The sequence below is a fragment of the Homalodisca vitripennis genome, chromosome 4 (assembly GCF_021130785.1).
Source record: "Homalodisca vitripennis isolate AUS2020 chromosome 4, UT_GWSS_2.1, whole genome shotgun sequence".
NCBI classification, from domain to species: domain Eukaryota; kingdom Metazoa; phylum Arthropoda; class Insecta; order Hemiptera; family Cicadellidae; genus Homalodisca; species Homalodisca vitripennis.
Window position 1 is genome coordinate 44,474,722 of NC_060210.1, and position 109,672 is coordinate 44,584,393.

General features: G+C 34.3%; 2 protein-coding genes across 2 annotated transcripts; both read left to right on the forward strand.

Annotated features, from left to right (window-relative positions):
- Window positions 1–1,945: 1,945 nt before the first annotated feature.
- Window positions 1,946–56,585, forward strand: LOC124359246. The gene is made up of 6 exons (XM_046811835.1): window positions 1,946–2,081; window positions 15,923–16,298; window positions 34,126–34,382; window positions 34,887–35,062; window positions 51,254–51,544; window positions 55,357–56,585. Exons 2-6 carry the CDS (start codon window positions 15,956–15,958, stop codon window positions 55,571–55,573), a joined length of 1,284 nt encoding a protein of 427 aa, XP_046667791.1. The 5' UTR covers window positions 1,946–2,081; window positions 15,923–15,955; the 3' UTR covers window positions 55,574–56,585.
- A 22,980-nt stretch (window positions 56,586–79,565) lies between these two features.
- On the forward strand, window positions 79,566–100,310 carry LOC124359247. The gene is made up of 6 exons (XM_046811836.1): window positions 79,566–79,656; window positions 81,760–82,017; window positions 88,539–88,751; window positions 96,530–96,671; window positions 97,229–97,554; window positions 99,954–100,310. Exons 2-6 carry the CDS (start codon window positions 81,763–81,765, stop codon window positions 100,068–100,070), a joined length of 1,053 nt encoding a protein of 350 aa, XP_046667792.1. The 5' UTR covers window positions 79,566–79,656; window positions 81,760–81,762; the 3' UTR covers window positions 100,071–100,310.
- The last annotated feature ends 9,362 nt before the right edge of the window (window positions 100,311–109,672 follow it).

Sequence of the window (109,672 nt, forward strand, 5' to 3'; positions counted from 1 at the left end):
TACGATACCCCAGTCGCTTTATTACAAGGTGGAAATAAGTCACGCAAGGGCTTGATAATTTCCGAACGATTACAGGTAAAGCAGTAAAACTTGGTACATCATTACTGCGCCTATAAATGTATTTTTTGAAGTAACTACCATATTTTTGTCATGTCAGGGTGGTGGCCCGCAAGGAGTTAGAAGGAAATATTAAATCAGGGCATAGGTCGAGTAGTACATCAAGTTAAAGGACTTTATTAGTAAAGTACAATGCCGCAAATCTAACCTCAAAGGGTTCACACTTTAAAAAATTATGCTGGTATAAAGTTTGAAATATTTACAATGTAGGTCCTGTTCTAGATGATTTATTATTCTTGTCTTGGCTCAAGTTGTGAAAGTTAAACTTAGTAAATGAATACAGGACTTATGAAATATTTTTTAAGGTAGTTAGTCACTCTTCACATCCAATGGAGTGAGCATAGTTTACAAGAAGACAAAACAAGTTAACGTAAGAATAGCCCAAGATGTACATTGTTTTAAAGTGTAATATAAGATGTACATCAACTGAAGTCCAAAGTCCAACCTAAAAATAAGAATTTTCTATTATAATAACTGATACCAGGGTTTTCCCTTTAGCATTCATCTCTGCTAAACGACCCCTTTATAATGATGTACATCTTAAGCTAAGCATACGGTAAAAACTCCTTGTTGACCATTCTCTATTGGATGTCTATTACCTTAAAAACTATTAAGTATTAAGTCCAGTATTCATTTACTAAGTTCAACTTTCAAAACTTGAGCTAAGAAAAGAATATTAAAAAACTAATTGTAACGACCAACACCTAATAAATTATAAAAGTATTATGTGTAAAAATATGGTTTACAATTTATAATTTTTAAACGAATTTCTTCTTTTACTAAAGGTAGGAATATGTCACTGAAATTTACAGAAGGTTGAGAAATACATTCATGTTTCAAAACCGTCATGTATGCACTTTCAATTGTGTTTCTTTTAGTCCAGGAAGATTCTTTAAAAATTACACTTGCTCATTCAAAATATATATGGTGATTTTCCTTTATAGCATGTACCACTGATTTAGATTTTCCAAAATTTTCTTTTTTATAATTTAAGTTCTTTTATTCTCGTTTCCACAGGTCTTGATTTATGTCCAATATACGTTACCTAGCATCTACAGTTAATGATATAATATTATGTATTATATAAATTACATTCTTGGTTTCTTGTCGTTTGTTTTTGTTTGTAATTTTTTAAAGTAACTTCTTAGATTGTGTGATGTGTTAAAAACAGTACGAGTATTCGATTTAGAATTTATGATACGAATTTGTTCCGATGTTCCTTTTACATAAGTTACATTAGTAAGATAATTAGGATTGTCTTTTTTGTTGTACATGCGTATAAAACATGTGTTTTGTTTACATTAACTGGTGATGCCTTAACCGGCGAAAGCACTTTTGATTTTAATTTATATTGAGGTAATAAAATTATCTTTTGTATTAAAACAGAGCACCTTTTCAATCATTTTGGCTCGAGGAAGTAACTTCTGGGTATATCGTAAGTTTAAGCGATAGATGGATTATAAATCTTTGTTGTGATAGAAGAAATCTAAATTTCTTATATTGAAAATACAGATTCTGAGTCATGTCACAGTATTATAAAAACAAATTACTGATTGCATCACCTAAAACTGACATGGATTTGAATGATTGAAAAGTAAATTGACTGCTCATTGATGAAAGTTTTGGCTTCTACGAGTCACTTAGAGAAACTTGATCTTCGACTTCTACCAGAAACCTCGGCGCTGTGCCCATCATCTTCATGTTCCCAGTAGCATAGGTGGGAGTTGTTGGAATTCAAACAAGTTCGACATGACGAAACATGCTGAAGACTAGTAGTACCACCTTACTACCCGGAGATGTATAAGGGAAGGACAAGTGGCAGCCTTGGACTTGGACCTAGTGACCTGGATAGAGCGCGCCTCTGCGGTAGTCTCTGCCGGTGTCTCCCCGCAGTCAGCCGGCAGTACTGTACCTCAGTCGTAGTGTGATAGTGAGAGATCACGGATACCACCACACACACACGTGTAAGTTCCCACATCATATACTGTATAAGCAGCTTATTCATAAAATATGTTTCTCAGAACTTTAGGTTTCTTTGTCTTTCAAAGACCCAATCCTTGCCACAAACATCGCTTAATACATTTATAACCTAGTATATAGATATCTGCAATAATTAATTAACTCTTCTTTGGTTGTAAACTGAAGAATCTTTCTGTGTTAAAAGGTGAATTTGGTGTGTGTTGCTGTTTAAAATGCTTTCATATTGAGAAAAGTTATTTTTGATTTTTACAGTGTGAATATTATTTTTATTGAAATCTGCATTATTTATGCACTAAGTAATAACGTAATTAAGAATTTTCTTGCTGATCATTAGCCTATCCTCAGTCATAGTAATAAATAATAGGACTGTTTATGACGTGTAGTTATTATTATAATGGAATCAACGTGTACTTTTTGGTTGTGTTTCTTTACTCATACCAATCATATATTCTCTGTAATATTAAAATATTGTTACAATATCAATCAAAATTTAACTGTTGTTCTAAGCATTCAATATTAAAGGACAAATTATAAATGTTGAAACAGCTTAATACCTTTTAAGGATAAATATATGAATAATAACTACATTAACGTTAACCCTCATTAATATTCAGCAAACCAGATCTAATGTAGATCGCACCAGCGTTGAGCTATTTAACAACTATAAGTATCCTACCTATCTCCTAGGAAAAACCTCATGAAATCTGATTAAAATTTTAAAAGATATCCGGACTAGTAGTTTAAAAAGAATAATTAACAATTAACTATGTTTTGTACCTTTTCAGAAAGAACTTAGTAGCAAAACCATACAAAGTAATTGGAAGAGCAGAAATCATCTTCTTGGAAATATTGGAACACACGTTTATTTCGATCACACAAAAGTGCAAAACTTTATTATTCCTTTGTGTAATAGATCGAAAGGTTACTGACAATGGAAAATTAGGAATCCAATATACATGTTATTACAGACAAAGAAAAAAACAGTTTAAAGTCCAATAGTATTTTATAAATACACATATCTAATGTAACAAGTGAGTATATATTAGATTTTTATGTTTCCCTTCCAGCAAGAAAACACCTATTATAATGACGATGTTCTAAAACCTCAATTATTCTGCCATAACTAAAATAATAGATTTTCCGTATAAACGTTGATAAAGGCATTGGTTTTAAATTGATTACCACAGACGAAAACCGAGATTATTAAATGTTATATTGGTTATGATTGGGTTTCCAATGTAACCAAATCTAGACGAACTTGATGTAGTGGGATGTATTTGTTTCCATAATGACCATTATGAAGATGTGTTTCTTACTGATCAAGTAACATTAAAAAATGTTAATTCTATGAGCTGATGACAAAGTGTTATTATAATTCTAATTGAAATTGACATAAAAAATAGATTATCATCGGTCGCTACGATAACGAAAGAATTGTAAAGAATGGTATAGGTATAAACAACGTCCGAAATCGAAATATTTATATAATTTAAGAATTGTTATAAATACGTCCAAAGTAAAAAGTAATATTAAAAAAAATATTTAACTTTTTCATAAATCTCGTCCTAATAAAATAGAAAGAATGTACAGTCAACCACAAAGAATCCATTAAGATAGGCTTGTCTAGAGACGTCTGACGAGAAAGGCTCTGTTTACTGTTACGCGGCCTTGTACAGACAGTAGGTAATGTGGGTGACTTTCTCTACACCTTCTTCTACTAGTTCGGTTCATTGCCTTCAGTCACACGCAAGTTCTAATATAGATCCTGTCGGTGACTTTCCTTTTCCAAGTTTCTGTACATTTACTTTGGCTTACAATGTTATTACTTTTCAATTTAATATAAACACGTGAGAAACTGTTTTGCCTTTAGTCACGGAATGCTGGATTAATTAAAAATATATAGTTCTTAAGAAAAATATTTAAAAGCTGAAAATCGATTTTAAAATGTTGGTATAAATGATCATTGAGTGGAAAATGGGGTGTCTTGAACGGTCTAACAGTATATATGTACATATTTACTTGTGTACGTGCGTTTCGATGTATGTAAATTATCTCTTCTCTCTCCGCTGCATGTAAACCGCTCGCTCTCCGCGTTTGTTCGTGGTTACTGGTATATATTACAGACGAATCAATTTGAAATTGCGTTGTGAGCATATTGGGGAGCGAGCAATGATACGTTTGATGGCAAACGTTCTGTGCCTTAAAAAAGCGACAAAACGGCCGAAAGCAGATCGATTTCTAAAACTTGTACTTTGGGGCAAAATGAAGAGGCGATCAGTACAGTATTTAACACTGCACTATTAGTTTCAAATCACTTTGCTCCATGATATTCAACGGCAGGAAACGGAAATAACTTAGATAAATATCTACTTCTTATTCTATATTGTTCTCATTTTATATAATAAAACCTGAAGAATATGGTACATTTGGTATTGAACTCTCTGTCTACACATGTCCACAGAAATTCCCTTTTTTGTCACACTGATAATTCCACACATACATTATTAGCTACCATTAGCTTTTGTTAAAGCATAGGTTCCATAGTAACATAAACAAGTTAGAAATCTATCAGTTAAAAAAAGTCACAGAACCTTTGATATCAATAGTAACATTCTTCTCTCCCAATAAGCTCAAAACGCAATTTCAAAACTATTTGATCGAAAATCGGACATCTAGATTAACCATGTTAATCATTGATCATGGTTACTTTTAACTTCTGTTGTTAAATATATTTTGTAGTCTAACTTTCAAAAAATGTTTGCTGTATAGAAAAATAGATCATCTAAAAAAATTAGTAAAAGTGCTTTGAGTTTCGAACATTTATATCGTGATAGCTTGTTACTTGTCAGTTAATGTTATTTTGTAATATTTAAATGTTAAACTATATAACTAGTACAACTGGGCCTAACTCTCAAAGAAAATGCAGTTACTTCTACACCGACAGACAAGTATTCTGACTTGTTATTGAAATGGAAAATCGAACGTACCTTCTTGCTAGACCAGAGGTTCGTGACCATGTCTCAGTGTACAGAAGGACGAGTGTTATTGAGTCCATCAAGAGAAAGAAGGACGCCGGTAATTATCCATGAATAGCACCATGACTGAAAGGTTGTCCAAACGTAAAAGGATTATGAAACACTTTGTCGAAAAATGCTACGGTCCTTAATGAGTAAGAAATTTTGCAAAGGATCGAACACTTTTGCTCGATATGATAAAATATGTTATGGTATACGTTATATTAAATTAATAAAAGCTTTTTATATCTAAGATTGAGGTATCCTTCAGATGAACGCGAAACGTTCCTACCATAAGGGAGGAAACTTTGCTTACCGAATCTGTGTATTTATTCTAGGTTTAGTTTAAAAATGGACGCTTAATAGTAATTACAAAATGTTATCAACTTGCTAATTGCAATGGTCTATATAGACTATTTAGACTTGTTTATGGCGTTTGCGCTCTTCGAAGATGCTTTCGGAAAGACTGTATACATAGTGGACTTCTAAGGCATGCTGTATTCGAAATATTCTATGATACCATGTAGTATATATATATGTGTGTTTTATATATATATATATATATATATATATATATATATATATATATAAATACTCTCGGCGGAGCAAGTACTTTTTGCGATTCAATGTTAATTGAAATTATATAAGGCTATTGCCATTTATACAATTTAATGCAAATAAAAGTCGTTTGACAGGTATTTGGTCTTCCGATCATATGTTAGTTTGCTTATTTAAACGCATATGTGACAGATACGGCCAAATACAAAATAATTGAATCGGAAAAAGTAAGCGCTCTGTGGTGTAATGGTAGCACATTCACCCGGCAAGTGAGAGATCCTGGTTCGACTCCCGGCGGAGCAAGTACTTTTTGCGATTCAATGTTAATTGAAATTAAATAAGGCTATTGCCATTTATACAATATATATATATATATATATATATATATATATATATATATATATATATATATGCAGTACACAATTAACTGGAGACGCAATAAGGGCTTATAGAACTGAGGTAACTACATTCAGTATAAATAAAGACTATTGCGGGAATTAACCGAGTTCTATAAACGTTATTATGAAAACCCTTCATTAATTAATTAACTTCTACGGAATTCGCTAAACAAATTTCACATATTTCAAGCTCATAGCCGTTTGGTTCTTGAAATACGAATACAATACACAAGTTGTCATTAGAGTTTAGATTTTTACCTTCCCAAAATTATTGACAACCTATATGTTTAAGGTTAGAGCTTAAAGCTGGTTATTATTATGTGGCATTATTGGGATGACGAAAAAAGAATTCCTGGGCACATGAATGGAAAAAGCCTTAATGCCAAATTTCCAATCTTCTAAAGGTCATATAGGGTACTATAACATGAGAAGAATGTTAAATATGAAGTAAATCTTTATCCGTTATTTCCGTTTTATGCCAACTTCTGCAATATAAATGTGAGAATATGTCTCACATGATAAATGAGGCACATATAAAAACCAATTAATATAAAATAATAAATGTTGGAGTTAAGTCATGTGATACTGAGCGCAATGTCTCAACAGCAGGCTTTACTGATGGCCATATTTTTAGCTCCATAAGAACAGTATTATTTATCTTCATACTCTCTTACGACCTTAATTTTGGTCGTCAGATTTTAATATTTTAAAGACGTAATTAATGTGCATTAAAATGTTCTTTATTTTTCAATATTGTTATTGTTATTCATAAAAAAGCCTCAAACATGTTTGTACTTCATGGTTTAAATGTTAAAAATGAATACATGCAGTTTGAAAAAAACTAAACAAGGTTCAAATGCATATAAATCACATGTTCCATAACTGTACGGCCAAAATAAGGGCGTAAGTTTTTTTAAGTTTAAAACTCTTAAGAGCCAGTAGTACAATCACCTTGAGTTTCCTCTATAAGAACTATGTTGAATCCCATGCAGTAGAGTTATGTTAAATGTTTAATCTAAAAATATAATTAAGACGCATTCAAACGCTTAGTTTTTTGAAATTTTTACCGTTTATCCAGTAAACTCAGTTATCCTCGTTATCCAGATAAACTTACCGTTTATCCAAAAATCACAAACCTTGCTATAATTTATCGTTTAAATATTAAAAAAAATATCCTCTTTATATAGAAAAGTTAAAAGGCGTATGGATGCGCATTAGTTATATCTTAAAATGAGACATCTGCCGTAACTCTTCGATTAGAAATGAGGCCGTAAAATTGCGCGAGGAATGCAATAGTACTGTTTTATGGAAAATAACTCAAGATCATTTTACTACAGTCAGCTTTTAATGCGAAACTCAAGTTTACGTTTGACCCAAAAACTTACTTGTCCACGTCATTGGGTTTTACCGTGAAATTGGACTTTCTCCCTGACACGTACTCACGCGGATGCACATGCCAATCCTCTCCTTCATTCACCGTTTTACTATCCGACTTCCTCAATAACTGAGAAACACTCAGTAATAATGTTGTAACATTTTTTTTTTTTGTGAACCTTAAATTTTATAACAGAGAGTAAGAGTTAGAATTTTATTAACTTTTGGCAGACAGGCCTGATCAACCTGGAAAATCCATATCAGCTGGCTATTAAACAGCTGCAGCTCCAGCTGGCCAAACAACAATTGACTCCTACTTCCTGTTGGACTTTGTTTACTGACTGTCAGGCTTCACGAGGCTTATTCTCTCTCTCTCATGGCGATAGTTTGAAGATTGTTCAGTTGGAAATTGAGTCTCCACGAGGTTATCTATAATGTCTTTACCTACATTGCTCCCTTCCTGGCCCATTACTGGATTGTTGCCAAGGTGAGGTATTTTAATATTCTTTTAAGTCAAATAATGTGTGCTACCAAGAAATTATAAATACTTTTGAATACAGATACTTGGAATTAATTTTTTCTTTTCTCAACCAACCAGAGTAAATATATTAGTGAAATTAAGAAGCAGAAATTACTTGAGCCTTTATTAATTTTGTAAGTTGTACTCATAAATATAAATCCTTTCAGATTGTAAATATTATCATAGTGTTTTAATGGTTCATATTTTCTTAGATCCAAACATATGTTGTTGCAATGGTTAGAAACTTTTATTTTAAATAATGCATTTGAAATAACAACAAAATGTACTTTAGGTAATAAATAGTGTTGTGTGGCCTATAAGTTAAAAAATTATCTGTTAGTCTGTTTTAATTTTGCTGTTGTTTGTAAATTCAGGATAATAAATGTTGGTAATTTATGCTACGTGCTTTGTCAAAATGTAAGTAAGAAAAGGCATTTGTAGAATAGGAAACAAATATGAAAAGATGTTTTCAAGTGAATTCTATTTAAAGCTTATTTTAGTTAATAATTTATTTTTGGAATTTAATTAACTATATCTCATTATATTGACTACTGTAGATTGAGTAATTGACTAATAGTTAATTTTTGGGGTTATTTACATTACAAAACCGATTATATTTCTCTCAAAATACTTCATGTTAAGATTATTTCACGGAATATTTAGTTTCATTGTTATTATTGTTAACATAAAATTTTACGTGCTATTCTGAAGCAACTATTATACATCTTTTAGTGTCAAATATTTTTGTAGATTCTATTGTCTGAATTGTGCTCAGGGATTTGTTCGGGAGCGGTTTGTGTGCCTCCACATAGGTCTGCGTACCACTACCTACCCCAGTGCCCGTGCTATTACCTGCTACTGTGCCTTCCTCCCTGACCGTGAGCCTTACGGAGGCGTATGGTTGTGATCTACGTAGTTGAATAATTACTTATAAATATCTTTCTTTATTGGATACATATTGATGTTTAATGTGCTTTGTGTAAATATGTGTCTAGTTTTATGTAAGTATTGTTTGATTGATATCTATGGGTAAAATACCAGAAGTACTAGTGGCCGGCCAAGGTAATGTTGTTTTAGTGTATAATTACTGGTGTTTAGGGTATATTGGTATTGATAAATCTAAGGGTTACCTGTACCTCAGACTGTTGAGATCCAAATACAGAAATGGTAATCAAACCTTTTTCCATGATATGAAATGTAAAATTACATAATTTTAATAAATATTTAATTTGATAAATGTTTCTTGTGCAATAAAAAAAAACAGGCTCTTAGAATTTTTCTAAACTTAATGATTACATTGAATGAGTTTAGCTTTCTTACATGTATTTCCTTTTCTTAAATTTACCTTGTATTTAACACACTCTTACTTTGGTTGGTTATAAGGTCATTAATTTTTACATCATTCAGTAGTAACGGGGTCTTTTTCCTTGTTCTGACTCCGTTCTCCTACCACACTACTACTGGAAACAAGGTGGCGCCCTCGGATAGTACCGTTAACAGTTTAACTCTACTACGCCGTTAACTTGTGAAAACCACACCTACCCTTCCCAACCCCCTAGACTGAGCAAACTGGGACCGCTACAATGTGTAACAGCAGTACATTTTTAATCATCTATAGGTATGTTTTCTGTTGCGGAGAGTACTATAAAAAATTAAATATTGTATAATATACATTTTTATATGTAATAATAAACTTGTCCGAGATATTTTAAGTCCTGCAATTATTGACATTGATATAAATAACAGAATTAGAATATTATAAGGTACGGCATCCGTCTCAGTTTTCTCCAGACATCTGAATGAAACTATAAAATAAAGCGATCGAGCATTACTTATAAAGTTGAGCCCAAGTTGTACATTAGTAAAAACCAATTCACATTATTCCTTTATACATTAATTGGTTGTTAGTTCCTATTATATACTGAGCATACATAGATTAGGTACAGATAACTGTGCGATATTTTAAAATTCAGTAATACTCCCTTTTTCTGTTAATAAATTGTATGCCAACTCTTTGTAATAACACTTCAAAGATTATTACTAAATTAAACATAAATATACAGATAAATTAAATATTGTATCGCAATTACTAGTTATAAATAAGTGTTTGATATTCCTCTTATGTTCAGAATCAACAAATAGTCCATTCTTCTACTTCGGATACTGCACATTTAGAAACATAATAACAAAACAGTTTTTATACCAAACCTTAACAAAAACACAACTTTCCGTCACTATACATTTTTCACGATTGAGTGCCATTAGAACAGTTGATGTCCACATGTTGACATGAAAATACAAGTAATTATCGAAGATCCTTTAATTTTCTCTACAGGCCCTATAAGAAATATTAAATGAAACATATTTCCGCAAAAGCTCAAAGAAGAGAAACCTCGCGTCAGCCGATGGTTCACAGGATGAACGTAATTATAATGTTCATCAGCCGCTTCACGAGGTCTCTTCATTAACCTCTTTATCAGGTTGGATTACTACGGCTTATTCATTAAACTGCTGAACCTGAGATGAATTCTTGAATAATTGTATACGTTTAGTTCCAATGGATTAAACAGAAACTATTACCCTAGAGAATGCCACCTACTTAATTGACGCATTTATTATGTAGACACCTTCATCCCCGTATTTAAGTCATAGACATATATTTATGGCAATGACCTTCTGAAATAATGACCGGATAATTGCTAAATTTCCTTTTCTTTTTGTGACCTCATATCTCGTTATCGACCTCTTTATGTGTATTAATGTAAGTAATGTTATATATGGCCATCATATTGCAACTGCATCATATTATCATTTTTTTTTGTTCAAATTTTAACTTTTATTATTATTATTTTTAACTTTTTAGTTTCATAACGTGTACTAGTGAATGTACGTAATATGTACTACAAATTACTAGCGAATGTTTTAACACTTCAGGCTGTCATTCTTACGACGTGACGCTTAAATCTTCTTATATGTACTTTAATTATCCCACATACGTTTTCCTCATAATTAAAATAGCGTGTTACCATGTCATCAGTAAAAATGACATTATAGCATTAATGTTTATGAATAAACCTCCAAACTGTTATTCTGCATTCGGTCTGGCATTTCAACTTGTCAGCCGTACATGTTTCTTCCAACTGTACCAGTAAGACTGTTTTATACAGATAATTCATTTCAGTATAGAAGAATCCAACCTAATTTTTTAGATGTATTCTTAAAAAAGGAGCAGTTTTATAAATATACAACGTACATTGTATCTCAATACCTTCAAATTATTACAGAGTAATGTTTTTCTGGGTGATTCGATTCCAAATCAAACTTTTAGCATTTGTTTCTTTCATAATTCATTCACATTGATTCTTCATTCAAAGATCTTTGACCGAGGTCAACCAACACGGTTTACTAGCTCAATAACGATTCTTCGATGGTAACGCGGAGGAACTGTGTTGCCGTTTTAATACAATACTGACTTTTTCTTGATCTGGGGAAGAGTACAGAGTGAATGGCGTGATCTCTTGGTTGAAATCGTAACTAATTGGCCAGTCAGAAGCGCCGTGCGTGTCTGGAGAGGACCGTGTGTGCCTAATGTGGTCTGATCCTGCTTGTAGTGTCCAGCCTACACCCCAGGGCTCAGACCTGTTCTACGCCGCGCCACCAGCACCAGCGCCGGTTACTTTGATTGGTTAGAAAGTGGCCAAGCTCCAAAAACAGAAGAAACTCTACCGCTGACCTCCAACAATTCGGCGAAATGCTGAATCGACTGGTCAAGTCGCTGACGAATTTCATCGTAAAGTAAAATAATCGTAGTCACATTTACTATTCAAATTTGTAGAGTAAACCGCTGTTGCTTTTAACCACATCTTACAAAGATGATTTTATCCCAACTATTTCAGATCAGTTATTTTTCAGATCTTCGAATCTTCTGAACCATATTAGAATACATTATGACATACATATTTGACGTATTTATGAAACAGTACATAATCGTGATAACAAAACAACCAGACGAATGGCAAAAGATAATTGCAATAGAAAACTGTAAAAATGAAACCAACAATTTAAATTTATTATGACGTTTTTAAAGACTGTCCATATAAAAGTGTTCTGTCAGTTTCTGTGATCTTGGATTTTATGACGTAATACGAGATTGTTAGCCTGCAATTTGCTTAGAAAATCGATGATTCTTTACAGAAGAAGACTTCTGCTGTGATATAATGTAATGTTGAGGAGCTTTATTCTTAATATTGATTTTAACTATTGAGAGGTATAGAAATTTAGCCTATCAGTGGTTTTATTGTTATAAGAACATGTGTTTCATATTTATTGTGAGGTAACAATCGTTATTCTACTCAAGGTTCCCAAACTAGTTGATACCATGCATTAATTAAACAATATATTGAAATGAAGTGTAATGATCAATAAATTTTTACAATGTTTGTATACAATCTAAGATGAGAATCATCCTATTCGGTATCTGCCACCGGATGAAGAGTCGACCCCACCCAGACTGTGATGACAAACCCACTTTTTCCGCGCATCATTCCTAACCAATATGTCAATGAGCCCGGGCCTACTTTCACATTTTCTATCTGGTCAAACTTTCTCTGATTTACTAATCAGAACTTTTAGTATATTATTCATAGAGACAAACTAGTAGTCAGCAAAAGGGAATTTCAATCCTCTTGTTCTTGTTTGTGGAATGCGACTTTCCTTCGAGCTTTCTTTTAAATTATTAATCCAACCAGCACATCTTGTGGATGACGAAGAAATTTAAGAATTCATAAACACTAATTATTAATGAAATGTATTTACAAAATGAACAATAAGCTAAACTTTAACTAAGTCTATCACTCGAGAGGTTCGAAAATTTTCATTTCAACAGACAGACACTGTTTTCACGATATCACGAAATCTATATGACCTACAGGCATGAAGTTTCATTCTTATATGAGCAATACTGAGTTTGATGATGGTACATGTCACTTCATTAGATCTGGCCGAGCGTTAGCGAATATTCTTACATTGGTCTTATCAGTAACCACGATGGCAACAACAAAAATAGAAAAATAAGTACCCTCCCAATTTGATTGTTTTAACGTTGGCATGAAACGTAAATTAATGAACAAAAATGAATTGAATGTATCATGTGAAAATATCTTCATCCGTACAGTTTAATCTTGCATAGATATGTTCTATGATGAATGGAATTTGGCGGAACTTAACTTTTGTGCCCATTTCTTGTCTCTAAGATTGTCTATCTGTATATCCACCCACAGGACATCTTGATAATAAAATGAGTTATATATATATATATATATATATATATATATATATATATATATATATATATGTGTGTGTGTGTGTGTGTGTGTGTGTGTGTGTGTGTGTGTGTGTGTGTGTGTGTGTGTGTGTGTGTGTGTGTGTGTGTGTGTGTTTAAAAAATGTGCATGCAACCTCATAGAAGCCAATTACGCGACACGTGTCTTGGCGTACTCCTACCTTGTATAATATAAATTTCAATTCAATAAACTGTTTTGCTCAGTTCGTATAAAATATTTTACATCCACATTATTGGTGGAAATAAACCTATACACAATTCCAGTTCAGGCTTTGGTGTCTGTTTGATAAGTGATAATTTCAGTTTTAAACTTGTAAATTGATATGGGGATTAATAATAAATGTGAAACATATTCAGTATTAACTGTGTAAAACGTGTTAATACTTGACCTTTCTATTAGATTTGACGTTGGAGAGCAAACCACCAATGTAATAAATATACAATGATGAGTAAAACATAGTAGTGCAACAGCATGAATGACAACACTATATCGATCTGTTTGTAAGTAAAAGTGCAAGGTATAGTTTGAGTCAAATTTAAATGCATATACCAGACATGATAGTACTGCACTTCTGGAAAGGCGATACCTTGTGCCGTAGCCAAGAAATCTACAAACTGATTCTCAAAGGTCCATTATAGTAACAATAGTTTGTTTATCGTTCGTATAAAAGTTATTTACACCTTAATGATACATCTATACATACATCTAAAAGTTTAGCCAATATAAACAACTAAATAAAGTCGTAACCGAAATCATATTCAGGATACGAAATGTTGCATAAAAACGTGGCGTCTTAAAAATGACTTTTTGAAAATGTTCAGCATTAGACGTTATTAATCTAAATACAGCGTTTCCACATCTTTCCTGCATCACTGCATTTACAAATGGTTTGGTATACTTTTAAAAAGAGATCGTGCCAGTCTAGCATGTTAAAGCGATAATACGATTATAAAACTGCCTGTATTGAATTTATTATTATTCAGAATATTTAATTTCTAATTACTTTTAGAGACATCAAGTTCGTATATATGATCTTCACAGTAATAGTAATTTGTAAATTATTCGCGTGATGTAGAGTGATTACGATTACATATTAAATGTTCAACGAGATTGTGTAGCTCAACTTACATAAATTCGAAACAAGGTCACGCCACTTGTCAGCTTCGCTAAGGTTGCATGCAAAATTTAAAATTTATAGCTCATATCTTTCTGATAGTTAGTGTACATGTGTTACGATGTCACGTTTTAAAATTTCATATGATTGTAGTCAGTTTATTTACACATTTATTTATTCTGTGAATTTCCATGTGCCATTGTGATTATGTATATAAAGTGAGATGTGCCATCATCAAACTCAATGCTTCCTATAAAGAAATGAAACTTCATGCAAAATTCTTTACAGTTTATATAAGTTTGTCCTCGAAATACAGATATCGTGCAGAGAGACAACCAGGCAGAAATGCAAAATGTTCAGCCCCTCGAGTGATAAGCTCTCAATCAGTAAGCGGCGATACATTTGTAGAAGGGAACGTTTTAGCCGTAATAAAAATATTTTGCTAAATTAATATTAAGTATACGTTTGAACGTGTTAAATGCCTAATACTAATTAAGGAAATAAATTCATTTTGTGTGTTTTGTAACCTACTAGCAAAACCTGTTTAGGTGTGCTACTTGTTTTGTTTTACCCACCACAAAAGCGCATTTATACACATATACACAGGCTGATAGAATATAACGAAATATGATACCGTTGGATACAGGTAAGCCACTAACCGATAGGTTCGGGTAGGTTGATACTATGTTGTACTAAGATCTTAAATGATCCCAAAGATAGCACAATAAATATGTAAGAATATTAGTAATTAACGTACTGAAATAAGTACATCTTTGGATAGCAATGGTCTCTAACTGCTTTCCCTATCAAAGGCAGTGATCATTATTATTGCATGTGAAGATATTATTGTGTTTGGTACCTGTGCTAGATTGCTCAGTGCGCCTGTGCGATCCACGCAAAGAGAAGACAGGTGCAAGACGAGGATCAAGATGGTATAGGTGGGGGGAAGCGGACCGGAAATCACGTGACCTTGGTCACATAACCTAGATACCACCAGTTCCGGCTGGGTGGGGATGGGAGTTGCGATCTCCTAATCTTCGTAAACATCTCAATTTCAAACTCAAACCTGAACTTGTCTTTCCCAAAGTTTAGGTTGTATCTTGGCTATTGTTTTTGTGTGTGTAGTCATCTGAAAAAATAGTTTACTTTCTCTTTCCACCGAAGTCTGTGATCAAGACGTCCGCCAACTACCCAATTGTTCTCAAATTACTCTAGTTTGAGACCAGGTCTACAATACTGACTCATGTTATTCAATTTTAAGACCTATTGTTGACGTTTATTGTTCTTAGAAATATAATATATATTTTTAGTAATGCCGTCTTCAAGATACTCCATACAGCTTTCGTAACTTATCCGAATAACTCAAGCTTTATTTCCATAATTTCCTTATAGTTCGTAACTCTTTAAAGCATTCAATTAAAAATGAAAGTATTGCTTGTTATAATTATGGTTTAATATTTACGAGAGCGTTGACGTAACGTCTAAGATGCAGCACTCTGTTACAGGATGAACATGTCTCACAGTCGGCTGTTGCTGTCATGATGACGCGAGGAAGGATGAAGACGAAGATGACGAGACTATTGTTGTGCTTTGTGGCAGTGTGGTGTTGGGGGGTGGTCGGGGCGGGGACACAGGGAGCGGAAGAGTTGGAGTTACTGGACCTGGTGGACTCTCTGTCCAGACAGGACGAGATAGTGGTGATGGAAGGGGTGAGGATTAAGAGGGCGGGTAATGCCACAGTGGAGGACACTGTAGGGGATGGACGAGGAAGTGTGGAGGACCGAGTGTTGGACAAGCTGCTGGGGTTGACGAAGACCCACGTGTTGGACGTGAGAGTGCCAGAGGTGGTCAGGGGTGCCAGACAGCTAGCAGAGAACATGCGTGAGTATTCTAGACATGTCATGGTAACTATCTATCTACATGTGCGCAATATTCCGGCCAAGACTTCTCGACAGCTGCTTTGCAACCGCATGTAGTTAACGTGCCCTGATTCAGTAATTGGACATATACAATTGTAGACATGTAGAGTGCACGTAAATACGATGAAGTGCTGTAGTTTATATCTTTCTATGCAGTCTCATTCCAACGTTAATTTAATCAAAGTACGACAACTACACCAATAGAGGAATTATAAATCAATTATATGCCAGTACGAATCTGTATAAACAATAACAATCTGTATAAACAAGTGGATATTTTACCAGACATAAATGAAGTGGAAGACTTGTGTCACAGTATAAGCACTGTTAATGGCGAAAAAGCAGATTACAGAGATATCAGTATTTATTAAAAATAACTCCTGAAAGCTTCCTTTTTAGAGTGAACATGGAACAGACGTCCTTAGGTTTTTTAAAACTATCATGTGTTCAATTAATCTTTTCCGCATTTTAACACAGGGAGCCACTTACTTTTTTTATTTATGTAATAATAAATAAAAGTTTAAGCAAAATTAAAAATAATTTTGTAGATTCTAAATACACTTTATAATTTTTCAACATTTATTTTTTAAAGGCTACTAATCCAAGATATTGCGATTTTTTAAAATCGCTAGCCTAGTATAAATTGTCGTGAAACAATGAACATTACAGGTTTGTTTGAAGTAGATAACGAATAGTTTGGAACAGGTTAATAACAATCCAAAATTTCAGAGTTGAAAGATGCATATAAGAGTGTTTTAGGCACTATAATATAGTCCCTCTGTGGGTCAGGCACGCGGTACTTGTCATGAGGCAAATTGCTATGAATTATCGTAAGTTAGGATGTAGGACTATGGTTGAGGTGATTTGAGGATGAGATAATGCTTATTTACTTGTATCTCCTCACCGTCCCCAATACGTGAAAATTAGTGTTTACGTTGATGGAGCCAACGTGACTGTACAAGGAAATGTACAGGAAAGAAATTAAATTCCGTTTCCTGTATTTAATAGATAATCCACTTCAAAATTACGTTAACTTCAGAATACCTTATTGTCGGGAGTTACTAAAATAAGACATCGAAGAGACAGCGTGAAGTGTTAATAGTGGTACATGTTACGTGTATTTGGCCTACTCTTTACTGAGCAGTGCATAAAAGACTGGATATTGGAACATACACTGAGCAAATGCTCTTATTCAGGAAATACACTAGGAAAATAATTTAATATGAAGTTTTTAGTATATACTGTGTCCAGTTTTTATATTTCTAGCAAAATAAACGGAAAAAAGAAAATATATTAAAAAGTGATAATATTACGACAGTAGTGGCGCTGATCCTGGTAAGCACTACATGGACCTTTTTCATAATTCACTTCACCCCCCGAGTCCACACTCGGACAAATCCTTGAAAACTTCCTACAACCTATAATGCTCACCTAGCTCCGACTGGAAAGATTCATATGCCTCCATATGAGAACCCTAATTAAAATTTCTAATTAGACGAGATGTAAAAGTAAAACATATTAAGAACCCGCGCAAAGTGATCATGTATGATAACGAGACGATGATATAAGCTCAATGTATTATTGTTACTTAGGAGAATAATTTGAGGAAGCCTCATTGCACTCCATCCTAATAGAAAGAACCTTTGCGTTGCTGCCTGAGTGACAGTGTCATGGACTATTCAACACTGATAAGTGTGGGTAGGGTCCGCTTGCTGTCGAGATCATACGCTACATCCACAATATACACTATCTCAATCGGGGAATAAGAAGAAACTAGCTTTTATCTGCCTATTACAATTAAAGCGGGCAGGGTATAGGTGTCCCTGATTGATAGTGTTGCAAAAACCTTTAATACAGATCAATCAACTTCAAAAATCATCGCCAGTAATAAACTAGACCTCTCGACCGGTTTAACTCCAATTTCTCGACCTATACGGGTTTTGATGTGCCGCTTTGGTCCAGCGGCTTTTGCTATACCCAGTGTAAATTCTACAGGAAGTTAGAAGCTAGCCAGAAGTGAGATATGAATAGAATTCTTGAACACGCCGTCGAATCCTTTTTCAAATTTATAGTAGTGTTAGTTTCCGCTTCACTTTTACCTAAAGTGGTAAAGATTTGCAATTACTGCACGTGTTTGGCTGTGTATAACCTTTCTACCTCTTATTTGTTTTTTTATATTACCTTCCATAATAGCTTTTTGCATAAAAACGTTAAGAGCACAAAACAACGAAAATAATGAACACACAATGGTTATTACTACACGTGGATGTGCACAAGATAATGTTTTTGGGGCGGCGTGTACACAAGGTTGTAGAGGGAAGTTCACTAAGCACAGCACGGGAACAGATTGAGTCGGTTCATTCCCCAACCACTTTATTCGACTACTTGACTTCTGCGCATCTCGAGGTCACCGGTCATGCTATATCTGACGCAAAGTACAACAAACATTAAAGATACAGATACAAATTTAAGACCTAAACTCTACCAGAAATGAACTGCACGGTAAAACAAGACGTCGAATCACTTCCCGCAAATCCAATGAACGATGAGAGAATATTATAGCTCTTGTCGGAACATGACCTGAATTGCTTCAGGTACAATGATCCTTGGCAATTCTCGACCGGTTTCGACCTCCTTGGTTCTCTTCAGGCGAATGTAGGCAAAGTTTAGTGGAAGACTGATTCACTCCGAGAGCTAACACCCATCCCGAGATAGAGTTACTTTTGAAACCATTCGTTCGTTCGTTTCGAAAATCGTTTATGACACTTCACATGAAGAACACGGATCAGCCAATTTAAGTCTACGTAACAAACAATATCGCCTAGAATAAACAAGCGAATGAACCAAGTACCAAACGCTCCTTTATATAATTGTGTCACCTCAATAGACATTCTTGACAGAATTGAAAAAGTCATAGGTTATTAAAAAAAACACATATTTTTAGGTGTATTGAAAATATTAAAATGTAGCACTTTTTTACAGTTCGGATATTCATCCAAGTCATTATTTGTCTGCCCGTGCCATATACAACAAAATGTTCCAATATTATTCTGTTTTGGAAATTTCTAATTTTGCAATTACTTTCATTGATCGTAACTCCAAAAATGACTGCATTCCAAAAATGTTACTAATTATCACTCTTTCTCTCTTTAAAAATACAAATATTAGGTGAATCTGTTTACAACCCATAAAAATTCTTCTTTTCTAATCAAAATTACGAGAGTAGTTTGATAAGTCTGCGAAATAAAACTGCTTAATTTTTTTGACACACTTCACCCTAGTCTCCTTGTATGCACTTCATCAAACGCTATTATAGCATGTTGATCCCTTCCGAATGATAGGACTTGTCCAAGTTTACAAAATAGCCATTTATTTTTGATATTATCTCCTCGTTTGAATGAAATATTCTTTTCCCGCCAGCCATTTCTACATATTAGGGAACAAATAATAGACCGATGGAGCCAATTCTGGAGAATAGGGAGAATGTGGAATGATTTGGAACCCCAATCCCAATAGTTTTGTAGCCGCAACTGCTGAGGCATGAACTGATGCATTGTCATGATGGAAAAGGACTTTTTTGTGGGGCAGTCGTGGACATTTTTGCAGTTCGGTTTTCAAACGATCCAGTACCAATGAATAATATTCACCAGTAATGGTTTTACCCTTTTATAAATAGTCGACGAACATTATTCCTTGCGCTTTCCAAATAGACGGTTGCCATAACCTTTCCGGCCGAAGGAACATTCTTTGCCTTTCTTGATGCGAATTCCCTCTTAGCAACCAACTGCTTAGATTGCTCTTTGATCTCAGGATTATAGTGATCTATTTACGTTTCATCAACAGTGACGAAACAACGCTTATGGTGGAACAGCTGCAAACCGTGTTTACAACACTTTACACGATTTTGTTTTTGATCAATCGTGAGCAATCGCGGCACTCACCTTGCGGACATTTTTCTCATGTCCAAATATTTATGCAATATACTCGTATTATGTAGCCTACCCGTTCACTCTAGATGCCACTTATAGCAATCTCACGCACCTTCACTCTTCAATCACTATATCATGGATTTTTCAATGATTCCTGGAGATGCCCACCTCAACAGTGGACGCCCTTTAACGAACATTCAGCGTCTTTTGTACTCTATGGCCAGACCGAAAATGACGAAACCACTCTATAGACTGTTTTTATCGAAGGTGGAAAGTCACCATAGTATTTATCAAGCTTCTGTTTGGTTTTTCCGAGGCAATTTGCCTTTCATATAGTAATGCTAAATCAACACACGAAATTCCTCTTCGTTTATTTTTGAAAAACCACATGACTGCATGATTCTAACGAATGTCAAATACAAAAACTAGACTGGTGAGGCAGAAACTTGGTGTGCATCCTTCCAAAAAAGACAACGCGACTGGCTTCGCTAAGGCTGCGTGCACAGTTTCTAATTTGTAACACATTTAATTCTTGAAATGTCCTGCGGAAAGATATACAGACAGACAATCAGAGAAAAGAAATTGCCACAACAATTATGTACAGTCAAATTCCATGGTTGGACTTATACCATCACAGAACTCATTTTTGCCTATTGTAGAAACGAAGTTTCATGCAATATTATGAATTGTATGGATAGACTCTTTCTCCATATGATACATGATACATCAAAATGTTTTTCATTAAGGTAGGTTTCATAGCAATGATCAAATAATACAAGTTCCGGTACGCTAAGAAGAGCACTACCACGCAAAGTGTGCTGAAATGAAATGCTGTCATCAACTGTTCCTCTATATTATGTTTTGTTTTACTCTATGAATAAAAATTTCACATAATCAGATCACATTTGATTTTTGTTTAAAAATGCATGTATTCTTCTTTTTTGCCTTTGCTATCATAGCTATCCATAAGACTAATCTAAAAATATTCGCTAACGCTCAGCCAAATCTCATGGAGTGACATGCATCATCATCGATCTCTGCGTTCCTCATATGCGAGTAGAAATGAAGTTCAAGTCTGTATGTCAGTTCGTTTTTGAGATATTGTGCGGACAGACAGACAGACAGAAGAGCAATTTTCAATACCCTCAAGTGATAGGGTTTGCTAAAGCTCAGCCAATAATTAATTAAATATTTATTGCATAGTTAGTAGGATACAAAAGAACAGATCAATTAAATATTTCTTAAACATTCATGTTACAGTTCTTTGTACCAATTTTAAGTATATTTTTTAAATACTACATATTCTTAAAGCAATTTAGTCACAGTTCTAAGTTTTCGTGTGTTTCTTTTTGTTATTTTAGTATGTAATGACTTTTATGGATCTACATCCAAACAGAAAGTAAAACGTTACTCATACAAACTTCCTTATATTCTTACAACACTGTTTGGTCTTTGATGTTGTGATGGTAAATCGTATATGCTTGTTGTTCCTTTGAGAAAAGAAGTTTTCAGTGATTCAACAACTACTACGTGGGATGTGCAGTACCAGAAACATTACAAGTTTTTACATCGCCATAGGTTACCGAGTACATGGTGATTTCATTGGTGATGAGACTCGATATAAAAGCTTACCGTAGTTGGTATTGGGCCCAGTATGTTTTTGTCTCAAATACAAAGCTTAATTAACAACTTGTACTACGAAAGATGGAAGAAAACAGGTTGCAAAATGCGCATAGAACACATACATTCAAGCACAGAACTGTTCTTTACGCGCTGGCCAAGGAATTATTTGAAATTAATTTAAGACAAATTACTTGTTTTTTAAAATGTTTAATATTTAATCTGAAAATATATTTTGATTTCCATTAAAATAAAAAAGATTACTAAGGTAAAATTTCTTTATAAAAAAAATACTTCATTTCAACCGTAGCATATTAATAATTCTATGAATAACAATTTCTGTAATAAGAAATTCCTCAAATCTGTAACAATTTAAGAACATATAAATCTACGTTAACCTAACAAACAATTCAAGTGAACACTTAAGATTCTTACAATCAGCATCATTATGATTTAATCATTAAAATTAAGCAACAATCGTTACATAGTGTTGACTAATTGGGCACTGCAGGACGTGACATTCCTGCAGGCTCGGACCTGACTGTAATCACCAAGTCGGACCACTTGGCTAACGGGAGACCGTTGGCTGGAGGCCTGGCTAATCCACTCGCTACCGTGTTGTTGGAGGTCAGAACTCAATATAAGGAGGATACTCATTGCAAGTGTATTGAAACATATTTTAGGAAGTAGCCAGTCGCTATGAACTCTTCGGACTTGTGAGCCATGTGGAAGATCTCATCAAACAACGTACGGAATTGGATCAGTGAAGAACCACGTGCACAAAATATTAATAAAAGTACTTAAGTCAAAAGCTTTTTTACACGTACAGTTATCATTTTTACGCCTTTTGGCGTAGTTAGGATCCCTAAAGGGAAGGTCTTTACCCGGGGATATAGAACGAGCCTAGCAAAAACTAATGCTTACAAGCTTTATTGGGTAGGTATGGATTCATCAAAAACAGTTTAATTGCTGTATGGCTGATTAATTTTTCCAGTATTTTTTCTCTTTGATTATACGTCGTGGTTGAGACTGTAACCACTCTTTTGCCTATACCAGTGTTCCAATTTCAAGTTCTAAATGCCTAATCCATAGGGCTCTTCTATATTGTAGCTGCAATATCAAAAGGATGCAATAAAATGAGTAAAAATTACATCAGTGAGAGCTCTGCGAAATTTTCGACAAATCTTTTTTAAAGATAACAAATGTTTTTATCGTTTGACATCTGAAAATGTGACAGAAGAACAACAAGACAAGAGAGTAAAGCTGACGAAGAAACCCTGAACAATTGGTGTGTGCTGGCGGCTGTCGAATCATTTATAATGTTATCACTGATGATGATACCATCACACAGAAATACAACTGCGTAAGAACTTGTGGTGTTAGGTTTGTTTTAAAATGAACCGACTCCGACAATGCCGAAAATATCACGGTCAAAGAAGGAAGTTTTTCTGTTTTCTTTAGAATAAGTTACATTTTAGCAGGAGTTGCAAGTGCAGAGGAATCACAAAGTGATACACCCTACGATGGCGACGAGTGTTGTGGAGGAATTGGAAATTTGTAAAGTAATGGTACACCGCAATTTATGATCTACACACTGCTTTACAAACGTTGTACAATTTCCAACATACAAGACAACTCAGTACTCGACTTATTAATAAATTAAAATATTCTTTGTGAATTGCAGCTATATTTAAGATATATAAATACAGGGTATAGAGTATTTTGACTTAATTCATACTGAAAATGGTCCAGTCCTTTCAATACTATCTTATTCAAATTGAAAACTGAAGGGTTAGGTAGTTAACTTATACGACTCTAAAGTGTTACACTGGGACAAAAGCATTTTGCTGTGACTCTCCACAAGACTGTTAACGGTCTCCAATTGGTTATAGTATACAATCCCTACTTAAGCTCTGAACATAACCGGCTCACTTGATCATTTCCAGAAAATTGTGGGCTCAATTAAGGGTACTTAGATGTACATGGTTGTCTAGATGTCCAAGTGGCCTTTAATTGGTTATAATATTAACCCCTATGTACGGTTCTGAACATGAAAAAAGGCATAAATGGACAAGATATACAGCATATTTGGATAGCAAGATGACTAAAAATTTCTATACGTCACTTCGATCATGGATACAATAGAATTCCCATGTTTGCAATAGATTCACTCATGTTCCATTAAGCTCAAAATTCATGAATACCTACAAAAGTGTTACTAATAGTATATACCTGCAACTGAGTTGTTCCAACTCAAACCCGAGTTAAGTAATTCTATTCTTCATCTCCACACCCTATCCTTTCTCACTGGAGTAGGCCATTAAAAGTAGATGCCTGGATCCTGTGCTATCACTTATCCAGACTCAAATCCCTAGGAACCTCATCCATTGCCTATTATGTTATCTTTAAAGATATTTAACGAGGGGAGACTATTAGTGAAGGAAGCCGTCCTCTGAGTGTACATAGGAGCGATCAATGGCTCATTGAGGAATTGCACGTAGGCAGCGTCCGTGACGGCATCAACAAGACGACACGAGGAGAGAGTGGACAGAGGGAGGGGACGCCACAGTGCACGCAGGCCGGGAAAGTAGAGCAAGGCTCAGGACTGGTCCTCAGGAGCCGACAACCGTCAATTACTCAAGGATGATCAACTTCCTAACCTCTCACTTCCTCAATTTCAAATTGAGGAAAAGGTTCCGTCTGGTGTACCATCCGTATTTGCAGTTGCAATTGGGTTCACAATTAAAGGAGCTATGGCGGATCTATTTATTATTATTATCCTCTCTGTTATTATACTGCTGCACGCCCTAATAGCACGAAATTGTAATCTTGAAAGTAAAATTCTGAGTGACCTTACATGTCAACCACGAGAGTTCTCTGAAGCTCTCAAGAGACGAAAAGTTAATTTAAGGGATTTAGTAATATAGTCGCCGAATGCGGCATTCATACAAACATTATCTGATTCATCCATTTTGCATAGGTCCCTGTCCCAAATGTATGTATCGCAGTATACAATTTAAAAGTATGTTCTGAAAAGAATTAAGTGCTTTGAAGACAAAACTTTAAATGCAAAGAAAAGTTTCTTCGTGGTAAAGAGATCTTTGAAAAGAAATTGGTGGTTACATTATTTAAGTAAAATTATAATAGTCTAAACTAATTGAAAGACAACTGAGATTTGGAAACAACACTCCAATACACATTGAGAAGATAATCTGCTACTCTTATGAGTATTTAAAACTGGTTATTTAAAACGAAAAGTTGTTAACAGAAGTACTACTTTCACTGATACTGATTATACTACTACTATCTTAATTGTTAGTCAGACGATTAGTCATTATTATTAATTGTACAATTCCCCTATATCATGTACTTTTATGAAATATATTACCAAAAAAAAGTGAAAATACACAAGGTTGGAATACACCACGCGAAGTGTTTGTAACAACCTTCACTGAGGTTGCACGTGAAATTTCAGTCTATAGCTCAGATGTCCAGGACAGACAGACAATCATACTGAAAATATATTTTTACAAACACTCTTCCTCCCTCCGGTGGACAAAACATAGATTTGCCATTCTAGTGAGTAATGAGCTTCAATGACGCTCTGCCAATTGCTACATCATCATCATAGAGTCCATTCTTGTTTAAAATATACTTATGATACTTTCCTCAACATAGTGAATAGTTAGGCTACAGATGCTACGATGTTATGTCAAAATGCTATAATCTAGTAGTCAGTTAGTTTACAATTTTATTTGTTCTGAGATTTTCTCATTGTCCGCTAATGTCCGCTAACGCTCAGCCTTAATAGCCATGCACCATTTGTTACTTTCCAGCCCCTCACAAATGATAGACTTCGCGCTAACGCACAGTCAATACAACTTATTTTGTTATTTCCAGATACAAATGTTTAACTTTGAGTTTTTAGTAATGAATTTTGAGTATAAAGTGAAGATTGATGATTTAAAGAGTTGTAGCTCACCTATTCCTAGTTGTGACATTTTGGCACTTATTAAATAAATAACACAACGATACATAAATGCGATACCTCAATTGCAACTGCTATTGATTTTAGAACTCATTACTTAGTTATGCGTTTCAAGAACATTTTTCTGGAGAGGGGGCTGAACAGTCCGTCTACTGTATGCAAATGTGTCACCGTTAGTAGTTTATAGGCACAGTTGGACAATATGCAGCGCTACGTGCCTTGGCAGAAGGTCTCGGATCTCACGGACTAAGCTTTTGCAGTTCTCCCCCTTCATCGCAAACATTTCCGGATCTAGAATGATAACCCACTCTTAGGTTGTTATACAGTAAGAAACCCTGTAGAAATATCAAGTACATCATTTTTTGAGAATTTTTGAAGACTAAAAGTAATTTTAACATTTGTAATGAAAAATCCCAATGCATGTGTAGATCTTACTTGCCAATTCCTTAGAGACTGTATCAATGTTTTGATATTAAATACGAGTAGTATCTACTATTTTACAAAAGTATTCATATTTATAATACAAACTATTTAAAAGTTGAGATCAGTAGGTTCAACTCAGTGACTAATATATAATGGCCACAATAACATGTATCAAAAGAAGCCTTGAAATAACATTGGGAAACTAAAAGATTGTTGATATCTTGTAATAATGTTAAAATAAACATCAAACGTTAAAAAAGGTATAAAAATCAGTAACCTGAGGACATTTAGTGCCTCTGATTTGATTTGTAATGAAGACACAAGCTGCACAAGAAAACATTCAAAATATTCTACGGAAGTAATAAAAACATAATTTGTACAGTGCAGTCTCGCTAATCTGGCATAATATGCTATCAAAATTATGCTAGAGAAGTGAAAATACCGGATTACTGAAAAATCACCAATATAATATTTAAAATGTCCAAAATGTTTATTTTATTACACACTAGCTGTTACCCGTGGCTTCGCAACCAATTTCGTAGGCTTAGCACGTGTATGAATACTTCTGGTTCGAGTGAATTATATTTCCGACGCTAATGTTGAGCTTTTCGTGTTGCCACGATCAAGAAAATATGTAAAACGTGTATATTGATGACCATTGTATTTACTCTGCTCCTAGTAATTTTTGTGCCATTGTTGATTTTGGCTTGTTTCCCCGATTAAAAATCGTGTATATACTCGAACATACCCAGTTCTGAGAAGCATACTTCTATAAAAAGACAACTAAAATGGGGTTTATTAGTCTGTAAATTCGTAGTCAAAGTTAGATAGTAAACTGTTCAGTTTAAAGTATATTTTGTACTAACACTTTAATTTTTTATTTGTAATTTTCTTACTCTGTGCTCCATTGCAGCTGCAGAAAATGTTCAAGTAAGAAATATTATTACTATCAAGCTTACTCTATGCTTTCAAGGCTATAAATGTAAACAAATTGAAAATCTTGGTTAAATTAACTAAACAAATGGTTGCATTGTGATAAAAAGAATATTTATACAAAACAGTTAATTACATTTAACACGCCATTTCTGTTATATTTATTATTATTAATTGTATAATTATTGTATGACAATAATAATATTATTTGTTTGCTTTAATGCAACTTAGAGACCGAGATGGGATTTTCGCTACTTTAAAGACCAGTGGGGGCTTAGCCCAGAGGGATTTTCGAAATAAGAATAGGCCTATATCTTAACCGTGAACTCTAAGAAGTTACAACCGTCCATAATTGTTTACGTGATCTAGTAAAACACACAAACAGACATAATTACATTTTTATATAATAGTATAGATATAGATGATATAATTAAAAATCATTATTACAGTATATACTGTACAAAATTTAAATACAAAAGCATTTAAATGTGTATTTATTATTTATTTTACGGCATTCATTTCCAGTACTCTATCATACTAAAAATTACAAAGTGAACTCACTTTGATTTAAAATCTCTGTATGTCTGTCTGTCTGTGTGTGTGTGTGTGTGTGTGTGTGTGTGTGTGTGTGTGTGTGTGTGTGTGTGTGTGTGTGTGTGTGTGTGTGTGTGTGTGTGTGTGTGTGTGTGTGTTCAAGTTCAAGTTCAAGTTCAAGTTCAAGTTCAAAAAACCTTTATTTATTTAGGAATTTACATGTATTACTACATTTCATATGCCAACATGGCACGTGCGAAATGAAAAAAAACATATACAAATTTTATACAATTATATTCATCAGAGTCCTTCAGCTGGCTGCTGTTTTACTTTCAGTCTCTAATATATTGTGTACAAGAAAAACATACACTCCCACCCAAACATTCATGTGAATTACAGGACGGTAATATACCCATACCTCTATTAAGTATAATAACTAACAGAACAACATATAAATAAATTACTAACAATAAATAAATAACTAATTAACGTATATAATCCAACATGATAATAAATAACTATAAAGACATAACATAACAATAACATAACAATAATTAAATGAATTTATGATATAATTTTTGTAATATTCAATAAAATAAATAATTAAATAAATACCCAACAAACATAAGTAACTAATGACCAATACATATCTAAAATCAAAACCTGCCAACAAACTCCAAAAATCCAATAAATAAATATCAACAATTATACCTCATATATACGTACAATAACCACCAGAATAACATATAAATAAGTTACTAACAAAAAATAAATAACTAATTAATGTATATAATCCAAAATGATAATAAATAACTATAAAGACAACACAACAATAATGTAACAATAATTAAATGAATTTATGATATAATTTTTGTAATAGTCAATAAAATAAATAATTAAATAAATATCCAACAAACATAAGTAACTAATGACCAATACATATCTAAAATCAAAACCTGCCAACAAACTCCAAAAATCCAATAAATAAGCATCAACAATTATACCTCATATCCATTATCAACTATTAATGTATGAACCGCAATTCTTGCAATAAATTTATCTGTCTCTATTGGTATCATCACATCAAACCCAAGCTAACTATAAATTCCAAGGCCTTCATTTTAAATTTGGGTTTCCTCTCATACAATATGTTGTCGCCACACTCAAGTACGAAACGGTTAAACCATCTTATCCCTGAGTAGCAAAACTGTCTACGTCCGATTTCTTTAAGATAATTTGGAGTCTCTATGACCATTCTAGCAGATAATCTAGTGTCACGATTAAACTTCTGTAATTCATAATTTATTAAATGCTTTCTCATATACATTATTGCACTCAATACATATAGCTGAGAAAAAGTCAAAATTTTCTCCTGCTGAAATAAGCGTGACACACTATCAAATTTTCCTATATGGTACACATTCCTCACTGCAAATCGCTGTAACATTATCACCTGCCTCAAAACTGAGTCATAAGTCCCACCATAGTGTATAATACCATACCTTATGGTTCCCTCAAACCAAGACAAATATAGTTTCTTTAAATGGTCAGACTTTAGATACTCTCTCATATGGTATAAAGCATAATTTATTTTTCTGAGCTTTCCTACTAGATATTTTGTGTAGAAGTCCCATTTTAAATTTCTATCTATTATAAGCCCTAAGTACTTGACATTATCAACTACCTCAATACCCTCACATAAACATTTATAAAGGCACAAATGTTGATGACAGAAAAAGTTATTTTCATTTTGTAGTTCTCTACATTCTTTATTTCGGTCAAAAAATAATATACATTTTGACTTATTACTATTTATTATTATCTTATTTTGAACTAACCAAATTGAAATAGATTTTAAGTCTTGGTTAACCATTTGTCTTAATGTATTTTTATTATTTGCAGAACAAACCATTGTTGTGTCGTCAGCATATGCAAATATTGTTGAGTACAAGGGAATTTGCAATATCTCATTTATATATATAATAAACATTAAAGGTCCCAAAACACCCCCTTGTGCAACACCATAATTTAACTGCAATTCTTTGCTCAAGACACCATTCACCTTTACAACCTGCTTTCTGCCATTACAAAAAGACCTAAGCCATTTCAATGCATTGCCTCCAATACCGTAAATTCTTAATTTATTTAATAAAATATTTATATCAATTAAATCAAAGGCTTTTTTAAAGTCTAAGTACACAGCCAACACATACTTATTCTGGTTAATTGAATCTGCAATACATTTAACGTGCCTCTCAATGGCAAGATTTGTACCTCTATCTGGCAAAAACCCAAACTGATTGTTTGAAAACAAAGACCTTGAAAAAAAGTAATCCAGCAGCTGTTCTTTAATAATTACCTCAAAAATTTTAGCTATAGTATTAATTAACGATACAGGTCTATACGATGAAACTTCTGTATGGTTACCTGCTTTATATATTGGCACTACACAAGCAATCTTAAATTTATCAGGACATATACCGTGTCTTAGAGATTTTTCAAAAATATTCAGAAGAAGCGGTAAAAACACATTAATGTTACGCTTAATAGTAATGATGCTTATTCCATCCAGCCCACAGCTTTTTTTATTTGTCATTGTATTTATAGCTCTTGCAACGTTTTCGTGACTAATTGAGAAATGCTCAAACACAACACAGTTATCAGAACTGTCAATAAGAAACATATCACTACCAAAATGCTCCTGTCTCAGCTGAGAGGTAACATTTACAAAATAATCATTACACACATCTGCTACCTCCAGCTCATTCCTACTAACATCAATCAGAGTACCATTACAATTAATTCTACTTATACCTATTTTTTCCTTTTTTGTAATGCTCTTAATTATTTTCCAGTACTGTTTTGTGTTACTGCGATTATAATCAAAAAGAGTAGAGTAATAATCAAGTTTGGCTTTTTTGATTTGCCTGTGCACAGTATGAGATAGTTCCCTGTACCTAGATTTCAAATAAATATTTTCTATATCCCTAATGTATAATTTATAAAAATGGTTTTTCATGTTTATTAGATTCACCAAGTGATCATTTATCCAAGGATTGCGTCTTCTATTTCTACTATTAATCTTTCTGAGTTTACAAGAGTCATTATAACAATTACTATATGTATCATATAATATTTTAACACAGCTATTTACATCACATGCCTGAATAACGGGCAACCAATTAGCAGACAATAACTTTCTACTAAGCACATCATAATCTACAACTTTAGAGAACTTTACTTTATTCCTTAATTCTAAATTCAAGTTAAAAACATTTAATTCCAAAGCAAAGTGATCGGTTATGTACGTTTGTAAAACATAACTTTTGAAATCTAATGCACTAGTATTTCTAATCAAAATATGATCAATGCATGATTTACTTATTCCAAGTATTCGAGTTGGTTCTTTTATGTAATTTTCAAAGCCATATGATGTGTATAAATTTATATAATTTGGACCAGATCCATTATCTTTTAATGTACAAACATTTATATCCCCTATAATAATCATAGGGTCATTATTTAATTTTAAAACATTTTCAAACTCTTCTCTAAACTGAGAAAAACTGAATTTACATGATCTATAGATAGCTACAATTGATAATTTGTACTTATTATTTTGTGATACAAGAAACAGTTCCACATGAATCATTTCAGCTGTGGGCATAGATAACAATCGATGCTCAAAGTCCAGATGACTATCCAAATATATAAGCACACCTCCAGCTCGATTACTCTCCCTTGCCTGCATGATCATGTTGTAACCTGGGATCTGGTAGGACTGCTTCTCATCTGACTTTATCCATATCTCACTTAAAATAATCAAGTCGTATTTCTTGTTATTCACTTCTAGGTAAATCAATAATTCATTAAAGTGTTTTCGAATACTTCTAATATTAATGTGAAATATTTTTAATTTATTTAGATAATTTACAACACACATAAGTAAAATAAAACTAATACCAGATATCTGTTTGTGTGTTTTGCCAAAAATAATCAGTCCACACAGCTACCACTTTTCATTATTTTCTCAATATCTTTGTCAGAACGGATTTGTATAACTTTCTCCTTATTTCCTCTTCTAACTAATACTTTTCCCTCCTTTATCCATACATATTGATAACCAATGTCTCTTAGCTTTTTGGCATTAAACAATTTGTGTGTGTGTGTGTGTGTGTGTGTGTGTGTGTGTGTGTGTGTGTGTGTGTGTGTGTGTGTGTGTGTGTGTGTGTGTGTGTGTGTGTGTGTCAAAATATCACTAGCGGACACATAACCTTGTTATACCCACTTTACTTACATGGGGAAGGTATCTAATGCAACATCTCACCTGACTGTGTGAGGAGCACACACCTCCTCTCTCCCATTTGTAGGAGAGTAATTTATATTATTTTCTGTCGTATAAAATAATTGGTTTCAAAGTTAGTTTCATTAACTCATACTATTCCCTGCATACTAAATATTTATCAAAGAAGATCAAATAAGAAAAATGATGTTTGGGATTCTAGCAACACAAAATGGCCCTGGGGAATAAACATTGAAAATGTAAATTTTACATGGTCATTGAAAATATTACAACTTAGTAATATTTTACAAGTTCAATCTTAATTTGACTATATGTAAGCAGATGTTTAGTAAACTTCAATGGGTGACCAATAGCTCTAGTAGCTAACACATGCTCATTATAACAAGACGGTCCCTTATAACACTAGTTAATAAGTAGTCGTATCAAAGAAAAAGAAAAGCACCATGTGCAAAATTAATTTACAAATGAGATTAACACTGATTTTACCCTACGGAAAAGTGTTCGTTGCTTTCTTACACAATCCTCTTGTTATTGTCCTTTACATGTTTAAACCCTTGTAGCATCCCTTGTATATTAGTACACATTGTGTTAAAAACACGATGGAATTTTAGTATTGATTATTTTTAGATTTTTTTCCAAATGGGATGTTATTTTTTCACCATTTACTTTAGCCAGAAACATATCTTCTAACCCCTCTGATCATAATCAGAAATCATAACCTGTAAACTAATCAAATATATTCTTGAATTAAATAAAAAAAAATAACTTATGCCTCCTTGCCGAATTTCATTACATTCACATTTTTAATTATTAAAGAGCTCAAATCTTCAAAACTCCAGAAACACACGACCTATTTTGACGCTATTTTGACGCTATTGGGCCGGTTTCATATACTTCAAATCTGAGTGATTCATGTGTGTGATTTATATTAGAAGGAAAAAACTAAATTATAACATATTAAATCTTATTGATATGAAACGTTTGAAGTGCTTATTAATACGTGTTTTAACGACTTTGAAATTATCGTTATAATAACCAAATTCGTACATTTCATTATTATTTATTGTTATGTGCAGAAAATCCAAAATCTCGAATTCTCCCGTAAGTGCACAAATATTATTTATGCCAAACTGTACCCAACTACCTATTCTTAACCTAGTTGAACATTAACGTAGCTCCGCACATTTATTTGTTAGTTTTCTAAATTAAATTATATTGAATTACTAGAGTCCCTTGAAGCATGTATAAGAATTACACAGTCGGGGAATTCCAAGTGTACTTGTTTATAGAAAGTTAAGTGATGCCGCTAGTGTAATATTGAGTGGAGAGACAAGTGGGGCAGTGACTATATGATTATCTCCGCTCGCTGGTCAGACGACCCTAATGTCTTCTGGATTGTTGACTGCGAACACAGACGGAGTCGATCTGATAACGCGCGATTACGCTCGTGACTGGACTGATGCCATGACAATGAGGAACTTCACCCAAGGCGAGGGCACACTTTCTCCGAGATCAATCATCTGGAGATCATTGTTGAGTGGCACTCGTCGCCCGCAGGTGTGGGTGGTTCGTCAATCTTCCTCAAATACTACTCACAATGGATTGACTTGGCGTGGAGCTCTCCTATCGAGTATTTGTCGAACCTGTTGGCCTTATACTGCTCGTTGCTAATACGATACCATAAGAAATCGTTGGCGAATACATTTGCGACTGGAACTTGAGATCACCTCTTACATTCTTGACTGATCTTCGATTAGCACAAGTTTTTATATATAATATATATATATATATATATATATATATATATATATATATATATATATGTATATATATACATATATATAATATTACATTGGAATACATATGTATACGAGCCTAATCGTGATACTTGGATAGAGAGTTTTGTTGCGCGATAATAGCGCAATATTTAGCTAGAACTAGAAATGTATTCTCAAACGATAATAAATTGAATACACCATAAGCTATTCAGAAGGCATAAGTTATAGACATTACTAAAGTTTGAAATTGAATTTTAAATTCATAAAGTTGTTTTCCTCAGCTCGTTTCGGGTTCGGCAAGAACTCGTTTTTGACGGGATTCGGGCTTGGATTCCTCGCATTCGGGTTGAAGAAACTATTGCTGCCGCTGTTCATCGGTGCGCAGGTCGTCAAGTCGGTGCTGCTAGCCATGTTCCTGCCCAGCATCATCGGCGGTATAGCCAAGCTGATGGGGAAGGGGCTGACGTCAGTAGCGCAGAGTTCCAGCTCTTCGGGTAGCAGTGGAGGTGCTGATACCATCAGCGACTTCGACTTTAAAGTGAGTAGTTGGGCCAAGCAATGTAAAAATGGTAGCATTGGGTCGATTCTCTCTACAAACGCTTGATGTTCAATAATTATATTTTTACCGGATTCCATAGAAGAGTTTGATACTTCGGTGCTTAACGATCATAAAAGACTTTTTCTAATATATCATACAAATAAAGAATTATCATTCTTTTTACATTTTGATGATACGATTTCTTTTTGTATTTCGAAATACTTTTAGACGTTGGTGGCATTTAAAGCCACGAGAAGGGTATATTATTTCTTCCATTATTACATACCTGTAAAATATCACAAATTATACTTTAAACGGCCAAAGTTCGTCTCAGCGTGAAGGCCTGTAAATTTTTAATCAACCAACAAATTTTGAAGAACAGTCTCGTTAAAAATACCCACCCTATAAAATTGAAATTACGTAGCAACTAATCATATTATATATCTATTCTTCTTCGAATTGTGTTGGATTGATATCTAAATAAAATTTGACAACTGATAAAAGGACTCGGGAGCCGGTGGAGGCGGCGGGTACGACAGCCTAGGAGCAGGTTCTGACGACTCCAACACAGGGGTGTGGACCTACCCTCCGGACAACAACCTCGCCAGACAGCCGTTCCCTGCCTACACCAGCTCCGGGCTAGGGGCCTCATCCAGCGCCCTCAAGCAGCCTCTAGACAGGTACGCTAGTCACGTGACTGCCATTGGAGGGCCTATTGTATTGTAGTAGCCTATTGTATCGTTTTAGGTATATGGATATGTATCCTTCTAATAATCTACTTCTTCCGTCACGCTAAAACTACATTACTTAGTAGTTCTGGCGCATGAACAGAATTTGTACAAGAATAAAGTAAAGTAAAGTAATGTCTTATTTTACCAGGCGTAGTAAAGAATCTAGTTCAATCAAACATTTGAGTAACACACAGAAAGGTGTATTTACGTGCTAATCATATACTGTAAAATTGCCATCGGTATATAATTGATTCATTAATGGAAGCCATGGAGAAGTATAAATAAAATGACGAGTAAGGCTGAAATATTTTCGACATTTAAATTCTTTAAAGTAATAAAAATTCTTATTTTAATCCATTCCGCTTAAATTTTGTTGTACAGAGTCTACGAAGATCGAAACGTTGAAAGTATCAAATATTGTTTATGCTCTTAAGTACAGTTTTGGAAAGTATGAAGTTACATTGGATTGCCCCAATTCATAAGTAAAGGCAGTAGATTATAATATGCTCACTCGTTTCTTATGAAAAGGCCGAAGACTCAGACTTAAGGGCGCCTTCCCACTGACCTTAAATAATTCAATAATGCACTATTACATCTTAGACGTTCGGCCAAATACTCGGTATATTTGTATGAAAATGAAAGCTAATTGGGGTTCATAGAAACTATTTTGCCCTTTAAGCGCAGGCATCCGACGCGTTGCCCTTTAAAACTAGATTCCAGTTACTCCAACTTGGATTTATAGACGGGATTACCATACAATAACGATAAATATTTCACATTGCTATCTCCATAATATGGTTGAAAATCGAATGTGAATCTGTGGGTTACAGCTAGTGTTTGTCAAGTAATATATTCCCGGTAGTAATAAATTGGTTAGCTTCAAATTAACATTTACAAATTATAATTTACAATTTAAAATTATACAAAGTGTAAAACTCTTCTTCGGAGAAACTTCATTACTATTGGACTATAATATAAGATAATGGAAATGTGTTGTTTTCGTTACCAGTGACCTAACTAATTAATTAACTTTTAATGTACAAGTAATGCCAATTACGATGCGGCTGTCGACTGTCAGTGTCAGACCGTGTGAATGAGAGACCGTCAAGCGTGAACTCTGGCTCTTATTTCCCACGCTCCACATATACGCTTCAACTTGTCCTTGGAGCTGGAATATCGTAAAGTTTTGGTCCAAATAACGAGCACAACGGAACGAGAGTAGGCTAATGCCTTGTAAATAAAAACTCTGAAGTGTTCACTATTAGAGACAGTAACACCCTGGGCCCATTTCTGTCACGTCTGTCGTATGCACGCCCACTCTAGCAGTGTCATTTGCAAGCTGCCTTGTACTTCTCTTAGCCTACTTTGTCTGCGGTTTCTCTTTACTTCTTCAGCAGGCTTCTTCTGATTGACTTCATAAAACGTGTTTCAAAATTATCGAAATATCGTTTTTAGTGACATGACTCATACTGCTTTTTAATATAGTCATTTGGGACGTTAAAAATTAAGGACATTTTAGCAATATATATATATATATTGTTTATGTAGTACAATAATGCATTTTAATTATAATAAAATCAGATACCCTTTTATATATGGCAGTAAAAAAACACAAGACAGCAGTATAATGTGTTGAGTTGCTTTGATGTATAAATCAATTTAAATAAATATGTTGTTCTTAGTTCGTTACACATTACTTTTAGCCATTTCTGTGCTTTAAAAAAATCATATTGTTTTCGTATAGACAATACCATAACATAGGAGACTATCAATACTAATACATACAACCGTAGCACTTTACAAGTTCTTTCTAAACCTACAAAAGTTGCATGTATCTTAATTTCTTGGGAATTCGTTTGATCTCTTTACTAATTATTAAAACTATAATATCAACGACAGCTTTTCTTTTCTATTATCATGAATTTGTATCCAAATATCTTGTCTTCTTTATACCACGAATGTTTTCCATGCACTAAAAGTTGGTTAGCCTATTTATGATGATTTAAGATGTTAAGTGTCTGGTTGGATTTGGTCTGACATGGCGATTTTACCTTAATCGTCAACAAGAAATAGTTATAATGTCCATTTTCAGTCTGATTAAGATTTCAACACTTTAGTACAAAATCAATCATACAGTAAATATGAAACACCATAAGTTGGTTTCATGGCTTGGTTTCATTCCACCCTTAACAAGTGCATGATTATAGCCGTCTTAATAGAATTGGAATTGAAGGAATAAGCTTGATAACAGTTGCAGCCCCGTTACTCAGACCACATCTTCATAGAGGAAGATAATTAGTGAGTTGCTGTCAGTGCCGCGGGCTAACCACAGCTGTAGTCGCTGACATATATTTAGGCTGACGTGATGATGAGGTGTCGAGGAGATGACCAATCTCAGATCCGGTTCAGTGACGGCGTTACATTACAGGACCCGGTCACCACGCAAGTTTACGACCTTTAATAGTGGAGTCCAATGGAAATGAAAGCTCCGACCCTTTTTGTGAAAACCATCATGTCTGTCTTAAATATTGAGAGCCTACATTATACTTGATATTTTATTACTTGTAATGTTTTGTCCTATTCGAACAAAAAGCTGAGAAATTGCTCTTAGTCCTAAATGGGCTTTTGTGTAGTTTCTTGAATAACAGAATAGGAGTTGGATATAGGAGCCGCTTACTGTGGAGATCCATAAGGAATGACTTTTGCACATTAATTTGTCATGTCTATTTAGAACACTGGGAGCTATCTATCATGTCTGTACTGGTCCAGCTATAGACCATGCTCCCCAGTCAAAGTGGGCAGGGGTGGTACTCCCTTATGTCTAGACTAGCAGCTTTCTTTATCACTTAGGGAGCACCCCCAACTCCAACAAGTCATTCCCCGCAGTAGACTAGACCTATGGATCTACTCTTACATGCAAATATTTGCTGTTAGTGATGTACCGCTCCTGGACACATGTAGGGTTTCACAGATTTAAGTAACACATCCGTTTTAGCTGACCTAGTGTAGGTTCAACTGGAAGGTATAAACCAGATATAAACCCTCCTAGACAAGATTAATTGTTATATACCTTTGTTTGGTTCCACGGTGGACGTGGCTGCCTGAATTTGATTCCAAGTTACATTGCGTGAAGGCGAATTAGACGCCTCGTTTAGTACTTTCACAATCTCTGGTGTACATTCTCGGGAAGCTGCAAAGCTCGTAAAGGTGCTATCCCTTTTCACTGCACAGTTAAAGTTCCGAATGGGTTGAGAAGAGAACCACTTGAATTTAGAATGTCTTTACTCGTGATTTTTCAGAACCACTATTTAATAATTACTAAGGAGCTCTGCGGTGGGAGATAGCTCTTCGCAATTCAACGGATAGATTTGATCTCCCAACCTGTCAACCGTTCATTGATATCCGAGTATTACATTACATCATCAAATGGGTAATTTCTGTTTCTCTTTAAACCCCAGGGAGAACTCCCAATAATTGTATGTTCGTTGTACGTTCAATGCCTGTGCCAAAAGCTGGCACAACCGATGGACGCATTAATGTGGCAAAGCAACAATAGGGGCCAACCTGTGTGCCGTTGATAATCAAGCGGCAAGAGATCGAGGGATTTGCATGTTGCGGAAGTAGCCAAGTGTAGAGAGAATCACTCACTGAGACTGCCTTTGTCTCAGATGTACGCTATTGAGGTCAACGTCATCGTTGTGGACATTCACTTGGAGAATAGAGTCGTCTCAGAGTCCAGAGTCTCGATGTTTTGGCTTCCCCATTTCGACTGTCTGTGAATTATTATAAACGTGTTCCTAGGAAGCTGCCATTGGTATTTCATAGTTAGGACGATATGACTTAACATATAGTATCTTATCTTTATGAATTTAAAAATCAAACAATGTAATAATTTAATTTAATTTTCGTGAAGCCTTTACATTTCAAGGAAGGCATAATCAGGTTCACATAAGTGAACACATAGTGGTTATAAATAATAATAATATAAGTTTCTACTTAAAATTAAAACACTTCTTTAAAAAGACAAGGATGTGATATTTTTTATTTTCTAAATTAGGGATTTATATCTAATATATATGTTTAAAATTAAATTAAATATTTAATTAGATCAAAAACAGAGGCGGTGAATTTTAGAAAGGCTCTGGCTCATTATTTATTACAATATATTGGTAATTCTTTGTAAAATCAAGTATTAAGGAATTTTAGTAAAAACTGTTTCTCAAGTATCAAGGAATTTTTATTTTGTATTTCCTGTAATATGTTTATGTTTGGAGTGCATGTTTTGCCATACCCGCCGATCTTTCTTCTTGGTGATATTTTAGACATGCTTGATGTTCCTTATACTAAGTAACTTTTTTTGTCCAGTGGAATTTAGAGATCTCAGTTTCTACAATTAATTTTATAGATTCCTGGTTGTTTTTCTTTATTTAGTTTATTCTTTGTCTTTCCTAATGTATTTTCCATTGGTGATGCTTTTCTTAAAAGTGAAAGGCCTCATGAAAATAAAATCTGGTTATTGGATTGTGTGATTTCTTAAGTAATAAAGAAGTAAATACAACGAGCAAGGGAAACCTAGAAACTGTCCGTATCGAATTTAAATAAGCTGTGTTTAAAATGCTGTTGTGGGCTTGGTTTATTGCCTGATACTGAAATGCACGTTTATACGTTCTTTAAACAAAATTAGTTATTTATTGATTTTTAAACTTCTCACGAGCCAGGGAGGCTAGTCATAGTCGTGGTTCAGTCCCGAATATTCGGTAATTGCGTTGTATCTCCACAAGCGCAGGTCAGATATCCGACCTCTACTCCAGAGGTAACTACCACCCTGAGGATTATTCTCTGATTATTCCCATGGCTATCGATAAACAAATTCTCTAAATCTTCAGGCGGAGGTAGGAAGAGGTTCCACTAATTCTCGACATGTTCTGAAACTGTGGTCCCAGGTAATAACATTACTTATAGTAATAATAAAACCCCTTGAGAATAGCTTGGGGATCCATTTAGAATAATTTGGGTTAAAATTAACTTTAAAGAAGTTTACAGTCTTGGTGGCCTACCATTAAAATATATTCCAAATGAGTAAATTGGACGCCTAGACGACTCTCCAGGAACTGACGGATATACTTCTTTATTATATTTGGCTTCCAATATTTTACTAATAATAATAATATGGTGCTGGTTTGTATTAGGCAATAGTTCCTCAGTCATACCATGGTATTTTGCAAAACATTGTTCTATGTTTAGTTATTCATAATAATAATAGAAATGCGTTATATATAATAATATATATTATTTTTTTATATAATATAATATAATTTAAAAAAATGCGAAAGTCCCTTTGATTGTTTACTTTGCTTTCTCGCATAAAATATTCAACTTATTGTACCAAAACATTACATGGAAATTCTTGCGGTCCCTGGTATAATATAGGCATGTTCTTATTTATTTAAATCCCTCCAGGCTACTCTGGTATTTAAAGTAGCAAAAATTCCATCATGGTCTCAAAAGCTGTAAAATATTAATTGAAAGGGCATGTCAAATGTAATCAACTGTTTTGTGTTATCACTGTTTACTATTTTTAGTTTGTTTACATTTATAACGATTAAATTCTCTAAGAAATTGCAATTATTTTTCATGCCGTTCTAGATTTTAACGATTAGGTAAGTATTCATATACATTAGTAAATGTTAAGAATTTGACTTCGAAGACTCCCTTTGAAGCAATGGGCAAGAACTATGCTTGTGAAAGTTCGATGGAATGTGCTTTGGAACTAATCTACTTAATCTAGCTCTAAAGTGTTTAAAATATTGTTCATTTTATAAAGAAAAAAACTCGTAATGTTAATGCATTTTTAATTGTATATAAGTCAAAGTAGTAACATTTGATAGTAATCAAATGTTACAATAAATTTAAAGACCAATAAAAAACTCACCTTAATTCTCTTTTGACAGAATTAGGCTTCTCTCATCTGTGATATATATTTTATTGATTAGGATACAAGGTAAAATCAAGTATGGAGCATTACACTAAGAACGAAGTAAATTAAGAATAGTATTATTTAATTACGAATTAATAGTAAATAATGGCCATAAATATAAACTTTTTGACATCTTTTCTTGATCCTGGCAACAAGGCAAACTTAACATTGGCGTCACAATACATACACGTCCAGCGCCTACTAAACTGCGTGGAAAGCTGCGGGGACTAGCAGTGCAGATATAAGAGACAATGTAGCCTAACTATTACTGTATATTTCAAGACTGTTCTGTAACCTATCTTAGTTTTCTTTTGACAAAAGTAGGCGAGTAAGAGGCAAAATGAGCTTTGGAACGAAACATAGTAAGATCCGTGTAAATTAAAATGACTATATATTCTCTTTTTAAAAAACGTTCTTGATCGTGGGAAGAAGGCAAACTCAACATTGGGGTGGTAAATATAATTCACAGGAACCAGAACTGATCATACACGTGCAAAACCTACAAAATCGCGTGCGAAGGGGCGGGTAACTGCTAGTTAGCAGTAGTTTTGAAAGCGAAATACAATCATAACGGTATTATTGAAATAAGTTATTAAAATTACAAATTTTAATTAAATCGCATTTTTCACGAAAACGATTCACCTATTACAATTATAAAAGAAAAGTGGTGGCATGGATTAAAAGCCCTCCAGTAACATAAAGTAAAACGAAAATACAAATTAACATGGAAATTGTTTACGAAAACAAAAACTTCATTTCAAACATACCGGTTTTTTATTGAAGTAAGTCATATCTGTAATACAGTGTGCCCCCCTTGGATGAAATATTCATACAAATAACAATACAGTTAGACTTGGTACACTATTTGACGATAGTAGAAGGACTCTTTTGTAGCGATTGTTAACGGTTTTGTTTGTTAACTGGCGTTTAGTAGTAAAAGATTCAATATTTGAAAACTATACCATTGAATTCTATTACATAAGTAATGTAATTGATTACTTTATATTGATATATTGCTGCTTTTGTTGATTTTTCAAAATGTATAAAATGAAATCGGTGTTAATCTTCTTTTTCAATAATTTCAATACCCAATGAGTTTGAAATAATAAAAAGACTCACAATGTTTTAAAGTAAACTCTCTTTTATATTATATCCTTCCTATTATAACACTTGGCATTATTAATAAACTGGATGGTTCAAATTTATATGTCATTAGAACCACCCAGTGATACAAAGTTCTATCTAAACTTGGAATTGGAGCAAGTTTCCCTGTCTAAATGGTTCTAGAGTTGTTTTGTCCTGTACCGTTCTGAGAGAAGGAGCAGGAGCAGTCTGAACCATGACCAGACGCCATTAGGGTCAATGTTCTTTAGGTGACAGGACAGATCAACTCAGCAGTTTCTGATCCACCGTCTTCATCGTTAATAATTATTTTCTACTGTTCTTGTATATGTAATGGGTGAAGTTAAAATGATGTAAGTGTAAAGCTTGGTACATACGGAGCAACTTAATCGCTCGTCATACGGCAATTTGGGTGCGAGTAAACGGAGAGTTTGTTACTTGCGACCTTGCTTTCAACCAAGTACGCCATCCAAAATGGTGGGCGATGCGATTTGCGTGTGGGGCTAGTTTAGATATTCTGCACTGTACTTACCATAGACAAGGTAAACTTTAGTATCCTAATCCTAATAACATAATAAATGCGAAAGCGCCTTTGTTTTTGGTTTCGCTTTCACGCATAAACTATCCAACTGATTGTACTGAAATTTTACATGGCCATTCTTGCGGTCATTGAAATGAATATAGGCCTATTTTTACTTCGAAATTCCCTCCGGTCTACGTTCCACTGGTCTCTGAAGCAGTTAAAACTCCACTCTTTGTCTCTAAAGTTGCTAAATATTAATGTGAAAGCATTGAGTGAACTTGGCAGTAGCAACACTCCTTATTTCAACACCGTGGCAACAAGGCAAACACATGAATTTATTCTCTTTAATAATGTTTATTGAACAACACTGTGAATGTGTAAATGTAAAAGTATTTAATTTGGTTTTCTTAAGCAATGTTGAATGGCATATTTGCAATACCTGAAGAAACAAAAATTGAGGGACTGGGCATTAGCATACTTCAAGAAATTATATTCGCTCCATGAACCAATTTGAAGAAATAAGCGAGCCAGTGAGTCCTTGATTATAGCAAGTGGAATCACAAAGCAATACACGAGACACCAAAGGAAATTCTATGACAGGGAATCGTTGAGGGAACATCGTATCCATTTCTCACTGACGAGGTATACGATACTGACTAGGTATATAAATACTGATATAATTCCTGGAAAGGACCAAATAATATGATACAGCAAGCAATGATATATGCTACTACGGACCTTTTTGTATTTCTTTTTGAAATGTACAATTCTATAGTATATTATTTTTTATCTATATTATATATATATATATATATATATATATATATATATATATTCTACTTTCTATGATTAAATATTGGTGCATTTACTAAGAAACCTGCCCTAGTTCATAACGAAGCCGATAGTGAAAACTATATAAAAATCAGTTAGGTAGCTTAGAAAATATCAATGCACAAACAGACCAACACAAAAAGAAACTTTAATTTGAACTATATATTGATGCCCATATGTTTGATTAATATAACCACTATTTCTATTTTTTTACATTTATAAATTGAAAGCATTGAACAAGCTTGATATTAACTACCCTTATTATTTCAACACCAAATTTTCATTCACAAGGCAAACCAATTATTTCATTCTGGATTTTACTTAATGAACAAATTTGTAAATGTGTACACGTAACATTTTGTTTCATTATATTGTGGGACGGAGTATTTACAGTAGCCGAAGAACTGGGCATTAGCATGATTCATTGAACCATTCGCTCTGTGACTACAATTTGAGAAAACAATTGAGTGTAGTGAATTCGTGATTATAGCAAGTAGAATCACAAAGCAATATGTCTACACGAAACACTAAATGCAATTTCTATGACAGAAAATTGTCGAGGGAACATCTTATCCATTTTTCACTGATGAGGTATACGATACTAATTAGGTATATAAATACTGATGTAATTTCTAGATTGGACCAAGGAAATAGTATGATATAATATGATATATTGATGCATTTACTTAGAAACCTGCCCTAGTTCATAACGAAGCCGATAGTGAAAACCATATAAAAGTCAGATATGGTTTAGGAACATGGATTAGGAAGCAAGAACATGTACATCTGTCTCATCTATCATCTTTATGTAGGAAAGAAAACTGTCATAACGTAATTATTGAAATGTATTAGTATTACTTATGTTGATTTTAGTTTTTAATTTTCGATGACAATATATATAATTGATAGTATGTTTCCTGATACATGATATATTACTAACTCCATTAAAAAATATCATAGCACCCTATCGTATTACATCTCAAGTGTATTCACTAAGAAAGATATTAACTTAAGACACTGGAGTTCCTAGATTGGTCTAAAACAGTAAAAGTGTTGCTGAAAACGTGGGAGCTATTCAATCAAATTTACGGAATATTGTATAGACATTGCGGGAGATGCTGCGAGAATGTGTTAATAGATCTATAAAACTATTTATGAACGGTGTCTTTAAAAATGTTTGGCCAACAGAATCTGTACTTTCAACTTGCTTTAATACCTTCAGATTATAATTCATGATAAATTATCAACAAGTGAAGATGCTAGGATTAACATGACACACAGTTAACAATTATTTGAAACTGAACTAAACAGAAAGTAATAAAAACCATAAAACAGATGAGGTGCGGAGACGGTGTCATCTACTGCTAGATGTGTGATCTATAATCAGCAGTGGGCGAGTCGTCTAAGGTTGATCAACTTGGTCGACAGGCCGTCCGCACACCGTTAATTTCGGGAAACCCCGTCGCTGGCCATCTAGCGGTCGCGCAGCAATAAAAAAAATCAGGTGCAAATACAAAATGTCGTCCAGCAACATCGAGGTTGCGATCAATTTGACCGAAGTCCCCGTTCTCACGAGGCTGCACTTATGCAACCTGGGCGCCCGTCCACGAAGTTGCTAGTTGACATTTTTGCTATTAATGCCTTGAAACGAGAAGTCACTGAATGGTTCTTAAAATTTAAAATTTTAGCTGCTCCAAAAGGTCACCTACGCTTAGGTTGTAATGATTTATTTCTGACTTCTAAAACTCTCAATTGGCCGCCACGTTGTACTAAGCAAATATTGAGACCTCTAGTTCCCGTGGTTAGTTTTCTCAGGACCTTCAAAAGAGGGTATATATCTTTTTTGCCAAATGTTTTAGTTGCCTCCAAAATCCTTTATTTTGAGAGAGCGAAAGACGTAGTAGTTACGACCAGAAAGTACTTCATAACATGACTGATGTGTGCGAGTTTAGTTTTTCTAGTGTGAGCCTATAAAATATTAACAGGAGGTCTCTAGACTTTTATTACCTATGTATATTAATGCGGTTATGCAGATCAAATAAAGTACTTTCTCGGATCGTTGGTGAATCTCTTCATTATGAATACTTCTGAGGCCGAAACCAACTTTCTCTTAATTAATCTTTGTACAAGAAACAGCGAAAAGGCATTACAAACAAGAGCGCTATCGTGTCAAGATAACGATCTTGACTTAGGCTCTACTCTAACTGCAACTTAATAGGTAGTGAATGTGCTGTCGGTGTGAAATTGGGTGGCGGTTGTAAAGAAGAGTGCACCGGCAGAAAGTGGATTGTTATCAAGTAAAAGTAGCCATTTCGTACACCGACATACCTTCCCCCTCCCTAATGTACACAGGCCAGTCTAGAGGAAAGAGGCCGCTGGGTGCAGCTGGCTGTGACGTCTCCTAGGAGAAATGATCTTTTTCTTTTTGTCGTGTGTACATTGAATAAAAAAGAATGTTCTCTGATGACTTCTGAAGAAAATCAACAACAGATCACTAAAGTTGTAAATTTGGCAAAAAATCCAATATTTTGTGATGATGGTGTTGCTAAATGTCTTAGATTCTTGATTGTGTTAATATATTGTCGATTAATATTGGTTCTTCAAGCTGGGAGGGACAATATACGAATTTTACTTAGAGTACATGAAAGTGTTACTTTATTGAACTTGCGTCATCTTTACATCGGTGTTGCGAAAGAGATTGTCTGTATGGACTACTTTGTACTTGCTGATTGATATTTTGGCAAGTGTATGAGTACCCCTTGGATTTATATAAATGCTTGGAAATACTCTATTTACTATGAGTACTTCAATGCGGGGAAGAAAAGGGCGAGGAATTATCGTGTGGCCTTTTAAAGGCAGAGTCGTCCTTTTGGTTTTGTTTTTCCTCAATTTATTGGAATTGACAGCCATGAAAAATACTCATGGCATGAGGAATTAAAGATTGTCTTGTATAGAAGGACGGCTGTCTCAGAAGAAAATAGTTATTGTTAATAATACCATAGTCTTATCGTGCACGATCAATTGATAAACAAGATTTGATCGTCTCAAGATCGCGGGACCTTTTTGTTGCGTTTGGTATCATATTTCTGCTGTTGGAAGTAATTACGGAAAAGTTACTATGAGGCAATCATGTGAACTTCAGTAGGTAGACAATATGGCTACCACAGTTGAAGTGTAGTGAGACTACAACTGTTGTTGATAACATGTTGCTTTAATTGGTTTTTATAACTTTAGAAATAAAACACAAATAAAAACTTTGATATAACGATTATTTTCCCAAATTGTGAATAGCCGTTAGCTTATGAGTTGTCGAAATAGTGTAAGTATAATTAAACTTGTCAATTATTACGTAATATTAAAGTGTGTTAACAACTTTAATAATATTAAGTGTGTTAACAACTTTAATATTGTGTCTATATTGCTAAATAATTGAATTAAAACAGTAGTGTTGAATAATATACAGTAATATTGTTGCTCAGTAAAATAGTGGTGAAATTTTATAATTTCTAGACAATCCAAACTCGAATTTGTACCAAGTCAATGCTCACGGATAAGTTACAATACATTACTCGGATAAGTTCTCTCCCGATAAAAGTCTCCCAACCAATAGAAGGTTTAAAAAACTGTTACCATACACATTGTACAAAACAGCGACATAATGTAATTTTGTGAATATGCATTCCATAAAAAAGTTTTAATTTGTGTCTAGACAAATTACTAGTTAAAAACATCTAAATTCAATTAGGCTATGTTTTCAAATCTTCCATCGACCGTATTCAATACAATTTATATGCTTATATTAATATTTGTGTGTTTCAAGATGATTAAGAAATGGCTATGCATAATTTTACTAAGATTAATTCAATACACGGATAATTAATTGTTACAACGACAACCATAATAGAACTTTTGAAACTAAGTCAAGAGGTCAAATTTCACATGTGCTCATTTTGGAATGAAAAATACAGCTTAATATGAAAATAAAAATTACAGCTTTTATGAAAAATATTAAGAATTACAGTGGCTTAAAAGTGCTTTAACATTTTGTATCAATTTTAATTTATTAATATCCCATACCGACATTTTGTACAACTGCGAATGGCCGCCATCCTGAAACTTTCTATTTGTTGAGACAAGCCAACGAACTTATCCAAACAATGTATAACTTCAGTTTGAATTGGCTATAAATAATAGCAATAATGTAAAATTACTTTTTTAGATTAAACCGGTAGGAATATTTATTCCTAAACCGTATATATTTTAAGTAAGATTGAGTTGTGTAATAATGATAATTTTAAGTAATAATGATCAATACCCGTAGGGTATTGATCATTATTACGCTCTAATGATAAAATCCAAATAATTTATGTCTTTTTTTATTATATACTATAACAGTAGCATATGGTAATATAATTTGCCTTATAGATATAACTATTCCAATATACAGATAACATGTGTTATTAATGTACAATAAAAAGTTTTGAAATGTTTAAACGGCCCGACGTGACGTTCGGGGATCAAATAAGCTAGGAAGTCCGTCCTTACTGATATATAAACCATCATATTTACCTGTTTTCCAAATTGAAAAAGGTCAGATAGCGTTTTGTGTAAAGTTTACGCTAATAATTTAAAATCTTTTCACAAAATACACATACTTAAACTTTAAGTATGAGGTAAGTTGACGATAACTCATAATCTCTGTATTATCCAAGTTGCCATGTTTCCATAACCTTGGGCAAATCCCCTCGGTAGCCAAAAAAATAAATGGTCGGTGATAGGCTTCAATGGCGCTCGATCAAAATCCATTATTGGACATGCATCACCATTAAACTCGATGTTTCTTGTATTAAAATTAAGTTTGTTAGAACTTGATTTAAATGTTGGTATTATAAATAGAATAGCCTACTCATTGCATGGTCGGATACAGGATTCAACGTTTCCCGTTTTAGAGTCACGGTGAAAGGGGTTAAAGGCATGGGGTAGGTAAATAAAGAGAACAACACATTGGGACTACCAAATGAAGTGAATTAAGTGTATCTTTTTCTTTAACTTGGTTACGCATTGTAATATGACTTTTTACAACTTTTTTAAGTTAAAACAATATATAAATACCAATAATTTATTTCTATCAAATTGTTCAGTTATTTTATTACATATTTATATTTTAATTTATGTCTTACGTTACATAAATGTCATAATAATTGTGACACAAAATACGAAATATGATATTTAAAAGGAAGTATTATCTTCTGATGAATTATTTTATTTCAGTTATTTTTTACGGCAGTGAATATAGGTATCGTGGATAAAATTTTGAATTTTGAAATGTAGAATAGTCTGACATTGAGCTTGCACGTGATGTGCAAAAGACAAGTGGCTGGCTGGACACAAATTCTTTGTAAATATATCTATTTTCGGCCGTCTGCAACCATTTTCGACATTAAAGTGTAGCTAGCAAGTAGTCTCTGCGAGGGAGAGTCGTAATTATTGGCTGGCCTTAGTTTATTATCATGATTTGGATATTAAATTTTGGGAACTTTAATTGGTCAGGTTCGATCCCGTCCGTAATCAGTAGACTTCGCACGGAATCTCCAGAGGTCTCGGGATCACACCTTTTGTGCTCCAGCCAGCCTTGATTGCTTAAATTAAATATTGAAAGTTGTACCGTTACTTAGTTGTATTTTCTATAATACATATTTTCGCAACCGTGTTACTCATTACTGGTTAATATAAGTTACATTCGGTGTTCTTAGGTCTCAATTCTTGGCGGATTAATAACCCAATTGGCACGCGCATTAATTTTTTCTCTCGAGAATTTTGTAGCTGACCGTCTTGCTGCCGAGCAACATCTCGCGCGCCATGTCCGCAAGTTCAACCGAGTCTCTGATTTCAACTTCGAGTCTCTCAAACTTATTTCAACTTCGCCTTTTAGACTTCTAATCAACTAATCTTCAATTTTTCCGACTACATCTGCAATTTCGAGCCAAGATGCTGACGCCCGCGCTCGTGAGTCGACATCAACGTGAAGGGAAGTCAATTTTAAAGTTGTAAATAATTATTAAGTTCGTATGCAAAATTCTTATTGAACATTGGAACCATTAGGCCCACACCCATATTTAGTTCTTTATTACTCTATTTGGCAGAAACGTGGCAATACATAATTTTACTTTTACATCTAGAAATGGTGCTTTTTTGTTAATTTGCAACAATTAAAATTTTAAGTAATCTTTGCAAATTGAGTATTCAATACTACGACCTCAGCGGTATCCAACCCCATGTGTTCGTCCATTCGGTACAAATAAAAAATAATCCAATAAAAAAATATTCACCGCCCAAAGTAAAAATTATTTATTGTCTTTCACGATATAATAGGTAATTTATATACCTCTAAATCATAAATATAACAAATATATTGTTAAATGCAAAACATACTCTGTATTTTTTCTGTTTAAATGCAATTGTGGTTAGGAAATTGTAAAGTAGGGAACCGTAGAATACCTGAGTTTTTTCCGAATTAACTATCGTGAAGTGTGCAGTAAAAAGTATGGCTCTTTGAGCACTTGGTGCTACACAGAGGTTACAATGCGGTCAGGGCAGGACGCGGTCCGGTAGGCGGGTAACTACCGCGTAACTAACCATTTGGCGAACAGTGAACGGTAGTTGGCGGTCGTCACCATGCTTCCTTGTAATCGTCTTTACACAGCCGGGATTACAGGGCACAGAAGCTAACTCAACATAACCTTACTTCAGAGGTTAAATTCCTCACCTTACAATCCCAGGTAACGGTTGAACTCAATCGTAATGTACTTCATAAGAAATATAGAATCTAAACACAACTGTCAGGCTGAATTATCTACATTTCGTTTATCGCAATAAGTTTAAAGTAAATACACTGGACCAGTTGTCCGTAATTTGTAGTTAAAACTTGGTTTCCAACGTGCTTATATTTTTAGAAAAGTTTTCATTGGTAATAGGTAGGAAGAAAATATAGTACAGAAATTTCATAAGGATTAAAATTTTTATACAGCTTTACATTTATTGTTTTAAAATAACATTGCATCAATCAATTTTATGTAATGTAGATTCTATGACAAATAATAGGTTAAGTTTATTTTGTTGGCAAACCATGATGCAGAACTCCAGTATAACAGAGCGTTCAAGTTTCCACTCCAGATGTATTATTAGAAACTATGGTGTAGCTATTGTTTTTATAGAAACTAATCCGATTTTGTTAATCGCTTAGTGTGAGCGGAGATCGAGAGGTTGAAAATCTTCATAGCAATAAGTCAAACTTCATATTATGTTAAATATCGTCCAGGTCTTGAAAGTGAAAATTATAATTAAAATTGTGCTGGTAAATATTGAAAAAATGTGTGGTTTCAGAGTTTTAACAATCTTTATATTTAATAAGCTGAAGTTTCTTTATTCTAGTCTCTTATATTATCTTGTCCCATCACCATCCTAACCATCCCTTTGAGATAAGTATCTGATAGGATAAAAGTAACCACAATTTCCTAAAAATGATGAGCAGAATTTTATTTAAACATACACATTTCATTTAACTATTTCTATACTTTTTGCTACCCATACATAGGCTAAATTCTATAAAATGTCCTAGTTAAAGTTGTATCCTTGAAACAATGTGTTCCAGTGCCTAATAGTAATGCTGGCTACTGTGCTTGTGCAGGTTCCAGAAGTACTCCTACCACGATACAGTGGGCGCTGGAATGAAGCACTTCTACTCGCGTGACAAGTTGCAGGACTTCAAGGTGTTCCACAACATCCCTGCCAGTTCACAGCTGCTGGCCAACTACGACCCGTTCTACAGCCCCTTGCTGTCACGCCTGGACAGCGTGTTCCAGCAGTTAGGCTTGGGCCACGGCCAGGAGCCTTGCAGGGAACGGTTAGTCTGTGATATGTACAACAACCCTGCCAAGTTCGCACCCTTCAGCAACCTCGTCTCTGCCCAGTTAAGCAGGTCAGGACTCCTAACATCTGTCATGTATAGTGTGAATAGTAAAATATAAATTTTGTTTTAATCTTTAAATGTATATAATACATGTCTCTTTAATCATTAATGAAATTGACCGCTGATTAATGTAGTCAGTCAACTGTTTGTGTTTATGTGGATAGGAATGTAATCAAATTCATACTAAATTATTAATTTGATAATATTTGAAGAGTAAAAAATAACTGTGACGTGAAAGAATATATACAGTATAGCCAAATTGTTTTATATCATATGTTAACTACATGTATTATAGCTGTACAAGTATTTTAACGTAGTTTAATGCGACTATGAGTGTAGTATGTCTGCTGTACTTGACCGCAGTGACATCAGTTTCTCCAGTTAGCATCCTTAACCTCGGGCCAATATTGACCGAGCAAGTGGGACCGGCAAGTGGGACATACCCTCAACGTCACAAGCTTCCGCTGAGTCAGCAATACTTTAGTGTCATTGTATGTACTAACTGGCCATTAAACTAATGAATTATTACAGTGATACCTGACTACATAGAGTACGGTGGGAAATAATTTCTTTTTCTTAAATCATAATTATGTTTAATTCGACAAAAGAAGTTAAAACTATATATAACTATATATAATTTCAATAAACATTGAATCACAAAAAGTACTTGCTCCGCCGGGACGAACCCGGATCTCTCACTTGCCGGGTGAATGTGCTACCATTACACCACAGAGCCCTCACTTTTTACGATTCAATTATTTAGTATTTGGCTGTTTCTTTCACATATGTTTTTAAATAACCAAACTAACATATAATCGGATGACCAAATACCTGTAAAATGACTTTTAGTTACATTCATTAAATTTGTATAAGTGACAATAGCCTAATTTAATTTCAATAAACATTGTATCACAAAAAGTACTTGCTTCGCCGGGACAAATATATATATATATATATATATATATATATATATATATATATATATATATATATATATAGGAATAGTAGTTATACTGTTGTTTTACTAACTACTAGTTTAAAAATTTTCCTGTTGTTCCAAGTCTTCAAACAAGATAAGTTAAACAATAAAATATTTCGACAAAACGCTATGAATAGAAAAGGCACAAAGGTTAGCATCATTATTACGTCCACAATCGATAATTAAGTTACTGCAAAAGACAGGCGAAGGATATAAAACTCTCTGTTGGAATTACGAGGCTTAGAGACATATATTCTACATATTATATCTCTCATATTGTATGTCTAGAAACACGTTTTCGTGAACTTGATCGGTTTTAGTGTAAACTGTGTCGTACTGTATATGCGTTACGGGAAAAGATTGAACAAACTCTTGTAACGTTGTATTGTTTACTATTGTGTTTGCACGGGAGCAAACCGTGCATATGTAAATCGAGACCGTAGTATTACATTAAGCTACTATGATTTAGAATGCCGATACCTATTTCGCCAACACTGTCCTCAGCTTGTTTACAATACCTCTTAAATTCCATTAAGTACATGTCTTTTGATGGTAATAATCCATGTTCACTCCTGTTGTGTGTTAAAATACTCAAAGACAAATTCAGAATAGGAGTTGTAATTCTGCAAAAAAAAACCAAGAAGAACTCATTATAATGTATCTTACCTACCGCTCGATACAGTGCTTAGCCTCCGAACATTGTTAGAGACGAAACCTCCAAACCCTACATACTCTCCAATAACACTTTTCAACAGTAGAATATTACTAAACAAACGATTATTCTTCAATAAATTCCTCTGAACGGCACAGAAAAATGAGAACTTGAAAGGTCCTGATAGTAGAAAAGTTGTTTTGAAACTTTGGGATAAAAATTTATTCCCGTTATAACTGTAAATAAATCAGAACACGTTTACTGGGATGAACAGGTATTATATTAAAATATGATGTGTAGCTACTACAGCTCAATGTTTTGATAAGACATTCAACGACTGGATACACCGCAAGAAGAGGTGTTTAGTTCTTCCTCTAGCACTAGTCGGTAAGATTAACACTGTGAAGTATGATTTGTATAATTGTTACTGTGCATCCATTCCACGGTGAGAAAGATTGTTAATGAAAATGAAATAACTACCAACCCAAATTTTCCCTCCAAAAATGTAAGATAACAGTGGCACCGGCGCTGCGGTTAGTGTGGCACTGTGCCAACTGTGCCGCGCAGCTCGGCTAGGTCAGCGCGGCCGTTCTGGCATTTCTCTTTCTCTGATTTCACTTCTGCAGCCTCGCCATCGCCAAGCTCAACATGTAAATGATGCTAATTAAGTGCGGCGCTTGTTCACAAATCTGAACTGCATAATTATTCCAACAACTTCGCCTCATCAATTATTGCGTGATTTTAGTGATTGTGACAAAATTTAAACCATGTTTTAATCATTGTAGTTCTCTCCTAATCCTAATCCTAACAATATTATAAATGCGAAAGTGCCTTTATTTTACTTTCAACCGATTGTACTGAATTTTTACGTGAAAATTCTTAAATTATCTGGGATGAATAGGGGCTTATTCTTATTTAGAAAATTCCTCCGGGCTAAGTCCCATTGGCCTCTAAAGCAAAAAAATTTCGTCTTTAAACTTTAAAGATGTAAAATATAATTTGAAAGAACCTGTCACACGTAGCCTAACCAACTGTTCTGTGTAAACATTGTTTTATGACAGCACAACCACGGGTTTAATTAATTATAATTAAACAATTATTTTCAATTTGTTTACATTTGTAGTGTGTAAATTCTCTAAGAAGTAACCATTAGTTTTACGCCATTTTTAGATTTCAGCTATTAGGTACTGATCTACCTTAGAAAATGTGTTAAAACATAGGAAGGTCAGAATTTAACTTCGAAGACTTCCTTTGATGCAGTCGGCAAGAACTATGCTAGATGAAAATACGCTGGACTTTAATTTTGAACTAATGTACCAATTCCAGCTCTAAAAGTTCTACAATATTTAAAAATGTGTTTCAGTTTATAAAGAAACAAACACTTAATGTCATTATTATTGTACTTTAACTGTACATTTTCAAATATTAAGTATTAGATATAAAAGGTAAAGGTAAATGATTGAACTTTTACTATAAATTTAAAGACTGTTATAAAACCAATCTTGGTTGTTTTTAGACAAAAGCGGGCTTCTCTGACCTGTTATATATTTTTCTTAGTCAGGAAAGAAAGCAAACTCAACTACGGAACAAAAAAATACTAAGAACGAAGTAAATAACAATGGCCATAAATATACACTTTTGGCGTATTTTCTTGATCGTGGCAACAAGGCAAAACCATCATTGACGTCGGAAATATAATTTACTCTGACCACCAGTCGTCATACTAGTGCAACGGCTTCTAAGTTGTATGCAAAGCAGTGGATAACTGCCAGTAGTGCAGATATAACAGACAAAGTTGTCTAACATTTACTATATATTTAAAAACTGTCATGGAACCTATCTTACTTGTCTTTTGCCAGAAGTAGGCTTCTCAGAGCTGTGTATGTAATATATGTTTTCTTGATCTGGTAAAAGACAAAATCAACAAGGGAACAAAAACTACTACAAAACTACACAGAGATTTGCCTATTGCAATCTTCTTCATTGTGGAAGTTCCAAACATCTTTTACAAACCTTCGTCGATCATGCATCCCACAACAGAAAACAAGCCCGAACCTAAACTTAAAAAAAATAAAAATCATTCTTTTCTGTGTAATATGGTATTAAAAATAAATGTATAATAATATATACATTTTTTTAGTAAAAACTTTCGTTTGTAAACTAAACTGGTATGTGTTTATATTGTTCCAGAGAGCTGAACGAGTTGAGGAAACCGTCCACCGATAACCCGGAGATCTTGAGGTTCTTCCGGTACATGAAGGCGGCCAAGGACGGGCAAGACGGGGAGGTGTGTGAGCGCGTGTACGGGGGCTGCGCCCTCCCTCTGGACACCCAGGGGCGCCCACCTATGGTCACTACTTTCAACGACATCAACAAACTCGTCCAGGCCCGCAAACTGAAAATGTGAATTTGTGATCACGAACCGCTTAATATTCGAGGCTTGTACCATTGTTATTGTTGCCCTGATCAAAGAACAAAATTAAATTAACTTGTAAATTCCGTGATCTTTTACAGGTCTTCTCATGGAATCCCTAAACGTGTTGGTTAGTTTACACACCCTTTAGGGTTAATAAATTAATATTGGTAAATATTATACTTTACATACTCAGGATATGCTATTATAGTAATTACTTAGCTTTATCTCACGGAAAATTTTCAAATTTACTTATCAAAACAGTATTCGGCTTATATATTCAACCACACGACGGTGTTACTACCGCCATCTAACTTTTAACCTGAAGTATGCTGCTAAAGCTCTGATGGAAGTATTGTTGTGATGCTAACATTCTCTTCAGCTCTTATTGCTAAACCTTGAAGTCACAAACTTTCATGCGTCTAAACGAATAATGAGATTTGGAAACTAGAATGTATTACATAAATTTTCCTTTTTAGTCGAAATACTTTACTCTTCGTTACCGCAACACTTATAAATACAGAATTGTCTTGGACTGTAGAATCAGGTCTGGTAATTTTCAATCTCCGCTCGTTTTGCAAGGTTGTAGGAGATAATTAAATGTGTTTATTTTGATGTCGAACGAGAAATATAGTTTAAGTAAGAATTAGACTTATATTAGTACACTAGGCGTCTGGGCACTTAACCTGATAGTAGACTACATGCTCTAGATATAAGACCAGGACGAAACCAGAACCACTATTTCGATGCGTTTAGGGCAACAGTTTATAAAATAAATTAACTTTAATAAAACTGTTATACTTTTAAGATAAAATGTCAAATACCTATGCATTAGGTATAATATTTGTAGAAAAACGTTTAGTGAGGATTTTGTACAGCATAAACATTACGTAAAATTCATTAATGTATGAGAGTGCAGTAGGCTAAACTATTATTTATTTATGTGTGTTTGTATTTATTGTATGATGTGTACAGTTATGTGTGTATAATAAATCGTAAGCCCATTCAAGTATTTTATTATTTGCCTGTCCAATCGAATTTAAATCAAATATTTTGTGAACAAGTTTATGTTCATTCTGACACTAGGAGAACTAGGACTAACTGGAAAATATTCGTTCTAATAACATGACACCCCACACCAATTGCCCACATCAACCCGGAGAGCACCACATAAGAATACTGTTACCACACGTCTACAATAGATTGTTACAGGTTAAACATATAGTTCCTAGATCATTTAAAGATTAATCCTTAATAGCTTAGATTTTAATGTGAGAACACCATAAATGTGTAGTAATGTAGCACGGCTACACTAGGCTATTACATAAACAATGAGTTAGCCAGTAGACCAATAACTATTTATTTTATGTGTATTTGTATTTTATGGCCTGTGTATAATAAATGTGTACGCCTAATTGTAGCACGGCTACACTTGGCTATTACGGGTTAAACAATTGGTATAATAGCTAGACTAAAAAATACTTCTATATATATAAGAATTAAATAATAAAACATATTTTAATGAAACAATAGACATCATATTGCTATTTAGTATTTATTAATTTTGTCATTATATTATGAATTAATTTATTAATATTTCACAAAGTGATCTTAAGTTATCAAGAGTAACATATGTGAATTTTATTATTTAGAATAAAAATAGCTTATGAATATAGAATACACTTGCCCATAAGTCTAAGAATCGTATATGTGACCAGCAAAGCAAGTATTTTTCTTCATGCCTGTAAGCCCCAGCGACATGCACAACGATTTGTTTGTCAGAAGACGTTATTTAAAATGTTAAATATTTTTTAATGAGTATTGTTTAAGTATTGAACTTAGTAGGTGAGCAATATCTATACGTAAAATTCAATAACGTGTGAAAGTGTTACAGTAGATCAAATTATTATTTATTTAACGTGTATTTGTATTTATTTTATGGCCTGTATATAGTACATCTTACGCATATTCGAGTGTTTTATGTGCCTCCTTGATCGAATTATAAGACCTAGAAATAGTTTTGTTAGCATAGTTTATAGTATTTTGGAATTGATTGTCCAGTGCTGATGACCTAGGCATGGATGGAGAATGATAAATTCGACTCCTAGATATGAATCCACATTTACAACATACGAACTATAATTAAAATATCTTCTTCTTCTATATATATATAAATGCGAATGTTTGTATGTTCCGTTATAACTCTGGAACCAATGCACGAAACATCGTGAAATTTTGTACAGTGATTCTACACGTTCCTGGAAACAACATAGGCATACTTTTAGAGAGGTATTTGGTCCAATTTTAATAGTTTATTTAATTAATTTTTTAATTATAAATTGTTGTTGATGTTGGTGTGTTTTATATTGGATCCGACAGACTGCGCTACGACTTTCAGCTGAAGTTCATCAAAGAGGCAGAAACATTTGTTTACATTTAAAAATTTAAAACATTTTTATTGTAAAGTGCTTGATCAGTGGTGTTTTTAAATTCAGATTGCATCAATGATCAATAAACTATTTAATTCAAAGAAAATACTATTAAACACTATTATGAAAACAACCTCATTATACAAATCCGTGAATGTTTGCACATAAGGTAATCGAATTTGGTTACATCGAAGGTAAATGAAAAGAGCCGAAAGAAGACACTTTATGATCGAAACTTGGTTTCTTTGATACATTTTCTTGAAGGCACACTCCTAAAATAATACTGGAAATATCTTAGACAGAAAATTAATTTTAACAGACCGAATGTGATTCTTTATAACCTAATTAGTTTACCGAGATTCATCCGTATACAGTAACTGTTCTGAATAACTTATCAACACCTAGCAAAAACCACGAAAAATAGAGGCAGGAATATGATTCATACCTTCATAATGCGCCCAAGAGGCTCACGAAGGAACGACTGTCAATTATGTTAGAAATGTTCAAAATGTGATAGAAAAAGAATAAGTGAATATAGTGTACTGTTTTCAACGGGAAATTGCGTGCGAAGCCGCGGGAGAGTGCTAGTAATATATAATATAAAATAATAATTCAAATCCTATAGGATAGGAATATATTTACTATTGCTAAAATATTGATTAGTAAGTTTTTATATACGTTTCAAATATCTGTCATGTTTATTGATTGTGTCACTATGATAGAATTTCACTTCTTACTATATGGTACTATTTGACCCAATATGAATTTGTACGAAATTAGTAAACGTTATCTCGTGCTCGCTCACACTCAAAATATTCTCAATTATTGGCTAAGTGTTAATGAAGTCTATCATTCGAGGGTCTGAAAAATTAATTTTTATCTGTCTCTTCGTCTGCACGATATATCAGGAACAAACTGACTTACAGATTTAAAATTTTGCAATTTATTTATACACAACATTGAGTTTAATGTTGGTGCATGTCACTTCATGAGATTTGGTTGGGCGTTAACGAGCAGTTTTTAAATTGGTCTTATAGATAACAAGGATGACATTAGACGAACGCTAGATAAACAAATTTGTAACAAAACTGGGAACAATCATATGACGTCTTAACATGTGACAGTAATGCATGCAGCCAAACTATAGACTGAGCACCTAACCTAAACATTTTCCTCGACCTCACCGAAGCCTGTTACGCGACACGTGATGTGGCGTACTCCTGCTTTGTTAAATTTAAATAAGTGGTTAATTTTCTAGGATAGTGTGAGACTTGCAACATTGAAATACAGGAAGAAACAGGAGGAGTTATTGGATATAATATGACTCAGGCCGTTATGTTTAATTTCGTATTGACGAAAATAAAGTTAATAATACCAAAATTGTGAGAAAATACTATTCTGGATATCTCATGGTTGATGAGGGTATCAGACGAAGATCCGGTAGGTATTTTAATTAGCGGAACTCGGATAATTAGGTGTTCAAGTTTGATTATCCTATTTAACTCTAGACGAAGCACTGTCTGTATCAAAAATTACCACGAAAGGTGTTGTATAAGATGCCGCAAATCAAAAGTTGCTCAACAAACTCAACGCAACCGATTCACGTTAAAAATGTTAAACAGATTTTCAGGTTGCTAATTTTAAATTTATGTCAGAACTCAGGAAGTAAAAATGTCTGATGCAATCCTGACATTAAAAAACTGGTCTAAATTATTTAATTTATTGCCAACTACTCGGATTTTTATATTATAAAGCTTAATAATGATAGCTTTTAACAACTATATATATGCTTCAGGCACATCCTTTTTTATATTACTACGAGTAATAAATTTACGGTTGTATCCTTTTACTTCTTAAAGATTTGTATTCCAGCGACTCTACATGAACTCTTCGGCGGAGTAAAACATCTTTAACACCAGAAGGTGATTTATTCAAGATTTTAATTAATCTTTTCAGAGCACCGATATGTCTAGTGTCGCTATGGGGCCCGTTTTATCACTTTCACACTAACTTGGGACGGCAAGACTGTCGTTCTTCTTGTGCAGTCCGAACGTTTTTCTCTAGTCTCACATTGGTGGACATCATATCAACTCATTTCAGTCGATAGTATACGACAATTCGAGAATATATAGAGACAGGATAAAGCTAGTAATCCACGTTGCCTGAAGACATTTTTGCTCTACTCTAAAATTCAATTTATAAAGAATTCTGACACCTTTCTTTTGTGCTGTAAATACCCTTTCGACTTTGTATTTAGACGACGTAAAACAAATGTGGATGTGTCAGTCCTAAGTAGGCCATATTTAAAAAATTATCAAAGCAAAATTTTGAAGGTTGCGCAAAACATAAATTACAAAAGCCATCTTTGTAGCAAACGCTGTCAATGTGTAAGGAACTTAGCGGATTTGACATCTTCCAAGAATTCGCCATTACTGCGGGACGATACTCTTCGCCTATTTTTGCTGAAAGGTAGAAATACATTGTATTGGTTTAAAGCTGTTTGTTTTTAAATAGCGCCCTGAGAAATATCTGTCGCATCAATGATTCCACTCCAAGACCATTTTTAGATTTTTGTTTTATACAGAGAGAGGCATATTGTATGATCTTTCCATTCTGGATTGACGAATTCAACCTGATGACATAAAAAAGGAAAAAGACTGGGCTATATTGATCCCTGATGGACATTACAGGGCATTTTCACTCTTTACAACCCGCCTGCAGTATTCTGAAGACTCCATACTGTTACAAAAACTCAAAGAGCAATTTTCAGATTTACCGAAGCTATATGACCTTAAGACATGTCGGGCTATCTTAAATAATGATTTTTTTAATCAGAGGGAATTTTAAATTCAGTTTCTTTTAACTTGGATAGTTTTTACCAACTAAGTATTATTAGTTATACTCGTATAGTATAGACAGTATTTATTAATTTGTATTATTATAGATTGAATGATCCAAAATCATATTATATAATTTGGAGGGTTGTTTCACTCTTATTTCCGATACAGCATTTACCCACAAATAACAAGATAACATTAGTTGAATGTAATCTTAAACTCTTCAACTCACATATCGTTTCTTGTTCGACCTTGATTTGCTCATCCTTACTTCAAGATTTACACAACTTCAAACAATACATACAATGTGGATGAAGTGTTTCATTACCAACAAATTTGAGTCACAAGCTATTTCTTAAACAGAGCACACCTCTATTTTCACTAGGGGAGAGTGTGTAGTGCCTTCATCTAAGGACAAAATTCGTTTATTCGGATTGTCTATTCTAATTTTTTGTCAGTATGTAAGCTTTTCCTCACCATTTAGTCCTCCTACATAATCATTGTCACTAGTTCAGTTGTACAAAATTAATAGCTGCGAAAGTATAAATAAAGTTAAATATTTATTAATTTAAATGTTCAATTACGAAAAGCAAATTTTTATAAGTTGCTAATGCTTAGGGAAATGATAAAGTTCCAAGGACGTAATTATTACCCTAAAAATAAAATCACCTTTGTTCAGAGAAGGCTAGTGTTATGTTAAGCGTATACGTCGATGCGTCAAAGTCGCCAGGCGTCCCGACATTTTGTAGAATTGAGAATATTACATAATTATTATTTTACCTTTGTGCAGTTTATTACGGTTAATTTAATCCATCATCCTTTCATAATTTGGTTATCTAGAAGTCTTGTTTATTTGTAACCTGAAGGTCATATTATCGTTCATATTACAATACGAATAATTTCAAGTCAAGACTAACCTCTGTTTTAAAAGTAAATAACAAACTGAATATGTCTATTGATATACGAATTTGCGTTGAATATTAGTACATAACAGACGGTGCTTGTAATCAAAATCAAAGTTTGTTTGAAATATAATACTTCTATAGGTCTGAATAACGTCAAATTTCAAAGATTTTTTAACATAAATACTCGATTATAAAAAATAACTATACTGCAAAAAGTTCATCTGTATTTGTGAGCTGTAAGATATACATTTAAAATGAGAAAGTTTGCAAAACAATAAATAAGGGAAGGAATAGCTTAATTTTTATCTCGGGAACAAGAGCTTCTTCCTGTACAATGGCTCAAAATTCAGTTTAGCCAACTTCAGCTAGAACGTATAGATAACAGAATAACTAACACTAACGCCTGTGGCATATTCAATACAATCTGCACTACATAAGTGTTAGTATGTAGAGTTGAGGAGAGATTTAAGGCTCGTAACTGGAGCTGTGGTATAGAATATACCTAATAAGAATTAAAATTTAAATTAATTTTCCACACACTTCTACATAGCGTATTTTTTGTAATTAGAAAACATCTCCATGAAGTTCTCTGCATCAGCAATAAAATGTCCTTATAATTCACAAAAACTTTTGTTTCGAGGGGAAATATACTTGTCTTTGTTTGAAATGTTTTTTGGGAGGGGGGTTGGAATATAGGTCTGCGGAATTTTATAGAATAGAATAGATTATAAATGAATAAATAGTTATATCATAAGCACGAAGAGAAATTAATACTTTAAGGGAATCTCTTACCTCAAAAATTGACTAAATTATTGACTTTTTAAATTTGTACAGAAGAGATGGTTTCAACAAAACTATAATCAAAATGGGCACCGGTACACCCAGCTCTTAGTTTGGTTGGGTTGTATTTTCGTAACTTGCACAAATAGACGTGCTTTATTAATTTATAATTTGTTGGCCGCGCCCACAACAGTTATTTTACTCTTCCTATGCGAAGAACTAAAATCATTTTAGGATTCTAACTTTTCAAAACATCACAACTTGTCAACACACAACTACGTTCCAGGACGTTGAAATTGTGCTCAAAAATTGCTTCTTCAAAATTAAAATTCGTTTACAGTGTCAAGAGAAAATTCTCTATATATGTACACCAGTTGTCAATGTTGATGAACAAGGTTAATGTTACATTATCGTCAATATGTTAGTGAGTGGGACTGTACTTAAAGATAACCTTTACGAGCGCCCACGTGATCTGAGCTTGATTTCTGCAACTACCTAGAGGGATTTTCTTCTTTCTTCGCCTGAAATGCGGAATGCGCCAAAGGCGCTATTAAAGCCCGCACTGATGGCCGTGTGCCAGATTGTCCACCGTGATCTGACGTTGAAAAATATGGACGATCTGAGAAGTGATCTGAGGTCAGAAAAATACCGATCGGAAATGCCCCTGCCCATCGGTACTTTAGGTAGACTCCGAAGAAGGGAAAAATTTCTTTTTCCTCGAGATAGTTCCCAAATTCAAGCTCAGATCACGTAAGCACTCATAAAGGTTATTCTTTATCTTTGGCACTACTACTAACATATGAGAACCCAATGTAAACCTACTTATATAGCGTAATATTAATTAATATATAAGGACAAAGTGGCCTCCTTCTTCCCAAAACATCGCTTCCTTTTAGGAGGCAGAAAACCAGAACAGATTGTCATTATGAAATGCCATTTTCGCAGTAAGTCAAATAAAATCTGTTCTTTCTAATACATTTATATTTTGGTTCCCCGGTAAGAAAATCTCTTCCAAAAATAGTGACCTCAGGATAATACAACAATTACCCAATATTCTAAATCAAATTACAAGTGCGAACCTTGTAACAAACCTAATAGTAATTTAAAATGGAGTAATTTGCAACGTAGGTTGCTATTAAAAAAAAAATTTGACTTCGCGTTTTTTAATATATGAATGTTTCGTGATTTTTTTATTAGAAAAGGAAGTTAACACTTACGGCACACCAAATACGTTGTGTAATGAACACCATATCGTATAAAATTGGTGCGCCTAGGTCTTAAGGGGAGCTGATAACAGAATTTACTGTTAAAACCTATATTAAAGGCTTTTCTTCATGTCCTGTACATACGAGTAAACATAATATTGAGCTTTAGGCACCGAAATGCTTAAGGTACATAGGCCTTTAAAATAAGTTACCACATGTCCTATGTTCCCATTTCAACATTTTCCAAAATCGACTCTAACCCCCAAAAGGGCCCTTTTGAGCATATAATTTTATTGAATTCTTTGGGATTAAACATGCAGGTATCTGTTCAAACGAATAATTATTCAGCTCGGTTTGTTTGGCTGCTATAAATACTGCACCGATGGTCTGAAACACTTTGTACAATATACGTTTTGTGTAGAAAACTTTATTTGAAATTATGTACAAATAAATCGAATTTACTAGAATTAAACCCACACACCTTAGATTTTTCCCAACCTCAGAACTGTTTATAGAATGATGTAAGACTAGGTGCAACATAACTGTATGCGCTTGATACTTTAAAAATATAAATTATTGAGCTCAAACCCATTGCTATTTCTAAAATTATGTCAAATCAGAAGGAGAATAATGAGTCTATGAAATGAATATGGTAAAATTTAATAATTAATTCCCAACTTGTTTAGGTCTTGATGGCTAATTTTTCTTGTTAGTAATTGGTCATCAGACACATATGAATGGCGTATCCTTAAGGCTCTTCTCCTTAAACACAGCTTGAATTGAGTAAAATGTGACCCGGCAGATCCTATTCCCTGGTTAAGTGTATTCCCTAAATGTCCTGTAATAGTTTCAGGCTCGAAGAAGGTGGGTACTTCATTTAATGGGATGCCTATGTTCATTTGGAGTAATTAATATATATTTATTTTAGAAACCGAAATAACTAAAGTCAGAATATGGTTTTATCTTATTCCTTACTTTTCAGTAAAGAACACAATTGAATATAGTGTTGACAACTTAATGACAATTTTATAATAACAAATTATTGCATTTTTATGATATGAAAGTACTGTAAATAAAAAAGTATACATTTAAATAAATTTCATTGAATTTTTACTACGGTCTGTTACATAAGAAGGTAAAATTGAAAAGAATTATGTATTTTTAATTTTCTACCTATAACGAGTTCTTAGAAAATGAACCTCAAAATCTCAAATCTATCTCAAATTGCCTTAATTTGCAAATAAAGTCATTTTAAGTTAGCAACCCAAATAAACTGGTATTATCTTATGTATCGTATAATCCAGAAGCATATATTAGACTCTCCTCCTCTTCCCCCTCAAATTGATTCTTAAACCCTTAGTTTGACTATATTGATGTTCTGCAGGCACTTCTTTTTTTCAATGATCTTTTCCTCTTTTTGAACTGATCTTACTTTTTGTCAAATTACCATATTGTTACCAGGTTGTTACCAGGCCTGAATCTTAATCGCTTCAGAACTTGGCATCTCACACATGTTTTCTTGGTTCAAACATGTTCAAGAATTGGTTTAAAACAAATATATTTTTAGGAACCCTAACAATATTGCTTACGGATTAGATAGAGCGCCTCTATCTATGCATTTCCTTATCAGGTCTGGTGAACCCAAGTCCCTAAAGATTGGTTTTATTTCATCCATGATCCCTCTGGAAAGCAACCCTCCTTTGCAGTCAGATTGAACAACGTTTGGTGTTAAGTAGTAATGCAACAAAAGTGGACAACTGTAGTGATAGCTAGTTATTAAAGTTGACCAATCCCAAAAATGCACTTGTAATGCCAGTAATGTTGTCTTTTGTAACGTCGCGTACTACAACTTGTAGGGAAGAGTTGGAGCGTCTCTATTTTTAAATTTAGGGTCTTATGTCTCTACTACTTAAAGGCAAAAAATTAGGTAACTGAACTAGTTGTCTGGCATATGGGTTTGGCCTAGAATCCATCCTGGTGGATCTGATTGAGTTAAAAGAACTTATTAGGGTATAAGAGTACAAACTAATTACAATTAAAATGTTGGTTTAGTAGACCGTAGTACAGAGGAGTGTACACTAATAAATAAATATTTGTTTTTTAGGGCTAATATCACTGATGTTATTATTACACTCTGATATAAGATACTGGCACTTGCCTAGGACCAAAATATCGCTGACTGACTAAACTTTCAAAGCCTTTGGGAAACATAATCCTTTATCCGGAACGCTTCCTTTCTGATATCGCAAACATCAAAAATAAGTTTCCACAAAAAACTTCTTCCCTTTAACTGAACGGCCACACATCTTAGCTCTACGAAGGGAGGATGATTACCATGAGACTTCATGACCAAGAAGTGTTTTTATCATGAAGTGAGGATGATCACCATGAGACTTGATGACCACGGAGTGTTGCTCTAATGAAATGAGAATGATCACCATGAAACTTGATGGCTACGAAGTGTTGCTCTAATGAAGTGAGGATGATCACCATGAGACTTGATGACCACGAAGTGTTGCTATAATGAAGTGAGGATGATCATCATGAGACTTGATGGCCACGAAGTGTTGCTCTAATGAAGTGAGGATGATCACCATGAGACTTGATGACCACGAAGTGTTGCTATAATGAAGTGAGAATGATCGCCATGAGACTTGATGCCACGAAGTGTTGCTCTAATGAAAGTGAGATGATCGCCATGAGACTTGATGGCCACAAAGTGTTGCTCTAATGAAGTGAGGATGATCACCATGAGACTTGATGACCACGGAGTGTTGCTATCATAAAGTGAGGAATTTTAACATGAAACCGCCTAAAACAACCCCAAACCAATTAGCTTTAAATCGTTAATCAGTAAAATAAAAGCTGCCTCAGGAGAAGGGTTATGTACGAAAAACTTCACTGCTGGTTTTAAACATCAAATACATAAAGGTACAAAAGTAATTACTTTAATCATTTATTGTACAGTACTTTAATATTAATATTTACGAGAAGTGCGCTTGATAAATGGTACCATACGCAAATTCAGTACAGACAGAGCACGCGGGATTTTGTCTAGTGACAGAATAAGCTATTTGTTTCCCAGCACTCACTACGCTTGTATCGGAAGTATAAAATTACGGTTAATTCAACTACGTATAAAACATCGGAGGTAGACTACTTATGATTGTTTTATCGTAATAATTTATATTATACTTTATTAAAATCGATATCGCTTATCTGTTAAAACGTACAAATGCTTGTACCTGTAAGTACACACTAACAGATATGCACATCGAGATAATTAAACGCAGAATACCGTACCTTAAGCATTCAACAAAAGAGTGCATGGTGATCGATTCTGATGTGTCAGAGTTGAAGAGATGATGCCATTGGAGGTGAGTGGCTGAACTTTCACACTGACAATGGTCCCAGCTTTCTATAGCCGCACCCTCGCTGTGCTGCTTGCATCGCAGTGCACTGAGGTTCAGTGTAGTCAGTCCGTTCACGGTACTCAACCGCTCCAACACAAACTAGCACTTCATTTTAATGTGTTTGAATTATTACAGTTTGTTTCATAATTCAAAAGGAACGTAAAAATTAACATTGTAATGAATAAGAAGTCGTTAGATCAGTCCTCCATAGTCTAATTAGTGTATGTCAAAAAATGGTTCTGAGTAGAAAGAAGTTATTTCTGAAGCTGAGGAACAACCTTAACAAATTACAATAAAAATATAAAAATTTTCTTGTTGGAAATAACTGATTTGTTCCAGTTCCAGTTTCAAGCTTATAGATGTTCCCGCATGTAAGAAATGATGTAATAACCATTGTTATGCAAATACACCATGGATTACAATTAACAGCTTTATATTTGATTTTGGACTTTGAAAGGGTTGTAACATTTATGATTGTAATGAGACTAGGCTATTACGAAATGCTTTCATGTAATTTAAAATAAAACTGTTTTAATTTATTACAGGTCACTTACAACCATAGACGTATCTAGAGTATTGGGGGTTATAATCTCCTCCCCCCCCCCCCCCCCAATGATAAAAATATTCAAGGTATATACCTACGTTTAAACTGTAAGTATACTCGTAGTCGAACAATGCATCATAGTTCAGTATGGTTTTTTTTATTTCTTTTGATATTTTAACCAAAGTAAAGAAATATCACGGTCATTTAAATAATATCTAACTTTTCTAATGTTTTATTTTACACACTAAAACATGTTTTTTTACACCAAATTCCAGGAAGAAAATATTAATAAATAATAATTAAAAATATTATTAGAAAATAAATAATAGGCTCTCACTAAAATAAACTTGATAACTTCATTGAAATAGTTAAATACTTTTTCGCCCTAGTTTTGAGGAGTTAAATAATTTAGGACTAAAGTAAATAATTGAATATTTATAAATAAAGGCTTCAATTTCTTTATTTTGCACTAATTTTAGTTTCTATTGCTAAATTTATGTTAGGAATAGGAATTTAAGCAAAGTGCTTTTATTCAAAACAAAATCAATGCAATGATAATTTAATATAGAGAGGAGTGTTTAAGTCAAGTCAAGTCAAAAAGCATTTATTTCTTCATAAAAAAAAAACATTTACATCTAGTTTACATACATTTCCTTAGGTGAAATAAAATATACTACAATAACTAATTACGTTGCTGTAAAACTCTATAAAATAAAACTTATTAATTCCCAAACTAAATAAAAACTTGTGTTTTGAGAATGAGTCTTGTAATGTACCGCATAGTTAGTTACTTAATATTTCATTGTACAACAACTAAAAAGAATTTCTGTAAAATAATTAAAATTTCTTTAAAAATAAATATATAAATATTCAGAAACTAAAATTATTAATTGATTATGTTTTTAATAATTTAAAAAGAATATACTAAAGATTTGTTTGGTTATGTGGCAGAAGACTATGACAGTTGCAACCCTCCCACCCCCACCCCCCACCTAATGACTCGTACGTCCTCAATCACTCGCACTCACATACACCCAATACACACTACTCGAATAGCGCACACACACCCACACCGCACACACACCCACACCGCACACACACACCCACACCGCACACACACACCCACACGCACACACACACCCACACCGCACACACACCCACACCGCACACACACCCACACCGCACACACACCCACACCGCACACACACACCCACACCGCACACACACACCCACACGCACACACCCACACCGCACACACACATACACGCTAGCGCACAATGACAACACATTTATACTACGTTAGGTCGAAAGTTAAGTTTATATTTGTTTTTATCTATATATTGATGTTATAATTTGTTCAGTTCTGTCCCTTCCAACCTCCAGTAACCATGTATTAACTTTCTTTTTATATGTCGTGCTTGTATAAAAGTTGTTTTGCTGTAGGTCTTCAGGTATATTTCTGTATAAATAGTGGGCTATAATGAACGGATTAGTGGTCGAGTAAGTTCTTAAAAGTCTTGGCATACGTATTCCAACATTGTCCGCATTTCTAGTGTTGTAGTCGTGAGTTATTTCGTCGAATCGCTTGTGTATATGCATCAACAATTTTCTAACAAATAACTGTCGTATGTCAAAAACTTTTAAGTTGTCAAAAACAGCATCTGTAGGGTATCGCCTATTTACTCTTAGAGCTGCTTTAACTATTGCCTTTTGTGTAACTAATAACGGTTGTAGAATTGTTTTGTACGCTCCACCATATGCTATCAGTCCATTTTCTAAAATAGACTGTACATACGCGCAATAGGCCATTCTAATTTCCTTTAAATTTAAAAAGTGACTAATTTGTCTAAATGCATAAATAAATTTTCTAAGTTTTTTATTTAAATAAGCTATATGTTCTGTCCAGCTTAACTTGCGATAAAAAAAAAACACCCAGATATTTATAACTCGTCACACTTTCAATTTCCTCACAATTACACGTTGTGTTGTCGAAATTTCCACAACTATGCAGTTTAATGTTTTGGATAGGTATGTCTCCTCTGTCTCTTAATGTTATCGACAGGAATTTTGTTTTTGGAACATTAAGTGTGAGTAGGTTGTGGTCTAGCCATTTTTTAACAGACTCAGTATCTTTGGTGGCCTTATCCCTCACTTCCTCCCAACTCTTACCATCAAAGAATATCGCTGTATCATCGGCAAAGAGATAAAGCTTACCCGTTATATTTATTTTAGCAAGGTTATTCGCGTATATGAGGAATAATGTGGGACCGAGCGTACTCCCTTGAATGATGCCGTAATCTATGGTGGTTTCCCTACTATTGACGCCATTAATTGTAACAAACTGCTTCCTATTTTCTAGATAAGATTTAAACCAATTTAATGAATTTCCTTTAACGCCAATTAACTCTAACTTACTTAGCAGTTTGACCCTATCTACCGAATCAAACGCCTTTGCGAGATCCAGAAACACCAACAGACAACGCCTGTTGCTACTAACAGCCTCGTTGATATCTTTATTCAAACAAAAAAGTGCATCTGCAGTGTTTCTAGATTTTCTGAAACCATACTGCGAGTCTGTTAAAATATTGTTAATATTTAAATATTCAGTTAACTGTTCGTTTACTATCTTCTCAATTACCTTAGTGAAAACGCTCAATAATGATATAGGCCTGTAGTTAAATTTGATTGTAAATTCATTTGATTTATAAATTGGTACCACTTTAGCAATTTTGAACGCGTTGGGGAATTGTCCAGAGCGGATGCTTTCGTTTATAATATGTAGCAGCGGTTTCCCCAATACACTTAAATTGTCTTGTAAAAAAGAAGCAGATATTCCGTTTTTGTTAAGAAGCTATCTGACGGAAAATACTCTGAAATTCTCTCTAGGTCCAAGACGATCTAGGGATATATTTTATTTGACTAATCTTGATTAAATATATAAATAACGGGAAAGTTTAAAGATTTAGATTGAACAGTGGTAAGCCTAGCCTGTTTACGGGGATAAAATGATTTGGATTTTAATGTATCAGAGTTTTAGTTTTAGTGTAGATCGTGTGCGATAATCCGATTTAGTGTAGATCGGAGGGGGTGCTTCCGTGCCCTAGCTTAACTGGGAGGTATGGAAAATTTGTAGTGGAAAGCTTATAGAAATTTAGTAAAGGGAGGAAATTATTTGGTCGTTTAAGTAACTGTTGAATTGTGGTTAGACCTATTTCCTCTATATATGGACTGTATCACTCCTAAAAATGTTGTAGTAGGAGATGGATTTTAACTTTTGGATTAGACATGGACCAAAATTAAATTTATCCATTCAGTAGTATTTTAGACCAAAAATTGGTACCCAAATGTGGATATTTTAGTACCATTGAAGCAGAAATATTTTTAAACGAAACCCAAATGTGTGAAACCAAATATGCCATTTTGGTGTCCACCATTTTGGACTCCAATTACACACAAAGATTAGAAAAATATTCAGTCTCATTAACCACAATTGTAATAACGGCTTTGAAATTACAAAAGCGTTATGTACAGTTATCCAATCTCCTGACATATTTTGAAGCTTAATTCACTGCCATTGTGGACTTTTATAATTTAAAATACTTTAAAAACATGTCATTTGCTTAGACTTTCTTGTAACTTAACTTATTATTTGCAATATCAATTGAAATCAAAATATTGGCTGAGTATTTATGCATTCCACAACATTAATGCACGTACATATGACCAACTTTACTAAGGGAGATCAAACCACTCATCTAGTTAAATGACTATTTTTATTTCATTGTAAAGAATTTGTAAATCTTAAATGCTTGTGATTCTTTCTCCTTTACTATTTGAATGTCTTTAAATAAACTGTCCTTCCTGTAAAAAAGTTGTTATGTTTTATTGCTTAAAGCTATAACTAACTAAAATAAAAATATAAGTATATATAACCTGGGTTAGAAGACATTTCTTGAAGAACGACAAACAAATCTACAGTATATTAAAATACTCATCTTTTTAGTCCAATAAAGACTTTTCTTAATGTAAAAAGTGTTAAAAATACCAAACGAGCTTTTGCTTAATTTCAAAATATTAAACAACGAATATTTCTTCAGCCCTTCACTGCTATAAACTCTCATCACATCATTAATTGAATCATCCCGTTCTCTACTCATAACGACTAAGTTTTATATTGTTTAAAAATTGAAGGAGTCCGGATTGAGCCGATTCACAAACAGTTGATAGTGTACAAACCAAACATGAACATTTTCTCCATGCATTGAACAAATCCTCTTTGCCTGCTCATTTTCATTGCTCGTCTTCTAAGATCAGTCCTATCTTTTAGTCACTATATTTTAAGTTTTATAATGGCTAAAAAATATATTCCTTTCAACTTTAGACAGTTTGATAATGATGTATAAAAAGTCAGGAGAAATAGTACCTAACTTAGCAATTTCAGAAACCTTATTAGGATTCAGCCAATAGCAATCTTCGAGAATTTCTTATTTGTACTATTCTTCAAGTACACCTCATATATAAATTGCTCACTTTTGTATCAGATCAAAATGGCAGTGTAGCACATCTGTATTTGCGGAAGAGATAAGCATAATCAGATAATGATCAAACCAGTGCTGCCAACTCGCCATGAAGTCTGTTTCACCCTAAATACTCATTAACAATTTCCAGGTTACACCTACAGGTATTATGGTGGTCAATATTTGAATATTGTATTTTTCATAATTTCTTCGTAAAACCGTACTGCGATAGCCTAGATCCATGTGGCTGTGACTACTAAAGAGGCTAAGTCATGAGGCCCTCCGTATGTGTGCAAAGTTATGAGAAGCGTTGATTTAATTTTAAAACGTATTTTTCCAATTGCACTTAGTTTGGTAAAAGACTTATACGTAATAGTTGTTTTCATACTTTATCTGAATTAAGTTTCCAGCATTGCTAAAATATCAGTGGTAATATTTTCTAGAAAGGAATTTACAACCATTTTTAACGCCTCTCTCTAGTATTCGATCTAGAAATAACAAGTACGTGGGACAAAAAAACTGAGAATAAAAACTCTTTACTCATTTTTGATACTTTTCACCATTTGGTATTATCAAATATTAAAATGTAGAAAATCTTATTCAACCGCCTAGGGTCTCTTTCATTGGCGTTACCGAGCTCTCAGAATGCATTTTGTACCAACTAATTTTATTTATAATGTTATACTATATTAAATTTACTCCTTAAATATGTTTTTGGAGGAGGACTTTCAAAACTGTTATAATGTTCAAAATGTTAGGATTTAGGAATGCCTGAACGATAAGGAATTGGAAGAAAAAGTGTGGATAGGTGTAAATAAATAATTTTCAGTTACTATCGGTCATTTTGGGGAATCTGAAGTGTTATAATTGCCCAGACCCGGGTTAAAATTTACCAAACTGTCTGGGTGGCCTCGGGGCCGTCGTAGTCACCAACCAGACACCCGCTCGGTGTTAGCAAGACTTCTTAGTCCTACAATACGAAGATTGTTACAACTCAATCTTCTCAAAAGATTACTTCGGGTGGTCCATGGCCTCGACCACGACCACCAGTGATGGAGGTGAAAGTCGCCCCGTCGGTCATGAAAGTTGACCAAGGTCATTGCCTGCATTTCCTTCTGCCGTGATTGTTTATTTACGTTTGGTGCCGCCATGCACTCTTTATTATGGCTTTCATCGTAAGAAAGCAATCAGTCCTTCCATCTTACATTCTTGACGTCTGACATTCTCAACAAAACTTTCAGTTTATCCACGACTTGGAGTCTTAAATTTTCTTATTCAACTATAAATAAATTTTACCATCATTGATGACAAGCTTTATATTTTCTGGTATTGTGAAATGATTTAAAATTTAAAAAATAACCCCATTATACTGAAAGTTCAGCATGAAAAATACAAAAACATTTGTTTGAAAGCCTTTCAAGATGTTCATACTGTTCTGATGTTGTTAACAAAATACCTTATATGTAAAATAAAAACCTAAGTTTTAATAAAAAGAACAAGTTTAGATACAAAAACAACCTTTCTGAAATACCTAATTTTTGTTGTGTATCTGAAGATCAACTATGTCTTAATTGAAACGAAACCAAATTTCTTTGTTCAACATAAGAAAGAAGAAATACAACAGACACATAATAGAAGACTTTGGAATATACGAGGTATAACAGTAAATTTACTATTATTGAAGTGAATTGAAATTTAGTTCTAATTACATAAGTTTTTATTTTTCAATACAACCTTGTAGCTAAGTTACAATACTTTAGATGGATCGTTTCTTGTAAAATTGTTTAAAATAAAGAATTGAATTGAACCTACCCATACAGCGTACTGAAACAATTTAACAGAATAATTTTGGTGAACAAATGGCAAATTTCTATAAAAATGAAATATTACTACTTATAGCATTGCCATGAACAGGAAATTATGATCCAGAAACAGGTTAAATAGTCCACACGCCTGAATCTTTTTTAATTGTACACACCAACAAACGACCAAGAGTTCACAACATTCTCATGTCAGCAGAAACAGTTGTAGTTGGAACATGCTTATTAGATTCGTACGGTTTGTCGTTTTATATTAGTGCTCATATGATCTCCGATGTGATCTTCCAGGCAGGATCAAACAGAAAGTGTCCGTAATAGCGATGTCGATATTTTGAATCAGTGAAAAAAGTTATTTATATTTCTGTGAAATTTAGTTCCGACGATTTCGAAATAAACATACATTTTGGTCAAATCAGTCAACTATTGGATCAGATTATACACTATCAGTCATCAGCCATATATTCTCATAAGCCCAGATGTTTCTTAGGCAATTCTTGAAAATTTACATTTCATTGCATTTATGACATCCTACATTTTTAGTATGGAAACTTTGTGTAAAGCATGAACATAGAGAACATAGAGAATCGCTATGTTCAGGCAAACCGACTCTCCAATTTACAAGACAGGAATCCACCAAATCACGTGACGCTACAGTTTGAAGTTCAATACAAAATTTCAAGTATGCAGCCCATTTCATTATTTACATACCTGTCGTTATAAGGCAATCATATGGAAAGGTATTTTTAGATCGCATTTAACACCGCTCAGCCAAATTCTATCGTTAGACATGCAACGTCGTAAAATCCATCCTTGTCTATGTAGAAATTAAGTTTCAAGCAAAATTTCAAGTCTGCAAATGAAATCTTTCTTAAAATATCTTGCCAAATAATAGTTTCAAACCTTTGTTCCTTGAATTGTATTCAATTTATGAATAATATACTTCTACACACCAAGTGAACATAAATTGATGTTGTATGTGTTGAGACAGTTAGGCTACACGTGTTAATATGTCACGTGTTTGTGTCTCATAGGCGTGTTGAGTTTTTTTACAAATTTATTTATTCTGTTTTTTTCTCGTTCCCATCATGTCCCCGTACTAGTACCCATAATACCAATGTAAAAATAATCTTAACGCCCAGCAAAATACCTCGGAGTGACGTACACCTTCGTCGAACTCAGTGTTCCTCATAGAAAAGAAGCTTCATATACAATTTCAAGTCCATAGATCGGTTCGTTTTTTGAGATATCGAGCGGACAGACAGACAGAAATTAAATTTCCTCATGGTGAACCTTTTATTGCCATATTTTATATGATTGAAAGGACGATGTTATTAGGTATAATGTTGTACCCCCAATTGGGTTCCTCTTGTCGGACAGAACTGCCCCAATTGCCAGCCGGATCTCCCTGTTCCTTATGTCACGGGCACATCCGCCTGTGGAGTCCCCGTGTTATACAACATGTGGTAATCACTTTCACTGATGATTTCATCTCGGTTTCACTGCCACCAGTCGCTCTCGGGTTAGACTGCATTCGCTGCCCAGCTCCCCTGCAGACGTCTACTCCCCCACACAGGTCTGTGTCCAGCTACTACGTTATATTTATCTATAGATATGTTGTGAGTTTGCTATTATTTCTGTAAGCTAACTACCTACTAAGGGTGTTATATTTCTATATGCACAGTGCACCATTAGTAGAGTGTATTTTAAACAATAGTAATACATTTTAGCGCATCTCTTCATGATTTTATTTCAATATTTTTATACTTGGTCAAACCTTAGTATTATAGTGCAGTACCGAAGAGTGCAACACCAAAAGACAACATCGTGAGATCGGTTGCTCTGACTCTGCTTAAATTTTATTATTTCGATGATACTAAGGAGCTAACTTTAGTCATTTGTCACTGGAAGTAGTATAATAGCTTCTTTATCTATTAAACACCTTCTTAAGGCAGACGCACTGAATATTTGCATGTTGCAACTGGTTATCTGCATACAATTAACCATCAAAATGAAAGCCAGCTATGAGCTTAAATCATTATGAAGAAACAGTCACCAAACCTGTTCCAAGAAAAGACAATTCAAGCGGAACTAATTTGGCAGTTTCTGGAACTGCGGCGGTAAATTCGGTAGTAGAATTATGTTATTACGGTTCACGTAACAATTTCCTTGTACTGTATTTTACCAATTACCTTAAAATGTTTGCAAGTTCTTTTTTTTAATGATTGCAGGTTGCAGATGACCAAACTAAATACTTCCTCAAATTCCAGACTTTTAACATAGGATATAAAGCTATCTTGTGTCCACGATAACACATTATTTACTAGGTTAAATAATTGCTGTTAATTTCATATTTTGGAAATATAAAGAATACTATTTACAAACAAATACGTAAAGTTGTTTTGTCAGTAACAACGAAATATGTACCGGGTTCTTCGTAACTTATGTTCCAATTAAAACCAAATTTGTATATGAATATTAAAACGAAATTTATGGATTTTGAAGACGAAATTTGAAAATTGTAGCTATAGGCTGCCGGCGTATCCTGGGCAGTTTGGCGGTCTAGTCATTCAAACGAGCGTGCGCCGCACCGGCCGGATAAATGAGGAAAACCTGCTTAGTTAAACCGGCACACGACGCGTTGTTAAAAATTATATGTTTTTAATAATGGCATACAAAATTAAATACCCAATATAATGACTAAGTAAAGTAAAGATCTAACTTTCAAGTTAAGATTTATTGATTTATTTTATATTTATTTGTTATACAGTTTTATAATTGTAAAATTTCATACTCAGAAACACCACTATTAAATACAGCATGTAAACAATTTGGTCTTTATCGGATCTCAAGTTTCCGATGGCACGACGATCACGAGGTTTCAAAGTTGCAGTTTAGATGAAGAGTCCCAAAACAGTTACATTTTCGTTGTATCGACATAAAAATGGAAGTAATTGTATGAAAATAATATGGAAATAATTTGTTTATATGCCAAATGCAGAAAATAAAACTGTGGTATCATATGTATATGTAGGTTTATATATCGATTTTGTCTCTGATTAATTTGTGGACACCTACAGAACTGAGGTATCTAATCTTTTTGATACGAGAGTAGTTTGGTAATAATATAATGGGCAAGGGATACTGGATAGGTCAAGATGCGGTAATAAGGCTCGGGAGGCCGGCTCGCGAGTGTCAACGGTTCACTTCATTTGTAGCCAAACTGCAATATGAAGTGTGACAATCTTTATTCAGGTATATTTCAATAACTTGATTTCATTTGAGCAAACAAACAAAATCTTTCTCACAAAAAGCCATTTTGATGTAGTTTAGGTAAGAAAAGTTCGATTACTAATGTTTGTAACGCATTCTAATAAAAAGGTAAGTGAAATTTCTAAAAAAGTAAGGTACATCTTAACATTAATACAACATTTTTGAATATTATTACTAATGGCAATATTAATAAAACACGACGATATAAATTTGAGCGTCAGATTGGACGTCGGTTCAATAAAATCATCAAAGGTAGCGAGGCTGGGCTTCGACTTAGTATTTAATGTCCCTTGAAACTAATCCCAATCTTTCTTCTTTAGCCAGTGAGTGGAACTGGTCCATTCTGCGCAAGCGTTGTTGTCTAATATAGTTTGAATGTTTTACCTTCAAGCGTAGTAGACTACATATAACCATGTCTCGGTATGTTTTTGTGGCAATAAGCGTTTTACTGAATACAATCGGTTAAGACAGTTCAGAAGCTGTTAGAAGCGACAAGACTCATTGACCCACTGGCATTGGTTTGTTAATTAACTTAACACTCTTCACTTTCTAACGTCTGAACTGTTCCAACAGACAATGACTAACAGTGAGAGTTTAGCCTATTTTCATATATTTACTTGAACCCTATTAGAATATAGTTGTTCAAACATTCTAAGGGCAATCCCATAACTGATATTTTCTACGAAAAACAACTCTTTTACCTTCACAATACAATGAATGCAGGAAGAAGTTTAATTGGGAAAAAAACGGATTTGAATTCTTTAATTCCTTGTTCATATTCTGTAATCTGAATGATATCACAGATCCAACTTTATCCATCTGTCAGTTTAGGCAGCCTAAATTTAAGAAGGGCATTAATCGGATTCGTGAGTTAAACATCTGTGTTTGCCTCAATAAAGAGAGCTTCAACAAAGGTATGAGGGAGGTCAAACATAGCCGAAAGAAATATGACATCTAGTTTAAAGCTCCACAAAGTAATTCGCTGAGCGTCAGCGGAGCATATCACTCGACGGGCTGGAAAACTTTCATTTATTTAGACGTTTATTTGTCTATGTATCTGTTTGTCCGCAATATCGCAAGCTAAATTATCTGTACTAGTCTTGAAATTTTACATGAAGTCTCATTCCTATATAAGCAACATGGAGTTCGATTATGATAAATGTAATTCGATGAAATTTGGCTGAGCATTAGCGAACATATTTGGATTGATCATATGCGTAACTATGATAGCTACGAGAAACACGCAGTATAAATAATTTGTGAACAAACTGAGTAGCTGTTAGCATGCAACATCAACGAAGTCGGTTAAGCGACTTTTGGTCTGGCGTACCTTGTCTTTGAAAGTTATAAATAGATTTTAAACTTCTAAATAAACTATTATGCATGCAGGAGGTGAAATTGTCATATATGTCAATACTTTAATTCAGAATTATGTTTTGCTAGAGTCCAACATCGAGCAGTTTTTCCGGGTTTTGGTAACTGAAAAATGCTGATGTTGGACGCTATAAAGGATGTTATTCCTTTTAAATCTGAACAATACTTTCTTTTAATGCCATATTCGGTGGGTTCAGTAAATAAGATTATTATCAGCACTTCATTAATCCTGATGTTGGTAGCAGTGACTATTATTTCGAGGTGCTCACACAAAGGGGGTTTAGGAGAAATAAAATATCCTCCAAAACAAAGACTCGGGGATCGTCCCTCAGGAAGTTGTTGATCTTTAAGTCTACGTAAACTTGCTGTAGCTTTAAACAAACTGAGCATCCACCTTATATACACCCCTGACTGGCAGTGTAAGCTTAATATGAAAACTCACTTATATTAATTATTAATACAGCATATTTAGCTAAATTATGTGAAGCCAAGTATGAATTAGAACGGTTTTTATTGTTTGTTTATACATAGAGGTACAACGCTAAAAGCATCTTTTTTATTAGAATTTCATAAAGCACTTTTGATACATCAAAACATTTTAGATGATAATAATTATTAGCATACACTCCAGCTTTCAAAATTAAATTTGTATTTATGTACAATTACTGTAATCACTGTACACGAACATATGAAGGTATGTGAAACAATGTCAGCATCTGTGAAGGAGGATTAGGGAAAGTTAGAGGCAGTTTATTGTCAGCTATAACTGGATAAAAGAGCGGAAGCACTGGGAAACTTTTCTAATCCCGAGCCTGTGACGGATGGGAATGGCAAGTACCACGGACTTTCTGCCCACTCCCATGAAGGAGGCTCGGCCTCAGTGTACCAGTATAACGGTAACAGGACAGACCTCAGTCCGCCGCTCTCCGCTGTCAGCGCTGGTCAGGCCGCGCTACTCTTGCATCTTGCTGCGATGATACAACGTGAGTCATTTACACTATCATTATTCATAGTAAATCATTAATCAATAACCAGTCTGTCAACTCCAGAACAACTTAATGGGAAACATGTTTTCATTGTATGTGACATTCAAAAGCAGTCTTGTACTTTTAAAATATTGTAATGCCATTAGGAAAATAAATTGTTTCTAGAAGGCATAAGGATCTCGGTACCTGTTGTAAACTTTAAAAATCTTCTCCTAGCGTGTCAAACTTGGCCGATAAACCTACATTACATACTGTACTGTTGTCACGTGTAACCAGTCAGGCCAGCGTCATGTTTTACCGTATCCTTAATAGCTTTTCCAAACCGGTTGAAGTATTATATGTTACTGTACCACAATTTCCGTTTTTCAGGGCTGAAAATTTTTTGTGCTTATTCTACATTTGTTGTCATCAATACTTATAAAAATACGACTCGTGTCATTTGTCTCAACTCGAGCGTGTTTTACTGTTATGTCGATTTTAAATTTTTAAATTTTTTTGGTTATGTATGCTTATAAGAGTCTTTGGTGAGAACACTAGGATTGAATATTATACTAGAAGCAATACTAGATCGATATATACTAAGATCTATTCACATTCACCTGCATTAATTTACAGTTTTGTAATTTGGTAGGTTGACGTTCTTTAGAACATTTTACATTCTGAAGCTCTTTTTTGTTACAATGCCCTTGAGTTTATAAAAGAAGCTATGGTGTAACTGATTCGCTCCACTGTAGGGTCTACCGTTTAGTATAGATAAGGAAACTAACCGCAGGATTCGACAAAAAATTGAACCATCTGCCTGCTAGGTTGATGGATAGATACATTAACGTTCTACCACCAAGTAGCTCCAAAGTGTAGGCAGATACCCTATCGTGCTTTATCATTTAGTGTCTCGAAGAGTTATTTATTTTTCTACTTTAACAGACATTGGGGAATGTTTTTGTAAATAATGAATTTTTTAAACACGAGGTTTAGGTCGCAATGGTCATTGAAAGCTATCCGAGTTGTTCGTATACTCCGTTCAGGCACTTAAGGGTTTTACATCCATGTTCGTGAAAAGAATTAGTTGCCACACCACTTATGGTTTTGGTTATTTTTTAAGAAAGGATCTAAAAATATGTGTTCTTCTGTTCTGTCCATCCCAAAAACTACAATTTGTGTACGAAGCACATACATCTTACTATACAGAATAAACAGTCATTATAGGAAAGCCAAGTAAGGTTGGTTTTGGCCATAAGCCATCGATCACAGGACAGAGTTTTAACATTAATGCTCTTGCCTTCACAGATTACATTTTACTTGAACTATGGTACTTCAACCTAACATTAACACACTTTCAAATATATCCGAATATGCTTCTCTTTTCATGGAATTTTTTCATTATTGCCATTTTATTTCTTTAATTACATTAACTTTAATATACTTATTACAATAAGATGCACAGGAATATAAACAAAAACAACATTGTCATATATTGTGTGTGTGTGTGTGTGTGATTTAAACAATATAGAACAAATAAATTAACACGAATAAATACAAAAAAGTACGGTACCTAAACTGTGATTTACAGTAAATTTTGTCAATAAGATTGGCAAAACCAAATTATCAAGGTAATTGGCAAAATTAATTATCTCTATCATATTCTACTCTTATCTTACATCTAAATTTGATACATCTTAATCCCTTTAAAATAAATCAAATGCAAATTGAACCTTAACAAATTGAATGTTTTTGAAGTATAAGCACGAACATGAGTCTGAAGTACCTGTTTCTTAACTTAATAACTTAGTCCATTAATTAAGAATTAGTTATAACATTAACCGCAAAAAATGATGTAATGATAATAGGTAATAAACTACTTGAAAATTCATGCATTGCAAAACAGCAGTTAATTATAGTCTTTTTCATCTAATGGTGGAAGCGTTATAGATGTTCAGATCAGTAAGATTTGTTGCAAATGATGAAGGAAAACATGTCAAAGTCCTTGTTGATGGCGTTACACATTATCAGTAACGACAAAGTCAGTTTTTGCCGGGAATCACATAATGGTGGATAACACACCGGATACAGACAAGTTTTGACATCAGTGCTATGTTGCAGGCAATGATGGAAGGAAGGATTTGGTCCGTATTGGCGGGCTGTCTGGCGGCATTGTACGTGCTCAGTGCCGATGACAAAGTCAGTTTCCCCGGGGAGCACCGGCCGATTGACAACCTGTCGGAGTCTGCGGCTGGTAACAACAGTGGAGCCGAGGGCGAGGGGCGCCGCGGGGGCAAGAATCTCCTGGACTGGTTGGGCTTCAGCATTGGTGGTGATACCGACCCTTATCTCTCCAGAGCTAACGCTGCGTGCCTTGAGGTTATTAAGATAAAATAAAATCACATTTTTATTGTATTTTTACAATTTTACATAGCATTGCAAACGTCAGTAAATCAATATATGTAAATATATTTATACACACACACAAACTTACACTTCCATCACGTCCACTCAAGAACACTCTCACTGACCTCAGATAATATGCCTCTCATAAATCCCAGCGGCTCATCACGAACTCGTCAACAGGTAGATCGCACTGAAACCAATGTGCGTTTTAAACGAGATTTGAATTTATTTTGATTGTTAGATATCTTTATACTTTCTGGGAGGTTATTGGTCAGTTTGACACTAACTTCTTGTGAAAGATGCTGCGACAGCGTTCATTTGTGATGTTATCCTCTATAGTTGACTCTGCCTCTTGCTCATATCGGTGAAAATCCCCGGACTTTCCCCGGAAACCCCACGGACCAAAGTGCACTTTTATCTGCTGTACATTACCACTTCAAATATGTAGAGGTAAGACAATGTCAGAAATTAGAGCGCCCTAAAAGATTCCTTGCGCGATTCTTTGTAATTAACTTTCCAATTATTATGACAGCCTTTTTTTGGAATTTGGAGACTCTCACAAATTTCATTTTGGCACAACCTCCCTAAAGTCTCACTCCATACGCGAAGAGTGGATGATTTAGGCCACAGTAGGTCAATTTGTTAACTTTATAAGCATTACTTTGATAGGTGGCGCAAGGCGTATACGCCTGTTGAAGTTCTAGTACACATATTGTCGACGTGGTCATCCCAATAGGTTGTCAAGAAACTATCCTAGAAACTTTGTGGAGTATTTCCCTCTAAAAGGACATCATCCACAAATAAGGCAAACCGTTCTACCTAAGGCATAAATTTACAACGTCAATTTGGACTGGTTTGTTTTCAAGTTAATTTAAGCAAAGTACCGAATGCATGAATTCACGATGGTTGTGACTTCCAGTTCTTGCAATGTTTTGCTTTTAAAACAGAGAGTTGTGTCGTCAGCATATTGAACGTTTTCCATTCTGGATCACAGAACTCAATCTACTGACATAGGAATAAAATAAGCCCAAGAATAGATCCCTGAGGGACACTATAAGGCACTTTGATTTTGCTTGAAACGACCTTCGAAATCTCTACGGTCTGATCTAACCCCCTTAGGTAAGAAACCAGCCATAATCGTGGGAGCCCCGAGCATAACATTTCTCTAACTGGTGTAACAGCGTATCATGATAGGTAAATAAATATGCTAATAACGTGTTCTCGACTTTCCAAGTCATTGACAACGTGTCCAAAAGATTGTTCACGTCATCAATTGTGGTTAAAAAAAATCCAAATGCTCTGGATTCCCAAACAGCCGAGTGTGAAGACTAATAAAAAATCTGCGTTATCAATCACATTAAGCGCTAAGTGTGTTCTACGAAAAATTAATCTTACTGCCTACAATACGATATCTTTATGAAGAATTCAGTCTCATTGACTATTGTCATTTGTTACTGTACCCTTTTTCAGTGCGCAAGTTACTTAGCATAACAAATTAAACATAACCACTGTCAATGATTCCATGCAAGTACAATTATACTGTGAAGGAAACAGGATTTTTCCGGACATTTGCCATCGTTCAGTGAAACAAGAAAACAGTAACACTACGTTTCGAGATCTGCAATCTGATCTCTTCTTCAGGTAAGAACTAACCTAATACATAATTACAAACTAGGTTAAAATAAACAAATCTTACTAAAGCGTTGTGGCACGCCTAAGTCAGGAATCACAACGTACATGTTGTTGTCAACTTCACTAACACTAAAGACATGCACTTAATACAAAACTATACAAAACACTAATCATTAAAACTAAAATACGGAATACAGGTCACAATACGTCTTCACTCGTCTACTAACCACCTACGACTGACCAGAGGGTCTAACCCTCTACGACATTGGTTAGACCCTCTGGTCAGTCGTAGGTGGTTAGTAGACGAGTGAAGACGTATTGTGACCTGTATTCCGTATTTTAGTTTTAATGATTAGTGTTTTGTATAGTTTTGTATTAAGTGCATGTCTTTAGTGTTAGTGAAGTTGACAACAACATGTACGTTGTGATTCCTGACTTAGGCGTGCCACAACGCTTTAGTAAGATTTGTTTATTTTAACCTAGTTTGTAATTATGTATTAGGTTAGTTCTTTACCTGAAGAAGAGATCAGATTGCAGATCTCGAAACGTAGTGTTACTGTTTTCTTGTTTCACTGAACGATGGCAAATGTCCGGAAAAATCCTGTTTCCTTCACAATCCTTCCATCGTCAAAAATAACCTTTAAACAAAGGACAATTATACTGTTAAATTATTGTTTTATAGACTCTGTAAGAAATCGTATGAATTTTAAAATTCTCTAAATCTCACTTCTACCTCAAGTAATTATTTAATAACTTTAAATAAGAAATACATATTTATATATATATATATATATATATATATATATATATATATATATATATATATATTAGTTGGGGTTCTTGAAACAATAGAATATAACGTAATACGAAGACCAAACTCAAACTATGAAAGAGTTGATCTAAACTAACTAACAGTGTTCAACACCGGTATGAATGAAGGGAACTGTGTCTCACGTAGTCTGGGGACCTACTTTCTCTTTCTTTCTTGGTACGAGTTCAAAATGCAGTATATTAGTCCGGATGCTAGAATAAGGCCAGTGGTTAATTAGCATGCAAAGTTTCTTTTATTCAATCTACTGTATTCCAGTATTCAGATATAAAGGTAAAAGGTAAATTTTAGTATTTTATGTAAAATTACGATCACTCCAATATCGAAGTTATTATTACGATACCAGTATATCTGTTTAAAATAAACGAGCTATTATATCCGAGAAAACAAGCAAGTCTGTGTACAGCGATTGTAAAGGACATACAAAGTTATCCGACAAACAAATGTAAAATTCTTTGGCCATAAAATGCAGTGAACTCATATTATAGTGATGAGTGATAAGATACTAACCATACACGTATTAATGGTATACTTCTAGGCTGAAGATAAAGAGGGGAAGAAGAATGTAGCAAATTGCGATCGGAGTGCTAAGACGGAGAGAGAGAGAGAGAGAGAGAGAGAGAGGAGAGAGAGAGAGAGAGAGAGAGAGAGAGAGAGAGAGAGAGAGAGAGAGACGTGCTGGGACCGAAGCCCCTCGTTCCCACCTCCACCCCTGACACAAGTCTGTGACTTATTTGCCAGGCCTCTTGCCTTCTCCTCTTCTTTCTTCTCTTCGGGCTTCGGCCACTTAATCCTCTTCTCGACACTCTTGCTTGTGTCTAGCCTAACAGCACGTCTCCCCTCATCTCACCGCCCCTGTGCGATGTGAATCATCGGGATATTAATTTATCTCTTCTAAGCTTTCAAACTCTGTTTCCCTCTCTTTTTATCCCAATCCTTCTTGTCGTGGTTCTGAGCTGTTTAATTGTCTCTTCATCGAAGTCAAAGTTGCCTCTTCTCCATTCTAGATGCTTCGATGTCATCACCTGCCTGAGGTCTCTTCTTTCCTCCTCAAACAGTTCACACTCCATGAGCACATGGTTTGCGGTCTCTAGCTCTCCGCACTCACACCTCTCCTCCTCCACCAGGTTAAACCTCTTGAGGTTCGCCTTGAAATTTCCATGACCAGTGACGAACTGTGTCAGGTAATGGTCCATGTCCCACTTCTGCTGCAGTCTCCTTCTGATGTCCGGCATGTATTCGAAGGTTTCCCTACCTTTTTCGGTATTCTGCCAACGCCTCTGCCATTCTTCCAAAGTCTCTTCTCGTCTCGCTGCATTGCTCTCAGCGGCGTCCCTTCCTTCTTCCTTATCCTCCCACCTCTTCACCTTCTCTTCTATTTGCAGGTCAATCGGTGTTACTCCTGCCAGCACTCTGATTGGGTCATGTGAGACCGTGTTGTATGCCTTTGCTACCTTCAGTAGAACTCTTCTTTGCATGCTCAGCAATTTCCTCTTCAGTGCAATCTTTCGGGCATTTTCCCCCCAGAACTCACAACCGTACAACATCGCCGGCTCTACGCAACCTTTGTATAGCATCATAAGGTGCCTCCCTGTCATACCCCTATTGGCTCTTGCCTGTCCTGCCAGTTTGGCGTAGACCCCTTTCATTTTCTCGCACACCTCCTCCACATGTTTCTCAAAACTCATCCTCTGTCCTACTACCACTCCTAAGTACTTCATTTCCTTCTTGCAACGTATATATTCTCCTTCCACTAACAGCCTAGGTGGTCTTATCAACTTTCCTTTCAACATCACTGTCACTGTTTTTGCTTTTGAAAACTTCAGCTTCCTTTGTTGTCCCCATTCTATTACCTTTTCTACGGCCCTACTACCTCTATCAGCCAACTGTTGTGTACTCTGTCCTCTGACTAACAGCAGTGCGTCGTCAGCATATGCAGTGATTGTTACTCCTTCCCCTAGATCTAATCTCAGTAGGCTGTCGAACATCACATTCCACAGGAGTGGTCCAACAACTGATCCCTGTGGGCACCCTCGAGTCATCCTCTTCCCTGCTTCTCCATTTCCTACCCTGAGTAACACATCTCTACCTTGGAAGTAATCTCTAATTAGGCAATACAAGCTCCTCGAACAATTCCACATCCTTAGTACCCTTAAGATTTCTGGCCACCATGCCGAGTCGAATGCACCCGCTATGTCCAGGGAGACGGCCAGCACGTATTTCTCTACGGTCTCCTCCACATCCCTCTTCAATTTCATCAACGCATCCACTGTTCCTCTTCCCTCCCTAAATCCGAACTGCCTATCACTTAACAAGTCTTCTTCGCTGAGCCATCTTTTCATTCTTGTTACTATCAACTTTTCGCCTAACTTTCCCAAGACTGAAAGTAGTGTCACTGGTCTGTACGATTTCACCTCACTGGGATTCTTGTCTTTATTTTTTAAGAATATTTTTACCACTCCTTTTTTCCACACTGATGGGAATCTTCCTTCTGCCAACATCTTATTGTATAGGATGAGCAGATGCCCTTTTATCCTTCCGTACATCCTCTTTACTACCTCTATCTTCACACCATCGTGCCCAGGAGCCTTTCTGTTCTTCATTTGCTTTACTGCCGCATCCAACTCCTCTTCTGAAAATTCTGGTTCCTCCAACCCCTCGCTAACTAGTTCCATTTCTACTCTTACAGTTATTTGATCATTAGTATCCTCGTCCTGATTGTCATCTGGCAACAGACCTTGCAGTATTACTCTCAGCGTCTCCTCTATCGTCGTTGTGAAACTTCCATCCTCCTTCTTCATACTGACCAATGTTGTTTCCTTCTTTGATCTTTCCATAATGATCCTGTAGGCCTTCCCCCAAGGGTCCTTTTCACCGTCTTCATCCAGAAGCTTCTGCCACGCATTCCTCTTTTCCTTCCTGATTTCCCATACATAAGCTGTCCTCGCTGTGACATAAGCTCTTCTGTCTTCCTGAGTCCGTGTCCTTCTCCATCTTTTACCATATCTTCTCATCCTTAGCCTCATCTCACTTATTGTTTCTGTCCACCAATGCACCTTCTTTTGACCTTTCCTCGACTTGGGCACCGTCCTCTCCATCACCCTTTTTATCACATCTTGAAGCTCCTGTGCACATATTTCTGCTTCTTTTCCTTCCCACTGCAGCCCCTCAACCTCCTCAACCAGAACTCCATCAAATCTCACCCAGTCAACCTCTCTTAGGTTCCACGATCCTTCAGTCATCTCATTTCTGTAAGTTCTTCCTACCTCCATTTCCTTCACTTCAAACTTTATAAGTCGATGGTCGCTCAGTGACTCTTCTACAACTTCCCAGTTGACAATTTTTCTCGTTACGTCCCTTGTTCCTAGAGTAACATCGATGTTTGAAGATCCTCCTTGGGTGTTCTCGAAGGTTGTCCAACGGTTCCACCGGTTTACTATCTCTAACTCACAGGCTTCCACCATTTCCTCTACTTTCTCCCCTCTCCTATCCGTCCTGTCACTCCACCACAACCTGGATCTTGCGTTTAAGTCCCCACCGAGAGAGAGAGAGAGAGAGAGAGAGAGAGGAGAGAGAGAGAGAGAGAGAGAGAGAGAGAGAGAGAGAGAGAGAGGAGAGAGAGAGAGAGAGAGAGAGAGAGAGAGGGCTTCAACTATTGTTTAAGAACGAAAACTGAGAAAAACTTTTTACCATCGTAAAACACAAGATTGAGAATAACTGCATGAACAACACGTGTGTTTCAGTAATGAACTGTTTTAAACTAAACGAAAACACACTCGTAACAGTGATACTGATAGTTTGGAAGCACGTGGAACAGATCCCTATACCAGGATGTATTGCAAATTCACCAAATTACTAGTAGAATGTTAGAGCTTTCAGTTGATAACAAATAGTTTTATACAAAATGATAGTTATAGATGCGGCACCTAAAACTCCGCACAAAAATCATGAAATCCTTAATATGTATGAAATTTGTTTTGAAGGTATCATTAATAGATCCATTTTGACTTAAATTGGTTTTTTGTGTTTCCAGGGGGATCTATCCGAGTGCTTCAAGTCCCGAGCCCTTACCAGTCTGGACGACTTCTTCACGAAAGACGCCTACCAGCTGAGTGAACACACCCGCGTTGTGCGCATGCCAGGAACACAACTGAGGGCGCTGCAGAGAGAGTCTTTCGAATACTCGACTGAGCCGCGCGCCGACGACTCAGAATGGGATCAGTTCGTCAAGTTTATAATGAGAAAGGTAAGAATTTTTAGATGAATACCTACAATAAACTACTTTCTCAGGAAAACATATCACATAAACTTTACTAAAAATGAAGAGACGCTCGCTTAGTTTGTTAGGAATCACATTCATTACAGCATTTCTTAAGGGGACTTGGACAAAAAAAAATTATTTTTAACATATATTTTTTTATTTTTTTTTATTGTAGTTTGACATTTTCGGAATACAATGATATTAATATTATCACTCACAAAAATTTCTAAATGCTTCAAATAAATTTTTGAAGTTGCCTCTGCAACGCCATTGACGGCTGTATCCAGTGTTCAGCTTTCTTATAGTGCTGATTTTACTGATTTATTATTTACTTACTCTTAGGTTTTGTTTCTCTATGTCCTTAGCAGTTTTGACAGATGTCTGCTTGTTTTGTTATTGTCAATTGTTTGTAACCTAGCAACTTTGTTGTTCTGACAATATTTTGTTATTATTGGAAGTTGACTAGGTGTTTATAGACTTTTATTTCAAAGTCTATAATATAATGAATAGACCTAAAGGAATCTTTAAAAAAACGTACCAATAAAGGTAATAGGTTTTATAAAAGGTTACCTTCAGTTTCACCAGATGAAGACTCAATAGTTAGGCCTCGGCCTACTACTCCAAAAGTTGTAGTGCCACCCAGTTCTTCTGAGAAGAAATTAGGTAGTAGTGATGACCAAGGAAAGTCGAGTGAAGAAAAGAAGGAGAGCTCTTGGAGAGGAAGAGGAGAATGATGAACATTATGTTCCTGGAGGGTTTTAGAGCTCAAGTATTGTGAAAAATATACTTTTTATCTAAATTTTTTGGTTTTTTTTGCGTTTTCCCGAAAATTTTGATTTTTCGCACAAATGACCCGTTTTCTCTGAAAGTACTAAAGATAACAAGCTGAAATTTTTACAGGATGTTTAGTACTTATCTATGATGCTACTGATCTACAAAGAAACAATTATAACAAGTATTGACTTATTAGGCCTCATTTTACTGAAAAATAGTCTATATTTCAGGGTTATTTTGAACTCGCTAGATAAAAAAAATCATAACTTGGCCAAACAGAGGTATAAGTTCATAAAAATAGATCAGTAGCTTTGTATAGGACCACATAGTAAGTGATAAAAATATCAGGTTGGTATCTTTATTACTTGCTAAGATAATGGGACACAAAAGTATCTAATTTAACATGGGTTTATATGGAGCGTTCAAGTCCCCTTAAACCACATTACGAGAATTATTTTTTCCAACTACTTTTTACGAAGTAGCAGTTCTTGGTTAGAATAGTAAGAATAAAGATAATCATAAAACTTGTTAAGAATGTATTTATTTATCCGGTTATCTATCAAGTGTTAGTTACATGTATAGTTCCATGCGTTTGTTTATACGAATTATTGAAGAAACTTCAAAAGCAGAATTATTCATTGAGCTTTAGCATTTTTAATATTTTTCATTTGTGTAAAGTTATGTCTCAACATATAAGCTTTGGGTACTAGATGCGTAAATATGTCTCCCTTCACAAGTATGGTAAGAGTAGACATTCATTTGTAAGCAGTAATAAACAAGTAGAGTTAAAGGAAATATGTATCATTTATTGAACCCTTGATGTACCTACGAGAACCCTAGATAAAACTTAAGTTTTATGGTGAAAAATTAACAAAATTGTCAATAATAGTGTTTATTTTTGGGTTCAGATATACTATTCTTTGTAACAGAATCTTTATTAATCTTACGATTTAGACATAATTAAATAATATGGTAATATTAGTACAGTAAAATTCTAAAATAAAATCGATTTACGTCACTAAAATGTAAAATAACTCTTATATACTTAATGATCCAAGAATCTAAGAAGATGTTTACTTACACATTTCCATATATTGAGTACTTTCTTCTAGTACTTGGCTTAAAATTCTTTCACACTTTTAAAGTCAGATTTGGTATACCAGGGGGAAAATGAGATGCAAAATGTCTGTTATTCTGGAAGATCACGTACCTTGCAACGTCTCTTGAGCGAGCCTGAAGGCCAGAAATGGCAACTATTAAGAACTTAGCCTTTAGTATGACACAGCCTTTAGTATACGATTGACCTCTCCGTGCTTAGTTACGAAAATTAATGATGAAACTCTACCGCTCCTAGGTTCCTGATTGGCTTTCACGACGTCATAGTCCATTCTAAAACAAAGTGCACTTCAATACTTAGTTTTGTAGGGTTACATTTTGAGGTACAAATAGTTGTATTTAACGTCCTGTCAAGAAGATCTGTATAGAGGGGTTTACCGATGGTCCAGGAGGTATTTACCATAGGAGGCCGAGTCTTCCCCTAAAAAACTTTGACATTTGTGGCGTCTACCACTTTTATTTTGTTGGCCGGTGGTCGGGTCAGTAGCTGGGCCGAGCCTTTTTTCTATTCTCGGCTACAGCTGGGCTTGCCGTCTGCTATTGCTGGGTTTCTAATCTCATTGCTAGATGTTTCTCTAGAGATTACTTGTCTGTACTTGTTGCTTATAAAGTTTAATCGGGATTAGGTTTTGCTCGCGTTCTTCTCCTGGAACTACATTACAATGAAGACGTTCTGAAGAATACAACGGTGGATAGAGAAACTACGTTTCTTGAAAGATGGCTGCCCCGCTCCCTAACATTCTCAGCACGGTGTAGTGGTTTTCAGTGCCGTTCCTTTCCTTCAAAAAGGTCCACGTACCTCTTATGTTGTTTTAGGGCCCAATTCTTTGGTAACCCTAATTTAAGTGCTTAGTTCAGTGTTTGCAGATTGTTCGAATGCCACATTTACCAGTTTCTTCTTAATTTGAAATGTTAGTTTTGTATGACAACATTCATATTTAAACTTAGTAAAAACTTTTTATTTAACAGTCAATACTATGATATACAAACAATATTTATACAGTTATATTTAAATAACGTTAGTAGGTAGATATAAACGCACTTTACTTAGAGTTGGGTCATACTTGAGGGGGGGGGGGAGGTGAGATTGGGTCATTCAGGCGCAGTGGTCGAATGGTAGCGATAGCGTAGGAATAATAAGGAGAATGCCTCTTCATGCATGAATTATTAAATAATTAAAATAAAAATTTGTTTACTTGTTTTTCTTGTTAAATAGGCTTGTTTAATAACAAAAATAATTTTTTCAAATTTTTTTGCGTCTTAGTTAAAAAATGGCGGACCTGACGTCATATGACACCACCATGCAATAAGGAAACAAAAGAATTAATGTTACCTTTTTTATAAATTGTTTTATTTTCTGGTACATGTGCATTAAATAAGTACTATGTTTAAGTTATAAATGTACAAAAATGTATTTAATCTCTTAACATTAAATATTGTCACATTTTGTAAAATAAAAAAATGTTTATTTAAAAAAAAATTAAATTTCAAAACTAAAATCAATTTATTTATTGAAATATCCATATAAGAACATCCTATTTACTATGGAAAGCTTCCATAAAGTGTGGACATACATGTAAACCACAAATGTTTTACACTGGAATCTGGTTTTTTTTTTCGTGCAGTGTTCAAAACGGCATCGCTTCTCCCTGGCGTTTTCGACTTTCGATGGCCAGTGGTCAACTTTGTCGTATCTCAGTTCCGGAATTATGCTTACTGGTTACTTTTTTTTAAGAGTTTGAGTGTTGTTAGGAGACATTGATGAGGGCCTTCCTCTCTTCTTCGTGTCACATAACCCTTTCGCAATGAGGGTAAGGGGCTACAGATGATTTGAAAGACAACAAGTCCATTTTTCCATCAACCGATTTCGTGTAGCACAACCAAGCATTCACTAGGGACACATTTAAGAGGTGAACAAATACTCTAAGGTACCACTTCTTAAACTTGATGCCATGAGGGTAATGTGCTATCATTCTGTCCTCCATGTCAACTCCTCCCATGAAGGTGTACTCAGATATAGCATGAGGCCGAGTGATCGTTATAACTTCTTGGGTTTTCCTGTATTGACTGAAAATTTTGAAAATCTGTGCAAATTTCAGGAAGATTTTCTGGTATTTCAATACCTTCTGAAATATTCTGTGGGGCAACATCAACTTCAAATAGTTCATCACCTCAGAAACTACACTCCTCATCCTCTGACCCAGATGGAATAATATTCTCACTATGTAATTCCAAGTATTCGGCAATATCACTATCATCCAAGACAGAAGTATCCATGTTTTCTTACACCTACGAAGAAGAAAAAAATAAAAATAAGTGAAACTATACCAATCAGTAATGGGCATCGGGATAGTTTCACTTATTGCATGGTGGCGTCATTTGCCACTCATCAATAATTTGTGGCTAATTTTTATTATATTAGCAATTTCAAACATGTATTTAGTAAATATATTAGTATATAATACCTAAAAACAGAACATAATTTTTCTTAACTGATAAAAATTCCTCATTAATCAGGAAAAAATTATGAAACTGCCAAAATAACCTCTCACTAATAACAACAATGCTGGACTGAATAAAAATGGATGGAAAATGAACTATTGCTTCTAATGTGCTGTAGGGTGGCTTTTGCTAGTACCTATGAACCCTTGAGTGAACTATATGAGATAGAGACACTTTGGAGTACATCTTACATTTTATATATATTTATTTATTTAGTGGTGTCAAATGACATCGTCATGCATGAAGAGGTTAAGAAGGTAAGGTGAGTGGTAGGAAAATATTAGTGATGAGACTGTTAAGGCGAAAACTTAATACCTTGTAATCACCCCGACTGAAACATTGCTTGAAACGAAAGGTGTATACGGTTTTGTCAAGATGGTACAGCATTTTTACGATTAGTAAATTCGACAGTATAACGGCAAAAGGGTGTATCTAAATATAATACATTTATAACTACAGAATAAACATGTTGAACAAAGAGTAACGTGAAACTCTTGTTAAATTCACGGAATAAGAAAGTAATGTTATTTTGATAACATGAAAAAGCATAATTTTATTGAAATTTTCATATTCAGCTACACTCGTATATCTTAATTCGTATCATTTTTTATTTAAAATACATTTCAAATAAATGTATCGGTAACCTAAGCCGATAATGAGACAAACATTAACTCATCATAATAATTAAATTTAATACATATACAGTTTTATAATCGAGTTTAAGTTACTCGTAGAAACAAGTACAAGATATTCGTAGAAAAGACTATATGATGTTGTGTACGCGTATCTTTATCCGTTGAATATAAGAAGTGGTTTTATTTTACAAATATTGTAGCTTAGAGAAGAGTGAAAAATGTTGTTTGAGTAATTGAATCTATTAGTGCCACTATGCACCCTAGCGTACAATGCAGAATATATTGCTACAATATGAAAATTATTAAAACATATGTATGTTGTTTCGTGTTGAAATATAAGGCATAGACATACATAATTATATTAATTTAAATTTAACAAGACAATAACAACTAGTGTATGCATTTTTGTAATTTAGTTTATCAACGCGAAAATTCAATGACTTACAATTTAAGTAAGAACTAAAAATACATTCTTACTTATTTTTTAGTTTTGCGATCCTGGATAGGAAACTAAGGTTGAATGAAACCATATAATTATAAGGCCTGTTATTTCGGAAGGGCGAAGAGTAGAGTAATTTTGTAGTGTAAGTAGAATCCTTCCTAGACTCGAAGTGATCTCGGAGGAAGATGATATACGAGTACATACATCATAAAAGAATAAAAACAAAGAAAACTTCCTTGCACTATTATTTTCTCTAGACTATCGTACTGTAGGTACAATAACAATTATATATTGATAGATATTGAAGTGATTTGATAACATTGGAAGCACGTTAAAAATAATTCTTTAACATGATACTTACCAATAGTGAGCTAATTAATTAACTGAACCAAGAAAACCAATAGTACCGTGCTGTTTTATGAACTGCTATAGTGCTATTACTGTGTGTGCTGGTATTAAGGACCCGACAGGTCATTATTGGAATAGTTTCACTGTCCGACCTTCTGTCTGTCCTTCGATAACTTGATAGAGACGTGCAAAGTAAAATTTGGGCTCCTCCTGTTCCAAAAAAAACTCTACTGATTTTGGAGTGAAACAACCAAAGGAACTCCATTTGTTTACTTGTCCGACAGCCTGCCCATCTGTGCGATAACTCTGCATAGAAAGATACTATAGACTTCTAACTAGATGCATAGGTTCCTCTTGGTCTTAGAAAAAAACTCACAGGTTTTATTGTTCAAATGGGTAGACCTTCCGTCTGTGCGCTACCTTTTTCGTTACATTTTTTCGGTTCTTTCGATACTCCGTAATATCAGTTTATTCCACCTGTAATGTTGGCCATAACTTCCGTTATCCAGTTCCCACAGCCCTTCCGTTTAGATCCACCACTAGTTGCTTGGGTAAAAAATTATTGCATACTGCAGTAATGAATATGATTAAAAGTGCGTTTACAAAATACCGTAAGCCCGATATTATGATAAGTATTTCTGACAAGTACATACATTATTTGAGGAATCTACATCCAAGGTTACTATATTCGGTACCGGTACTTGACAATTATCCAGTAAGCCTAAAATGCAACTACGAATCAGAAATAGATCTTTTAGCAAGTCCTAATTAGTATTGATTACTTTTAATAGTCCATTATCTGTGTGAGATTCTTGTTTCAGTTATCTAGATTGACAGATGTCATAAATCTACCTTGTGATACAAACGTGATCCTCCAGAGGATAAAAATAAGGGTGAAGCAACCCTCATTGTTCTTTATTTTACTACCTTTTCCTATATTGTTATGTAGCATTGTTTAATCACATTACAATCGTTTTATATGTTACAAAAAAGTGTCACATACATGAATACATACATGAAAAGTGAGGTCTCTGTGGTGTAATGTACTTTTTGTGATTCAATGTTTATTGAAATTAAATAAGGCTATTGCCATTTAGAAAAATTTTATGTAAATAAAAGTCATTTGACAGGTGTTTGGTCTTCCGATCATATGTTAGTTTGCTTATTTAAACGAATGTGTGACAGATACGGCCAAATACAAAATAATTGAATCGTAAAAAGTGAGGGCTCTGTGGTGTAATGGTAGCACATTCACCCGGCAAGTGAGAGATCCGGGTTCGAGTCCCGCCGGAGCAAGTACTTTTTGTGATTCAATGTTTATTGAAATTAAATAAGGCTATTACCATTTATAAAAATTTAATGTATATATATATATATATATATATATATATATATATATCATCTCTTGCAAATAGAAAATTTGAAACAAACACATTATACTGTTATTATTCCTGTTTATAGTATGAGACATATCATTGCAAGCCTGGGTTGTACCAAATTAATTGTTTTTTTAATACAGTTGCGCCTGATACATATTTTTTAAACTTCATATCTAGTAAAAAAGATTGCTTTCTTGTGATAATACTAACATTACAATTTTAATTGACATTACTTTACATTATTGATCAAGTAATAAATTCAAACGACCAGGCTTGTAATTAATTATATGTCTAGTACTATAGAGACCTTTCAGCAAAATCAAGGAAGGAATAAGATTCATACTAATTTATTTTTAGGCTACGCCTCAGGGAGAAAAATATCATACACGTTTCAGATTTCAGCTAGGAATCGATACGTGGAGAGGCGAGCACTGAGTCTGATCAACCATATTTTCACAGTTAGTCAATCTTGAAGGCACTGTTTTACCTGTCCACTTTTTCCTCGACTCAGCTGGGTTACTCTCGAAACAAAAATTTCACTCATGGTACTTTTCTTATCGCTGGCAGGTCGAGAGATTTATCAAGTCGACGGCGATAGAGGTGAGCGTGCCCAGGGACGTGCTGGCCGAGGAAAGATACGCTCCTAGGTTCATAGATGAGATTTCGCAGGAGATCAACATCCTCGAGAACAAGAGTGACAATATTTTATGTGAGTGTGTTACTTACATTTCACAATAAATTGTTTTTATTTACCAAAATACCGAGTTGTAATAAATTTGGTAGCTAAAACTTATTGCAAACTCTCAAAAACCATTTGAAATACTTTGCATTAATTTAAAATAACGAGTTTAGAATTATTTAGCCGAAACGTTTTGTGATAAACAAACCGCTAATAAAATAGATGTTACCCAAAAACAATTTGTGGTTGACAATTTGTTATTATAAGTATCAATAAACAATAATTTAAAAACACTTGTACTGTTATTTTAATATTTGGTGAAACAAATTAAATAACCAGAACGTCTACAGTATGAAAAATACATGTTTCGTCTGATACTACCTTTATAAGTTTTAAAACTTTCATGGAAACAAAATGACTCTTAATTCAAAATGTATTTCTAAATTTTTAAATTATTAATTTGTGAGTGGAATATTCCTAGTTCCACCAACAGTATATTATTTATAATGGTTCCATAATCTTATACCTAGTTTAATATGGAGTATTGGGGGATATCATGTTTTTAAATTATTATTATACTGTTCCAGCCCGTACGAAACTTAAGAAACTTTTCATCCCGATGCTGATAATCCTGAAACTCTTCAAACTGAAGCTCCTGCTCTTCCTTCCGCTGATTTTGGGTCTGGCCTCATTCAAGAAGCTGTTAGGATTCCTAGCCATCGTGGTTCCCGGACTGATCGGCTTCTTCAAGCTGTGCAAGCCCGACCTGCATGGAGGATACGGCAGCTACGGACACAGTTCCTTCTACCGCAAACCACAGTTCTCACATAGGCCACCCAGTTACATAGTGGAGGGTCCGGGATACTCTCCCTACTCCAGGGACCAGGACCAGGCCGCCGACAACCGGTATCCGGTGAGTAGGCTTACTGAGTAAATACTACTAGGAGAGGGTACTCGCTGATTTCTCCTTTATCCCAAGAAAAAGAAAAAGATAAATTCATAAAAAAGACCCATTACTGCCTCATACAAATACATGATGAAAAACTTTCACACACCTTTACGTAACTTTAACTCTTAAGCACATGTCATCTTGACTCTTTTTTATTACTTAAGAAAAACTACTGCTCGCTTCATTCATAGTCTAAGTGAAATTGTAGAAAAACTATTAAATAACATTACATTCTAGTCCATTTATACTAACATTTTTTGTTACTATATAATTTGTTACTAATGTTCTAAACAGCAGAGCAAACAATTCTAAACCTAGCATATATTTTATATTTACCTTAACTAAAATTATTTCCACTGTGCATAATTTCAAATTCAAGGATCAAAATTACGCCAATTTTTGTTTACAAGGATTACACCTACCTATGCAAACCTATTTACGAGTATAGAGAAGCTATGAAGTATTTTTTTCAGATCTGTCATACAAACAATTTGTTTTGTCTGTTTGAGATTTATTGATAATATTCTAATGGTCTAATAACATTGCAACAAACTGTAAGAAAATTAAAATATATCTAAATCAATTTTTGTTCAATTTACTTGGAACATTTCACAAATTACTGTAACAGTTTTTGACATTGTTTTTTTTTATTAAATCTACAAAAAGTCATATCATAGAAACTAACGGAATGCCACAAAGGTTATTTACTTTGTTATATGAACACATTTATTCAATTACACAATTTATACATACATTTATACAATTATTCAAGTTAAACAGTAATTATGTAAAGATAACTGATTCTCATCAGTATGTAGATACGTCAAGCAAAGCCTTTACTGATAGAAAATATCCTACCTAAGTCGTAAAAGATCAAGTATATAAGTAAAAAATATAAACTATAAAAACTGTTTTAATAATTATAAAGAATATCAATCTATCACACGTTACTTCCTAGCCTGTACAAAACTACCAGTATATTAGAAACAGCATATGTGTTAGAATCGTCACCGCTAGCTCAATATTTGATTAATTAATAGCTCTCAAAAACGTCTAATCTAATCCAAAACATATAATCCAAAAAGTAAAGAATTCTAAAATTAGATACGTCAGAAGTGGTATGGCCTAAATTGATAGCCAACGAAATTTAAAATTCAGATGCCAATAGCTTTTTAGGTTTTCATTCTTGTCAAGGAAAACGTTGCATTACATACGCAGTTGTAAATCCCTTCAACACTTTTACAAAGCACAACTGATAAAACGTTTAACTTCCTAAGAATATTAACTATATAATTACACATTTTATTTACCAGTTATCGTGTAAATGTTCTCAAAATTTACAAAACACTATGATGGTTTCACTACAAATCCCTTACATCTGAATGAATAACCACCGGTCTTTATCCGACCGACAACATTAAAAAATTAGTTTCTAAACATACATTGGCCCATAACAAAGATTTTGTTTGAAGTTCATTTTTGACGATGAAAGGATTGTGAAGGAAACAGGATTTTTCCGGACATTTGTCATCGTTCAGTGAAACAAAAACTTAGTAACACTACGTTTCGAGATCTGCAATCTGATCTCTTCTTCAGGTAAATAACTATCTTATCACATAATTACAAACTAGGTTAAAATAAACAAATGCCAGAGCGTTGTGACATGCCTAAGTCAGGAATCACAACCGCCATGATGTGTGTCAACTTCACTAACTCTAAAACATTCACTTAATAAAAACTAAACACAACACTAATTATTAAAACAGAACTACAGAATACATGTCACAATTGTACGTCTGCATTCGTTGCCCGCCCAGGTACGACTGAGCTTACATACTTGATGATGCCGAATACTTTTTTATTTCGGTATCGTAGGAATTTGTCTTCTGTAAATCGTAGGTCTCACCAAGCTAATCGAAAATTAACTTGTCATTAAATGACATTAAATATAACATAATATTTCTAAAATTATTATATTTTATTAAATAATTAAACCTCACATCAAAGAACCTTCAAAAATATGTGTATATACCTATTATTGCAGTTAAAAAAAGGCAGCCTTTATTATCTTTTTAACCACGAGTGTCATAATTTCGAACCCAATTTTGATGCTGCCAGACACTACCCATATTGTGTGTTGAATTTTCTAAGTAAAAAGAAAGATTTTCTTTCATTTTATTGTACAATACTGTATCAAATTGGCTGCAGAACATTTTCATTGTAAAGATGAACGTTTACAGGCTAAGTATGTTTGATTATTCAACCTTCTATGAAATTTGAACCTTGAAGTTCTTGCTCATAATGCTTAAAAAACATGAAACTATATAATAGCATAATCTGTGTGTGTGTGTGTTTATTTTTAGGTAAGGGAGGACTATCAGTTCGAGAGTGTAGGATCCCCCCAGGCTCCGGTTGCCTTCAGAGACGATGCCCAGGACCTGGCCTACCAGGCGTATAGAGATTATCAGCAACAGAAGTGAGCCTACACGTCCAATACTGTGTTCAAAATAAACAAACTAAGTACTAAAATGTGTCATACAATGCCACAATTAAAACATATTGGTAGATACGGTTCATTGTTGTTTTAAACTTTTTGAACATCGAATGAATTCTACTTTAGATTAATTTTGAATTGTTATTATATGTGTAAAATATGTATTAATTTATTTTTATAGTGTTTTGTTATTATAGGTTAATAAATGTACAAAGCTTCAAATGTATAACTTGGTATAATTTCAGTTCCTTGGTCCTACTAGTATAATGTTAAAATATGTTAGAAGACGTACGTTTGATGACTGGAATGAGCATACGATTTCTAACAGAACTAGATTTTTGCTAACATTTCATCTCATAATTTAGAATGGTAATTATCAAAGGATCCAATGTTTAACAGAACATGATACCAATAAACTACTTTAGTTCGGCTGAAAAAATATTTCATAAGCAATTTGTACATTTCCGAAATCTAATGGTGTTTTTCTAATTCATCAAATTGCGTACCTTTCTACTTTCAACAATACTATGACTATATAAAAAAGTACAGTTGGTGACAAGATTTTATACAACTTATTTCAGCAAACTTCAAACTGATATAGGTCTTAATCGCGCTTATTGTTTTAGTATTATATTACAAATTAGTTGTAAACGAAAATTTTGAATATTCAGGACATTTAATTTTTTTCAGTCTAGTCTTTGATTATGTAACCAATAATCAAGGATAATAGTCTATGAGAAGATATTTCATTCAATACTAGAATTACCTTTATTGTTACAGATTATCTTGCTGCAAACGAAAACGAGTTATATGTATGCATATAACAGAAAACGAGAAAATGAAACATGTTATATTGAGTAATTTCTTACAATAATAAAAAACCTAACATTTTATATTTTTATCTTGTCGAGCATGGTAAATCTATGTACAAATAGCTGCACAGAATTAGTTTTACTTCACTAACTTTCTACCACGCAACCCCTTTATGGATACTAGATATATATTCTTTTTTAGTGTTCAGATTCAGCTTAAGCTTAGACAATTTTGGGAAATGTTAAAGATAAATTTTTGTTTTATACGATGGTAATGTGAGTAGCGCAATAAATTCCTAATTTCACATTCTTTTAAAAGTAAAACCTTTAAAAATATACAGTAATATGCGAATAAACAATAAATACACAATCAAAATACACCTGAAGAAACTGAACTTAAATATCTAATGTAATGTAAAAATGTTCACAGCTATATTTAGACTATTTTCATAACCATTTATGAGGTAAAATTTATAAAATGTCTTTTGCTTATAAATATTAGCTGTTCCATTGTTATTTGCTGAAATTCCTTAAACGTAAAACATAAACTACAATAAAGCAACCGCTTTGAGTGCACAAGAGAGAGCATAGAGTGTTGAATAATACAATGGAACGAAATTTTATATTATAGTGCAAAGAAGATTTAGAACACGCTATGGTCGACTCCCACGCTATTAAGGAATAGCATTCGACCCTGGTGTGATAAGTTCAAATTAACTGGAAGCATAGAACATTCAAAAGGTAATGGTAGGTCTAAAATGATAAAGGAAACTATTGAAAACGATTTGATGAGTTAATGAGTTGCCCTCCTTATTCTTTTTTAACAGAGCTGACTTTGTTGAAAACTAAACAAAATCAAAATGTAACTCGTTATTGAGATGCTTAATGAGCAAACCCAAGTCCATGATTGCAACACGAAAGGCTAAAAGTCATTTGAAATTGGAGGGCACAGCAATGTATACAATCTGAGAAATTTTATAACGGCGACCTCTACACTCGAGCTGGAAAAGTGCGCGTGGATGAGCATAAATGGAGATAACAAAGTTATTCTATGATAAAAAAAGTACTAATCTCTACTGGTGCTCAAAGAAAAAACAGACTAGAGGATCAACAAGGTAATCCAAATCTCCAACAAGAATTGTTTCATCTCCCAACTGATGAAAGCACAACCAAGGAAAAGCCAATGTTGTCAAACTATACCCCGAAGAAAATGTATACTAACTCAAAGCCCAAAACTGACGACGAAAACACGACGATTACTATAAACAACATCAATATAGAACTTCTCTTCTTGTAAACGTGTTCTGAAAAAAAAAAAAAACAATCAAATAAATCAATAGCCCGGTAAGAACACACAAAACCACAGTAGACAAGAGGCTAGAGTCTAAGCCGTGCAATACAATTTCAAACTCTTAATTTAATAATAAAGAAAATGAGAACTTGTAGGCCAACGCCATCGGAAAAAGCACATGTACAAGCGGAGGATTTTCTTCCAAGCGGAGAATACGAAAAAGTATTAAAAAACTGACCATCCCATATCAGAATACTGGCCACCTATCTACTAAAATTGACAGAGTAAATCGTCACCAGCAAAACTTAACACAGTGCTGAATGGGTATATTGGATATATTGATTGCAGAGTTCAGTCGGTAAGATCACTTAAAGGGTGGCGTGACCATATATTGCAAGAAATATATGGCACTGTTGGTTGAACCAGAACAAATCACACACCTAAGCCTAGAAATGGTATTTGAGGTTGCAATGGTTAATGTCAAACTTGGACAGCAGCGTATACACTCATTTTATAGAACACATGCAAATTTAGAAGATTCCTTTAATATTTTTCTCAAACTCTACAAACAGTACTAACCTCGAGGAACCCTACCATTCTTATGCGTAATATCAACATCAATTGCCTGGATACTGTTCGTGAACAGAATATGCTTGAGGAACTGATGTTGAGTCATAATATTGCCAAATTCATAATATTACCAAATTGGCGCTTCCTGCTACAAGAATAACACCTATATCGCGAACATCCATTATTGATTGTATATGTAAAAGATGAGGAGCTTACTGTGCAAGTACTGCATAAAGTCACTGAACTTTGCTCAACTCACCACTCTGAACTTCCATCATTATAACCCCTCTCAATCTTTCATAAAAGCAATTTTTATCCCAAATAAAAATAGCAGAGATCAAGTATAATTTAGCTCATGAATCACGAGATGAATTAAAAACTGTTAAATGTACAGATATCGCCTACAACTATTTAAATATAACGTGATCTTGAACCATGTCTGTCCTTACGGGTATACAAGAACGAGAAGGAAAAGAAGATTTAGAGTACCTATATGACGCCGAAACTGAAAGCTTGAGGGGTGGATTTATTAAGGCTCATTCACAGTGCATGCTCATTGGAATGATAGAACATAATCAAGAAGCTGCGCTCTTAAAATGAGAGAATACGATCTTCAACTGAAGGCTATAACGCGTCATGCAACAGCTGAACACATTGCACTCTCTGACAATAAACCTACAGCTCTTTGTTTGAAGGTTATTTTTGATTATGGAAGGATTGTGAAGGAAACATGTTTTTTGCATACATGTATTAGGTTAGTTCTTTATCTGAAGAAGAGATCAGATTGCAGATCTCGAAACGTAGTGTTACTGATTTCTTGTTTCACTGAACGATGGCAAATGTCTGGAAAAACCTACAGCTATGTGGAGAATAAAGTCACAAATAGAAACAGAAAATTCATAACTTCACAGGGGCTCCAAAGACTTATATTCTCTCAATAGCGGGAATGATTACCTACAAAAGATGGCAGATTTCATAAATATGACTTATAAAGCTAGCTGAGAAAGCACTTACAGTTTATCCAAAATCAAATCAAGTCCTAGTGACTAGTAGTTCCAACGCTCCAGTCTTCTACCTACAGCCTACTACAGTTAAAGAAATTATATTATCCTTAAAAAGCAAGGCATCGGCAGGAATAGATGACATATCTTCCAAACTTCTTAATCCTGCTCAGCTTGCACGTCCACTGAATCTTCCCATACATTTATCACTTGAGGAAGGCAAGTTCCCATCTTATCATAAGTTAGCCAAAGCAATACCTTTTTCCAGGCAAGGAAATTTTGCTGATATTTGTAATTAAAGCCCTATAATATCAAACTTTTCCCAAAGTTTTGAAAAGATGATACGGTATTCTTGAAATATCTTTTAATCCACGATCTACTTATAGCACAGGAACATGGTTTTATAAAGGGCCGATCTACATCGGCAATAGTAAGTCAAATATAATCTATTGTTGACAAACTTGAAACACAACAACCCCCAATACTACTAGGCTTGCTCGAACATGATAAAATTAACCGGGCATACTATTCAGTCGATGAATACTTAAATGGAAAACAGTAGTTTACGATTACTTACTATGGAAACACTGACAATTCACATGTTTATCTTTAGCTATGCTGAAAATTATAGACCTATATGAAGTTTATAACAAATAAAAATAAATAAACTATTAACAAATATGGAACAGTTTGGAAGCAGAGGGATTACGGATAGTTGGTTTCAAAGCTACTTGGGAAAGAGGCAGAAAATTGTTAAATTTAAGCACTCAGAAAAAGGGGCATACAAGGTTAGTGAATTAAAAGACCTAACATTCACAAGAGGCGGTCCACAAGGATCAGTCCTGGATACTGTACTCTTTGTTCTTTCTTCCAGCGACATCCCTGAGTATTTTGAAGAATATTATACTACTACTATCATGCACGCTTATGACACGGGTGACAAAATACCTAGTAGAACTGGAGATCTCATCACACATTGCTATGGGGATGGCAATTCAATACTGCCATACCAACGACCTAGTAATGAGTAGGGTTCAACAAAAACAAACATTTTTGTAGTGGATAAGAAGAAACAGAAATTAGGACTATTATCCAACATTATTTCTGTGGTTAAATGCCTTTGGGAGTTGTTATTGACAAAGATCTCAGTTGGACTTAGCACATAGACAACGTGCGTTAAAGACTATGAACAAGACTGTATGTTTTTAAAAGAATTGAAGAAATTAGTGACAAGAAAATCATTGACTGCTGCATATAGTAGGTTTTACTCATATCTCCGATATAGCCGATATGTGTAGGGGAAATTCCAGTTTACAAAATTTGCAAGGAACTATTGTGTTACAAAAGTAATGCAAACGAGTTTTGGCTGGAATACAACCAAGAGAGAGCTACCGAACAGTTCATCTTGAACATAAAATCCTTGCGGTAGAATCACTCTACATTCTACAATAATATATTCACTAGGGGAAAACTTGAAAAGAGGCAGTGATGTACATACTCACAACTCATAATATTGCAAACTTAATGTCTGATCTCAAGGAGGAAGACTGAACTTCAAGAAGGAACTGAGGAGATAGCTTTTGAATGATCATTTCTATACCAATAAGGAATTTCTGAACTGGAGAGCCCAATACAATATAGTCTCATAAATTATTATCTAAACCTTGTTATATATTGACTCAAATGCAATTCTCTAAATATATAGAAATAAAAATATTGCCTATTTCAAATATTTCTTAATTGAAATATGTTCACAGTTGTAAATTTCACAACTGACAATGTAATGTGCTTTAAATAAGTATGAAATTATAAAGCACTAATCCAGCCTTTATAATTTGATGAAAATATAAATTTGAAATAGACATTAAATTAAGACATTAACAATTCAAAATAATTGAAGACATGCGATGAAAACAACGATGAGCCGCTACACTGTTGTAACAAGATTGTCCATGTCTGTGTATGCTGTGTATTGTCAGTAATTTGTACCAGACTGATGTTAGCAGACGTAAGCTGTTTTATTTGACTCTTTTTGCTGCCGTGTAGATCTCCCTGCCCTGAAAAAAAATTATGGTTGCCTGTAAAGTCGGTTTTACGGGCGAAGATTTTACGTGACAACGTCTTTTTCTCGGTAGAATATTTATTGATATGAATATTATTAAATTGCACAATAGGAACAAGGAATTTAATGAAAATAAGAATTGCACAAATTTTAACTATAGAAATATATTTTGTTTACTAAAACATTGTACATAATTTGAAATTAATTAAAATTTGTTATTGTAAATGGTAAAGTTGAATAAAACATTTACTAAAATTGGAATTTGAAATTCTTGCTAAACACAGTTAAATTCTAACTCCGCGCGTGGTGATTGGTCGGTTTAGTTCGTTTGTTTGGTCGCACTGTTATGACAGGTTAGAGGTTATAATTTGTTATTTTAAATGTTTGACTAGCAATACGCGCTGTTTCTTCTCAATCGACTGAATTACGATTGATTGCAGAGTGATTTAAACTAATAGGCTAATTTACTTAACACTATCAACATTTGTCAATAGTATGACATAACCTATAAACTCAGTTTCTCAACTTTTGTGTCAATCTAACAATTAATCAATCAATCATAGTTTACGATAATGAAATATCAGTGTACAATTATTTACCTTTATTGTTGTAGTTGTTGTAAATGACGAATCTAAGCACTCCACATTTTCACGAATAAACATAGTTATCTGCTTTATCCCGTGCGGCGGACCCACAGTTATCTGCTTTATCCCGTGCGGCGGACCCACAGTTATCTGCTTTATCCCGTGCGGATCCCGTGCGGCGGACCCACAGGACGGGCATCGTAACGTTACCGGGCGTTACACTTTTTCATGAGTGACTCCGAGCCGCAACCTAATTTAAGACGTTGTCACGTCAAAAGTATTCGGGTCAAAACAAAAATGTCCTGCCATTTTCAATTATTAATGAAGGTGTTATCCGATAAATATAGTCAAATATAGTAAGTATAGTTGAACAAAATGTAACACAATTAATTAATTATCTTAAGAAGGTTGCTTTTGCTTTTCACTTTTAACAAGAACAAGTAGAAATCAATATTTTTGAAAATGACAACTACATTTATTTGTGCCGGTACAGTTTATATCTAGATATATGTATATTAAATAACTCATTACAATTTATTTGTATCATCGACTACAAGTACTTAACTATAATTATTTTTTAAAGGAAGAGAACAGAATTATATGTCTGGAACATGTACTCATTAAGTTATGATTTTACTTTTGGTAACGTATCTTGATTTGTACATTTTATTTTATTTGTCATTTGGTGGAAATCTCTCGATGTACCTATTACAGAGTTATTGCGTTCCAAACATTGTCGATTCTTTACTTATGCCTACTAATTTTTGATACTTGTGTTATACTTCTATGAGCATGATACCCCATCTATTTGTGAACATATCAGATGCTATTCAATGTTATTGCAATAACGATATTGTATTGTATTATATCAAACTATTTTGTGTTGATGCGTCAATTCTGGATAATTAATTGATTGCACTACATTTGATTAATACATTTTGAACCTACTGGATGATTTGAATGCATGGTAATTTGAATTTTACAATCACACTTTGTCGAGAGTACTCAAATTAAGAGATTGATAATTTCTTAATAATTATACATAATCTCAGTGATTTTTGTTATAGTCATTGAAGTTCAGTACTTGCTACCAACTTTTTTCAAGTGTATTATTGAAATAGGCATAACATCTTTTATTTAGGCGTCTTTATACAAAATCAGTATCAAATCCGATTACGGAGATATAGCGGTTCATGTACTGTATTAACATATAATGTTATAGGTTTATTTCTCTAGACGATCTCGTATTTTTTTCTAGTTACTGAAGTAAAGTACTTGTTACGAATCGAAGTTTTAAAAGTGGTATAACAGCCGACCTGCTTGCATATTATAATCTCTGTGAGTATTTGTACAGAAGAGAAGTACGGTTTTAAAGAGAAGATACTTCAACAACTTTTCTTGAAAGCGGTTAATCATTGCTACCCAGAAGAAAACATAAATAACTCGCCTTCGGCTACGTCCCCAGGTTCTAAAAACAGGTGTTGGCGAATTCGGGGATAAGAGGTATTTGGTGATCGGTTAAATTCGACATGAGGTTTCCGAATTTCATGTTCACAGCTGTATCCGTTCTCGGGAATCGTGCGGGTTGTAATGCTTCGCTAACGCTCAGCCAGTTTTAGTGTGCTATGTAAAAAATAATAAAAGGATTTCGTAGAAAAATTAACTTGTTCTCGAGACCGAATCTAATCGGACGAAATATAGTACTTTAACAATGTGAAATGATAATTTAAGCTATGAAATAGACAAGTTTACTACAGCTTTGAATTTGAGGAATATTTTCGGGACGACGCGACGGAAAATAGTGAGACGTGGAAATATCAAAGGGCCTTTGTTAAAGGTAACTTAATTTCCACTGACTAAACTACATTAGATGTGTGTTCCGACCTCTAGATCGGTCAAAATTAGCCTTTGAACAAAAATAAAGACCGAAAATTGCCTAGATCTAACTAACATTTTGACTTGTGGCTTAACTGTTAGAGATACGACAAAAAGTGGTTAGACCTTTTTTTGGAAATGTGTGCTGTCGGATTTGAGCTACAACCTCTGGTTTAGGCGGTACTGAGCTTGGGAGAAACGAAAGCACTGGTTAGCTTTAAAGAACTTCTTAGAGTAATGAAAAATGAAAACTGATCAGCTTTCATATATTTTACAGCGATTTCATCGCCTAAGCTACAACTGTACCAAATTTAAATCTAGCATACTATGAAGTGGATTACACTCTGTATGTATTCAAGACAACCTTTTTTATTACCTGAAGAGTGCCTAATTAAAGTATGTAATGTTTATCAGATTATTAATCTGATTAGAGGGTTTAATTTACTCAGGAGATTATCTGGTCATACCAGAAAATTCCAGCGGATGGTTTAATGTTACCGAGGGCTAAAACACACGTAGTTTTTTTCTAGAAATATCGTACTGCAGTAAATTTCACTGACGCTCAGCCAAATCCCATGAATATACGTATTCTCATCTGAACAAAATATTGTCAGCGTCCTTTGTTTGAAGGTTATTTTTGACGATGGAAGGATTGTGAAGGAAACAGGATTTTTCCGGACATTTGCCATCGTTCAGTGAAACAATAAATCAGTAACACTACGTTTCGAGATCTGCAATCTGATCTCTTCTTCAGGTAAAGAACTAAAGCTATGTGAAGCTGGCGGCACCCATTAACCCAAAAATACGAAAAAAAACTAGTGGAATCGTTTGTTTAGCGTTTGTTTAGGTTTGTTTAGCTATTTTCAGCGTTTGTTTGGCATTAATGTGCAAAATATGCAAAACACAAAGTGGGTGCCGCCAGCTTCACACCAGCGGCACCCATGAACGAAAATACGCCAAAAGCTAGTGGAATCGTTTGTTTAGCGTTTTTTTTAGGTTTGTTTAGATATTTTTAGCGTTTGTTTGGCATTAATGCGCGAAATATGCAAGAAACAGTGGGTGCCGCTAGCTTCACACCAGCGGCACCCATTAACGAAAATACGCCAAAAGCTAGTGGAATCGTTTGTTTAGCGTTTGTTTAGGTTTGTTTAGCTATTTTTAGCGTTTGTTTGGCATTAATGCGCGAAATATGCAAGAAACAGTGGGTGCCGCTAGCTTCACACCAGCGGCACCCATTAACGAAAATACGCCAAAAGCTAGTGGAATCGTTTGTTTAGCGTTTGTTTAGGTTTGTTTAGATATTTTTAGCGTTTATTTGGCATTAATGCGCGAAATATGCAAGAAACAGTGGGTGCCGCTAGCTTCACACCAGCGGCACCCATTAACGAAAATA

What these genes read in the sequence shown, in the direction of transcription:
- LOC124359247 (XM_046811836.1), top strand. Translation starts at nt 81,763, where the DNA reads ATGATGGAAGGAAGGATTTGGTCCGTATTGGCGGGCTGTCTGGCGGCA. An exon ending in CTAACGCTGCGTGCCTTGAG is followed by an intron (nt 82,018 to 88,538) that starts GTTATTAAGATA and finishes TTGTGTTTCCAG; the next exon opens with GGGGATCTATCCGAGTGCTT. An exon ending in CCGCCGACAACCGGTATCCG is followed by an intron (nt 97,555 to 99,953) that starts GTGAGTAGGCTT and finishes GTTTATTTTTAG; the next exon opens with GTAAGGGAGGACTATCAGTT.
- LOC124359246 (XM_046811835.1), top strand. Translation starts at nt 15,956, where the DNA reads ATGATGACGCGAGGAAGGATGAAGACGAAGATGACGAGACTATTGTTG. An exon ending in TCAGCGACTTCGACTTTAAA is followed by an intron (nt 34,383 to 34,886) that starts GTGAGTAGTTGG and finishes AACTGATAAAAG; the next exon opens with GACTCGGGAGCCGGTGGAGG. An exon ending in CTCAAGCAGCCTCTAGACAG is followed by an intron (nt 35,063 to 51,253) that starts GTACGCTAGTCA and finishes GTGCTTGTGCAG; the next exon opens with GTTCCAGAAGTACTCCTACC.